The sequence below is a fragment of the Oreochromis aureus genome, linkage group 5 (genome assembly GCF_013358895.1).
Source record: "Oreochromis aureus strain Israel breed Guangdong linkage group 5, ZZ_aureus, whole genome shotgun sequence".
In the NCBI taxonomy this organism is placed as follows: Eukaryota; Metazoa; Chordata; class Actinopteri; order Cichliformes; family Cichlidae; genus Oreochromis; species Oreochromis aureus.
In genome coordinates, this window is record NC_052946.1 from 12,461,518 (window position 1) to 12,605,696 (window position 144,179).

General features: G+C 40.8%; 5 protein-coding genes across 10 annotated transcripts in view; 4 read left to right on the forward strand and 1 right to left on the reverse strand.

Moving 5' to 3' along the window:
* Positions 1-1,123: 1,123 nt before the first annotated feature.
* Positions 1,124-91,249, forward strand: prickle2b (prickle homolog 2b). 4 transcript variants are annotated; one of them, XM_039612505.1, is made up of 9 exons: positions 1,124-1,354; positions 1,830-1,915; positions 78,126-78,309; positions 82,637-82,750; positions 83,496-83,633; positions 85,592-85,795; positions 86,392-86,578; positions 87,608-88,492; positions 88,647-91,249. In XM_039612505.1, exons 1-9 carry the CDS (start codon positions 1,313-1,315, stop codon positions 89,600-89,602), a joined length of 2,796 nt encoding a protein of 931 aa, XP_039468439.1. In that variant the 5' UTR covers positions 1,124-1,312; the 3' UTR covers positions 89,603-91,249. The 4 variants fall into 4 exon arrangements, with proteins under 4 accessions (XP_039468439.1, XP_031608237.1, XP_031608239.1 ...); XM_031752377.2 differs by having other exon boundaries at positions 1,833-1,915; XM_031752379.2 differs by lacking the exons at positions 1,124-1,354; positions 1,830-1,915 and adding an exon at positions 43,632-43,766.
* A 10,849-nt stretch (positions 91,250-102,098) lies between these two features.
* Positions 102,099-110,032, forward strand: slc2a9l1 (solute carrier family 2 member 9, like 1). The gene is made up of 12 exons (XM_031752370.2): positions 102,099-102,267; positions 103,093-103,188; positions 103,277-103,437; positions 103,513-103,637; positions 103,720-103,849; positions 103,971-104,119; positions 104,322-104,509; positions 104,834-104,944; positions 105,082-105,183; positions 108,609-108,684; positions 108,822-108,949; positions 109,049-110,032. The coding sequence occupies exons 1-12, from the start codon at positions 102,214-102,216 to the stop codon at positions 109,232-109,234; spliced, it is 1,506 nt and encodes a 501-aa protein (XP_031608230.2). The 5' UTR covers positions 102,099-102,213; the 3' UTR covers positions 109,235-110,032.
* A 771-nt stretch (positions 110,033-110,803) lies between these two features.
* Positions 110,804-114,827, forward strand: psmd6 (proteasome 26S subunit, non-ATPase 6). The gene is made up of 8 exons (XM_031752420.2): positions 110,804-111,085; positions 111,719-111,924; positions 112,323-112,468; positions 112,562-112,781; positions 112,868-112,976; positions 113,130-113,298; positions 114,447-114,524; positions 114,606-114,827. The coding sequence occupies exons 1-8, from the start codon at positions 110,941-110,943 to the stop codon at positions 114,700-114,702; spliced, it is 1,170 nt and encodes a 389-aa protein (XP_031608280.1). The 5' UTR covers positions 110,804-110,940; the 3' UTR covers positions 114,703-114,827.
* Positions 114,828-116,079: 1,252 nt separating this feature from the next.
* LOC116330174 (ataxin-7) lies at positions 116,080-141,973 on the reverse strand. Of its 3 annotated transcripts, none has more exons than XM_039612156.1 (13): positions 141,831-141,973; positions 139,657-139,758; positions 135,082-135,294; positions 134,800-134,868; positions 127,096-127,200; positions 122,726-123,014; positions 121,974-122,293; positions 121,550-121,632; positions 120,593-120,873; positions 120,253-120,430; positions 120,020-120,141; positions 118,778-119,927; positions 116,080-118,042 (listed from the first exon to the last, which is right to left on the reverse strand). In XM_039612156.1, the coding sequence occupies exons 3-13, from the start codon at positions 135,284-135,286 to the stop codon at positions 118,025-118,027; spliced, it is 2,820 nt and encodes a 939-aa protein (XP_039468090.1). In that variant the 5' UTR covers positions 135,287-135,294; positions 139,657-139,758; positions 141,831-141,973; the 3' UTR covers positions 116,080-118,024. The 3 variants fall into 3 exon arrangements, with proteins under 3 accessions (XP_039468090.1, XP_031608272.1, XP_031608273.1); XM_031752412.2 differs by having other exon boundaries at positions 120,253-120,433; XM_031752413.2 differs by lacking the exon at positions 141,831-141,973 and adding an exon at positions 140,302-140,561 and having other exon boundaries at positions 120,253-120,433.
* A 1,882-nt stretch (positions 141,974-143,855) lies between these two features.
* The window catches only part of thoc7 (THO complex 7), a 2,826-nt gene continuing 2,502 nt past the window's right edge, over positions 143,856-144,179 (forward strand). Inside the window, exon 1 of the mRNA XM_031752372.2 lies at positions 143,856-143,959. Within this exon, the coding sequence (XP_031608232.1) occupies positions 143,941-143,959 (19 nt within the window). The 5' untranslated portion in view covers positions 143,856-143,940. The remainder of the gene's footprint in view (positions 143,960-144,179) is intronic.

The following is a 144,179-nucleotide window of genomic DNA, read 5'->3' on the forward strand; positions in this document are numbered from 1 at the left end:
GTGGATTCATTTTCCTGTTTCTCTGTTATTCTTTCACACTGCCATCATTCGACTATTGATGCTTTTTGCCTTCATCCATTGCTACATCTGATTATCCCAAGGTTGTGATTCTGTCCTTGAGACACGCAGACATCTCCCAGTTTGTCTGTCTGGCCCTTGTTTCATCCTCTTTAAAGGAAACAACACCTGCAGGGTTGTCTGTCTTCGTTCTTATCAGCCATAACCCTATCTGACAACAGACGCTTTCTCAAACAGTCTAAACAGATGTCAAAATTCAGCCTCCTTTTCTTAAGCTGTGCACAGCAGCAGTACGACTGCAAGTCTCTAAACTGACCGTGGAGCTGTATTAGGCAGCAGTGACATTTGTGCAATCTTACCACTTCATTTAAAAAGAAAAAAAAGAAAAAGAAAAAGAAACCTCATTACGTCTAATATAAACGACCAAAACGGTGCACAGCAACCATCACACATTACTGTTTCATCCTTGAACTTTAAGTTGGCTGTCAGAGCAGCATAAAAGCTGCCTGTGAGTCAGATCAGTCTTACACTGATGTTAAAAAGCCTTTTCTCTGGTGATAAATGGAAGGCGACTGTTGAAGAGTCAACGCTGTCAGACCAAAGAGAGGAAAGCACCCAGGAGGGCTCAGTGCAAGTTTGTGGTAAAGTAAAAGAAAGACTGCATTATTTTCTCGCTTTTTTCTTTTTCCTTTTTGGACCAAAGGGCTATCATTAATTAATTCTAATAGAGGAAAAACAAGAAACAGGAACATGTGAAAACAGCCTTAAACACATCAACAATGTATTTCCTCAGTGATAATTCTGTTATTTGCTTCGTGTGCTCGTAATTAGTGGACATCTCTCTCTCTTTTTGAAAAACATGTGACTTTTAAAACTTGCTCAACTTTGAGCCCAAGTTTGCTTTTAGCGTTTAAACAAGTAAAACACAACAAATAAATTAATTAATCACCACTTTCAACCAAATTTTGTAATAACCTATATGTTTTCTTTATTTCTTTTTTTTCTAATAGAACCCCCCCCCCCACACACACACACACACACACTGCCAGATTTCCATTGGCTGTGGATAAACAGGGTGGAGCTGTTACCCGGAACAGTGAGGCTTCATTCATTAATGAAGGAGGTTAATAGGGCAGGACAGCCGCCAGCGCTCTGCGCACTTTTAGACAAATCTTTAGAGGTATTTTTTATTAAAATTATTGTTATTGTTATTTTTTAATCCCGAGTTTCCTCTGTGCTCAGTTTGTCTCTATAGCGCACGACTGTACATCTGCTCTTCTGGGTTCAAGCGGTCATGTTCAGTCGCAGCTCCAAGAGAAGAGATCCCAGCAGATCGGTAAGTTGGCAGGATAAAGTTAGTAGAGGTTTGATGGTTTCCATAGCGCTGCTTCAGCTCCCACTGCACGCGCTATGCTCGTGTTTGTTGTGCGTTTTTCTTCTCTGTATCTGCTCTGTCCTGTTGCTAAGGAGATCCAGTATAATCTGAGCTGCTGAGATATGTAACTCGAGATGTGACACAACAGCACAGTCAGCATGATGATGTTTTCTGTTGCGCACAGCTGTTTTCTGAGCAAATTCTGAAGCGCACACACTTATTTCCATTACAAATACCCCCCCCCCCCCCCCCGATGTGTTTTTAAGTCATATTAAGGACGTCGTTTAAAGTAGTGTTACACTTTGAAAATGCAATGCGTGCAATGCGTTATGTAAATAGTCTAAATTACCAGCTAATTAATGACAGTCATTTAGCCCCATGCAGTGAGGAGTTTAGGGGACCTGCTATTGTGACCTGTGCTTCTTTCTGTTCCAAGCAGAACCCTGTAGATGAGACTCAGAGAGGGCAGCCCTGTGTCACCTGTGGAGAGCAGTGTCCTGGCTTTGCCCTGCACAAATGGAGGTACAGCACTTGTTCACCCAGATGGGTGAGCGATCCATATCACATCAGTGATGGGGGAAGGTCCAATGTTTCTTTTGTTTTTTACATCTTTACAAGTCATTGAATTCATGCATTCATTGAAAAGCGTTAAAGCAGGAGTCATTTGCTGTGCTCCTGCACCCAGATTGGTAAAGCAGCCGTTCTTAACACTGCGATTTCTTCTTCAAGAACTCTTCCAAACTCTTGGGCTGTTGAATAGAGTCAGCCATGCATCATACTGTGAGGAAACAATTGTTGTGCCCCTGTGTGCTCCAGGATAATAGTTTTACAGTAGAGACCATTCATGCAGCAGGAAGGATTCAAGCCTGCTGCTTCTGCAGTCACGCTGTCACAACTGTGAGGGTATAAATGTGCTTATGCGGCGAAACAAACTGCATATTGTTGGAAGACGTAATCCTGCTGTGGAGTACGGGAGGATTGGGTTAGAGTGTGAATGCCGGTGACTATGCTTGTGCAACTGTGGAGATGCTGGGAGCATTGGAAAATGCCTGACCCCACCCCCTAGTAAGGCTTACATGGAGAAGAGTCCCAAACTATAACTTCAGTAACACTGAGAAGTTTGTGTTTTTACACCTGTGCAGCCTATAAAGCATGACCGTGTTCTGCAGCATGTTAGAACTATTTTAGTAGCATTTTTCTCACAGATGTAGAACGCATCAAAAAGACGTTATAACTCACCGCAGTGTTTTGGCAAAACAAAAGTCAGCTGGGTCGGAGACATTTCATTCAGAGAGCATGGATTTATGAAGCGTTTTGTCTGTCTGGTAGGAATCCACAATAGGCTGGGAGTTTCTGAGCCATAAAGACCATCCAGTCTCCTTTGCCGGTAACTATACAGAGGCAACGGCAGCCTCAGGAATGCAGCCTTTAATTGCTCGTCTGTGCAGTCCCACAATGAAAAGTCAACCCCCCCACCCCCCACCCTCTACTCCCACCAAGCTGGAATAAAAAGTCAGTGGACACAGACTGCCTGCAGGAACACGACTGTGTGCTGAGGCAAAAGGCTGTTTTATTGCTTCAGCAAGTCTTTGTGTCTGAGGCAAAACAGAGAAAAAGACAGGGTGACTTCTTCAGGAATGTCCTACTTCCATACCAGGTCAAACTTAATGGGTTTTCATGCTTTAAAAAAATTTTTAAGGCATAGTTGTAATGTTTTGCGATGCAGTGGACTTAAAGTGACCCTTGGGTCAGAGATAGGAATGAGAAGGGGGGAAATGTGTTCATGCATGTGTGTACACTTACTGTGTGTTCTGGTCACGGTAGCTGTTTGACAACAGCAACACACATTTGTAATAGATTATGTGGTAGTACCCACCCTACTGGATGATCTGCCGTGACATTCATATATCCATGTATGCTGAAGGTTCACGCTTTGCTGATGGACTCAACTTAAAACACTGTTGTACTACTCTTAGTCTTTTCTTTAAGCTGAATTTAAATTTGATGACGAGCTTGATTTCCTATCTGGGATAATTTAGGATTAGTCTTGGGAGTTATTGGGATTTCAGGTGGTTGCTCTCTTTGTGTTGCTGCCAAATTTCTTACTATAAATTTAAAACCCTGATAAATGTATGTATTTGAAAAGAGAATTTCAGCATTGACGTTTCCTTTGCCATTTAATCTTCTATCCCTTGATCTTATATTGTGTCATTTGCTATTTGATTAAGTAGCAAAAAATACCATTCTAAATCCGAGGGTAAATGCCCCCTCTGATTATTATCTTTGCCAAATACAGTCTGAAATATTGGGATATGTTTTTTATAAGAATATTAACAGGAGTAGGTCCTGTTAAAAATTTCAATGGAGTAAGGGGTCTAGTTAAATCTCTGAGATTTCCACAAAGCTAAGCCTGGTTTAGTTTTAGATTGGCTTATAAAAGTGAGTGTTTTTAGAAATTACCTATTCGTGCTAAAGTGAGGAGACAATCCCTTTAAAAATATGCTATAGCTGTTGTTTTACTCAAATGCGATCATTATTCTAATTATTATTATTGATAAATCCTTCATTTATCTCACTGAGATTGAGAGCTCTTTTTCTGGAGAGACCTGTGTACAAAAATAAAAACATAGACAGACCAAAGTAAACCGAATGGTTCCGGTCTATGTAATGTTAAAGGTACAGTGGAAGATCCAGGACATCTAAACATCTTTTGGGATCTTTGAGGTTGCTGTCCTGATGTGGATACAAAATGGACACATGAAAGAGTTTCGGTTTGCTGGCTGCTTGTGTGTTAGTGTGCATGTGTAACCGAGTAAGCCAAGTTGGCTGCTCTGGGTAGGTTAGTGATAGGAGCAGATTCTCTTCGCTCAACATGTTCCTGCTAAATTATTCATACTTGCCTTTGGCTTGATTGATTTTCGTTGTACTAATGAGACTCATTACCAGCCTTATTAACATTAACCCTGAGTGTGAACGTGCTGTCTGACCCGCCGGATCACATGACTCTGCGTGACGCCAGTGTGTTTTCACACCTGAAAAATTACACTTAACCTGTTTTTGAAGCCTTGAGTCAGTCCAGGCATGAATCAGACTGCAAATCCAATGAGATCTTGCCATTAGCAGTTTTTCATTTCCTCTGTCCAGCAGCACAACATAAAACTTAATTTAAGGCAGTAGGTTTAGTTCAGGTTTTGCCAGAGCTGACTGGCGCTGGACAAAGCCTGCCCTTGTGTGCAGCGATGCTTTGGCTGAAACTTCAGCTGGCTAAAAGTGGTTCTGAGGAGATAAAGAGAGAAGCAGAAAAGGACAGAGGAAGGAGGAGAGATGATGTTTGCAGGAGAATAAGAGGGATCACGGTTGAGTTTTAACCCGGCCCTGAATGGCTTGCTGACGTCTGTCCCCTCGGTAACCTGCTGTGATCTGCATAACACAGCCTGGGCCCCTCAATTCACTGTGTTAACATGACGATCTGGCAAATAAAACTGTCAGGGTGCCCGGCCATTTGAATGGGTTCTGGCTGTTGTAGCACTGAAGAAGACTCAGTTTTAGGTGAGGGGGAAGGGAGAAGGAAGCCAGTGGTGGCCAGTGCCAGATAATGGAAACTTTAGATTTATCACCAAAGCTGTGTCAGTGTATTGGCATGTAGATGGTAAGCATCTTTGCTTGATAGTTTCCAGGGATGAAAACAGTCCGTGACCTGCTGTGTTTTCTCCTTTTCAGGGCTTGTTTGGATGCAGAATGCGTCAGCAGCGTCTCTTAATAGCATTCATATGGGTCAGGAAGCGAAATACTTTACTAATAAACTTGGCTTTTTAATGTGTGAATGGCATGTTTTGTTTCTGCCCTTTGGAGGTTTATTTTGAAGGGGTTTTATTTTGACAGACCTGCAGGAACTTTGGCTCTATGCCTGACGTTTACAGATAATGCAAGCCTGGGGAGCTTTGACTGCGTGATATCAATCATAGTTTGACCTTTGGTTTTTCGGACCGTGTTGGGCTAAAGTCAACCCTTCCTATATCTCTGCTTTCATTAACTGCTGGCTTTGTCCCTCACTCCTTTCCCCCTGCCATTTCTCCTCATATTCCTCTTACACCCCATAATTGACTGTAACAGGCTAGTCTAGATGGGGATTATGTATGTTGGTCACGGAAATGAGGATGGCCTACGCATGTCGCCGGCTGATTTCCTGCAGGGCTGGTGGTTGCCTGTTGAATTCCAATGATATCCTTGAATCAAAATTGAACAGCCAGGTTGAGATTATAGACTTGAGCAAAATTCCTGTACTATGCCTTCCCTTTTGCATTTGGGGATTTTAATGATAAGCATGGGTAAAGGAATGTTTGTTTGAAACGATTCTAACATAATCCCTGCTTTGTAATACTGATTGTGCACATTGTTGCAGAAAATACACGAACACGTTTATTACTTCTTTTTTCCGACACAATAACATCGACTGATCTCATCTACTGTGATGGACTGGCATTATACTGGATTTTTTTTTTTTTTTTCATTTGGTTTGGGACTCATTTGTAAAATCTGTGAGGCCGGAGCCTCACATCTGGTTTAGATGCAGCTTGTGGTGCATTCACCAACAGATCAATTTTATGCCTAAGAGAAGGATGGATGTAGGTCACAACAGCAGGCGGTGTCATATCATCCACCAGGTGGGTTCTGGAAGTGTAACAGGACCCCCTGAGAGGTGTTGGGTTTCTAAACTCTGTGCTTGCGTAATTGGCTTTTGTAATTCTCTGTCATTAGAGCTGTAGTCGTTTACTGACAGACTACGCACAAGCAAAAGTAGATTCAATGGCTAAAGAACTGTGGGCCTTCAGTTTACATCATTCACATGCCAAGTTTCAAATAGTTTAATATAATATATTATATAATCACTGTAGTTGTGGTTGTGTGTGTGTGTGTGTGTGTGTGTGTGTGTGTGTGTGTGTGTGTGTTTAGATGTAAGAAATGTCATATAACAACTTATTAACAATTTTAAAATGGTTAACAACTCTTTTTTTTTAAAATTTCAACATTCTTAAAAAGCAAAACTGTAAAGACCAGTATATTCATATACTACATATCAATATGATCTAAAAAGCATTTTTTTAAATTGTTTTCTTGTTTATGTGGTGACAATAAACTGACCAGCAGGGGGCAAACATGTCTAATAGACCCTGAACTCTATTAACCACTTTGTTTACTGGTTGATTGGCTCCATTGTCTTTTAATTCATGCCGTCATCTTGTTAATTCTTTTCAAAAGGTTTCCAAATTCTTAACAATTCCCCGTCTATTCCTGAGGTATGACATTAACTCATTATGATAATTGCCATATACAAGTTTGGCTTTTGGCCCAACATCCTGATAAGCCTTCAGCTCTCTCTAGCTTTAACTTTTCCAACATGAACAAACATTGGCAACTCCCCTTGATTTACATTCTAGTCATGCTCATTCATCCTGACGTTTGCCCTGGTGGTGATCCATACCTTAAAGGCCTTGTGTGTTGAGCTGCCTTTGAACTGTCATTGAGAATAAAGCCAGCAGGTCAACAAGTGTAACTATCTGTCATGACTGTACAATATTTGGTACTAATCCAAGTCAGTGTGGATATCTACAGAATAAGTGGAATGGGAATCAATGACAAACTTGCATTTGATCCTGTGGCAACCTTTGATATATGTTCATTTAGTGTAACTTAAACTGAAAAAGGGGGAGACACTAAAGTCATCAGGATTGACTTCACGCATATCTCTATTCAGACTGTCTTAACCTTTCCTGCAGCCTTGTATCCATCCCTATTGCACCCATTCCTACAGCAAACATGACTAAGAACTGAAATAAATAAAAAGCTCCTGGAGACTGCAAAAGGGTTTTGATTCGTCTTTTAAAGGACTGATAAGTCATTGAAGCCGCAAACAAATTCTTTGGCTATCAGTCCATCAGTTAACTGATTTCTCAGTTCAGGAATAGGTGGGTGGTTAGACTGACAGGGAAGATGAGACTGATGGAAAATGAAAGATTGACAGTAGTATTATGTCACCTTGCTCTGTCTCTAAAATGAAATGCAAGGGTAATTAGCTTATACTTACCCTAGTTAATAGTTTCCATTGTTTGTTTCCTGCTCATACACCTGTAGTCATTCTGTCTCATAGTGCCACTTATCACTGCTTCACCTCAGCTCATTAACCCTTCATCTTGTGGCCTCCTCTCTCAGTCCTGGCATCCTTCCATTCATGCATCTCCTCATCTCTGCAGTTTAAAGACTGCCAGACCGCTGCAGAGGTTTACACAGTGCTCCACTTCAAAGCCTTCTTTGATTCTCTCCTCTTGTTTTATCCCCTCCCCCCCATCCTCAGTTCTCACCGTCTAGCCACCTGTTCTCATTCGGGCTGGGTGTGGAGGGGAAAAGCCTTAAGGAGCTGTGCTAACACCACAATTTGAACACACAATCCTACAGCAATTTCTTGTCTTTGGAATACTTCCTCAGCTGTGGTGATTTGAAGGGGATAAACTGTTCCTTGGTTTTGGGGGGGGTTTTTTAGCAGCCAACAGAGGACAGCATTGTACAAGTGCAACATGGATTCATCCAAATTGAAATCCTCATTGACTAATGTGTTAACTGGAATATCAGAAATTAGAGATTTTTCCATAATAGCAAGGCTTCACACCTGCAGCACTAGAAGACACTGGCGTGGTGTGGATCATTACTTTATTAGGGAAAACTCATACGTTAGGAAAGGGTGACAGTTTCCTTTTGACATTCCCATTACTTTAATTACTTGTCCTGTTTTTTACAGACCCCAAAATCCCAGTGGAACACAAAGCCTTATTTGTCTAAATTGCAAAACAGAAGCTTGATGACTCTGCAGTGTTAAATTATTTGATTGGTTTATTGATTCAGCCAGCCCGCTCAATATTGGTTGGCTTAAGTGGCATGTGGACCTAAGAGAATTGAGTGTCATCTATTAGTCAAGAAAGTAACCGGATAACCTCTCTATCAAAAAGGACTGAGGTTGGACCATGTCGATGCGTCACTTTGACCAAGTTTGTTATCTGAAAAAGGAAATTCTAACGTGTTGGATGAATTGCACACATCACCACAGCTTTGACCCTTTATCTTCTATTCCTCCAAACCCCTTTCACTCTTCATCTTTGTCTCTTTTCCCTTCCCACGTCTCTCTCTCTCTGTGTAATTTGTCGTCATCTGAAGAGTGGGCGAGGTGTCGTCTTCGTTCTGCTTGCAGGTTTGCGTGAGTCAATGCTGAATCTAATAGGCATTCTGGATGAGCTGTAATGCTCTGCTACTGTTCTGCTGGTTCATGGACTTTGTCTGTTGTGTATCTGGCGTTTTCTTAAGCCTATGTGTTTGTGTGTGCACATAGAGCTGTGTGTGTGTGTGTGTGTGTGTGTGTGTGTGTGTGTGTGTGTGTGTGTGTGTGTGTGTGTGTGTGTGTGTGTGTGTGTTTGTGTGTTTGTGTGTGCACATAGAGCTGTGTGTGTGTGTGTGTGTGTGTGTGTGTGTGTGTGTGTGTGAGACAGAGAGAGAGAGAGAGAGTATTAATAGCAGAGAGGCTCTTAAGTGAAGCCTATATTTCATGGATGAGAGAGTAGGCTGGCTCTCATTGCCAAACTGTACAGGTATCTATCAACTGATCTGAGTGCAGTCAGAATGGAGAGGGGGCAGAAAAAAGTCGAAGAAAGCTCTGAGGCATGGCCAGCTACCTCTGATAAAGGCCAGAAGTAGCACTGCCTCACCGAAACATTAGAACTCACACACCCCAGCAAATGGATAACATTTTATTTTTATGGCTGTGGTTGTAAATGTTTGGGGCATTTTGGTATTGAGAAAGTGTTTGGAAACATTCTGCTGTAGCTGGCAGGTCCGTATTCATTCCTATGGTGTTTTAGTCAGAAACTGGTGTCAATAACTATAATTTAAGATTCTGATGGCTATTTATTGATTATTCTTATTAGTTTTATTTATTTGTATGTGTGTTTTTTTTTTTTTTTTTTTTATAAGAACCCCAGTTGAGATATTTGGATCTGGATCATCTAGGATACTACCTGGTCCATCAGATAGTACAAGAGTACCTCTGAGCAGTCAAGGCATGGACTCTACAGGACCTCCAAAGGTGCTTTGTTGTGTTTGCAGCAGATGCTTTAAGCTGAGGAATTTCCATGTTAGATTTGTTCCAGCACACTGCTGCCAGGTCACTGTGTGTCCCTGCTGCTGTTATAAGAGAGACAGTATTTGAGTGGCTGTAATTTTTTGGCTTGTCTGTTTTTGCCCAAAATTAGTTGTTAGTTATAGGGTGTATGTGAAAAAACTACATACACCCTATAATTCAGTAGCTTGTAGAAGCACCTTTAGCAGCAATAACACAAAGTGATCTTATTCTGTATGACTTTATCAATCTCACATTGTTGTGGAGAAACTTTGGGCCACTCTTCTTTACAATCTTGTTCATTGAGTTTTGCAGGAATTTGTTTATGCACAGCTCTCTTAAGGCCTCACCACAGCATTTCAGTCAGGTTGAGATCTGGAGTTTAACTGGGCAACTGCAAAACTTTAATTATTTTCGTTTTCAGCCTTGCTATTTAACATATGCTAATGTGATTAGGATCATTGTCCTTTTGCATGACCCAATTTCAGCTCAGTTTAAGCTGTCGGACAGACTTCCTCACATCTGACTCTTTTCTTTATACTTTGGTATACAGAAAAGTTCGTTGTTGATTGCAAAGTGCCCGGATCCTGCAGCTGCGAAACAAGCCTAACCTTGTCCTATACATTTTCAAAGTTTATTTTCTTAAATGCTTTGTGTTACTGTTTAGGTACGGAGTGGAGAGACATGATCTGGAAAAGGTAAACGGATAGGCTGATGATATGTGACAAATTACTCAGGTTGAATTTAAGTGCATTTCACCTGCATGGTACATGTTTTAGCCAGTTCAGACATGTGGATGTGAAGTAGCTTTACGTGCTCTTATAAGGCTGTTGCAAAAAAACGGCGTGGGCACTAACGAAAGACAAAGACATTGAATCACTTGGATTAAGATGGATCGAAATGAGAACTGGTAATGGAGACACCTGACAAAGTTATCTTTGTGATATGATTGAGGCCATCATCACCCTTATTTTGCAAAATAATGGTTCCATTGCTCCAGCTTAACCGCCAAGAGGTCTGCATATTTGAAGGTTAGACTCATTCTTTTTCTCTTCTCCAGCAATCTTTATCACTCATCTGACCGAGTTTATTTGTGCAGGTTGACCAGTTGCCAAGGCAATGATGAATGTGCTCTAAGTTTGCTGCTGCCTTGACAACAAGCCAGATAAGTTGTGTATTATCAGTAAGACAATAGGAGGACCAGTGAATATGGGCAGTAAGCAGACATGGGAGAAAGGAAAAAACCTGGAAATGAAGAGGCTAGTGTTGCTCATTTGACGTCAGACTTTTTGAGTGGGTTTAAAAAATTGTTTCTTCTGATGTATGATCTTGGTCACAGTTGAATGAAATGTTAAGCAGCATGATCTGAATACTGTTTCAAAAACCTCCCAAAGAAGAGCATGAAGAGTTCATTTTTCTGTTCTTTTTTTGAATCAAATGTTGCTACAATGTGTTTGCAAAGATGAAAAGTCGCTATGAAACTGGCCCCTCATTTTAAATGGTTACCTTAACTAAGTTATTTAAGGTTATCAGTACCAAGAACTTTTGCCAGTGACATTTGGTTAACTCCCACCCATGAAATGTGGAACAGATGCATCAAAAGAATAAAAAACAGACTTTTGTTGAGTGGTGTGGCCCCAAGAGTGCTTGAATTGTGGAGGTATTTGTAATATTTGAAAATCTTGTGAAACCAGAGAGCCAAGTAACTCACCAGCAATGTAGCCTTCCCTTGTAAAGTCCCTCTGCGATTTATTTCTCAACCTGATACTCTTGTAGTTGTGACCAGCACACAGACTCCAACAATTTTTGAATGTGATGTTGAAAGAGTTCAAATTAGCTTTGACTGTGATTAGGATATCCAACACTGGAAACATGCATGGCCAAATAGGTTTTATAAAAATAAAAGCCAAATATGCACCTGCAAATGTGATCAGAAGAAGTGCCCGCAGACTCACCTTTGACTCTCTCCGTGTTGCGGTTTTAGTGTCAGTCCAGTGTATGCAAAGTAATGTGCTGTAACACTTAGACAGTCTGCACAGCCCCAACTGCCTCCTGTCACATAATAAACCCATGTTATCCTGTTAAGACTTGACAGTGAATGTGACAGTGTGACTGCAAAGTCCAGAGGCGGAAAACAGAATGAGCTGATGTGCTGAATCAAAAGGCTGTTGTATGCATGTCAGAGGTCAGCTTTTAACCAGCAAATCCCCTTTTCTCTCATCTAATCCACCAAGCTGGGGTTTTCCCACACCACAGGGCACATCTCAGACCAACCAGAGTGCAGACAGACAGGCACGATGGTGCCTGATAGCTTCCACAAGGCTCAGACCACAAGTAGTCTTATTTCCATCAAAGATCCTTGGCCTGCAGGTATGGAGGGACTGTGGGTCCAAATTTATTTGAGCCAGTGTTCAGATAAATTACAGGATAAAAAAACATGTCTCTTTGTTATAAAATGCACAACTACCTATTCATTTTTACTGTTGAACTTCCATTATGGTCTGTCCAAAGGCTTGCATGTCTTACAAGATTGGTTCAGTACAGCATCCATGCTACAGATGGCACTGTAGTAAAAGTAGCTTGCTTGTTTCAGTAATGTACTGTAGACATGTTTTCTTTTTTCTTTCCAAAGTGCATTGAGACACTGCCATATTGCCTGTTGCCCTTTTCTAGCTGTGCAGAGTCTCGTGAAGTAAATTAACCTTCTGTAAAGTTGTGCATTCCTCATTTTCTCCATTATGTATTGTTAAAGATTTTAAGAACATGTCATTAGCTTGAAACTGATAACAGCTGGCCATATCTCAGTTTCAACCATGCGCTAGCTAGTTGCCTTCATTAAACATGTCTTACTATTGCAGCATTTACAGGGTCTAGATCAGACCTTTAATTCCAAAAGCTCAGCATTCTGCTTGTCAATTTCAATTTGAAAGTATTATCAAACATTTTGAATAGAAATATACAACTATCAAGTGATACTTGGAATAATGGCTGCAAAGGCAAAGTTCCAAAAGTGTGCGTGTGCGTGCGTGTGTGTGTGTGTGTGTGTGTGTGTGTGTGTGTGTGTCTGGGTTCAGTTGTTAGCAACTTTGTACCGCAAAGTGTATAATTTTAGCTATGCCATTGCTATGATTAAAGCTGGCACTGGAGGTAACCACGGTGGAGTAATATATGAGCTGTGCTTAATGAGAATAATGGATATCAGGAAGGGAAAGAAAGCAACAGTTTGGGCTGTAATCCATTTAGCTAAAGACTTAGAACTTTCTTTTGAACTTCTATCCAGACACAATTGCCATAGAGACTCATCTGCAGGGGTCCAAGTTGTCTGCACACGAGTCAGTTGCACATTTTATTCAACTGAAAGTTGGTCAGGAATTTATAGCATCAAAAGTTACCAAGTATTACTGCAATATATTAGTGCAGGTAGTCTACTGTATTTTCTTGACTCAATAGGAACCTGGAGGCGAAAGCTAACATGCACTGTGAGCAGCGTCAAAGCTTCTTACATCTCTCTCCAGCATGGCATCATCAGATTACACGTTCACGGAGAGTCAGCAGTTTAGGCCGGTAAAGCTGACTGGCCTTGCTTTGTCAGAAAGGCTGTGATGTGCGCTGTATATCTCTGCATTCTTAAACAATGAGCTTAACTTTGCCTGAATTCAACCCCCCTCTAACATTATGTTGCCTGTGGCACACACACATCACACACACACACTCATCATTTCCCCCACAGACTGAATCGCTCATTTGGTGTGGGGATCAAAGACTCCAATATTTATAAGTGGTCTTGGGGTGTAATTTGTTTCTCGTTTGATTCTGACGAGACCATTCCCCGTCTCCCCTTTATTTATCTATGTGTTTATTTATTTATCTGTTTAAGCCAAACTTCTTCTTCCTCATTACAGCGGCTTTAATGTCCTCGCTGAGCAGAAACTAATGGCGATATAATGAACGGCGTGCAAGCACATTGAGAGTAAAATGTAAATTGTTTGCCTGGAGCGCTGGTGGTGAAACAGGAGGGAGACAGATTGGATAACCCGCAGTGTATGGAAAGTCCTGTCTCCTGTCATGTGGGAACAAAGCTCACACTGCCTTAGCCTGTGTGTATTTTTTTTTTTTTTAAATGGCACATTTTATCTTCCATCTGGTTGGCTTATGAGACTCTCGACTTTATTTGTTTGTTTATCTTTTAATGTATTCTAAGACCATTTCCATAGCCTTTTATGAGCCTGTGTTTGATCTGCATCTGTGACGAGTTTGTGTAGTGACGCCACAGTTGTTTCCAGGTCTGGTTTGTCACCCCTTTTCACCTGTTTTTGGTCCTTTTAAAAATTGCTTAAAATTTTTCTTTTTTAATGTGTGTGTGTGTGAATGCTTGATGTTTATCGGAGGCGGTAATAGGAAGCTTCTTTCTTCCCCCGTATTCCCTTAATTGATATTTGATTCCCCAAACAGGTCGACTGCAAACAGTGTGCGCAGGTGTGTGTATGTTTAGAAAGACACATCTAAGTGGGGTGGTACTGTGTGTGTGAGAGAGCAGGTGCTAAATGCCAGACACTCTGTTTAACTCGAGGGATGTCTTAGATTGTGTAGCCCACGCAGAACTCTGTGCACCTGTGTTTTGTTTTGTTTGGTTTTTTTCTCGTTAGCACCGCCACACGTGCCTGCTCGCGCTCCCAGCCATACGAAGAATGGACTGTACAGACTTTAAGCTTGTAATATTTAATAGCTTGACACCTGAGCCAGGAAGCGTGTCTCCGTCTGTGCCAGATGGTGTTCAGCTGAAATCTCATGTTCCATTCTGACTACAGTTCAAGTTGGAATGGAAAGCAACAGGAGACCAAATTGGTGTCTTTACAAAAAAAACCACCCCAAAAAACCACAAAGTCGGTGTGTCGCGTGAGAATAAAACCAAAGGCCATTTAATTAGGCGTGTGTGTCTGGCTGTGTGTGTGTGGAGGGGGGTTTTATCTCTATTAATTACTATTATGTTGCATGTTCCACCTGTGTCTACATGGGTCTCCTCCGGATGCCCTGTCTTCCTCCAACAGAGCAAAGACAAGCATGTCAGGTTACCTGTGGATGTCAGGTAAAATGCTTAATGTGCATAGACATTGGTCAGGATTGGTCAGGAAGCCCTATATAAAGTAAAAAGTATAAAGTAAGGGCAGCACAGTGGCACAGTGGTTAGCACTGTTGCCTCACAGCAACGTCCTGAGTTCAATTCCACCATCACGCCAGGGTCTTTCGATGTTCTTCCTGTGTTTGCGTGGGTTCTCCTCGGGTACTCTGGCTTCCTTCCACAGTTCAAAGACATGCAGTTAGTGGGGTTAGGTTAATTGGAAACTCTAAATTGGAGTGAATATGAGTGCGACTGGTTGTCTGTGTATATGTGTTAGCCCTGCGACAGACTGGCGACCTGTCCAGGGTGTACCCAGTGCCCCCCGTGACTCTGAAAAGGATAAGCTGAAGTGAATTGATGGATGGAGTATGAAGTAAATTTTAAAAAGTCAGCTTTGTTAGGGTGCCAGAGTGTCAGATTGCTTTTCTATTTGTGCCTCTCTCTTCCTTTAGGTAAGCAGGTACGTCTTGCTATTTGTGGTTGCATGAAGATGGAGTTAAAGGTACGTTAGACAGGCTGGAGAGGACTGTTCGCACAGTTTCAGCTCCACGTCTGGCCTGTTTGAGTTCCAGATGCTCTAACTCAGACAAGCTGTGCTTGAAAAGTCCCTGAATAATGAATCTCAAGCACAAGAAGACTGGTTGATGTGAGTGTGCATTTCTTTGAGTGTTGTTTGTGAACTTTTGGCACATTAGCATTCCACTGTGTTTGCTCGCAAGTTGCTTATATTTCTGTTTAAAATCTGAGTGCGTGACAGTTATTTGTAAAATTATTGGACGCATTAGATTGGATCAATAGAGATGCATCACATACTGCGGGCGCAGTAATAAGCAATCTCACTATTCAATCAGAATAACCGACTAAATATGACTATCATAGGTTATTGGATAGTTCTTTCTTAAAAAAGTAAAAATATATAAATAAATATTTTTGCTTTTTTGACAGAATTTGCATGTTTAAGAAGATCAGTCCAACTCATTTATTTATGTGTTAACAGAATAAGTAGAAAATCAACTAATTGGTTAAGTATCTTCAAATTCAACTTCTTTTTGTGTGTGCAACTGAATGACGGAGCTTTTCCTGCTGTAACTGTTTTGGGAGGGTGTGTGTAAGAAGACTCATTTGGGTTATCTTAGGAGCTAGAGATGCATGTTATTAGCAAAGAGACAATCCCCCCTGTTGAGCCTGATTAATGATGTAGGACAACAGAAGGGTGTGTGGATGGGGCAAACATAACCTACACTGGACACACACGCACAGAGCCATACACATTTCGTTTGCTCTTACCTCACTGCCTGCCTGGTGCAACAATCAGATTTTAGTTAGCTGACACCTGCGAGCTCCAGCAGGTCATAACAGGTTAAGACAATTTTATTTATTTTTTTAGTGTGTCTGAAACACTTTATTTATTGAGGTTTCTCACATGATGTCATGCGCACATTGAGAGTTGTCTGTTGTATTGGACGTGATACGATCACTGGTTGCTAAAGAGAAATGTGTGTTTCCCAACTGGTTGTCAGGTTCCCAGTGGTTTCTGGGCAATAAACGTTCCCGTGACTGCTTTGGTTGCTAGCTGATTGCCACAGCTGCCTGTAGTTTTTCACGGTTGTCTGCAAATACTAACTACTAACTAAGCAGCAGTGCAACTGGAAAAGGTGTGACGCAAACTGGAAATGGAGGTTTCCCTTTAAAGTAAGAGCAGATGGGCAGTTTTTGTAGAAATGGCCGTCACTTCAATGCAAACTAGCGGTGGGGGGAAAAAACTGATACAGCATAGGACCAAGTTGCACTACTCGTGACCACTTTGATCGGAAAGCCGTTGCACATTCGCCTGATAGAAGATAGGCTGCAACTGCTTGCAGGTAGGTTGACTTGGACTGACTGCAGTCACTCTCAGAGAGACTGTGGAACATTTGCAGATAAATGAATGAAATGCAGACCAATTGGCAACATGCTGCCATCAGTCTGAATGACTCTTGGTCCATGAGAACAACTCAAGGGGATAAATCACAATATATGTTACAGCAAAACTCAGCATGTCATAAAATGCATGTCACTAAAAAGAAGCAGGGTTGAAATAATACTGTCTGGTGATTCCAAGCTTTAAATCAAACTGCAGCCATAATTTTGGCTGATACTGAATTTCACAAGCCTCAGTGAAAGTGGAAGTCACTTTAATGATAGCTGCCTGACAGATGCGAAGCATCGACAGAGCACTTGGTGGATTTGGCGGGGCCTCTGGAGCATGAGCATACTTGGCCTTAAGAGTCTACAGTCATTGTTGCACAACAAGAAAGACATCATTGCCTGCACACGTCGTGTCGAGCATCACTTGTGCTGTCAGGGGCTTCTGACTACGCTGTTTCTTGGAAGTGTTAGTTTCATAATCAGTGAAATGGTGTTTTTTCTTTAGCAGCCACATCTGTGCCACATTGGGTTGTTTTAACAGTGCTCAGCTTTTAGTCAGCACCCTTCATAGTTGCATAATACCAGAAATGGATAGATTTATAACAACAAATGTCAAATTCAATTCATTTCCCAGAACGCTTTGTGGTGCTGATTAAATGGAACTCATCTTTCTTCATTTATCACTTTCGCTGTGTGAGACTGTGCTCTTACTGTGGGAAGTTTTCTTCCACATCTGGGTTTTTTCTAAGTTTTTGGAAGGAGAGGCACATCAGGCATCTGCAAAACTAGAAGAAAGTATTTTGAAATTTAAAAAAATAGTATTTTGCTGTATTTTCCCGTTAGTCCACAAAAATTTGGGGACGGCAGTTGGCTGCCCATCCCTGAGCCTGGTTCTGCTAGAGGTCTCTTCCTGTTAAAAAGGAGTTTTTCCTTCCCACTGTATTATTGTAGGGTCTTTACCTTGCCATAGAAAGTGCCTTAAGGCAACTACTGTTGTGATTTGACACTATAAATAAAACTGAATTGAATAGTAACAGTTTAACAGTGTTACGGCCCCTGGCCTCGTGTGACATGGGGAATCATCTTAACTCTACTTTATTTAAATCTACTTAAACATTTAGCAGTTTAGCATTTGGCAACAAAAAATTGAGCAGTTTAGTGTGTGTGTGTGTGTGTGTGTGTGTGTGTGTGTGTGTGTGTGTGTGTGTGTGTGTGTGCGTTTGCTTCTACTGTGTTTAACTAGAAGTTGACTGTGACAGAGTTGGACTAATCCTCAGGCTGCCATCTGTTGTTTGACCTCCTCCTTATCAACACATAACCAGCCTCCACAGGTCCAGTGTGTGTTTGTGTCCCCATGCCCAGTAATGAGGTGTGTTTGTTTGTGTGTGCAGAGCATGACTGTCAGTCAGCCATCATGAGCCAGACAAGTTAGGAGGGAGTGGGGTGGGGATTGTCATTAGCACAACCTAACACAGGCCTTGTTTGAGGTTAATAGGGTCATGCTCCTGCTAAAGGTACACATGTGGGACTTATTTCAGACCAAAGGTTAGATTGGCTGAGAGGGGAGACCAGTTTTGGGTCCGCTTGCCTTGTGGGTATATGTCACGATCATATTTCAGAATAGTTCCACTTATGGATGTCAGCATGCATTGCAGTTCGAGAAGCTGATTGAAATTCATTCTAAGACCAGCCTGAAGAAATGAGAAGTGAATTCATTATTTTTGTCATTTGTTGTTCCAGCCTTGGAACTCCTTTGTGTTGATTTCCATTTGAAATAAAAGTCTAGACAAGTTTTTTTTTTTTTTTTTTTTTTTTTCCTTTTTTCGCTTTGTGTCCCATTTAAAGCTTAATTGTGTTTGTGAAATATTTTTGTACCTTCCATTACAGACATGTTAACATTAGCAAAAGTAAAAGTCACAGTCGGTGAAGGTTTATTTATAAAAACTATGTTATCAGAGGCGATGTCATCGTTGTGGAGTCTAAGGGGTGTGGAATCATTTGCGATGTCACAGATCAAACGTATAACTCTACAACAGATGATATTAGGCAGTGGCCCTCAGTGAGCTATGGAGGTATCTTCTACTGTATGTATAACAAACGTATTGTACGTGTTGTGTTTGGGACGCTAACTCTGCCGTCTTGATGTTGCCCTAGTTACAGCAACTAATGTCTTTTTTTGCTACAGGTTTTTGATTAAGTTCATTTGTCTGGCGCCAACAATCAGCCCCTTGAGAGTCTTGGCCCACTAATCTTGGCTAACAAACCAGTTCTAATCTATCTAGCATTATCATAGCTTCACCACAGTAAGCTAGGCAGCTGCATACTAGCCACTGTGAGACTTGCTATGGTTCACCAAAATCTTTCATGCTGGAAAGAAAGTCCCATCTGTTTATTCTTGTTTTAATTGTCGTTTTATTGGTTCTTGAACTTCTGACAGAGAGTTGATGAGATTAAAACTTCTCTTGTTTACAATGTAAATTCTAGTGCAGAGTCTGATCAAAACATAGCTGTGTGAAATAGGACATTGGGCCTTTTGCTGCCATTTATGGTTCTCTCCTCCCCTCTGCTCTCTTTCACTGTTTGTGAGCAGAGAGTTGTTCAAAGGAACACAATAGGAAAAGGAAACTATAACCAAAATATGAGACCTGCTCATCCAGACAACTTTAAACTTGACACTTGACTTTTTAGCTACCCAACAAAAGAGCAGATGAAGTACTCTAGCTGAAACTCAGAACACACACACACACACACACACACCTACACACACACACAGCTTTTTTCTTCTTCTTTTTTTTGCTATTGCCAGCAGCCCTGTTGCTTAGCACCAGCCTTGTCCAGAAGTAATAAAATCAACCTACAATCCCTCTAAAGATCACAAATTAACACATTTTGTTTAATCTGTACAAAATCATAGTGTAAAACATTTCTTGACTTGGCAAAGTGTCGTGGTCACTGTGGAGTTCTCAGGTGACCAGCAGAGACTACAAGAATTCATTTTCTCCTTTTTTTTGTGTGTAAAATTTGTTATCTTTGGGAGGAGTCGGGTAATACGCGTTTCTGTGATTTTCATACTTTGTGTTTAGCGAATTATGTTTAAAGAGAACGATGTTTCCATCGAGAGGAGATAAGGGAGCTGAAGTTGGCTGAGAGTGACCTCAAAGATTCGAGATGAGATGCTCTCATCACAATGAGCAACATACACACGTCACTTCATATCTTACACACTCGCATGTATGTATATTAAATATAATATTGATCTCAGTGGGTTTGATGAGGCATGTTTGTTCTTTTTCTTCTCGTCATACTGAAAAATGTGATTTCCTCTCTTCACCTCAGTATATTTTTACGCCCACTCTGCTTCTGTTGTTCTCGCTTTTTCCATTTCTACGTCACGTTCTTTGACTATTCTCAGTGATATTTCTGACAGGCTTTTTTGGTGTGAGTCATCCCACTTCACTGCAGTTTTGTCCTGAAATAGGTTTGAATTGCGACAGCGTCAGTCTTTTTTTTTTCTTTAGGAAGATAGTTTTTAGCTCTGTAATGGTAAAAAGGTTGAAGCTGAGTCGTGGTTTGTGGATGAAAGCACAGGATGATGTCCGGAGCTGCTGCGTGGGATGTGCACTATGGGCTGTTTGAACTTTCTCATTCACAAATTCTTGCCTAATGTCCTATTTTGGTATATGTTTCCATGGGAAGACAGAAATTATTTAAGGCAGAAAATTATTAAGACGTTTTTTTTTTCAGGCTTTGCTTGTCGATATATTAAGGATGACAGAGGTTAAAGTAAAAGATGTGTTCCTTTCCATTTGTAAAACGCTGAACAGAACATCCTTCCTTCACACGACAGTCATACACTCCTGGCAAGTGTGGACAGTTCCTCTCAGCATTGTTCAAATCCCACAGCTGGGGAAGCATCCAAGGCCAGACCTGTTCAACACACTAGACTGTCTAATGATTTGTGCCGTGTCTAATTTGTTCTCCATATGGTGCATACACACACGCACAGACACATAGACACAGCGAAACCTGTCTGACCTTTGTTCCATCTCTCTCTTTCCAAGCTGCTAATATTATTTGCTCTGCTGTTTGAGAGCTGTTTCTAAGGAAAGGTGCTGGTTAGCTGTCCTGATCAACTAGCATTAATCCACTTGATTGGATTCAATGAGCCACACAGGATTCATTTACCATTCAGACCTGACTGGAGCTATGTGCAGCGTACAGTAGGAAATTGGAAAGAATTGTGATGTAGTTTGGAATCAAAACAGAGCATCTGTGAATACCTAACCTTGGCCAAATACATAGTTACTTTATTAGAACATCCTCTCTGATTGAACCCACATAGAGGAGTAGTAGGGGATTTGAGATGGAAGTAATAATGCTTTACTCGAAAACATCAGGGAAACAGGTCAAATCATCCCTGGTTGAGCTTGAGAGTGTGCAGCGGCAGGGCGCTTCAGCAGGTTAAACCCTTAAGAGCTTTTTCTTTCTATAAGAAAGAAGAGCGCATGAGGTGGGAATGAGATGGGGAGGAAGAAATTGTATTAGGATATTTGCTTTGTACCCAGGTGGTGTAATTTGACCTATTGCACCACCAGTACATTATTAGTAGAGCAGTTCCTTTTTCTCTTATTCGCTCTTATTTTTTTTTTTCTTTTGAGCTCCCCTTTTCTTTTTTGCATTGATTTACATGTTCATGGTTTCAACCTTTGTAGTGCAAAAAACTCTCTAACTTTCATTTTAGCTAATGAGTGCTGAATTTGAATGGGGGTATTTTTGTGTGATGAGGAAACCTTCTCAGGTGAAATTTGCAATGCAAGTGGCATGGATGGTATCATTAGGAAAAATAGGGCAGCAAGGCACATTTGGATTATTTTTGGTTTGAAGAAGCTCCTTTCTTCTACAATTATAACACAAAGACAAATGTAACACTTTTTTTTTTTTTAACCAATTAGGAAGTTTTTTGCAGTCTGACTTTACCAAACTTCCTTTTTTCAGTTTGAGCGAAGAGCAATTGATTTAAACTGCAAAGATGTTATAAAGATGTACCACTGTAAATGTACAATGAAATTGTGGGTGCTCCACACAGACTGTGCTGGAATAAAATATAAATGGTCGACAGCAGGAATACATAGCATGCAGGAGAAATATATACAGTGAAGAGGGATGTATACAAAACGAGAGAAATGTATACAAAAGTGATGTAAATTTCGTCATCAGGCAGCGAGAGCGGATGTCTGTGTGCCTGTTTTCCAGTCTTAAATGAGAAATCGACGATACCCATGATGCTTCATTTGGGTACAGCTGTTATTTACTTTCAAATGCTCTGAAAAAGCTGATGTTTCTGCTGCTGGGTTTTTTCTGTCCTTCATATTCTAGTTAGATTTTTAAAAGGTTTCTAAGCCTTGATCAATAACTTTATTAATAGATAATGACTATCATTATTTGTGAGACTGATACAATTACTGCTGCTCTTTTCTTTGTTCTGTTATCCAATTTTCCATTGGAGCTAACCAAGCATCCAATTGAAGCCAGATCTTTAAATTAAGCAATTACATCTCACTTTATTGCTTTTCACAGTAGAAAATCTTCTCATTTACCACCTTATTTTCTTGTGGTGCTCTTCTTTTAGGTTTTGGTGTTTCAAAAGAAATACCTCATGGTGTCTATAGCCTGGTAAAGCTGCTCTCTTTTGGTTTTGCTAACTACTTCTGAAGTCTTTTTGCATGTATAGAAACTGAAACAAAACATAAACAAACATTAGATGATTATTTCTCTGAAGTGATTATCTTATATTCCATTGCTGCATGAGTGTTCTCAGTCTTTCTTCCTTAAGAAACTGCTCTGTTCAATATACAGCTGACACAAAGCAGTGTGCAAGATGGCACCACTCCAAATTACTGGTGGGTCTTTCTGGCCATTTGTATTTCTTCTGTGTCCGAGGCTGGCTGGGGCCGGGCTGGTAGCTGACAGCAGATGATCCCTTTTTTAATGAGATTTTTTTTCCCTCCCCTCTCTGTCTCGCTTCATGGCGCCACAAGGGAATCATCTTAGTCAGACAGAAGCCCTGAACCATGCACAGAAAAGCCTGGACACAGAGAGGACACCAGCAGACAGGCAGGGAGAACGGGAAGGATAAAAGGAAGGACGGAGAGAAACCCTGGGAGGGGGAGAGGGAATGGGGAAATTATAGTTATTGTTATATATTGACAGACAGTTCCCCTAACTAGTTGCCAAGTCAGTTAAGATTCTGATGTGCATTTGATATGAATGAGTTCAGACTTGAATTAGCTTTAGGTGACAGATGAGGCCAAGCCACGTTTTGCTTTTTAACTTTAGATTGAATAGATGCTGTTTTCAAGGACACAATCTATTTCTCATAATGACTATGCATAACTGATGTCTTTTATGTCAGTACTTAGTAATTTTCACAGTATGTCATTTATGCTACATTTGAGACATGGGCCTTATCAAGAACGTTATTCAATCTGAAAACATTTTCATCCAAATATTAGATTTACAACTCTCTAGAAAACTCAAGCCAGCCTGGAGTCAGAGAGTGACGGGCTCTTTGACGATAATACTATACTGTGAGGTCTATAAGATTTGATGGGGCCTGAATAATCAAGACTTTGCATGTGAGAAGGATTTAGACTTCTGGTTAGATGCCATATTTCAGAGATTTTTAGGGTGAAATATAATGACTTTTTTATTTTTAAACTTTTTTTTTGCCTGCCTGTATCTAAATGTTTTGTGTCATCTGGCTTAATAGATCATTAACACTGGGTATCATCAGCACATCAATGAAAATGTTTGGATGTTTTCTAATAATATGGAAGGATAAATATGTTGGTACCAGCTCAAAACCCTGTGGAACTCCATGTTTACATCAACACGGGCTACTGACTTCATATTTACATGAAAAATGAAATTTGCTACATCTTAAAGATGGCCTAGTTTTACAGAGGGCTTTGCTATAGAGCAACAGGCCAAATGAAGATCTTCTAAATGAGTGCAATACCATTTCCTTCCATACTCACAAGTTAACTGCTTTAATGCATGCCATTTGTGATTTGTACCAAGGAGTCACCAGACAGTCACCTCTCAATTTTTTATTTTCCCCCCAAGAGGAGCTACAGAGTCCAGCATTGTACGTAATGAGGGTGTAACACTACTAACAAGACAATTGGCCTCCGTGGGAGTGAAGTTTAGGTAGTTGCTTTGCATTGTGTTGGCACATGGCGTTAACAAGATAACTTAAGTAGTTAAGCACTACTTTAAATTTCGTTACAGTACCTTCAGAAAGACATCTAGTGCAATTAAATAGTTGAGTGTTTAGTTGTTCACTATTTTAAAATTAAATGTCAACAAATGGTCAGACAAGAGTTTTTAGGAAACTCTTGTCTGAGTTAGAGTTCGGGGGTTTGAGGACGTCAGATGCTGCTGGACCGGTCACCCAAAGGACTGGCGCTCAAATGGTGATTGTAACAGTCGGTTGGTACATCTGAGTAGCAAGAGGAAGATTGGTCATGTGGTGTAAACCATAAGATCCACTCACCCATCCATTAATCATCTGTTTTGTTAGTTTACAGTTAATGTGTCTGGACCATATTTGCCATGGTGCAACGGATCAAAAATCTCACGGTTCGGATCGGATCACGGTTTTAAGTCACGGATCGGATCAATTTTCGGATCAGCGAAAAAAGAAAAAAAATTAACATTTACTTATTTATTTATTGAAGTATTTTTTGCCTGTTAAAAACATTCAACTCAAGACTCATTCCACGCAATTATATAAAAACAAATTATGGTACAATATAGGGCAGTATAGGGCTTTGTATCTCAATTCAGTTCAATTCAATTTTATTTATAAAGCGTCAAATCACAACAACAGTCGCCTCAAGGTGCTTTATATTGTAAAGTAGACCCTACAATAACACATACTGCTTATTATATCGCACTCCTCTGTGATATAATGAGCTGTCACGGTCACGTAGCTTTCCATGTTCTTGGAGGTCTACCCATTTGTAGTTGGGCAACAGAAGATGCCTGGGACAGTTCAGCCATAACTTTAAACTTTTCCTGCTCATACATGCTTGGAACGATCTTGCCACTAAAGTGGACGCGCAACGGGATATCATAGCGGGGCTCAAGCACGTTCATCATAGTTTAAACCCCTTGTTTTGCACAACGGAATATGGCCTCCCGTCTGCAGCTAAACACCCCAGTAGCTTTTGTAATAGCTTTAGCCCGGTCGGATTGGGGAGCAAAGGGCTGCTTAAATACCGCAAACTCCTCTGCTCCTCCACTTGGACCGCTAGTGCTGGCCATAACTATCGCTTGACAGACCCACCACGCGGACCATACACATACTTTTTTTTTTCCCTTCTTTTTCGAATCGTCGGATCACGTGCATCCCGAAACGTGGAGTGGGATCGGTTCGGATTACGGATCAACCGTGATCCGTTGCACCACTAATATTTGCATACATTCATTACATTTTGTGCTCTGGTTTTCCACTAGACTATCTACTCTTGTACATTATGTTAGATTTTACACATACTGGGAGAAAATTGAGTTTTTTATTTAATGCTGCTGTAATTATATTAATTTGTGTGATGGGTAAGACTTTTGAAATAATCAAAGTGGCATGGCTCTAAGGATATGGAGTGTTATTTGATCTGTTGATCAGGCTTGTCCACTAGTTTGGTTTAGTCTAAAATATTTTTTAAATTCTTGAATAGGTTTGCCACAGAACTATGAAGACATGCCTAGGGTCCACAGACAACGTAGCTTAAAGAATAATCATTAGCTGAACTTTGTAGGTTTTTGAAAATCTAGTTTTATGATTAAAATGTCTGCCTCAGTTGTGCTTTAGTAGTGTCAATTATCAAATGTTAGCATAGCATGCTAATACCCCTAACTGAAACTATGGTTATTCTCTGTTATTGATATGGACAGCTGGACACCCAATAGCCAACTTGGCGTTTTTGTTTTACTTCTTTGATGTCTGGTTGACGTCCAGCACTTGGCATGCAATGCGTAGTTGGTGCGCTGTGAAGTAAAATTTTCCACGATCAGTCTGCGTGGTCCCAGAAAACAGAGAGACACACAGACGTATGCTCTCACTGCCTGATGATGAAGTTTACATCACTTGAACTTGAGCCGACTGTAGCTGACCTGCGGCATGATATGGAAATTTAATCAAGCCTTAAGATAGTGATTGTCCTAAACAGCAGACGTGCAAAACAATTTTTATGTGACTATAATGTTAGCAAATCACGACCTATCTCAAAGCACTGTGATGGACTGTTATTTTTTTTTTTGCTCTACACTGTAAAATATAACTTGTTGTTTCAACTTAAAAATATGAGGTAAAGGGCTGCCTTAAAATTTTAAGTTAAGTCAAGAAATAGAGTTTGTTCTTATAACACAACCAATTGTTATCTTAATGAAAAATCACATGTTGTCTAAACTTTCATCTTAGTTTAGTTGACTGAGATTTGTTAGTCAGTTCAACTCCTTTAATTGTCATTTTTACTTGGGAAAACCCTTTCAGCTAAATTAAAATAATCTATTGTTTAAACTCTTGTCCTAGTTCAGTTGACTTGGGTTTTTAGTTAATTCAAATACTTTAGTAGTTCTTTTAACTTAGGAATCTATTTTAGCTTAACTAACATAATTTGTTAGCTAAGTTGATTTAAGTTTATTAATTAACTGAGCTCCTTAAGGTAGCTGAGTGAACTTGTAAATCAGTTTCATTTTAATTATCAGAGTTGATTGACTGGATGTAAAGAAAATGTGTATTAAACATCTTAAGTTTTGTTTTGTTTTTTAGCTTTCTAACATCCATTTCAGCAAAACTACCTGTTAGGTTTATCTTAGAGCTCAGGTTTAAATATCTACATTCCTTTAAATTAATTTTCTGTTGTTTACAGAAAAAAATAAAACCCCACAGATTCCATTAAAGTCTATCTGATCATTTCATACAGAAAGTTTGTTTTAAGAACATGACAAGACAATTACTCATGAGCACCCAACATTCACCATTTATTGTGCCATCTTAGTCATCTGAGAAACAGAAAAATCAGTGACGTAGCTCATCTTTCTCACAATCCATCAAAACTCAAAGGCTGCTCCCTGTGAAACAATAAATTTGAACTTGGTCTTGAGCCCAGTTTGGGTGAAGATTAAATTCTGACCAATACTCTAGGAGCAGTAGTGATTCTTGTGAAGTAACAACATAAAGTCTGCATTAATGTAATGTATCAACGGGACACTTGCTATTTTAGAAAAGTTATTCTTTACATTTGCAAAATTTTTAAACTTCATTGTGCTCAGTCACACCTGTTAGCATAAAACTTGAAATATTAAAATAGTACAAAACCTTTGATAAGTGACAGTAAAGATCAGTTTATAACAACTAAGACATCAAACTCTTGTATTTGTCTTCGTTTACAATTGCAACAAATTCCACAGAACCAATATCTCTGAAAATGAGTGCATGCTTCTGAAACATTTGATAATATGAATATTTCAGAAACATCAGTTTGAGTCTGCTCAATTGCAAAACAAAGGAAAACTACTGACTTGCATGAGATAAGCATCTGCAAAGTCCAGCATATTGTTGTTCACATAAGTTTCTTAAACCATGAACAAATGAGTAATTGTCTAATATGGAATGTAAAGTGTAGTCATTTAGTGACATACAAAAGTGAGAATGAGAACTTGCAAGAATAAAAAAAACAAACAGTAAAATAAAACTGTCCTTAACACTAAGGAGCATACAATTACAGTTCTGCATGGCTTTCTGCAAGAGTCTGTTTCTTAGACCATGCACTAGTGAGACGCACTGCCTTCCACCAATGTTCATTAGGACGTTCTGAATGACTTCAAAGATGTCCTTAAGTTCCGTTGGATAGTCTATGTTGAGGGCAAAAAGAAGGCCCATCAGCATGGAAATGGCACTTGAGACATCCCTCAGATTAGACAGGATTACTGCCGCCTCAAGGACAACCAACACATCGATGATGTCTTCTTCTTTCACCATCGCAATGCCAACTTTCATCCTCTTAGAAAACGTGTCTTCAATACCTGTCGGCTATAAAAGGGTTCAAAGACAAAAAGAAGAAAAAAAATTACACAATTACAATTACACAATATCCCTTGTGCTTAACAATTCATGTCTTTCCAAAGAAGAGCCATACTGATGCTTTGGATGATGGTGATTGGGCTTTGGGTAACACTTATTAGTTGTTAAAGTTTTTTCAGAATGAGATATGCACCCCATGTTACAAATCCATTTCTTGCTTTAAACAAAGACCATGTTCATAAATAACTGAGCATGTCTTCAATTGCAGAATTCAAACAAAATTTTCAATTTAAATGGTAAATGGCCTGTATTTGTATAGCGCTTTACTAGTCCCTAAGGACTCTAAAGCGCTTTACACATTCAGTCATTCACACACATGGGTGGATGACTGAATCGTGGCTGAAGAGTTGACAGTTCGTCTTATAATTGGAAGGTTGCGGTTCGAGCCCCGGCTCCGACAGTTTCAGTCGTTGTGTCCTTGGGCAAGACACTTCACCTGTTGCCTACTGGTGGTGGTCAGAGGGCCCGGTGGTGCCAGTGTCCGGCAGCCTCGCCTCTGCCAGTGCGCCCAGGGCGGCTGTGGCTACAATGTAGCTTGCCATCACCAGTGTGTGAATTTAAATCTACTTATGCTAAATATTGGCTGTGCTCTAAACCAAATCTGGCTGAGAATACATGAAATGTGCAAACTGCAGCTACACTACAGGATCAGATTGTGGCTCCATAGACAATGCTTCTTTAATCAGTTTATTGATTAAAGTTTATTTTCCCCTATATTAACAGCATGAAAAAGAGCATATAGACATGGCTGAACAGGTTGCATAATTGGCACTGAATATCAACATCCACCTTTACCCAGCTGCCCAATGACTCTCGGCCAGTAACCTTTAATTGCTTACCCAGTCTACACAGTCTATTTTCCAGGGTCCAGGACATTTCACCAAAGTATTGCCCCCCACAGCTGTAGCAGCCACTGCAGCCCCTTAAATATCCTAATATCTCTGCCATTACAATATACAATGTGAGAAATCAAACGTAAAGCTGAAGTGAACAGTACAGCAGCGAAATGTCAAAGACCCTGGTGAAGACATGAATAAACACAAGACACTAATAATATCAATGCTAGCTTGCCAGTTAGTTTCTCTGAAACCCAGACCAAATCCAGTGTCAAAAATCTTGTAATAATACATTTGGTGAGGAAAAAGTACACATGTACTTTTTAATTTAAAATCCACTGTGGTGCTGTCATTATTAAATTTACTAAAAGAAACAATGCTAACCTTCACAGTCTTGAAAGTGTGTGAGGGATCTTCCTTTAGAAAATGAGGTCCTCTGTGCTCTTCCTTTGTGTAGGGCTCTGGTCAAAGAAGTCAAAAGAAAACAAAACACTTTTTAAACAGTGTTTATGAAGCATGTAGACAGCTCCAAATTCACAGCTTTTTGATACATAATTCCATCAATATATGATTATCATTGGAGATTTTGAATCAGGCTTATCAGGATATTCAAGTAGAATATGATATCCAACCTACCACCAATATACATAGATTCTGTAAAAGTTACCACACTAAATGTCCAGTTGTGAAATATGATGACAGACTTTACTTATCAGCTTTCTTTCAATGAGTTCATCAGTTGAACTGGATAACCTAAAACTTAAACAAAGGATTAGATTTCGCAGTTGAACACTTACATCATCTCCGAAGCATCTTATGAGCCTAGTTAGCCCTCCTATGCCGCTCTTGATTTTGTACAGCTCCACGAACCTCTCCATAATGGTCAAGCACAGCAAAAAGGAACCCTTTCAGGTCAACAGATGTAAGACGGGCAAATTCTGCTTCAACCTGAGCAATAGAAGAAGAGGGGTGGAGAGTACAGACAGAATAAAAAAAGATTCTTTGAGACCCAAATTTAAGCAAACAGTCATCTGAGGCCCATTAGAGAAAACACAAACACACAAAAGTAAACAAACAAAAGATGCACTTTACCTGCCGTTCAGCAAACAAGGAAGTTCAGAGAACAATAAGCTCTGTCTTGAAATCTTTTAAAGTAGAATGATTGTGAAAATGACTTATGTGATGTAAAACTTTAGTAAACGTGCGATTAAAAGAACACTGAGTAAAAGGACAAGTAACAGTTTCCTTATTCCTCAGATGTTTACCTTGATGAGCAATACTGTTTTAGTCCAACTGCCTCATTAAAGTTACACAACAGGCTTTTTACATTAAAGCCAGCAAGTCCATTACATACTCCCTTTTTAGATCTGAAATACTGTGCAGATTCTGTGTATATGTAGTGGACAGCAATTTACCCAAAAGAGTGCAAAGTTTGCAAGTCCACCTCATTTAAATGACAAAGTCAGATGTGATCATCTAGACCTGTGAAAATAAATTAATGACAAACCTGGAGTTATGGATGTTATTACAACCACAAGAACCTAAACAGTCTGCTCCATTGCTTTTGTTAATGAATCATTTGTTGGTAACACGTCTGAATATTTAGTTTATGCCACCTGCATGTGATCATCAATAGTGCCATATTACTTCTTAAGAAGTACCCTGACACTACAATCTTTATATCATTTGTTCTACAGAGCTATTAAGTTACAATATAATCTGAGGTGTTTCCAGTATGACAAAATGCACAAATTGTAACTTACCATTTGACTCCACTGACAAAAATAAATCCCCAGCATCAAGTTTGGCTTCACAGACCTAAAATAAGTAAAATAAAAATATATGTTATAATTATATTGTTTTCGCCATTTATTCATGTTTGCTAATTTTCTGACATATAAACAATGTTAGTTTTGTTACAATACAGAGAATGCAGTTTAATTAAAAGGTAAATTATGCAAAAAAAAAAAAAAAAAACTTCTGCAGTATATCATGCCAAAATCAGTGTCTCTGATGCCAATTATTTTATCACTACAGCTCTTTTAGTATGGAAACTCACACAATCTAGTCATACTGATCACAAGAGTTCAAAAATAAGTCAAAATAGTGAGCTGTTGTTAAGCATAAAGCATTTCAGGGTAACAAATAACTGCACAATAGAATTAAAGCAAAAATAAACACACTGGAGGACTATCTGATAAAAACTAATATAATGCTGGTTTGTAGACCATATTTTGTCTCAGTCCTCAGTGCACTCTTGCAGCTTAGCATGCAGCAGTTAATAACAACTTCAGTGATTACATAGGGTAAACAGATGACAACAAGCATCGGAGTCCTGCCAAAAGTTCTTTTGAATCCAGTCAGTTATTGGAAATATTGCCAAAATGAACTTCCACCAAAATACAACAGCCTGTGAACTTGAAAGAAATTTACAAGTACAGAGACAATATGAAATAAGCTTTATTAATTAGCTGAGTTAGCTTGCTAATATCGCAACAGGGTGAGTGCACAACCTTAAAGTTAGCGGCACAATACTTGTGATTTGGTCAGTGCCACATTAAACCCATAAAAAAAGGCCATATGTCAGTTTATTAGGTCAAGTCTGGTCATGACATACAAGCTGGACCTTGTCGGCTAAAGTTATTAGCTAAAGCAAACATTTCGGTAAAAGAGAAAAAACACACATCATGCCATAGATTCAAAACATGTTCCAACTTTTGTAGCTCTCTTTCCTTATAGTTATAACCAATGTTACTCACCTTGAAAGCATATTCCAAAGAAGACGATTAGAAAACGTCCAAGTAAAGTGAGCATGTCGTTAACCGCCAATTCCCCATGATGCACCTCGGTAGCAGTCACGTGAGGCAGTTTTGAATCCTGCTGTGCTCAACTTACCCACATTGTCAAGTTCACATAAGTTGCTGATTTAGCTGGACATGAGTTTTCAAGTTAGCTTTTTTTGGTGTAATTGGGACGTTTTTAACTTGTAATTCTATGTTATAACAACAACTTCAGTCATCTATCGTCAAACTGATATAGAATAATATGTTGAAACAACAAACAGCTAGAATTACATTTTACAGTGTACGTTTATAACTCCACATATGCTTAGCAGGCTGCATTGCAAAATGACTTTAAATATACTGTACTTACAGATGTATCTCAGACTGCACATCAATCTTATTTTGATAATGTTTCATCAGCATTTTTAGAAAAAATTTACAACCAGATTTCATGGGTTTCATCTATTTAGTGAGTTACTATAATTGGCACTAGTTTATGTTAACACCAGATGTATCGGGGTCATTTATCTACCCATTAATCTACCAATTTATCTAATCACCATCTAGCCATACTGCCAGCTACCTCCCCTCTTTTCTTTATGACTGATGACTTCTGCTCAGCACCAACAAATCATAATGAGCCCATCTGACAACCTTTATGGTGCGTTTTAGCCTGAAAGCAAAGGCACAATGGGAAGTCTCAATGGAAAAGCGAGTTCACCACCAATTACTTCCTTTATTGTTTAGGAGAGAAAATCTTGATGGTAGAAGAAATGAAGGAGAGGAAAAGTAGAGTCAAAGATCTTTTGAATGTTTAATGCATAATGCTGTGGTAACCACATCCTCACCATTGTTCAGTGCGATTGTCTGTGTGCATGCATTGTAGCATGTGGGGTCTGACATTATGCCGCCTGCTGCTTTTAAAAGGCTTTCCTGATCATTCCTTTGTTCCTTGTTTTTTTTTGTTTTTGTTTCCCTCTGGTCCCTCCCTTGCTTGCTGTTTTAGTGTGGCGTCCTCAGAGAGAGGTTGATATATGACATCTGTTTGATGAAAATTGGACTGCGAACATCCCATGTGGCAGATGGAAACGCATCTCCAGTATTTCTCGATGGGTTGTGCATATGGGTTGAAAAATGAGACTTTAGAGAGGGAAAGAAGAGGATTTCTGAAATGACTCCCTCAACCATCGACAATCCCAGACAGAGTAAGAAAGAGAGGATGGAGAAGGTCGGGGAAATATGAAAACGGCAAATGAAGCAGAATTCATTGAGGAAAAGCAGGAAAAGTAAGGCTATAAAACAGAGGAAAACCAACACCAGGCCTCGTTAAACAGGCTGTTACCATGAAGCTTATTGTCCTGTTTCCATCTGCGTTTAAGACCGTCTTTACTTTGAATGCATTTCCTGTCTAAATGTACATCCACTCATAAAGTACAGGAATTAGGCACTTCAACAGCTTTGTGTTAAATCCATTAATGAGGAGGGATTTCCTTTGTCACAGTGAAGTTGTTGACCCTTCTTACTCAGTCTTCTTACTAAGTGTCAGAATAGAGGATGTTCACTGATGGGACGAGTAGCTTAGCTTCCTCACACAGACGCTGATATGACACATGGTTGACTGGAACTGCATCAGCCGCATAATTCAAGGAAAACGTGCTTCAGTTACTGCTTGGGGAATTTGACATTGTGCTTCTCACCTCCCCCCCTCAAAGGATTTCATTTTATTACAACACATTACATCCTGTTAGTTACAAAAACAGTGTCAGCTCTAAAACAATTTTTCTTGCACTAGAGCGAAATGATGAATTCAACAAGCAAGAAACACAAGAAGTCACATGATCATGCAAGCTGAAGTGATTAGCATCTTATTTTATTATTCATGATCTATAACTCAATACAGTAGAGATATTAAAATAGCCTGAGCAATAGCATGACTGTCTTGACGGGCTTTATTATAATCCAACCAAGAGGTTTTTTGAGATAATTCAGCATTGAAGTGTTGTTCACCTGAAAAGTATTCATTCCTAAAAGGAAAAAAATTGGAAATGTGACACACACTTGCATTTAGAAAAGCTTCAAATTAATCTTTGTTCTGACAAATGACTTGGAGGCAGACTTTAAGTGGGAATGTTGAGGTTTTTGTCTGCTTTGCTACAATTAGGGAGTGATCGGCCATTTGCTCTGCTGTCTCATTTTCCATTTCATTTCCCTGTCTTAAACCCCCACCTTGCAGCACTCATCCTTAAACTGTGACTACATTATGCATGGACCAGAAAGTGTATCCTAGTAGATATGAAATATGCATGAGCTTTTGTGCAATGATGCCCCTCCCCATCCCTTGATTTATCCCCCAAAAGGAAGGAATCATTTTGTGTTGTCTGATTCATTTAGGGGCTAGGATCACTGAATTCTTGTGGGGAGGGGGCGAGAGGTGTCTGGTTATTTGTGGTATTTTCTTCAAATGGCGATAGAAATGAAAAGAATGATGGTGGTGATAGGGAGAGAGACAGGAGTACAGGATGAAAGCGCAGAAAGAAAATGGATATGGACTTAAAGGTCAGACTTGAGGCTGAAAGAAGGAACAAGGAAACGGACGAGTGAAGTAGGAAAGAGAGACAAAAGCAAGTGTGACACATCAACAGAAGATCAACAGAAGGAGTCTTCTGGGGACTGTCAATAGAAGCAATATCAACTGATTGATTGTGTCACTGTGTCACACAGAGCTGGTCCCTAGAGACTGTGTGTGTGTGTACGTCCTTGTGCGTATGTGCGTGGGGGGGCTCAGGGCCTCAGCTGTTGTCAGAGCAGAGGGCCACGCGCCTCTTTTGGAAGCACTCCAGAAGTCCCATATTGTGAAGCCACAGTCACCACAAAGGGAGCGCCTCCATCTTGTGGAAATGTTTTTGCTCCTCCACCCTGTTCTCAATTTATGATTGCATTTGTTTGGGTGCAGGAGAGAGAGAGCACGGCGATGGCTTTTTAATGATACTGGAGAGCAAGGCACATGTTGTGTGTATGGTGAGAGGTTTAACTTTGCAGTGTTATGCTTGGAACTGGTTATTGAGAGGTTTCCACCCAATATTTTCCCCCTCTGAGGTCTAAAGTGAGAGAGGGCTCATTTTTAGGATTTGCATGGCATGCGGCTTTCGGCCACAGTTGTGGCTGTGGTGATAAACAAAGGCATCATCTCTCCCACACAGAACCACAGCTGTGCAGATGAACACGCTGTACACAGATGACACAAGCACAACTGTCTTGTAGAGAATTTTGGAAAGATCTGTTTTAAAATTTGTGGTTCGGTTGAAAGTTTGGTGCCTACATCACTCTGACATTATCCAGTAAGTGGTGACTACTTGTGTGCGCATCACCATGACAAATGGAAACACAAACACACAATGATTATACAGCATACATCCTTAATGACTTTAAAAAAAAGAATTGGGTGCACAAGCTTAAATTTATTTTGGCCTTTCTCTGATCCGCACATGGTAAAAAGTATACATGCAGTCTTAAGTATATACAGAGATTCACTCTTTTAATACGTTGTTCCATAAGGTTCTATAATATGAACAATGAGGCCAAGGCCTATTAACTTACTGTTAGTGATCATGATTGACTACAGCTGGTAGTTTCTTTTTGCAGCGTTAAAATGAGAGCACTCATTGTTTTGGTCAGTCTGATTGTCACTGTGTTCCTCTGACTTTCCTTTTGCTCTAAAAAGACGAATTTTAGGTTCATATGCTGTAAAGTTCTCTTCGATCCATTTCTAAACAATTACATATTCCAAGATCATAACTTAAAACAATGATACACGAGTACAAGTTATTTCGATGTTTCTCCCAATTTCTGGAAGAAGACTCAAACTGTCGCCCTCAGATGAGAGAAAACTGTTTTAAGATATTCAGAAAAAAACAGGAGCCACCAGGACTCATGTCTGCCATGAAGTGCTGGAACACCAGCATGGTTGTCCACAATGAAGTGAGTTTTACATCGCTATGGATTAGGGTATTGTATAGGGTGTTGGCCAAGGCAGAAGCCCCTGCTTAAAAATGGACATCTTAAACCTCGACTAAAATTTGCAGCTTCCCACATAGCCGAGCAAATTGCCTTTGGAGAAAAGCTTTATGGTCGGACAACAGTGACAAGAGGTATGATTGGAGGAGTGAAGGTAAGGCTTTTTAACCTAAGAATAGTGTATGGACTGTCAAGCATGGTGGTGGTAGCATCATGCTGCGGCTGTTCTGCCCCAGAGCTGTGGCTGGGGTTGTTTTGCTGGAATAATGAAGGAGGACTACCTACAAATTCTCCAACTGGATGTTCCTACAGGAGAGTGGTCCCAAATACACAAAACTGGTTTTGGAATTGATAAAGCAGGCTTAAGCTTTTGGAATGCTTTTCTAAATTTCCAGTCTCAACCGTATTAAAAATTTATGGGCTCAGTTCAAAGGAAACTAACCAGTTTAGATTAACTCTACTAAATCTGCCAAAAAGAGTCAAATAGCCAGAATAATGCCAAAAAACTTGTTGATGACTACCAAAAGCATCCAGTCACCTCTAGTGCATCTTGCTAAAGGACATTTAACAAAATTGTTCCTGAACATCCCAATATACATATATATACCCTTCCATATGTATATATATGATCCTTAAGTATATTTTTGTGGATTAGAACTATGTATTAATACATTAAATATGTATTCTGCTTAATCATTCCACCCAGAAAAAAGAACCAAAGACATTCTTAAAAGTCTAAAATTACTTTGACATTTATGTTCATGATGAATGAACTTTTGTATGTAAAATTTGTAGTTAGGGTAAGTTTGAAGGAAATTTTTCACAGTTAGTTTAATTTCCTCAGGACCTCCCTTGAGTTCCCCTGCTGTGCATGGCGGATGCTATCATAACCCTGACTGGAAACTGATTCACCAAACAAATCATTAAACATTTAACAGATGATACTTTCTGCAACTGGCTTCACCTCCTCAGTCCACTTCAGTATATTTAATCTGTTTGGAAATATTCTCTCAGACTCATCTGCTTGGTCACGCAACTTGAAAAGATCCAAAGTTGAAAGTCCTGTTACACTTCTAAAAAACTTAATACAAAACAAGCTATTAACAATGAAATCAACCCTTTATTGAACTGTCTTATATGTCCTTTCTTGTACATTCATGGGAAATATTTGCATAATGAGATGTATTAAATAAACATTTTTGGAAAAGGGTTGTTTTGTTTTGTTTTTTTTAAGTTTGGAGGCTGCATTTGATAGTTAGTATGAGACAAAATGTGTTGTTTCAAGCAAACATAGGAAAAATGGCGTTTGAAACATCTGCAAGATCATTTAAATAAATCTGAAATGATGGTCAATGTATGAACCTCTGCTGCACACTGCAGTTCACTAATTATATATATATATATATATATATATATATATATATATATATATATATATATATATATATATATATATGTATATATATATATGTTTATTAATTAGATCGGTTGCAATAGAAGCTGAAACAGGATCAAATTCTGCTAGAAGCATAGCATGCATCCTGAGAGTTACACATCTTTAAATAAAAGTCATTTCTCTGCTCATCACTGCAGTGATGCTTTTGCTTTGGACTGTCCAAAATTTTCAGTTACAGAGCAGTTTCCTTGTGTGCTGGAAAATGTGCTATACCAGAGGAATGACCCGCAGAAGTGGCAAAGAACTCAAATTGGTCGTATTTTAAGAGTGTAGCGCAACTGGCATTTAGCTACATCACTTCCGTCATTTTCCTTTAAATGAGGGAAATAACTGGGAAGCGTTCTTTTGCATCCCCATACATTTCTTAAATTGCTACATAAAACCAATTAAAACTTGAATGTGTGTTAATAAATCTCTTTGTTTAACTTCTGAAAATTATTTCATCCAGTTCAATGTAGCTAGCCTTTGGCACTGCACTGACAGCTGATTTTTGCGTTTTTTGTGGTAATGTGCTGTTTCCTGTTGGTTTGACTGACAGCTCCATCAAATACTATGAACATGCTATTACCTTGTGTGTACCCGGCTTCAAACTGACTGATTGAGTGAATAGTTAATATTCAGTCAACTAACTGAGGAGACTACAGAAGTCCATTTTAGTGAATTTGCTGTGAATAAATATCTGTGTGTCTGCTATTCCCAAGAGATTTCTGATATCCATTGATGGAATAAGATGAACAAATTAAAAGATGAAAAGAAAGAGAAGACGACACGGAGGAAACGAGGCCCCCTGTGAACTTAATGTCTTGATCTCCTTGAGCTCCCATAAGAATGTGTTTCAGAGTGCATGTGCGTCGTAAGCAGGAATTTTCATGGGCTTTACTTGTGCAAGTAAAACAGCTGGATGTTGTGAAATCCAAGCATCAGTCTAAGTAGCAGGATTGGCTCTCAAGAGCTCAGCGAGGACATTGTTAATTCCTAGAAGACTCTGGTTGCACGAGGTGATGGCTGCTGACTTATTACCGCAGAATAAGACGGAATCTCTCGCCGGTGCTTCTCTCTTTCCTTTCTTACTCCCTTCCTTCCCTTTTATTTCCTCGCTTTTCCATTCCTCTCTCCTCCTCATGTTCCCGGTCCACGTGAAGCACAAACAGATCGGAAACAGCTGTGAAAATTATTCTGTCTAATAAGGGCCAATCTTGGCTTCTCGGTTAGCCTCAGAGTTTAAGAATGGGGGGGGGGCAAAAGCACCCTGCCTCGAAAATCCCCTCAAAGTTTGCGGTGATGCTTTGACTTTGCTCCCTGTATTTGTGTGTGTGTGTGCGTGTGTGTCTTTCTTTCTCTGCAGGGTTACCCATATGCAATGGATACCAAACATTCTGCCAAAAGGCTGACTGCCAGGCCAGAAAGAAGAAAAGAAAGGGTGCTAACTCCTCTTTCTCATCCCCCTCTCTCCCTCTCTCTCTCCATTTCTCTCTCCATTTCACTCTCTTGACTGCTCTCCCAGCAGCACAGTCCATTTATTTTCTTCTCTCCTCATCACTCAAGTTTGTATTCTCCTTAAAACAAAGGCACAGCTATTTCGGTCATTATCATCTTCTCTCTCTGTACGGGCCCACTCCATCTTTTCCATCCATATTGTTTTTGCCTAATTGTCAGTTAGTGGTCTTTGGTCTCACCACTCCCCTCATCACCAGGCACACTGTGTGAGAGGGAGAAACAGCCAAGCTAAATAGCGGAATGAGCTGACAACTAGACATCATGAGATGAGTTCATTGCTGAGCTGTGTGGACATACCAGGTCACAAGGCAAATTCCAGGGCTTTTTGTGGCTGCACGCGATAAGCGTGGCCTTGAAAAGTGTCTGGATCACAGCTCACACTCTCTAAGGCTTCACTCATTTCATTGTGCAAACTTTCTAAGTTGAAACGTGACACTTTGTATCAGGAAATCTTCTTGCACCTGAGCGTTTCGCGAGATGGCTGAGATTCTGTTCTTATCGTTCACGGTCATTTTAATGCTGATCAATCTGATTTTAGCATGAAAACTACTTGACTGTTGAAATTGGTACACTGCATTAAACTAGTGGAGTTGTTGTGAACCTTTTTGGAGTTTCCAAGGATTTTGCATTATTAACTAAAAATATGTGTATGTCTGTAAACGTCTGTGCTAACAGCAGCCCCAAGAGCTACTTGGAGTCAAATGATCAAATTAAGGAGATGAGGTCAAAGAGAAACTTGCATTGGTGGTCCTCCCTATAAATAAAGTTTTACTGTCTTCTCAGATTTAAATGATTTGGGAAGGAAATGAAAGCCCTGTTCCATGAAATTCCTAAATAAGGCATGTTATTAAAATATTGATATAATAAAATGGTTCTATTCTATAGAATGATTCAAATTTATTCTAAAGGAATAATCTAAAGTGTCCACTTACTTTTCCAGTCTGATTACTCTGTTTTTGCAAACACTGTTTGATCAGTCACATTGTATGTTTTTCTATCATTGCAAGCTAGATGAAGGGGTCTTGATCAAACTGATTCAGAAAGCTGAGCGCGCCAACTGATTGTATTATACTTTCTTTTAGTTTTACTTTTTTTCTTCCTCTGCATTTTTTCTGAGCAGCGTTCAAGTTTTCAGAGAAATTTGTTTCTAGAGTCTACAATTAGGGCTCAAGAAAACAGTTAGCATGTTGCGTCTACATAGGTTCTCTGTGGGTACTCCAGCTTCCTCCCATACTCCAGAGATATGGTTAGGATTTAGGTTAGTTAATGACTCTAAATTCTCTCTTTTAACCCGGCAACATATTGGTAACATGTCCAGGGTGTACCTGGCCTGCCAACCCATGGCAGCTGGGATAGGCGATGGATGGATGGAGTCTGGAATTACTTTGTTCTATTAGCAGATGTGCCTTGCACATTTATCTTGTGTGCAAGGCATCTGTCTGTATCTCAGACATCAAAAATAAAAGAAGAAAAGTCTCATTTACAGCACCGTAGAATTACTGTATATACTATACATCCTTACATAAGATTAAGAATCAGTTGTTTTTGGATTTTTGTTTTGTTTTATTTCCTTGTAAAACTAATATTTCTACATTTTTTTTACTTTCTGATATCCTCCTTTTTTAAAAAAATATGTTGTATAGATGAGTACTGTTTCAGATATAAATCTTTTTAAATTGATAAAACAAAAAATCTGTTATAGCAATAACTTACTGTGTATTGAGAGAACGCTGGAATATGAATAACTGCAAATCACACATGTAATTGATTTGTACATAATGGGCATTTAGTACAGCTCTCTGCTACAATGCTGCAGGCTTTCTTCTTAAAACAATCAACTTTTATTTTGCAGTGTTTTTGGCCACCTCAGCTTTGCTCTCTTCATGTCTCTGGCCCTCATTTCCCTGTCTCTGTGGGACTGTGGGGTTGATTGATAACTTCATTTGTTCCTCAAGGGAAGAGGGGGATGAGTACATGACTTATCCTCACTGTGTGTAGATGGAGGGAAGAGGAGATTTTTTTTCCCTTTCCCTCTCTACATTTTCCTGGACTCACCTCAGGCTCTCTTCACCCACAGCTTCTTTTTTCAACCATGACAAATGGTCTAATTTTTTAAAAGCATTAGGTCGGTCGTTAGGAAAGTGAGGTGTGAGGGCTTTCTTTTGTCTCAGCAGAGCTCTTGCAGTGTAGTCAGGGGATGCCCTTTTCCTGCTTGTTGCTGCTATTTTCTTCTGCACAAATGGGACCAATTGTGCCTGGCACAGCAGGCTGATTCTCAGAATATTTTGAGCATGATGGGAGGCTTTTGTACCAGATTTGAGTGATGTGGACTGCGGCAGATCAGTTTCCATAGTAGCCAGAAAGAAAACATAAGATGTGGTGATTTGTTGCCTATTACTGCTTTAATCTATGCGGATGTTGTCAGAAATTGTGTGTTTTTAAAGCTGGTGACCGCAATCATGTTATCATAATTGTTCCTATATGACCGTCTTTTTTGGGGGGTTGTCATGTTTAATCCGTGTTTCTGTCTGCGTTTGATGTGTAAATGTAAGGAGAAAACCTGTGCATGTACTCAGGACATAGAACAAGTCTTTGTTGTCAGGTGCGGACAGGAGCCTCCTCTCTTGGCTGCGGTCCTGCTTGTTCTCCTGAAATCCCTCAAGATTTACAGCTGTGAATCTAGCTGTTCCACACTCCTGAGAACAGTAGGTGCACAGTGTGAGCGCCACTGAAGAAGTGATGACATCCTGCCCACATCACAGTTGCTGAGTGTGCCAGAAACCTCAAGCTCACACCGGTGCAGAGAGATCCTGCTTTCCTGTGCTCACTCTCACTGCACCGTTTCTCTTCCTGTATTTATTTGACATATGACTGGCAGGGAGGAATGGGGGTTACCTCCCTTCAGAGTCAGCCATTTTGGGCTTTGGTTGGTTTAGGAATCGGCATCCAGAGACCCATTACAAGGACGCAGTCAGCTTGGGCTGATTTAAGTTATCCGTTGCTCACTGAATGAACATTAGTGCAACTTTGACAGAAGAGGGCTTTTTTTGAAAGTGCTCTAGCAGATGTTTCCATAGACTGCTGCCCCTGTGGATATAGAGGAGGCAGAGCAGACTGATTAACTGCTGAACAGGGACTACTACATTAATACTCTACTTACTATAAACTTAAAGATCAGTCCTTGTACAGCTGCGGCCAGCTAATTGGCATTAAAATTTAATACAGTTGAACACTGCTGCTCATTCATGCTGCATCCTTAAAGTGTAATATCCACATCTTCAGGGTCGAAATATTAAGCTGCTGTGTGGAAAAGACAGAACACACAGGCTTCATACATTCATGTGCTGCCACATAAATTAGGAACATTTTCCAGTTAGCTGGAGTCAAATTTGTCGCCTGTTAGTTCAAGAAGACCAATCTTTCATCGAATTCATACAATAATCCCATAAATAATCCCATAAACCCAATGCTGGCATAAAAAAGCGCTCTTAACTAAAGGAATGCTTTCACATTTGTCACTGCTATTGCCCAAAAAATACTCCAACATAAAAATGAGGTAAAGGGGAAATCTGACAGTTGTATACTTTAGTTTAAACTGTGTATAATTTGTTAACGCCGGTCCTTTAGAGGTACTGGGAGGTGTGGTACGATGCATTGAAACAGAGCTCAGCTAGACATTTCTACGTGTTCTAGTCTAAGCCAACTTTCTCCTGTCGTTACTAAATATTTACCTTATGGTGCAGTCATACCTTCCAGGGCCGGGCGGCGGGAGCCCGGTGATTGCAGAGAATTTTCTGTCTTTTGTCTGAGACAGATTGCAAGTAGTTGCGGTGACCCCTTTTGATCACAAGTCGATGTGTACAGGTTGTCTGGTGGGACACAATCTATCTCAGAGCAGTTGGGGTCATACTCAGACTGTCTGCAATCACGCTCAGACAGATTGGCGAAGATTTGCAAATAACTGTCGCTACTTTGCAAATGCAGACAGATTACCAGCAGGTTGCAATCAGTCTGAGTCGGTCTGCACCGATGAGTGCAACTTGTCTATGACACATCTCTTTGCAGCAGGGCACTCAAGTGTGAAAGTGACACTGTTGAGTTACTGGTCAGCCTAAGTTCCTGCCCTCACCTGTGACCACAAGCTCCGGGTGGTGACAGAGTGAGATTGCAAGCAGTGGAAATGAGTTTCCTCTGAAGGGTGAGGAGCTTGGTCATTTGGGAGAGGCTCGGAGTAGAGCAGCTACTCTTCCACATGCTAGTTTAGCCAATTGATGTTGTTGAGGCATCTGACTAGGATGCCACCTGGGAGCTTCTTAGGTGAGGTCTTCCAGTGTTCCAGGCATGAGCAGGCCCTGGGGTAAATTCAGGACATACTGGAGAGATTACACCTCTCAGCTGACTTGGGAGCACATTGGTGTGCCACTGGAGGAGATAGAGAGAGGGAGGTCTGAGCTGCTTAGACTGCTGGCCCTCATGACCCAGACCAAGATAAGCAGCAGATGATGGATGGATGGATGGCTTTTTTTTTTTTCAAACCATATGTGGTGAAAAGTCATAGACATTAAGGGATGAAATCAAAACAGCTGCAGAACTCCATGTCAAGCATTAAATAAAAATGGTTGATTACTTATTATTTGTATTTTTCTTCTGGAATGTGACGTGTTCTTCTATGAAAATAAGAACTACCGATAACATGTTAACTCTTACCCACACGTTATGTCACTTTGCTCATCCACCAACTCTCAACTCACTTTAATCTTCTCTTGTAGTTTCTAACTCTCTGAAAAATAACAGAATGTGCATACTCCAACCAGGAATGTTGCTGTTGTTTTCACCAAAGTTTTGGTCTAAAGTTTGTTGAAATCCTGCTTGGTCTTCTAAATCCTCATGCATCAGCTCTACGTCCCATTATCGCGTGATGTCTGCAAAAGAAAACTGCCAGAGCATTTATGGGTTAAGTGCAAGTGGGAAATGAGCTTAGGAAAAACGCTGACTGCTGCTGTCAGGCCGTGGGTGGGGTTAATGTTGTGGACTGTTTGCCCTCTCAGCAACCAGCTTGGTGGTCAGCCCTGATTGCATCCGTCTGTTGAAAAACTCTGTCGTTCTGTCACTTCCTCTTTTGCTTTACTCACACATACTGCCCTCACCCTGCTGACCATCTGCAAGCTCATCTCCTCATCACCCCAGCTCAAGGCAATCGTTTCTCTCTCTCTCTCTCTCTCTCTCTCTCTCTCTCTCTCTCTCTCTCTCTCTCTCTCCCACACACTCACTGATCACAGAGCAATGAAAACAGATTTTTTCAATTAAGAAGTGCCGCTGAAAGTGTTTGCTTCAGGCTGCTGCACTGCTGCGGCTCTCTTTGCCCCCTCCTGAGATTGTCTGTCGGTTAGTGTGTTTCTTCCCCCCTTCCACCTCATTCCCAGCACAGCCAGGGGGGAGGGCAGGAAGCGGTGAGTAACTTTTAAACATTGTCATCCTTTTTCCTTGAGCTGATTTGCGGAGACGAGTTGTCTTTGGCATGGTGTCAAGATTTTTCCCCTGGGTGGTGTAAATTGGGCATTTTTGACACCCCCCTTTTTTCTGAATAGCTAACCCCCTTGGTGATTGATTAGTTTTCTTAAGGCTTGTCTTAACAATATAGATTTGAAGGAATGTTTTAATTTTGGGAGTGTGTGCGCATACCATAACTATCTGGCCAGTCTGTGATGTGCTTGTTTAGTTTTACATCTGCACGTGTCTGTGCTTCCAAAAGCATGCGTAACGTTAAGTGACTCTGCCAGCAAGTTGGTGTGCATTTGCATCTCTGTGATGTACGTTCTCTTTTTTTTAGCAGTAAATTATCACAGAGTAATGACGACTGAGTTAAAAACGTCACTTCGGTCTTGTCTTTTCCGTTCCCTCGAGTGCTGCTTTGTTGGGCTGCCAGTGAAGCTGTCAGAAGTGGGTTGCTTCATCTTTAAACAAGGGGGAAAAAACATGTGTGTCAGGGGAGAAAGAATAAAAATGGTTAAAGGTGGTGGGATGGATTGAATTAGAGGAGTAGAGGAATCAAAAGTGAACAACAGAATGGAGAAGAAGGAAAGGCAGTTGAGAATCAGCACCTTGTCATCTCAGCTGTTGTGATTTAGATTGGCTGACAGCACACAAAGCTCCCAGCATCTCACAGCTGTGCGACATGCCTCCCCTGTTTTATTTTTAACCTGGACACCTAAATTAGGCTCCTAGGTCCAAGCAGCATCCACACCATTGTCTCCAAAGCCTGTATGTATGTGTGTGTGTGGCTCCTTGTCTTTAGATATGCATGTGCCAGGGTGGGTGTGCAGGCTCTGTGTTTGACTGCGTCAGTAGATGCCTATATATGTCAGTGCTATGATATTCTACCACACAATGCTGAGCACTCCTCTGGGCTGTGCTCTGACTCAAATCGAGTCAGATGTGACAAGTTTAAGAACAGTTTACATGTGCAAGATCCGGGGTTGGCTCACCAGCCTTTATTGACCGTGTGAGTGTGTCCGTAAATTGCCAAAGTGCATTCCACACAGACGTGCTGCCAGCTCTGTTGATGACACCCTCGTGTGAGAGGCTGGTAAAAGACTAACATGGAGGGGGGAGTGAAGGGGGAGAGAAGAGGGGCTTGGATAAAAAGCAACTTCCTGTGCTCCAGGGAGCCGACAGTATCTTCACCTGGCCTGTGAGCAACGGTCCACAGAGACTACACCTATTTAAATAAAAGTAAATATCTCGCTGGGGGAACATTTGTATGTTTGTATGTTTTGAGCAAAATCATATCATCAGGAGAATTAAAATGGATTTATTGACAGTTCCTCTCGTGTCATCCTATTACCACTTGTTTCCGGACCTCAAGACAAAAACATCCCTCACTACAAGGTTTCTCTGCAGTGGAAGACTAGAATCTGCTTAACTCACTAAACTGGAAGGAAGAATAATGTAAGGGGTCAGGGAGGATCGGAGGAGCATGCAAAACAGGGGGATAAAGGGATTAAATTCTGAAAGCAGATCTTTAGATGCTCCTCAGGCGGTGAGTGTGGCAATTGATTTGATGAGTGAGCGGTCCCCACACCCACAACCCCCATCCTTCCTCCTGCTGCTGGTCCTGCTGCCTGCATTTGTGCACCATGAACCAATCAATATCAGGGAGTTGGCTCGCAGTGGTGTATCAACTTAGAGTTGCATTGATCTTACTTGCATTGATCTTACTCCTAATTATGTTTTATAGTCTGAATGCATAAACACATCTATACACTCATCAAAAACATCATTTTTACTAATCACAACATCAAATTTATAAATGATGGAATTTTGGTTGCATTATTTTGAAGGCCCACCTTTTTAACACTTCGGATTTTAGCTGTGAAATTTCACCTCCCACATCATTCCTCACATGTCTGTCTTCTCCTGGCAATGTAGCACCGTCACAGCCGTGAAACGAGATGCATGTTAATAAATAAGATTAAGAATCCGCAGCCATGTTCGCGTTGTCAAAATAACAATGATACTGTGTAGCAGGTATGTTTGCCATGTTCAGTGCATGGAAAGTGTAGCTGTCATAGTTCATCCTCACAGGAAGATGACTGTGAGTTCCAACACATCACAAAATCCTGTAGGATTCATCCTCCAGGCGCTGTGAATATCTGTGCTGATCTAACTAGTAGCTGTGTGACTTTGTGGCAAGTGAAAGATTAAAATTCTGAAATGCAGATGTCAATACAGGAAGAGTGAGGCTGCCAGAACTCATATTTTTCATCTTTTTCGTCTTCTGCATGATTCTTTTTGTACAAACATTCACTATAATTCGTGCAAAAATGAAATGATAAACATTCCCATCCTGGGAACCCTGCTGCCAGCGCAGCACAAATGTGATTGTACTTGTCAGGCTCTATGCGCCTCAAACAGCTGGACGAGGAATATAATGTAATAGCAGATGAAAAGGCACGAGATACAAGTCGACTTTGTACGGACAAGAAACAGAGTTTCCTCATGTGCAGTACTTTGTCTCCACCCCCACCCACCATCATCTTCCACATCTTCTTGTCTGTTCTGTCTGAATCGTGTGACAGCACTGACGCTGTACTTTATCTCCATCCAGTACTGGACGACATCAGACACATAGGAGACATAGCCAGATGCTCGCTCTCAGTTTGGCTCAATTAGAGCTGGTATGATGTTAGTTGAATGAAACGACAGAGAAATCGGGTAACTGGGTCATGTCACATTTACCACTCCTTGCGGGGGGATGAAGGGAAGAGAGCAAATGGGGTCATTTTAATTTAAAAATATATCTGCAGCAGCCTAATTAAACAACTGATTAGAATTCTCTGTGTACTTAGACTTTTTATCACACTGGCCTGGTCTTGGATGTGTTTGAATATGCACACGCATATGTGTACACAAAGCTCTGGAGACAAAGAGCGCGTCCAGAACAGGCTTGCTGCCACTATGCTCTGCCAAGCTCAGCCACTGATAAGGTTGACCACAGGGAGATGTCTGCACTCAGGGCCCGTCAATCAAAACACAAGAGTCTGCTTCCACCCCTACTTCACAAGAGTGCGATAGGAGAGATTAGGGGGAGGAGTGTTGTGAGTGAGAGAGATGGAGAGGCAAGGAGACAGATATAGAGTCTCATGGGCATAAATGGATTGAGGTAGTCAACTAAGGTAGAAGGGGGGAAAACACGACACAATCCATGAAAAGTGAGCAGACAGTGATAGGGTGTGTGTGCCTGTATTCTCTGTGCAGTGGAATCTGACCCGCTTGTCATGTGGCAGCCAAACCACCTATCTTTAATAATGCTCCATACTTTCACCCACTGCTTTTTTGTAAAAATATTTACTGCCTAAAGCCTTGATTAGGTTACAGAGGATAAGTCAGTTACCATAAAAATCTCATGGAAATCAAGTCATTGTCATGCTGAGACCTGGATGGAACAATAGAGCTTTGTTGAAGGCTCGCGGCAAAGACATTTTTGGTAAACACAGCCCAGACTAAAAAATGTGTTAAAAAAAATAGAGGCCTTATAGCAGCAGTGTTTTGCAGCATAAGGGGTTGCTATGAGGCGCAAGATAACTTGGGTGAGGACTGGAGGCACACAGCATACTCTAGTTGAACTTTATCTCTCAGAAAATTTCTGCTGACAAGGGAGGAAATTTGTTTTTGCTTATTTTTGGAGTTCTTTGCGTCACACTTTATTAATTTCTGTCCTCGATAAGATACAGAAAGGGAGAAATATGTTCACACTTGACTCTCTTTACCCTTTTTTGGCTCCTTCCTTTGCTCTCCTATGTAGACTCGTCAGTGATCAAAGATGCTCCAGATGTTTGTTTTTTACGCATCATCGTTCACCATCTCTTGGCATGGTTTGAAAGTGGCTGAGGACCTCTTCCAGTTCTGTTGAGTGTTCATTAAAAGGGAAGTGATGGATTGGGCTTTTGTGGGATGTGCGTTAGCTTTAGATCTCCTGCAAGATTTAATAGGGGAAAGTGACACATACACAGCTCAGTTGCAGTAGTAAGGGCAAGATCGTTTGATTTTTTTTTTTATTCTTGTTGACTCTCTGTATTCTTATCATATAAGGAATACAGTGCCCTGTAACAACACAACACAACACACCACCTCTGTCTGTGGAAGAAGTTTCATGGTGGAAAATTTGGCAGTGGAAATTCTTTGTTTTTGATCCATCTGCTCCATGTGCCACACTAAACAGAGCTATTTCTGGTTTCACAGCAGGCTGAGGAAGTGCTGGCTCTCTCATAGTTCATTAAAGTTTTGATGGAAAATAATAATGAACTGAATTACAGCTCCTTATTACAGCTGTGTTCATAGCAGTTTTTCTGTTTTTCCCAATGAATTCAGTTTCACTATTTACTGTAAGCAATTCCCACCTGGGAAGTTTGAGGACGGCTTCTCCGTATTGACCTCAACCAGCAGGCTCATGGTGATGTATTACTTTTCTACTGTCATATGTCTTCTGTTTGGGTCACCCTTAACTAGTCCCAAACATGGGGTGTACTCTGAAACTCATGGCCACTGGTAGGCAAAAACAAATATGCCTATATGAAATTGAGAGTTGAATAAAAGGTATTTCTGCCCAATTCCAAATCTAATAAAGGCATTGGGTCGGCTAAAGAGCTTAGATTTTTGTCATGTCAAAGATTTTTTTTACACCATATGTCTAAGTTGTCCGAAAATCATTAGCTATGTTAGCAAGCTAACAAATAGGCCTATATGTTAGCAAGCTAACATAGCTACACTAGCTTGCTAACATAGTTCATCAGCTCATTAGCTGTAAAAATGCTTTAGCTTAACATATATGTTAGGGGTGTAACAATTCACCATTTCATTTCACATGTGATATTGTAAATGTTTCTACTGGGTTCAGTCCTAATGAAAATGTAATTTAATCTTATACAGCAGCAACTTGTCAATCACAACTTAGCCCCATGCTAAAGAATACCCTGTTTTGTCCTTATCTTTGATGCTAAAGCTGGACTACAATTTAAAAAATGAACATCATGTTGTATTCAGAGACTTCAAACCAATGACTGAGACCATAAACTCCTCAGGAAAGTGTTTATTGAGGTCACCAATCAAGAGAGCCAAGAGTCTTGTCATAGATTTTTGTACAACCAGACTTCTCTTATGCATTCTTTGGAGTTGCTCCATTTGAGCGAATGCAGGTTTAAGCCATTTACACACTGCGTTTACTTTTCAGACCCAGAAGCTATGTACATCTTTTTATAGACAGGATGTTATATGGTCAGGATCCCACAGTTTTCCATTCCTCCTGCTGATACTTCATACTTCATGTCTTATTGCACTGTTATCCACTTGCCCTATAAAAGGCTCAGTTTTACACTTTATAAAATCTTACTCCTGGATTCTTTACCCTGTTGGTAATTCATCTTGCTGAACTGCCGCTTTTGGACAGTTATCAGGTTTTTTTTAATGTTTTTTATTTATTTATTTTTTGTTGGCAGACAGAACTGACAAGGAAGCACTTTCACGCTATGCAAAGTCAGTGGAGAGTCATGAATTGTTTTCCCCTCTGGTGTGGGCAGCACTTATATGTGCTCTGTCTCTTTAGAGAGTGGAAAACACTGTTGAGGAGTCTACTGTAGGCTATATAAGTGTCAGTATGATCAGTGTGGCAAGAGTGAGTTGGGTAAGGGTACATCTGTTAATCTTTCAACTAAGCGTCATTATTTTGGCTATTTGGTTCAAAATGATTTTTTTGGTGTGATATGCCTCATTAAAATACATCTTCATGACTCAAAGTCAACTAAAAGATGATTAACAGTGAAATCAAATGTTAAAACGCAGTGGAACGATTTACAGTCATAATGTGAGCATGTAAGTTGGCATTGCTGGTTAGCTGCTGTGTTGCCTGGGAACTTTTCTCCCATCTCTATGGCAACATGCACAGAAATCAGAGTTTTCTCCACTCTCCTTTTATCCTTGTCTATTTTAATGCCAAGTTGCCATAAATACAGGACTTAGAGGAGCACTTCTGGTAATACACCCAGTTTGTGGGCCAACAAATGCTTTAATTAGGCTGAATGCCAACCATATGGGATAGCAGGTAGGCGCCCCACTCTTATAGTCTAAACACACCCACACACAAAAAATGCAATGCATACTGACATTATTGGGGTTAGGAAAAGTTGTGTGAGAGCCAATCAGTAGATTCTGTGCTGTATGTGTATTTTTATCTTTTTTTTGGCGGGGGGGCATGGAAAAAATTAAAAGCCTAACTACTGCCTACACTAACCAGTAGCTTAACTCTTTGGATACTATGGCTGTTTGCTTTGTTTCTACAAGCTGAAAAAGGAGATTGATACCTATGGCATTCTTGTTGGCACTGAGCTCCATAGTCTATTGGCACTCAGCACTCACTAGAAAAAATGGAACCTCTCTCTCTCTCTTCCAAATTTAACAATATAAAATAAAATCTGCCAACAACCACCTCTGAGCCTTCCTAGTTTGTGCATACCTTGTTTATTAAATCAGTGTATAAAGATAAATGTATGAATACTAGTGCAGGGTAGGAAAATATCTAGTAGCTGGTTGACAAATTGTAGCTAATCCATTCAGCAGTTCAGCAGTTCTGTGCAGAATCCCTGTGACTGTAATGACATGATTGGGAGGTTTCTTTACTCAATTATTTGTCCCCAGTACAATTTTAAAGCACTTAAATTTGGCGTTAGCCAAAAAAGGGTAGGAACCTAAGGCTGAATAGTTAGCAAAATGATAGACTTGCTGTCGTGCATGTGTTTTGCATGCATAAAATGGACTGGCCTGTAATCAGACACGTGTGAGGCTAACCAGCCAGTCACTGGGCTTGGCCAAAAATGCTGGAAATCGTCTGATTTCAGTCCCTGGCTGATTGATCGGTGCATCTCTAGTTTTAGGGCTGCTCATTAATCATAATTTTGCCAGTTGTCAGAACTAGATTCAGATGTTATCTACAACAATTAATATACTCGCGAACTTTTGAAACTTTTTCAGGACTGCAAGCACAGTACACATGTAGATAACTGAAGCACGTCTAAATACTTTATTTTTGATTGTAGTAACTTGCTGTATTGTAACCCTGTTGGGTTTCATTATACAGTGGCTGTCAGTATAAGAGTCCCTCAATTCCCACAACACTGTGATCTACGTCACATACAGGTTACTTACAAGTCCACATTCTTTAGCAGGAAAGGCTCAGCCGGTAACACTCACTCAACCTCAGATTTCAGCTTCTCTCAGCAGTTAACCACAAGCAGAGTACATGTTGCTCCATGGATAACTGAAGGCTTGATTTGAATAATCAGAGCCAAATTAAAAATCTGACTGTTGCTTCAGAGTGCTGACTTTTAGAGAGAAGTCTTATTGTGTTTGTTTGCGTAGGTTTCCTAATAATTGATTGATGGGTTTGTTCAGTATCGGTGAAAAAATCGTTTTGCATTTTCCGCGGTAACATAACAACAACCCGTCAACCTTATACCTTATATAGCAGTGGCACAGAAACGTCCTGCTGCCTGGATTGTAGACCACATTCATATGTGCTGCTTTTTGTTTATTTCTTATTTAATTTATTTTTTGAGAGCCACAGTTGTTTGATTCCCTGTGCTTTCAGTCCATATGGTAAGCAAGGCTAATAGGCTCCCAATGCTCTGTGCTTGAGGCACATATCATCGCATCAGTCTTCCTCCTTCTTCTTGGAAAAAAAGAAGCAAATTGTGTTTTTTGCAAGGCACCAGACTGTTTACTTATACACCCAGCATTATACATCAGTGGTTCTCCAGATATTTCTACTGTCAAACTGTGATCACTGAGAGAAGGTGAACATGTAGTAGCTTCTACACTTGGCTAATTCAGCAGACGACGACGCAGAGTCGTTATAGGAGGAGGAGTAAGAAGAATGAAAAATGACCTGAGCTGAGGGGGAAAAAGGAGAAAAATCCAGAAAGGCAGTTAATGAATGCGTGGGAGGATGGTTTAAGACAGAGGGACACAGAGGATTAGAGAGAGTTAATTAAAAACTTGTAAGAGGCTATTGAGTGAAGGCTAAACAAAGGTAAGTAAAGCGAGAGAGGGGAAACACTGGAGCGAAGCAACAATAAGAGAAAGTAGTGCCAGGCCAGGGGAAAGAAGACGGAGAAGCACAGAGGGAGTGTGTGCTAAGAGAGGGAGGTGAAGTGAGAGACATATAGGAGATTCTGAACGAGGGACCTGTACAGCTGTAAGTAGAGAGGTGAGGTTAGAGGGAGGCAGGAGGAGAAGGAGGGGAACTGAGAGCATTGCCAAGCTGTCCCAGGGGTGATGAATGAGGCCATAATGAAGTATCTGTGCTCCTCTGCCTCTGCTGCTGGCTGGAGAATACCGCAGCCTTGGCACGGCCAAGGGGCCCGCTCAATCATGCCAGGAGAACACACACACACACACACACACACACACACACACACACACACACACACACACACACACACACACACACACAGCTAAGTGCAAAGTACATGCACATATACACACTGAAATGTATGACAGATGATCTCTCCACCCGTAATGTCTCCATCACAGACATTTTTACCTCCACTCCGTTTCTGTCTCTCCACCCAGATCCAGGGAGCCAGGAGTGTGGGTTTTGTAAAACAGCCCATTGTTCGGTATGACAGGAAGGTAATGCACAAGGCACTGCGGTTCTCCACAGAAACACATGCACACAGCGAGCAATTGAAGTCAAAAAGATTGGTAAATTCCTCCTCTGCAGTAAACAAGTCCTGCTGTCCTGCGGTTACCAGTGCTGTCACCAGTACACAATGATATGTCAGTCTGCTATTTAGTCATTGTCTTCTCTGCATACTGAAGATGCATTGTTTGTGCAGCATTGACAAACGGTCTATGCCACTTGTACACGTGTCTACATGCAAAAAGGTTGAGCAGACTTCTACAATGGGCATCAGTGAGGGGAAGCTGCCTCGTGACAAAGACTGATTGAAGCCACTGCACAGTTTTATTGTATGTGTGTTAAAACTGACCAGAACAGTCAAGACAGCACAATCCAAAAAACAGCAGAGCTTGACTTATTCTCTGAAGTGCAGGCGTCACCTCATGTCCCTTTCTATTTATTGTTGTGTTGCCTGGCAGTGATGTGACAAATGAAAGCATAACCAGAAATTATACAGATTTGTTGATTTAAAAAAAAAAAAAAAAATGATATTCAGGGTGCTTTGACTTGCAGTGTGTTTCACCTGCAAAGATCTAGATGTAGGCTAATGTCAACAAAGCTCTCGTGTCCCTTTCTACCAGCATCTGCATGTGGTTACCTGTCTTCTTGATTGTGCAACGCCCCTATTAGAGGTAGGCAGTTGAAACCACTCATTCACCCGTCAAATGGCAGAAGTCATCTGGCATTCTTTGTCATGTAAAGGAATTTTTCCCTCCCAAAAATAACATTTTTTTTTTTTTTTTTAGTGGATGTGTGCACTATTTGCATTCTTACTTGTTTATGGATCCATGCACTATGAATTTTTCCCTGCAGTGTAAAATGGATTTCTGCTCCTCCTCCACTGTCAGCGTTCCAGAGGGGAAGCTTTGAATTAGGAGGAAACAGCACTGGATGTACAGTATAGCCTGAACTTTGCTGACAAACTGCTTTTTTTTTTTCTTTTTTCTTTTTTTCACTGATCCTTCCCAGAAGACCAGAAATGGGAGAGAGAGAAGGAGAGCTGTAAGGGAAAGTAGGACAGGGACGATAGGATGGATCTCTCATACTCTCTCTTTCCTTTGTCCATGGCTGTCCACAGCATCTCTTCTCTGTGCCCATGCTCACATTTTAAAATAAACTTTCCAGTGCCTGTTTCTACAGTAACAGAAGTCATTTATTATGTCTGACAGATGTCCTACCAAATGAGAATCCCACCCCAGAGTCTTGATGTTGCACGTGTATAGTTATAGTCTTCTATCTGGTGCTGTGCAGGTAGGATAGACTTTTTTCTGCCAAGCTGCTTTTGGCTATTGCCTTATTCACAAGGGGTCACCACAGTGGGTAGCTCTGCATGCCTTCCTGATACAGCCCCCCAAAGTGATTTGTGTCTCCTCCTGAGGTTGAACCGGGGATATTTTTTTTTCTTATTATGCAAATGTGTAAATCATTATGCTTTGGCATGCTAGCTCTAGCTAAAAACAATTTATAGTACAAGGGACATCGGGGTGAACCAAAAGAGGGAAGTTGTGGTTTGTAAAACGCTGAGGGGATTTAAGAGTCAGGTGATAATTCTAGATGCATCACTGTAAGTGACTGGATTCAGATTGCACATAGGTCTGGTATCACACTGGTATTGCAGTAAAAAAAAAAAATATTTGTTATAATTTCTTTAGGGTGATCCCCTTGGTTGTGACTTTAAGTAGGGCAGTAGAGTTTACAGTAGCTCTGTCCACACACTGCAGCTCAGCTGGTTTGTACTCCACTGTGGCCCGTTTATCTACAGGAGCTTTCCTCCTGCTTATTATAACAAAAACTGTAAGTAAACCATGTGCTCTCTCTCTCTCTCACACACTCACACACTCACACACACACACACACACACACACACACACACACACACACACACACACACACACACACACACACACACACACACACGAATCCTAAAACTCCATGGCTCGTTTGTGTGTGTTCCCTCACGCTTTCATTTTTTCAGTTATATAGATAATAGATAAACACACACAGTTAGAACTGGAGCGTGTCCTGGCTTATCATGTTCAGGGTGGTGGAGGTCACTGGAGTGCTGTGTGTGTGTACTTTGGCTCAGTTTCATACAGACATGTAGTCTGTAGATTGGTCTTGTTCCAAACAAGTCATCCTTCCAGTGAAGCAGCCCACATACAGTGCTCCGTAACATGTTCCTCAGTCACTGAGTTGCTCTTTTCTCTGCTTCATATCTTATCTTTGGGGCATTGTGCTTTACTTCTGTTAGCCTTACCTTCTTTGTTAATATCTTTTATGAAATTTAGCCACTAATGGTTTAGACATGAATTCCTAACAATCTGTGATCCATGTCTCCACTGCTGTGTTTTGCCTAATCTTTACAGAGAGGAATGCCGCATTGAAAACAGGCTTTCACCTAGCCATAGCATGGACTGCTGAGTTGTCGCAATGAACTGCTAAGGTTTTTGCCACGTCTCTTATTCAGTCAGAGTTTGTATGTAGACTTGTGTTTGATTTGTGAAGGAGAAGAATGGAGTGAGAGATAAACATCAGCTGTGATCAAATACAAAGGAATGCGGAGCGGAGGAATGGGCCGAAAAGCAGGGAATGATCTAGTTTAGCTCATGGAAGATGAGGAAACCAAAAGATGCATGCGTGGGTGCAACTATTGAAAGATGTGCATTTTTCTTCTGAAAAAACTTTTTAATTGATTTATTGCCTCTGCAACCGCATGTGTGACTCAAAATTGTTTTAACGCCATTGTAGCCCAACCCTTACTTATCGAATGCTCCATTTATGGTTATGGAGAGACGCGGGAAGAACAGCTGTGTGTTTTGGCCTGCTATAGGATTTAGGCAGCAGGTCAGTGTTGTTTAACAGTTTAGCCTAACAGGTTAATGCAACATTATCATAGACTTTCTTTCCTTTTTGGTTGCTATAACCTGACAGGAATTCCCCATCTGGCTCCCAAATGGCAAAATCTGAGTAATCAGTTGAAACCTGCGTGATAATCAGTGAATCAGTGAAACCTGCTTGATAATCTAGAACCACTGAAACGGTGGTTCTAGAGGAAAGACTGTTCCCATAAGTGTATGCATGTATGTAACCAGGCCAGAGACAGGCCTTATCACCAGCCCTCCACTCCTGGCCAGACCTTAATTAGCACATAACTGCTTAGCGCAGAGCCGGCTGGGCCCAGGGAAGTTACACGCACCCCCAATCACAATCAAGCAATAAACATGTGAATGCATATTCTGTACGAAAACCCAATGAGTGCGTGTGTGTGTCGGTTGTGGTTTATATATTGTGTAAATGAATCTGTGTGTGAAATCTTTGTTAGTTTTGCAAAAACTGTCTCAGTGTTCAGCTATCACAGTATAAACTGAACTAGCTCACACTTTCCAAAGTGTGAGCTAAACCCAACATCCAAACCCAACATTCTGAAGTTCATAGTCCCAAAAGTGAATTCATTTCTGGGTTTTCTAAAGGTTTCTTTGTTGGTTTAACAGAGCTGTTTTGAGCTATTCTTTCCCAGTAGAATCTCCTCCCACTTCCCCTTGCAGACTATTGATGTTTCATGCAATCATAAAGGGATTACTTTTAAAAGATAATAAGGAGTATTATGTGTTTTTAACTGCCCCATAAAGCCGAACAACGCAGTAAAATTCAGTTCTCTAGGAATTTTTCACTCAATAGATTGACCAAAAGCTTGAGCTCAATATGACACCTCAGATTCTCGTAATGTGTTTGTGTGGGGTTTTTTGTTTTTGTTTTTTTTCTCAGATCCAACAGGTACAATTTGCACTAAAAATGTTCCTGAATTAATCAGAATTAGCTCTCTATTCATTCATAAAAACCCCGCTAATGGTCACGTAGGCTGGCTTCAGCAGTATCGCTTGTCTAAACCGCTTCTAGCACCAACCATGCCAACAAAGCATGCCATGACATCAGTCGACTCTCGTGAGAGCAAAGTCGGCTCACGTTACATTCTTTAGTTGCGTAAACCATTCATCCATTTCACCGTTCATTGAAAACATGGTTAAGCTAAATGAACGCTCTCTTTTCAGCAAGTTCATGCACAGCACTGTTTATAATGGCACTTCCACAGTATACGTGAATCACCTCCCTCTGGACTGGCAGCCTGGCCTATCACTGACCTATAACTCACACAGTTAGGTTGTGAGACAATTATTACGTCTCGGATGGCAGATTTCACTCTCTGGAAAACCCAGACCACCCCTGAATGTTCCCACAGTCTCCTACAAGGCCCTGACCGCAGATAAGACACCCCCAGCCCCCCAGTACTTTGAAAGACTGTTATCTTAATGCACCCACTACTGTGTAACAAAACCAGCTGATTTTTAAAATAAAGTTCAAAGTGTTACTTCTCTTTCTGTTTCCTCTTCCTGTTTCTGTATGCAGTTTCACACACTGGCAAAGTTTTATAGCTGTTCCTCTCTTACTTAAACACAAACACCCACACGTGCAGGCGACAGTCATGGTCTTTAACCCCCATCCTCCTGCCAGAAGTCAAAAATGGCCCCACCCTTTACTTCGAATCTGTGCTAGTCGCTGGAAAGCTTTTAGTTTCGTCTCCTCTAGTGACCAGCCCTCTGCCCATCTATCCAGCCAACCAGGAGTTGCTGCTGGAAGTTTTATAGTGTCTGTCTGCCTCTCGTAAATCGGCACATGAAGTCAGGAGATTTGGGGGCTGGGTGGGTCCTTTTGATCTTGGACAATGACCTCTAACTTGGTGGTTTCTGACATCCCCCTTCCTCTACATGTCTACACACCAGACTTCAACAACATCCTACTACAGCAGAAAGAGACATTTCCTGGATGATGCGCTCTGAGCTGGCCTTTTTTCCTTTTCTTGTTTTTTAAAGACCGTCGATTTGTTGGGGGATGAGAACATTATGGAGGAAAAAAAAAAATACTTCATGGCCCAAACTGTTGTAATGAGAACAGACCACAGCTCCCCTGCGCAGCGCTGCATGTGGCTGTCGACCCCCATCAACAAGCATGTGAAGATAATTAGGAACAGATTCACACTATTAATTAATCTGGATAGTACAGTTAGATGGATTTTGGTCCACAAAGTTCCTCCACACGTTAATGAAGACATGCACGAGGACATCCTCCTATTAGTGTTGAATTTGTCATTTATCTGTCCTAAGTTAATGAGGGAACATCGCAGATGTCCACGCAACACGAGGAAAACGTGACACACTGTAAGACTCCCCCAGAACACGCGTTTTCATGTTTGGCCTCAAGTCGTTATATTGGAAGTTCATGTGTCTGATCAGAGCTGCTGGAGTTTGCTCCATTGATCCAGCTTCACTTCCTCCTCCGAAGCATGGCGTGTCTGTGTGTAAGTGAGAGCGTGTGTGCGAGTGCACGCATGTGCTCTGGTTCTTGCATGATGGAAAACGCTGAGATGGAACCACGTTGATGTGAATCTGCGCTTCCCAGTTGTATCTTATAATTTATTCGACTGCACTCGCTATCTTTGTCTCCTCCCTTCTGAATTCTTACGAATTCACTCGCAATCACATTGAGGCCATTACTCTCATTTGTACCTGCAGGCACAAACATGCCCTTTGGCTGGCGTATATCTTCCCCCTCTAAGACTCTTATTTAACCCAAATCTGTCACATTCCACACTAAACAAAGGTGCAATTACCTGGAGCTCCTTTTGATCAGGCACCTTTGCACTTCAGAATAAAAATAAATAAATACAGAACTGATACCCAACCATGACAAAAACTCTTTCACTGCTACCAGTTGAGGATTAGCCCTTCGGTTTTTGCAAACATTTTTCATCCTTCTTTGTTGACTTCACCAAGGGACACGCAATAGCTCCTCCCATCCTCTGCTTATATCCTCTGATGCCACATTTAACATCTGCCTGTATGTGACACATTAGCCGCCACCTGCTTCCCAGCTTAATTGTTCACAGTATCTGCAGTCCAGTTCTGGTAGCTGGTAGCTATCTTGTCATTCTAAAAATACCCTCCCCTTCTTTTTAAAGCCGTAATCCTGGCCTTTAGTCTGCTGCTTTGTACAGTTTGTTTCCACAATGTCTTTTTCAGATCATCTCTGCTTAGGCGAGCCGTGGTGCGTTAGTACAGTTCAGCACAGAGATGGTATGTGCTGATTAGTGGCCAAATGAGCTGCAGCAAAGCACCATTATACTGTAAAGTGCTGACTGCTCAAACAAACGTTATACTCGCATTTGCACTTTAATCATATTCTTTCTTTGTGGTCCTGCGCTGCTTCGCAGCTGCAGTTCCCCTGACACCAGCATCCACAACTAAAGCTGTGGCCCAGCATCATAATGTAAGCTCATTCTGAGTGAATTATGCCCACATTTTCTCGTGACTGTATGACAAGCATGTGCAAGCATGCATCTGTATGTGGAAATCCAATTCAGTAAAAACCAAAACATGCATACTGTGTCAGTTGTTTTTGTTGAGTATATCCAGTAATTTATGGATGGATGGATAGATGGCTGCTTTATTTATCACACAAAATTGGGGAAAATGTTTGCAAATTTCTGGTGACAGTTCTAAACTGCAGTCGTCAGCTGATAAAGAATATATATTGAATAGCTTATTGTCTACTTCTAAAGAAGCAAGAAACTTGTATTGGATAAGTAGGTTTACTGGTCGTATTATGTGTGCACTGGAAAAGAGACATAAGTAAAATACTAAAAAAGGGCACCAAAAGATTGAAGGTTGGCAAAGTGAAGCTATTGCTCGCTGGTGTCTTTCATTGCGAGAAATGTGTGATATCAGTTTGTGGTTGGGGTTGGGAAAGGCTCAAGGACGGGATCGGTAAAATCTTACCTAGATGAAACGCAAAAGGGTTTCTGTTATTTAGCGTTTGTTCTGCATCAGTGCCTGCCTGTTCCTTTTTACTCTCCTCTACTTCAGCCAAGCCCACATGAATGCCAGTCCTTCCAAAAAGAAGAGCGAGATAAGTGGGTACCTTTAATCTGACATGTGAAGGAGAACCTTATATTTATTCATGGCGGAGCACAACTGCTTCAAATTTACATTTAGTTCCAATCTCTGTGTGATGCGTGGAAGGGTAAGGAACACACACACACACACACACACACACACACACACACACACACACACACACACACACACACACACACACACACACACACACACACACACACACACACACACACACACACACACACACACACACACACACACATACATGTTGTGATATGTACACACCCAATCCCTGGTTGTGTCCCTGACCTCTGAGGTTTGGCTGAATAGCAGACCATGGTAGAGCTCTAAGTGAGTGCCGGCAGACCAGATGTGGCTGTCTAACCTCACAGACCTAACAAGCGGCTGCTTGGCCAGTAGCCGTACAACCGCTCAGCTGCTTAGCATTCTGCCTAGAAAGCCACCGGTCACGGTAGCAAGCCACCAGTAGGGTGCTGGCTTTAAAGAGATGAGGTTTTCCCTAATGTCAGGGAGCTGTGCACACCATCTTAAAGCTTCACGTTAACTAGGTTTATTAAAGCCATATCCTTATGTCTTTGTTGGTTTGTGTGCTGCCTGTTAGGATTTAATGTGGCTTTGGGTCAGTGGTAGAATCAGGCAGTTTTGGATTCATGCTGTTGTTGCTCATTGCTAACAGCACTGAATTCAAATGTACTCAGTAATGTTTTGTGAAGAAATTGTGGCTTTTTCCTGCAGAGATGCATAATGAATCACCAGTGCCGATTCACTGCAAACTAGCATAACGAATTTGATCCCTCTGCAGAGTTTTTCATTTTCATTGTTTTTCTTTTTTATCTAGCGTATAACTGTAACAGTAAGCTCATGGCATTCTAGACCCCCACCCCACCCCCCGATTACTCATGCACCACCACAAATGGAAAGTTTTAAATATAAATGAATGCATAAATGCAATGCTTTTGGTTTTTCTGGGGGGTTTTGGGCTGCTGGTTGTGTCCTCCACTTCCAGCCTAACCATCGCGTGATGGCAGCTTTCAGTTTTAACAGGCTAAAAGCACAGTCCAACCATCTCTGCAAAAAATTCAATTCATTGTCCTTCTCCTGTGTCGTAGGCTTCAGTCAGCTCACTGTCAAGTTGTCCAGAAATCCTCAAGTTGATGATCAGAGCTTTCAGGGTGACACAGGAACACTAAAGTTTGCCCAGCATGCCCACAGTGAGGGTGATAAATTTCACCCCTCTGCTCTAAAATACTCATTTACAGCAGTGAAGAAAGCCCAGTGGTAAAACAGCTACGCTGACTTTGTAGCATTGTTTCTCTTTAGCAGACCGATTTAAATTATTTCAGCTTAAAGTCTGTACTTTTCTCCACACCCCTCAATCACTTTTTGTCAGCTCCCTTCAGAAAAAAAACAAACTTTTCTTACAATGCTGAAGTCGCAAAAGACAAAACCATGAACAACGGGAATAAAATCCCATCAACAGATTACAGACTTGAGCGTGGCTTGATTTCCAGAAATATGTAATACATTGCACATGGGCACCAAATGTGTCCCAGATGTGATGGGGTTCATGTGTTGTTCACGCTGTTCTGTCTGCACCCCGAGATCTGTGCTGTGTCATCAGAAAACTCTGCTCTCACTCATATCGGCTTCCCACCACGGGAGACATTTTCACGAGCTATTGTTTATGACTACACATGTGTCTATTCATTTTCCAATTAAGATCCGGGGAGGCTTGTGATTATTCTCAGTAAATCCAGCTGACTCATCCCATGTATTGATCGAATATTGTTTGAGAAAGCGACTGTCTGGCTCCCCGCTGTGTCCGTTCAAACGCTCACCTTCTTAAATTTTTATTCGTAATCAATAAAGTTCACAATAGTTAAGCGGCATGCTGATCTCTCAGTAAGATCAGGGGATCAGATGGACAAGCAGCTAAATGCAAAACAGCTCATGAGCTTTTCTCAATGTTTCTGTGTCAAGAGGTTGACCCTCGAGGCTGGAAACCTACCTTCTGCCATCTCAAGCCCACACAAAGCCAAGTAAATTTATATTTACATCTGTATCTCCACATTTTGATCTCCAAGACTAGAAAGGCGTTATTAGTACCTGCAAACAGAGCTAAAATTGAATGTTTAGCTTTAGTAATGTGACTTTTTGTCATGAAATCAGGATAACTAAAATAACAACACTTTGATTTCATAAAAAAAAGAATTTAAAAAAAGAGAAACTCTTACATTTTTAAAAAAGCATCTTAATATGAAGAAGCGGCAGCTGGACAAGCTGCTAAACACTAAATCAGCTTAGAAAGACTGACAATAAATGAGTATAAACACAGCAGACAGCTTATAGTAAGCTGTTTCAGTTATAGACACTAATATTCAGTAAAGCAGACACGATATAGACGACATTCATACCACACCAAATGTATTGGAGCTTCCTGATATGTTTCTTTTTCCACTCTGTGAAGATGATATATTTTATCCAGTGGGTATTAAGAGTAGATGCTGAGCAAATAAAAGGGGTGGCAATGTGAAGATTTCGTCAATGAAACCACATCTTGCAAAAGGTGAATGTTTGTTACTTTTATTGTAATGATCTCCACCCAGACTTTGTCTGGTTTATCTCCCCTTGATTCTCCTCCCAAAGGTTCTTTAAAGCTTCACATCTCTCTACACATAACATTCATTTTAAATTAGTTAAGTGAAATTAAGTATTTCAAAAATCCAAATGTAAAAAAACCCCAAAACGTTATGATCCTTTTGCGTTTGTGTGGCTGACTTGCTTTTCTGGCAAGTCTTATGCATTTTGTGCCTTACCTGCTTTTGATGGTTTAATATGGACACAGGTATTTTCTGAAGCAAGCAGAAACACCTGATATACAGACATGTTTTTTGTTTTAAAACCACGTTTAAAAAAAAAAATGTAGCCAACTTACGGTAAATGCAGACTGAAGCCAGCAGATTTTTGATAGAGCAAAAGATGCCTGCATGTTGTGGTGCTCAGATTTAATTGGGGTCTGTGAGGTAATCTTCTGTAAACACAGCAAACAGAATACATTAGTCATGCCACAAAATGATGGTAATTTAAATGTAGGTGGGAACAGATAGACATGTGCAACTAAATGGGACTGCAGGAGGTTCTGCCCAATTATTGGTGTTGCTGCAATAGCTTGTATCATGACCAGTGGTCAACAGTTCTCCCTGACACTCTGTTCTAATGCTTGCATACAATCAGGGTTAACAAGCCAAATCTATAGGTTAATTCCAGAGTATTCGTAAATGTATTGGCATGAGGTTTGGCTGCAGATGGATGGGCTTGGTGTTACCATGTGCTCCCCCTCCCCGCTGTGTGCCTTCTCCTCCTCATTGTGTTTCCCTCTCAAGCTTTGTCTCACAAGCCTCCTGCCTTTCCCTTTTATGTTTCCCCCTCTCGCTCGGTCTATCACCCATTGATGTTGGTTTTATGATCTCTTTTTATGATCTCTCTCTCTCCCTCTGTGTCTCTCACTCTGAGAGCCTCTCGGTGTGTTGCTGGGATGGAAGAGCAGACTGAATGTGATTCATTCTGACGCCAGAATCAGTCTTGTGGCTGGCACAGTCTTGGCATGCAGATACACACACATCGTGACACATGCGCTTGCACACACACACACATATATATACACAGCAGCCTTTCTTGTCCGGAGTTTATTCTACTGGCTGGTATGCTGCCCCAGATACCAGACAGAAGCCAGAACAGGCACCGAACACACTTGAGCTGCAGCGCTGTGATGTGATTAGACATGGCGGATATCGACTGTGCCTTTTTACAGATTAGTATGTCACTCTCTGTTACACTACCAGTGACTGAAGGCTTCGCTTGATTTTTGTGGAAAGCGGTAGCTTGTAAAGACTGATACAATTGTTTGCATGGTTGTGAGTATGGGAGTGTACAGAAATGTCGCACATGTGTTTTTTGGCACACACACACACACAGTGTGTGACTGTGTCTTTGTGTGTTTCTCTCCAGTCAAAGGTATTTATGTGCAACCATTGCCAGCAACACATGTTGAGCCCATCAACAGCCTCAAAAAACCCCACAAAGGATAATATACAGTGATAACCTGTTCATTGTGTCATGAAGATGATTTGATATTTTTAACTTTGAGGAAGTGATTTAAGAGCCACTCTACTGGTCATTCCTAAGCCTGTATGAAAACCAGCAGATGTAATGCTGATGAGCACTGATTTGTCATTCCTTTAACTCAAACCAGGCTTTGGCTGTTTTTCTTCCTGTCCTCTCGTGCTCTCTCACACACACACACACACACACACACACACACACACACACACACACACACACACACAGAGGGAGCTTTATTGTCATTTCGGTATGTTCATGGTTGTAGCTTAGAGCCAAACACACGAATGATACTGAAAGGCAACAGATTGCCTCATTAAGGACCCATTACACATGGCCAGCTCTCTTTGCTCTTTGTTTGTGTTCTTATTTCACACATATATAAGTTGCCTATCTTTAGTGTGTCCTTGTCTTCATGTCTGAATACTTGAAGCCTTATATAGTCCTCTTCCTCCTCTCAGTCAGTCAGCACTTTTTAAACACTGACTTCATTGACTGCTCTTCTTATCCTTTGCTGCTGCCTGGGACAGTTCTAACTAATCACACACTAACATTACTGTGTGTGTGTGTGTGTGTGTGTGTGTGTGTGTGTGTGTGTGTGTGTGTGTGTGTGTGTGTGTGTGTGTGTGTGTGTGTGTGTGTGTGTGTGTGTGTGTGTGTGTGTGTGTGTGTGTGTGTGTGTGTGTGTGTGTGTGTGTGTGTGTGTGTGTGTGTGTGTGTGTGTGTGTGTGTGTGTGTGTGTGTGTCTAAAATCACCTTAGTCTGAATGGAAATCGCTATACATGCATACAATTGTTCATGTGTGAATGTCTGTGTTAGTGTGCGAGCATCTGAACATGCCCGAACCAAGCTGTGATGTCAGATGCAGGTCAGCAGAAAGACATTATTATTAATATTATTGTGTCTGGAGCTCCACAGTGGGTGTAAGAGGTCTGTTTTCGGTTTCCCTGTGGCTGACCACAGCAGCCCCAGTCGGGCTACACAGAGGCCCGTCTGTGGCCTGCAGGACCAGGAGCCCGTGGGGTGAATAAATACGCTGTGAAACGCGTGTTAAGAAAGGTGTGAAAGAAATCCGAAGGCGAGACGCTGCGTTTTGTGTGAAACCGCTCCCTCCTCTTTGCCACTGCCGTGCACATGCTCCCTCTCTCACACACTTAAACACACACAGACATACGCTTGCACTTTTCCTTTCACACACACCTCGCATGGAGGTTCACAGTTTAAATAAACAGCGGCTCAAGCAGCGGGGCTGCGTCTGGCGTAAATGGCAGCAGACCGGGATGATTTTTCTCTTGGGGTAATGCTCTCTTTCACATATTCTTAATGGTGCTTTAAATGGGTAACGAAGGGGAGCAGCTGTAAGAGGGGAGTGAACTAGGTGACGAGAAAGCTACAAGTGGGCAGAGACTCCAACCTTTTATGAGTAAAAATAATTACTCAGACTCGGCATTCAGAAGACGCCTGCAGTACATTTTAAAATGTAGTAGAAGGTCTGCATTTACTCAGAGATGCGCTCAATTGGAAGGTTTGACCTCCGCTTGATAAAAGTTCTTTAATGGGATTTGTCTGTCTGTGTGCGTGTGTGCTGTTTGCTGTGACTCATCCCTCCTGAGCCTTCTCCTGCAGCCTTGTCTGTCCTTTCGTGTATGTGTTTGTTGCCTACAATCTCAGCGCTCAGCAGCAATCTGTCAATAACACTTCAAATTCACCGTTTTCATCGACCCCTGTGATGAAACACACAGCGAGTCTGTCACGTCCTGGAAATGGCAATTTCTCCTCCAATCCATAACGTCCACAGGCCTTTGGGACCATGTGGGGATAGGGCTGCGGCGGCTGTATTGACTGAGTGGTGTGTTGTGTATGTGATTGAAATCTACTATTCATCCATTCCCGTAAGGTAAACATGGTAACGGGATGAACTGAGGGAGATTAAATGACCCAAATATGACTTTGGTCACTCACTACAGGCTTTCAGTGTCTGATCTTCTTTTTGATTCAGATGTTTATTATTTAATACACCAAACAAGCTCATACAGACATAATCTAATCTCCTAGTCTTGTCATTTTGTCATTTTCTCCAATAGATTTTGAATAAATTTCTATGTTTCTTTGAGCTGGGCCATTATTCCACCTTCCCAGCTTAAGTATGTTTGGCAAAGACTTTGTGCCTTCACATTTCATCTCAAACAGAAGACCTCACACAGACGGAAATATAAAAGTATTTCATTTCAAATGCCCCCCCAAAAAACTTTTTTCAATAAGTTACTTATAGTTGACAAGGTCCTCTATCACTGTTCTCAGTCTGATGGCGAAGCTGGAAATAACAGACAAATTATAAATGGATTTGAAAAGTTTTCAGTGACTTTTTAACAACATGCACTGCTTGTAGTTCCATATTTACCCCCTACCTTTTAAAGCCCCATAAATATAGTCTTCCCATCCGTTTTACTGATTCATCTAACAGCCTCTAAATGTATTGTTTGGGTATGTCTGCGTTTCATAGATCCGTGTGTGTGTGTATGTGAGACAAAGTCGTCCTTCAAGCTTCAGTTGCCAATTAAATGCTTTGCGTGGAAAGACTAAAGAGCCTTGAACAATGCCGAACAGTGCTACTCCTCCCACCACAATTATGTTGCATCTTAAAGTCGGAGACAGTATAAATGCAGCAAACCCAACCTTAAGGTGTATTCCCACATGACTATCATGACCCATGCTGAAGCATTTTTGTTGCCGTTAATTATTTTTACCCCAAACTTTACACAGAAACAGAGTCTGGTTTCCTGATGGGAACACGCAGACACAGTTTGTAATAGAGTTAAAAGAATACTCCTCTTTCCAGCCAGATGAGTTGTGAGGAAAACAAATTGCAAACTAAACTCGTGGCACAGTTTTGCATAAGCTCAGCGTCCGGTTTTGTGTACATTTTCCAAGTGTACTTCAGAATGGATTGAATACCCTCGGGCTGAGCTCCGTTTGATAGACTTATCCTGTCTGTCACTATTCTACCCACAAGTCCTCCAAAGCCAAATATTTGAGCTCTTCATAACTGAGTGTTGGATTTATTTAACAAAAAGTCTGAGCTTAAACCATGACAGAAGGGTTCTGGAGAAAGTGCAGTGGAAACTCCCTTTTTGGCATAGAATATGTCTGAATCACAAAGGCATTTTACAGTCTCCTCATTCTCCACCTCCTTGTTCATGATTGTGACCTCATACTTAACATATTTCTATTAATTTTATTTATTTTTATTTATTTTAATCACATGTCTCTAGAGATTTGCAGCTTTGTTGTGTGGAGTGTGTGGGCTGATCAGTACTGACACCTACGCTTCTCATGAACATGATGACAAGGTGGCGAGCTGGAACATCAGTGGAGACTGAATGAGAGTGCTGAGTCAGAGAAACTGCTGCGGGGTTGTGGATGTGGGCCTACTGGAGGTGGGTGGTTCATTCATGGAGTCGCAGGTTCATCATCTGTCAGAGTTGTGGCTTTATATGCTGCTGAGAGAGAAATGAGACCTTTATGCATTATTTTGCAACACTGTGGTATTCAACGCAGACGGGAAGACTGAGCAGACATGTCCTCTCACAAATCCTTCTATATTTCGCCTCATATCAAAATGTATTTATATTGCCTCTCCTCAGCCATTTGTCATTTCCCACTGCATCCACTACAGTATTTTTTGTTTTTACTGCCTACTACTCTTTTCCCCCACTGCGTTTTTTCATACCACAGCGTGACCTAATTATGTTTTGAATCAAACTCCACATGTGGATTATGAGTGAGAAATGCTCAATGACAAACTGTCGTCACTGGGCACAGCTAACTGGAAACTGAGCCACATCGTCCTGGAGAAGGTTGCCTAGAGTGGAGATTGATGGATAGATGAGGTGGAGGGTTTGGTAGTTGTTTTCTTTTTTTTTTCTTCTGTGCTGAAGTGCTTTTGAGTAAGTGGGGCAGGAATAGCAAAAATAGTTTCCAGTCCCCTTGAAAAGTAACTCTCTAAGGTCATCTCCTTGCCCTGGGCCTTTACGCATGAAGCTGAGTGTCCATATTCAGTCTTTTCCCTCCCTCCTGTCTTTTTTCTTTCTTTCAGTCTCTCTCCGTTTTCCTTCTGTGGCTTAATGGCTTACACAGGCCTCTGTATCAGTAAGGCTTCTGCAGCAGGAGTAGAGTTTGTGTGCTAACGAACCCTCGAGCTAATTAGAATTTCAGCCAAGCTGGCTGCTCTCCTCATTTCCTAGCCATTTCCCTCCCTTCGGACAAATACAATTTCACCCCTCAACTCATGCAGAATTAATCCAGTTAATGTTCAACACGGGATGAATAATGGCCACTTATCTGCTGGGAACAAGGGTACAGAGGAGCTGCTGGGCCCAGTGCTGTGTGTCACTAAATCTGCTTTCTAGGCAGAGCAGTTGGGCCAAAGTACTGATAGCCCCTGGAAAAAGGGAGGTCGATGTGCTCTAACTGAATATCAGCCCACCGAACCTTTTATACTCACTGGCCTCTCTTTCCTCTTCTTTTCTAACAGAGTCCAAGTGTTCCCATGAATCATTACACCCCTAATGTAGCGTAGGGGGATGTAAGCAAACAAAAATAAAGATTGAAAGCGGTCCTCAGCTTACCAGGATTATCTGGATTGCTTGACAACAATTTCCACATCGTCTCCAAAGTGCCATGCACTCGCCAGGGATACTTCATTTGTTAATATGTATCCAAGTGCAAGAATTAAAAATTAACTCCAGTCTGCTCCTGGTTTTCTTTTAGAATGGGTTACACTTGAAAGTCACTGGTTCAAGGAGAGTGTCACCAGTCACACCACATCTAAACTGTTTATAGCTGATTCGAACAGTTACACAGGGAGGCGGAGTTAAAATCCTGCTGTTGCAAAATGTGATATTTGACAGTCTGCAGTAAAAAAGAGACTTTACAGTTGCGTAATATGAATCTTGGTATAAATGTCCACTGAAGCGTCCACTCCTGTGGAGGAGGGGAGCTACTCTGGTTTGATAAAGAAGTCTATGGCGACACAAGCTTTGGCTTCCTGGATCTGTGGCCTCAGTATATGCTTTTCTAGTCACTTCATTGTCTCAGTCACTCATTTCAGTTCCTGTTGAATAGAACATAATGTTTAGGGTGGGCCTACCTTATGATTGGTAAGTCCAGACCATGTGACCACGTTGTGTCTCTCAGTTTTTCAGTTAGATCTACGCCTCGTTCATCAGAGGGTTCGCAGCAGAGCATGGCTAACCAGTGGGTGACAGCTCAGTGTCTTTGTCCATCTTTTATATACAGTGTATAGATAACAGCAGTGTTCCTTAAATTAACCAGTTTGTCGTGTGACTGCCGGTCTTTTCATCATCTCATTGAAACTGTTTTTTTCAAACTACCTGACTGGAGATCTAGCAGCCCAAGCCTTTTGGTGTTATAAAGCTGCTTCTAATATTGAGCTAACTGTAGCAGATAAGATTGTTATTGATCCCCCTCTTGGGAAATTTACTTGTCAACTCAATAGAATAAATATAGCGACAGAACAAGTAAGAAAGATAATTTAAAATATATAAATTTTTTTTAAACTGTAGCAATACAGATTATTATAAACAGATTATTTTCAGAAAGAAATGTAATATATACACTTTATAAACTTTAAAATAACTTTAGCTTTATTCAGGTTATGACCTGGTCTTAATGAGAGGGGAAACACATTTAGTAATTCAGACTGGGTCTGCAAGCTGCATGCTTGTGTTTATGCATTTGTTATAAAGATACAGACAGTAAAGAAGTAAAGATAAAAAAACAATACAGAGTACATGTGATTGACAGTATAATAGTGCAGTTCACTTTTGTGTTACACGTGCACTTGACATATTCTGTAGTCTAGACAGTATGGAATTGCACAATGGCGTCCACACAGGGAACCAAAGGGACCCCTGCGAATTAAGGCCGTTAACGAGAATTACTTCACGTGGACCCTTGTGACCACTCACAGACCGTGAATGGGCTTTTACATTAGTTGGTGACTTACTTAAGAAACCTTCTGCAGCGGTGGGAAGTGAGGCTATATGGGAAGTTGGTTCTCTACCTCCCTCCCAGCATGTCAGAGCTATCAGCTGTTGGGTTGAGTCCCAGCTGCCTCGTGTGTTGACTCTACGGTGATAGCCATCAGCATTTGCCACATGAAAGGAGAGGAGACTAGTGTTCCTAAAAAAGCAGATGAGAAGTAAAGATGCAGAGGCCATGTTGGGATCTTGGCTATGTTTCAAATCTAGATAAAGACACTGATTTATCAGGAGTGCCTTATGACCATATCAGACATTATATAAATCAGTTCCTTCCTTCTGGTAAGAGCTGACTAATGTTCTTGTAGGATAAGATCCTTTGAGCCAGTAAAACTTTCTTACATATTTCAGATATGCACCCAGCCCAGGGGTTAATGTATTTACAATTTTGCTCATCCTGTGCTTTGATAAAGACAAAAAAACACAATATGCATACTTAGGAAGGAAGGGAGTAAACCCGTTTGGCTCACTGTCTAAAATTACCAAGCAAAGGCTCTCTGTGCATGCCAACAGCCTATGCAGGCAATGCTATCTGTGGTATGTCCCTTGAGCTGGCCCCTACACTTTTATTCAGTCCTCTTGTGGCATTTGAAACAGCTCACTGCAGGTCTGGGAGCAGTTTATTAGGAAAAAGGGAATGACTGATCGAGGAAAGCGTCTGGGCCCGAGCCAGCTGACCCGTAACCTGATTGTTACGAGTACAGGACACAGTCGTTTAGGGCTTATAAAATCTTGTGGAGTGCTTGTGAGTACAGCCTGAGCTGTTACTAGTATTCTTAGATTTCTAAAGGAGTTATACATGCGATGTTGCAAGACTCACCCTCCACATGTGAAAGGATCAGCAACAATGTCTGCGCAGGCTTTTATAAACCTTTTTTTTCCCTCATCTCTCATTTACCAGGTTTGTGTGTGTGAGAGAGGGCGAGTGCCATCGTGGCAAATGTTCTTGTCCAGATGCCTACTGTAACAGAAAGTATAACACAGGATGTTTTGAGAACTTTTGCAAAAGTTTGTCATAGACTGTATATAAAAGATGAATGTAGGCATCATGACATCACCCACTCATTTTGACAAGACTGGTTGAGTGCTAACTGTAGATAACTTGGTTAGCAAGCTCCATTTTTTTGTGTGTGGGTTCAAAACACAGAACGATACCTGCTTGGATTACTCATGCCTAATTAGAGCGCTATTGGCTACAGCAGGAGACATATTAGCAGAGAACTTAAGCATATGTGTGCGTACTGACTGAGGTCACTGTCTCAGTCCACAGCACTATGAACACACAGACACAAAGAATTGTCCACTGTATTTTGGTGAGTTAGATCTTCTTTTTTTAAGTAAAAGGAACAAAATGGTTCACATGTGACATGAAACTGTTTAAGATCTCCAGATTCATTTTTCATACAGTGAATTTTCATTGCTCTCTAAGTCTTTTGTCCTTTTGTTTCAGCTAACGTCTGTTTCTCATGTTAAAGAGAGCTTATCTGCCTCTCTCTCTCTGGAGGGCTCATGTCCTTGCATGACCAAGTCAGCGTCCTGCTGCTGTTTCTCTCTCCTGCCTCCCTTTCTGTCTCTCTTTTTGCCCCCAGCAACTGAGTCAGGCAAGTGGTTTGATTCACATGCAAATCCTGCCAGACCACCAGTCATTCATGCTGCTAATTACACTAGTGTAGGGATGCTGACTTACTGACATCACACTGGGATATTAGCATGCAGGACAGAGGAGAAAAGTGTGTGTGTGTGTGTGTGTGTGCACTTGTTTGACCGACAAGAGAGGACCCAGAATAATACAGGAAGTTAACAAATCTGCCTTCAAATAAAGAAAAATTGACATTGTGCTGTAATTTGAAACAAAATTTGAAAATAAAATGCTAAAAGTAATGGCGTTTACAGGAAGAACAAATATATTTGCTACTCAGTATCTGAACAAAATAGTAATTTTGTATACTCATTACTCATTCATCACGGTATGAATTGACAGAGGGGAAAAAACTAAAGTAGATGCCCCCATTCTCTATCGGTGGGTTTTATAATTACATGCAAACTTTTTTTTTAATTTATGTTATTATAAATAAGAACTTAAAGTCCATTGAAAAGGTTTGGTGGCCTTCTTTTCACAGAATCATTTGCACTGCAACGGACTTTAATTTGGTTTCAAAAAGAGAAGAAACAGTGTTTCAGTAAATAAAACTGAATATGCGTAAATAAATGCTATAAACACAAACGAGGAAGAAAATAATAGATCAACCAGTGAACCAAACTTTTGACGCCATGCTTCTATTTTGAAAGGGTAAACCGGAATCGAGCTATTAATCTAAGCGCACTTGACAAACGGGGGAGGATTAAAGCGCTGCTGCTGTGTGGCTCTGTCAGCAGAAAGCAGAGCCCTTGGAGCGCTCTGGGCTTTTACGCACTGAAAGTCCGCGCCGATCTTCTCTGAGACTCGGCAGCAGTGTTTAACGTTACTGCCAAAGGAGAGCTCTGTTATTCTCGTTGAGCGAGAAAATTTTTTTTTTTTTCCCTCTGGTGGAATTTGCGCACTTACTTGGACATACTGCAAAGAGGAATCCGCTTTTACGCACTTCAGGCTGGCTCTTCGTTGGGGCTTTTCCTCGTTTGCAGAGCCCCCCCAGAGTGTATTTGCGAAGAGGAGAGGGTTGACAAAAGGCTTTTAAACGGCCGGGATAAATGTAGCAGGGGGGTGCGGATCACGCAGCGGGCGAGAGTGGCGTGTTTTCGTGGCGAAGCTGTTGGAGTTGGAGTTGTGTGACAAATTCTGCAATGAGGAACGCGTATTTTAAAACCCGCAACACCAAAGCCTCCGAGGTCACGGTAATGGCTTCTCTCGGTTGCAGTTTGTAAGAAGGTAAGGGGCACATTATTGATAGTGTTTGTGTTATTTTTTTGGTAGCTCTTGTGTAAAAGCGCAAACGGAGACGGGGACTTTAAAGGCTCAATTGATTGGGGAATGCGCCACCAGTCTGTTCATGAACTTTTAGTCCTGTCTGGCTTAATTCTCTGTAAGATTTGAATTTATGCGTAAAATAATCGCAGGACTGTTAGAGCACACTGCCCTTTTTTTTTTTTTCTATAAACAAGTTGAACCCTCTACAAGATTTTTCTAGGGTGTTGCACTCTTCTGTTTCACAAGTGGGTGTTTTTTCGATTGCAAATAACACTTGAATGCAGATTGCTGAACTTTCTCTCTGTGGACGTGTTCTCCCTGGTTTATATCCCCCACCCCACCTCCTGTAGCGCACTGGTCAGACCAGTAATGTGTGCTGTGGACCGTGTAGCTGTGTGACATATGGATTGTATTTTGAACTGACAAAACAGACAATAGTCTGCCCGAGCAAAGGTCTGCAAATTAGTATTTTCTTCTCGACAGTTTGCATTAGAGAAGGATCTGTATTTTTCTTTGTCTGATTATATATTTGTCGTTTTTTTCTCCTGAAGTTTGCTGCTGACTATACGTCTTTGTGGCTTTGCATTACACAACTCGATGCAGATTAATTGATCTGTTAGATAGTTTACCTATTACTTACTTTTAGCAGTGAAAAGCGCCGCTGGATTAGCACATGAATGGGCGATAATGAATAATGTGGAATAATGTGTGGCAGCTGGCTGCAGGATCGCTGTGCTCCTCGGGTCCGAGAGCAGACTGACAGGAACCTAAACGCCTGTCCAACATCATTTCTGACATACGCAACTGTCTTTTGGGGGTGTGGGGATTCGGATGCTCATTGGTTCCTGCCTTTTTCTCACTGACGCTTTGAAAGAAAAGTCAGCGTGATATAAAAGCAATATTGTACTTTCTCTGAAAGTGTATCAAGGCTATTTAATGTGTGTTGGGAACTGAAAGAGAATGACTAACGACCTGTCACCAGAGTGCTTCCAAAACAACATCTGTATTGATGCAAGTTTGACCCTTCCATGACCTCCCATCCCATCGAAAGTATTGTCAATTTATGGAATAAGTCAACTCACAGTGACTGAGTAATGTGAGCCTATCTCATGTATAGTAAAAAAGTGTCCCAGTGTGATGTTATGCAAACACAGTCTCCTTTTATCCCTCCGTTTCATATTGGACCGATTTAGGTCCAATATCATGGCCTACATTTCCCATAATACAACTGTAAAAATATCCAAGATCCCTTGAGTTATGTTTTCAAACTTTGGGCCATTATAGACTTTGACAGCTGGTTTTGCAGGCGCTCTTGCTGCTTGTGATGATTAAAAGTGACCTTGCTGTGTTAACTTGTCAACTTTCTTCTAAAAAACCAGCTCACACTGTCAAAATTCAGTGCCAACATAATAGTTTTTGGGGTTTTTTGTTGAACATGCTGTAAAATAATGCTGCCCATTAGTGCAGACCAGGGCCTAGTTCAAGAGAGCAGGCTAATCTATAAGTGGCCATGACAGGTGGGTGCGGGCCTAATCTTGGCCATCAGCAGCACGTTGCAGCAGGTTCTTGCTAATTGGCCACACATGGAAAATGCCTTTATCAAGCCTGGGTTATGTCAGAGACACCTCGGTCGTGTTTGCCTGTGATTAACTTCTAATAGCTCTGAAGTCGAAAATGTAGCCCATAGGTACGACTTTGTATGCTTGTGTAGCTTGTATAGCTATAATTTGTGAAAGCAGGGCTGTTTCTCAAAGCGCCTTTAAAATTTATCTTCAAATATTACTGCCGGAAAGCTTGTATTTGCTAAACAAAAGGCAGTTAAAGAGAAAAGACTCTTATCTTCTTCCTCTTCTTCTTCCAAAGAAAACAAAGGCAGAAGCAGAGGGGGGGGGCACTTGGCGTGTCCTTGCGCCCAGCTGTCCCCTCCTCTCCGCTCTCCCTTCTTGTCATGCAACCTCTGCTTTTTGTGTAGAGCTTGCATTTAAAGATGAGATTTTAATCTGACCTTCTGATACCATGGAAAAGCTGCAGTGGTTTCGGGAGATGCTTGGCAAGAATGAAAATGATGACTTCTGCTCAAAAGTCGCACTTCTGTGAATTGCTCTTTATCAGATGGGGTTTTTTTTTAGTACCTACCTTACCTTCCTAAAACTTAATCATCCTTAAATCAGCACTAGAGCCTAACCCCACATTTCAGGCTTTCTAAAATCAATAAAATAAATAAATTCATTGAGCCCACTTTTGTTTTGTCTTCAGATATTCAACTTAATCTTACAGCCTGTTTCATTAAACTGGGAGACTGTGCTTGCTAAAGAGCTTGCTGCACTGATTGACAACAGTTAAAACAACTGTATGCAATTGTAGAGCAGCCCAGTAGACCCTAGTTACATATTAAAATTACCCGTTACCTGGGATACGGTGCTCATCTTGCAGCGGTGGATGATGATTATAATTAACTTGAAATATGAACCATTGTCCACTGACATCATTGCGAACCACAAACATACCCCACCCACCCCATGGGCTTGATAAAACCCTCACTCCGACTGACCAGTGATATATCAGCTCTCCCAGGGGACAAAACAAAAGAAGCCCAGTCACATTTGAAAAAATAACAAGCCTCTTTACTTCCTTCCCTATATCTCAGTCATTTATGAGGCGTCAGTGATGCACTTGACTTGTTTTACAAGAGTTTCTAAATCTGATCTAATTGAAATCATGTAGCTTACACGGGGCAGCTCGGGGATTACGTTTCAGTTGAGGGGAAATCCCAGGCATGTCCATGGAGAATGTAAATCATGGGGAAAGAAGGGGAAACGGGCCCTCGAGGTCTACAGTCTCTCTGCTTTTTCTGATTTGAGAAAATCAGGATGTGTTTGGGGTGAATCACTGGAGGAAGGTCTCTCTGACCCACATCTGTACAGATGTGGGTCACCTCCTTCTGAGTGGACACATGAAAGGTGTGGTGTGATGAGGCTTTCTTTCAGATTTCATCCTTCTTAGCCCAAGGACAAAATACCTGCCTTTAAGTGTTCGTATGTGCTTTATCTCCACGTGTGGTGTGTCCACCTTGCGCTTTGAATCACCATTTTCATTGTGATTGTGTATGTTCTCATAGATTCATGAGATTCTGTTCCCATCCAGCAAATCATCTTTAAATCAGTAATAACTGTGAAAGTGCTGGGCTGTAATGAGGCAAGCTGCTTTGCCGCCGGCTATGGCATCATCCTCTTGGGACTGGGATTTGCTAAGCACCCTTCTCCCAGTCTGCCTGCTTGACAGCTCATTGATGACTTCATCTACATCTGTTCTGTTTATCATGGTCATCAATATTCATGACAGGGATATTTGCCCACTTCAGGCATTTTTTTTAATATTTATGTAGCGAGTGTGTGAAGTCTGTGGCTGCCCTTGCACAATGACAACAGAAGTTTAGAGGTCCTTCTTTAGCTGGAGCTCAAAGCATTAGCTTTTTAGGCTTCTGCCTGTCGCTAAATAATCTCTCATCCATCTTCAGTTATGTATATATACATATATTACAGGCATGTGGCTAGTTGTGGCATGCCAGTAAGACGTTTTGCTCAAACTAAATAAAGTGAGCTCCATGTGTTTCATTGTCTATCTCATCACTCAAATCAGTCACTGCTAAGTCAAATAGGATTTTGAGCTTTGTTAACTAAGGCTAAACCCTTGGACAAGAAGTGCTTTTTTCAGGGAGAGACAAGATGAAGCATTATAGCCGTTTGGCTCAGAGCACTTTACGTTAACAGGCAGTTGACACAAAAGCTGGGACAGCGCCAACTGTTACTGTGACTGAGTCTTAGCTTCGCAGCCCTGCACCCATCGATGAGCTCAACAGACTCGAGAGTCCACAGCTACACTACAGAGGGAAGTTAAGAAAGGCTTACGGACATATCCAATGGCAGTGTTTGAAAATAGGATTGACTCGGCACATGTACCTAGGCTGAAATTCCAATCAGACCTAATTGCTTAGTAGTCATTATAGTGGGAAGAGGTTCAACAAGTACCATAAGGGTTAAAAATAAAGTCTGCAACAAATATCGAGCAGTTACACGCTGAATACATCGCACTGCAAGAACTAATTCACAACAAGCCAGATATTGCAGACTACTTTGCATTCATTTGTTCGGACAGACTGACACCTTGGATGGCTGAGGATGTGTTACAGTGTCATGACTGTGCCTAAGCTCCTCCACAGGGCTGTCTCTCAGACAGGCCAGCATCCCTCTGAGAAGGTAATGGGATTGTCTCACCGGTTTGGCCGCCTGAGCGGCAGCAAGGGTTAGTGGGATGTGACCTCGTTGCCCACCCAGTTTCTATTTGCAGGGTTTAGAGCTGTCAAGGACACGGCGATCTGTATGGTTGCACTGTCTCTATGCTTTGCATCAGAATGCAGACCTGGCAGTGTTGGGCTGCATTTTCATTTTGGCCCATGCACTCAAGTATTGAATCCATATATTGCGATCTTTTTCTGAGTAGTACAGTTACAAGCTGAAGTGTCTGCAAAAATACAGCTTTACTGTGATGAACAGCAATGATGTTATGTGCTTTTAAATCAAGAAGACAGGTGAGCAGTCAGACCCAGAATCATACTTTATAAGCTTAATTTCAATCCTATAATCATAAATGAGCTGTATTTGGTGTTGAACCTAAAATCAGGCAGTGGTACTGTGATTGGTGATGCATTATTGTATGGAAATAAGTATGGATGAGGGAGTGATATTCTAACTTGGGTTAGGGAAAAGATGGGGAAGAGCAGCTCAAATGATTGTAGACCCCCAGTGCCTCAATGTGGCCTTACTCTCACTGATTGCTTTCCTTGTTATAGATGGGTGGATCCCTTTGGCTAATGGGAGTGGGGCACTGTCCTCGCATAGCATCTGCAAGTGGTTCTCGCTAACCTTGTACATAGCAAAGTGCCTGTGTATTGTGTTTGCGTAGTGCTGTTTTCCATCACTGTCAATGGCTGTATTCGGCCTATTTCCAAGGCATGCTTGACATTAGATCTTCACACCGCAGACGAGTGATGAGCATTGCATTTGTGGCACCCTCTTTTACTGCGAAACCCACAGCGGGAATCTTTGACATTTCAACTGAGATGAATAAGAGTGCCTGTGGGGGGAAAAAAAGTTGTTTCACAGACTTCGAGTTTGTGTTTCTTGGGCTAATTTTGAAAGAAAAGAATTTTTTTTTTTATGGTTTATTTTGGATTATTAATGATGGATGCTAGAGGCTCACACCATGTGACCTCTTGTTCTTCTTTATATATATCACTCTATCAAACGCTGAACTTGTTTAATAATGATCAGGGATATCACGAGGTTTAGACGCACAGCACAGCCCAAACTATGAACCAGACTTTAAAGCCACCATTTAGAAGATTGTTTTATTTCTAGACCATTAAATCTGTCCTTAATTTGCACATGTAAAGCACACATGCGACATTGAACTGACAGATGGGGTGTTTTTTTTTTTGTTTTTTTTTTGTTTGTCACTGGCAGGAAGATCTGTGTACACTGTAAGTGTCGTCGTGAGGAGCATGCAGTGACAGCCATGCCCGTAGAGATGGAGAAGACGGTCACCAAACTGATGTACGACTTCCAGAGGAACTCGACCTCGGATGATGACTCAGGCTGTGCCTTGGAGGAGTACGCCTGGGTTCCACCGGGTCTCAAACCTGAACAGGTATGTTTAGTCTTATTCTGCTTTGGAGCACACGGTCTTCTAGCATTTCAGTCTTGTTAGTGATGCCATCTTATCACTTCTCTTGTCACTTTTTTTTGTAAAATATGTGTAATTGTGTGTACCGGTCCAATCCTTTCATCTATTTTCTATCATGTGAAGCTGAAGTTTTTGTAGAAAATTAATTGTTGAGCATTTGAATCCACAGCTTTTTCGTTTCAATGAACTGCCTTTCCTCCAGTGTAGGGAATAGAACACAGAGGCTAATTAAAGCTTGAACGTGAATGAAATGACGAAAGACGTGGGATCACATTACGGCGCCCTTTCAAAAGCTCCGATTTCACCATACGTACACTGTAGTGCCAGTTGAGCAGTGTAAGTTTATACAGTGAATTAGGATAAGGCTTGGTGTTGTAAAACGTGATCATGGGTTAAAGCTTAGTGTTTCAGAGATATGCACAGGCAGGTGTTAGTTCAAATATATAACACTTTTAGTACAATAATCAGAAATCTAATACAAATTCCAACTATTCATTTAGACCTGCATGTCGCCATGTGTCGGCGTACATGTTATGCTGGCTGAACCTTCTCCCAGCTAATGGATAACAAGGATTATGTGCTTCCAGCAGTTAAATTAATCTCCAATTCCTTCTCCCTGCAAACATGTTTACAGTAGGTTTCATTGCCCTCACAACCACAAAGCTAAGCCTGCGTTAATACATAAGCACATAAAGTGGACCCGTGCAGAAAATCCTCTATTACAATACTTCACTTAACTGCAGGTGCGCACAAGTGGGAGGGTTTCCAGTTTTATGGGACAATAGCAACGTTTATTGAAGCCGGTTTCATTTTGTTGATGAGCTGAGCTGGTCAGTACATTGTTGGCACACCCCCCACTGTTTCGACCTCAAAGGGCTGAGATCAGCTATTATTCATCCCTCTCCAGGGTCATGCTTACAACTCCGTAGTCACTTAGGTTCTCATTTGGTGAAAATATAACCTCGGGAACATTCAGGATGTTAAGAGGACTGAGCTGATTAATATGACAAGACCAGAATGCTAAACAGCCTAGAGAAAAGATTCAGGATTATTGTTTTTTGTTTTTTTATTACTTAATATTACTTGATTGACTTGATAATCAGAATTGAAAGAATATTAGACTGTTAAACTGAATCACTTCTAACTTTAACCTAACAGCAGGCAGCACATGAAATGTGCCAGAAGCTGTAGCAGTTTCTATCTTCCAACCCTGACATGACAAATCATTCAAGCTGTGGAGACCTGGTGTGTGACTTTTTTTCAGGAGGGTGGACATAAAGCTAAAACTTCAGGTTAAAAACTGCAGATCAAGAGTCTTCCTGCTTTGAACCGCTGAACTGTATCCGTCTCCTGTTCAGTCACAAGTGATGTACTGCTATTCTGTAATGAGACATTTCTAAGCAGGACTGTGGTCCGTCAGGTGTGTCTGAGGGATAACTCAGCACTTAGGTTTGGATTGTTTCTGTCAACAAAACAGTGCTGTCAGCTCTACTTTCCACTATCAGGGTGCTGAAATGCAGAGACGGCAAAAGAATCTTTAGCAACAAATGGAGCCATTATTCAGTGCGTTTGACATGTTATTGGGCCATTTTCCTCCCTCGCTAGTCGCTTCGCTCTCTCCTCTTCATCGTTTAAAATAGGATTATTGGATGTTGCCAAGTTACCGTTTGTCAAGGGCAAGAATGATAACTAGCAGCGGTCTGTAAGAGATAAGTGTTTTCTTCATGTGTAAGAGCTGCAGTCTAATATGGAAACTCTAAGAATCAATTCCATGTGTCTGTATAGAAATTCAATTTGAGGTTTTTCAAGCAAACTTGTATCTCTGTCAGGTTCTAACATGGGCCGAGAGCCTTGAAGTAGATGAATTAAACAGAAAAGCGCCAGGTAGAAAAAGAAGCGAGGGCAGTTTGACCTTTTCCAAAATAGACCAGAGGGCAATTGGACTCATTCCGATCTGAGATCAAGAACAATAAAACCATCAGCCTCTGACTTGATTGCAGCCAGCAGCCGTGAAGGACGGGTAAATGATGGGTCAGTGGATGTAAAAGCTAGTTGGGTATTTGACAGAAAATGTGTAAAAATCCATAGTCCCTGGAGGATGAAGAGGCCTAATGACTTGAATTGCCTTCCTTGCTGTACCTTTTGTTGCGCCACAGCGAGATTGATATTTGCTGAATCTGACATCGATAGATGGCTGCGATTCTAAAAATTTAATTTAGTGCCACCCTGCTGTCCAAATTCTATTACTTCACGGATCATGATCAGATATCTTTAAAGCTAGTAATGTTCCTATAAAAATCACTTCTGCTTTGTGTTTAGGTGTCATATGTTAGCAGTGTTTGGCACAGTTTTGCGCCATGGGCATTCACACATCTCAGCAAAGACGTGAGAACAGGAGGGAAATGAATGAAAACGGCTGTTAAATCCTCTCTCTTCACAGTAAAAACACCCTTTTTTTCCCCCCACAATGTTTGACTATAGCTACCAGTATTTTCTCAGCTATATAATATCTGTGTCTACTAACCGCTGCAAAGTGGCTTGTTGTGAGAATGTCAGAACTGGTGCCTGGTGGTGTCTTTTTCCCCTGCCTGCCCGGCCATTAACAGCAATAGAAACCAGCTGTGTGAAGCAATCTCTCTTGTCACTCATCTGCAAAGTCCTACCATTTACTTCAGCCTTAAAAAACACTCCCTTCAGTACAGTTTGAAATTCTGCCCTGTCTTTACTTCCGTCTGTTTTCGATTACAGTTATTATCGCAAGCTGCTTCTTCTGGCTCGCTCTGGAATATTTGTGTGTGTCGTGCGTATGCATGCGTGTACGTGTGTGTGTATCTTTCTTTAGATCTTTTCCTCGGGGCAGTGTGCCTTTCACCTCCAGATTGTAACCCTGCTGTTCTTGGAAGCATGTTTTGTAATTTATCATTAACAGTGGGTGTGTGCGTGCATCACGAGTTTGTCTTTTTTGTTTGTCAGTGCTGTGTGATATATCGGCACTTGACCACAGTCGGTCGTTTCGGGACTATCCAGAGATTCCACCCCACCCTCAATGCCCGTCCTAAATTGTGCTCCTGAGCACAGATCTCATGTCCATTGCCAACGCCAGTGGAGAGCCAACAAAAGCAGAGCAGAAGGAATTGGGTTACGTTTACAGCAAAGAGTCTCCTGCTATAAATTCATCCCAGTAACAAATACGCTTGTACAAGTGGCTACTTAAAGGAAATGAAGATCGTCTTTGATGCTGGATGTGATGCCGCACCTTTAAAGAGAGTTTTCGAAAGCCGCACAGTTTTGATTCGGGTGTTTACACACTGATGCACGTCTGCATTATTCAGGTTAATCTGTTTTTGTGTGGCAGACTGTGTTATTGCCAAGGACAAGGCTAGTCGGTAAATCCATTCAGCTGACCTGTAGGCCATCAAGAGAGGCGTGATCTTGTCAGCAAGCATCGATCACACATGCTGTCTCTCTCAAAGTCCTTGGTGCGCATTTTGCCCGTTTTTGCGTCTTTCCGTTCACAAAGATATCTTCCTCTACACTCACATCTTTTTAACTTTTTCCCTCTCATGTCTCCTCCTCCACCTCTCACCCTTTCTCTCTTTGTCATATATCCTCAAACCTCTCTTTAAAAACCCTGTGGCTTTCTTCATTTGCCCCCCTCTCCAGTCACATTCATATATAACTGCCTGACCTCAGTTATACCCCAGCCCCCCCTCATTACAGTGTAATAAAAAGAGTGTAATAAATAACACAGAAATGACACTCATTGTCTGCTGTGGTGATGTAAAGAATGTCCAAGTAATTTGAAATGTCCAGATTAGCATTAATCTGCTGCCACACGCTTGCATTGCTGGGGGCATACGTGTTGAACACTATTTCGTTTTCGTGTGTGTGTGTGTGTGTGTGTGTGTGTGTGTGTGTGTGTGTGTGTGTGCGTAAATGTGACAGGTCAGTAATGCATTGCCTTGTCAGTGTGCAGAGATGGAGAGGTGGGGTTCCATTAAGTCTCTACTGGTGGGCCATAAATCAAAGTGTGTGTGTAAGAGACAAAGAGAGAGAGAGTGAGTGTGTGAGACTCCCAGTGGCAGATCTTGATACTTTGGTCCTTGCACCGTTGTACCTTTTTAGCCCTGAGATGATAAAATCAAAAACAATATCAAATAAAGGCTGACATTTCTCAGTTTTTGTAGATGGTGCAACAACAAAAGAAAGAAGTCACTTACTGCGGAATATTTGAGCACTTACCTTGTAATGAAAACAGCCCCTCAGTCCAAATGTTCTGTCTCTCGCTCAGGTTCATCAGTACTACAGCTCCCTGCCTGAGGACAAGGTGCCCTACGTGAACAGCCCAGGGGAGAAATACAGGATCAAACAGCTACTCAATCAGCTCCCGCCCCACGACAATGAGGTGAGCCCAAACAGATGACCTCCCCCATCCATCCATCCATCCATCCATCCATCCATCCATCCATCCATCCATCCCTCCCTCCCCTCCTTCAGGGCAATACAGAGATAAGAGGGGGAGCGGGGAGAAGACAGATGCTTTAAAAATGGAGTCTGTCTCCCTAATGGGCAAGATAGGGAAGTGTTTATCGCTGCCTATTAAAGTTGGTTACATTAATAAATTATTACCACAGTTCGTTTGAAGAGATTAAAAGACGGGATCCCCGAGAAGGTCGGCTCTGTTTGCCACTTTAGTTTAGGCTAACAGTCAGCCTGAGCTGTTATTTCTTTTCACTTTATTAGGTGGGACTTCACAGAACCATTTTGTGGTCAGCTAGTGGGTGGGTTCTTAATTCCACCTACTAATCTGATTGGTCAGTTGTTTCGTCAGCTGCAATCTGAGAGCCAGTTATTCATTTGGTGACGTGGTTCCTGGTTAATCCTGGTTCACGGTTTGCACCACAGCAAATGCAGAGCACAATACTTCTTAGCAATGACACAAACATGATGACAATTTATTCAACTCTGGGATCAGTTATTTACCACATGAAGTCACTGATCTGGCAAACATTATACAGTTATTGAAACCTTAAAAAAAAACTATTTCTATTCACTTTAATTAGTATTCATTCATCCATCCATCCATCCATTTTCTGTCACCGCTCCAGTTCATGTTCTCGTGGTTTCATGGTCATGTGATCTTCATCTAGGTGCGCTACTGTAACAGTCTGGATGATGAGGAGAAGCGAGAGCTGAAGCTCTTCAGTAACCAGCGGAAGCGCGAAAACCTGGGTCGGGGCAACGTCCGCCCACTCCCCGTGACGATGATGGGGGCGATCTGCGAACAGGTAGCTGAAAGAAATGCCAAAAGCATAATATATACATTGCCCTCCGTGTTATTTATTGATTGATTTTTTTTTTTTATAAATGTCATTTCTATGTGGAGAGAGAAGTGACAGAAGTGAGTCATGTGGCAGACGTATGGAACGACCTGCTGGCATGTCAGCGGGGTTTAATGTTGACGTATATAAACGAGGGAGATGCGGTTAAATTACTATTGTGACGTTGTCGCACTTCAAACTCTTAAAGTGATGTATGTGGGTATGGTGCCCCCGCTTTATTTTATTTTTTTTATGCCTCACCAACAATAAAAATTCAGAAATACAGCTGAGTTCATTATACTTGAGTTAGACTGCTCTAAATTCTCTAGATGCTTAGTGTTTGACTCTTGTGGTATGGAAGTATGGAGCTGAATGGAATGCAATAAACGTACACACTTCATGCATCCACTGGCCGTTTGTCATTTTATTTACAACAAGCTCAAACAAGGTGGAGATACTCAGTGCTGTGCTGGTGCCCCGGGTGTACAGCTGCTTTATAGCTCGTGTTTCTTATCCAGTTAGCACACACACACACACACACACACACACACACACACACACACACACACACACACACACACACACACACACACGGGAGTGGATTGTTGGGAGAGTTTGTATTGATTGAATTCTCCCCCCTCTCTTTGGTTTCTTGCAGCTCTAGGCTTTGTGCCAGTTAGATAACCTGATTGCAACTCTACCTCCGTCTCCACCTTCCCACCCCTCTAAATCTGCTTTGCCTGCCTGACCTTTCCTCCCGTCTTACTGGTGCTGCTGCTCGTTTATCTTCCCGCCTTCTCTGATTGTACACCTCCATGCCTCTCACACTTTTTTTAATCTTCCCTACATATCTCTCCGTTAATAAATCTATCGTTTGTCCCACCAGTGTCCTCCACCAGCCCCTCAACTTCCTCTTTATCGCTCTGGTTCCCCCCTCCTGAACACACCTTTGTGCTCGCAGCCTTTTTGACTTGCATATTTGTGTTACAGACAGAGATTTACTGATCCGGTATGTTCGATTGGTATCAGCACTAACCTGACCTTATTAGAGATCCCATGGAAGGTGGACTTTAAGTTCATGGAAATCTCTTTATTTGTTGCATCTTCTGTAGCGCTGATGTGACTGTTTAATCCGTGAAACATTTTCAGTTAACAGAATGTTTTCTGGTGTCTTTTGTGAGGCTCAACTAAATCTCCTCGTCTTTTCCAGCCATTGATTAGACAGAACAACCAATTTACAGCTATTAACTTCGGCTTTAGGATATGTATTACTTGAGTGTAACTTTTTGTAGACCAATCTATCAATTGTATTATCAATTAAGTAGCGGGTGATATTAAGTGATGATGACAGTGGTTGGAATTGCGGCCATTATCCTCTGATGCTCCAGTAAGTTTGAGTAAAGGTCCAATAACTGGAGTTCATCCCATATTTAAAACAATTTTACAGTTTCTCACTTCCTGTTGGATTAGATTGTAATTCCATCCCTCTAAATGAAGCAAATTGGATTAGACGGTCTTATGTCCTGTTTCCAATGAACTGTTTTAACAGGAATTACTTTCCATTAAGCAATCAGTGATGCCATACCACAAATCAGGATGCTGGCCTGTCTGTTCATTAAAAAAAAGCTCTGCAGGCACAGACTTTCAGCATTCCTTATGCTTTGAAAAACTCATTTGAGCCGTGTGACTTCTTGCTGGCTCTTGACACATGAGTCTCACGGGATGTTTTTTTTTTTCACATGCAAAGATTTTACATTATTACATCAAAGAAGGGTTCCACTCAATTCTGTACTTTGAGGTTTAGACACTTTTTAAATAAGAAACCAAACGGTGCTCACATTGGATTCATATAAGAGAAAGCTGGTAAATTGTGACAAATAAACCCAGCGATCATTTAAAGTTGTTTCATTTCTTTTTGCGTTTAGTGTGGCGGCCAGATAAACGGTGGAGACATCGCTGTGTTCGCATCCCGGGCAGGTCACGGTGTGTGTTGGCATCCTGCGTGCTTCGTGTGCAGCATGTGCAACGAGCTGTTGGTGGACCTCATTTATTTCTACCAGGATGGAAAGATCTACTGCGGCCGGCACCACGCCGAGAGGCTGAAGCCACGCTGCACTGCCTGCGATGAGGTAAACGCACATCACACGCATACACACAAGGCTACACGTGGATGGTCATGTCTTAATAGGTACACGTCACCCACTTGGACAAGTTGTGCCTGTAACTGTGCCAGTAGGGCTATTTATAGTGTTTACACACATGCACTCTTCACTTACACATGCCTATATACACACCAAATTGCTGTCATACGATGCTTACGAGCTCACAGCGCACTCCGTCACAGTTTAATGTCTGCTGAGGTTTATCCAGTTTAAAGGGGTTGACTTTCAATATCCTGATCTCCCAGCCCATTAACGCTGACTCTTACTCTGCAAATGGGGACAAGGACTCTTTTGGTACTTAAATGTACCCCAGCGGTTTAACAGCAGCGTAATTAAAAGCAAATGCACCATGTAGATTTCAGTTCCTCACACACATTAGCCTCCTACACGAGCTGGCGACAAAGAATGATCTAAGAGCGCCAAGCTGCAGAGGAAAAAATGGTATGGAGTGGGAGGGCAAGCAGTCTTTGTCCTGTCACTCAGCACGCAGTAATAACCCAACCGATGTTTTAACCCTATGGACTTCCAATAAACGGTACTCTTTCTTATGTCTTTGTTCTTAGATCATCTTTGCAGATGAGTGCACCGAGGCAGAGGGCCGTCACTGGCATATGAAGCACTTTTGCTGTTTTGAGTGCGAGACTGTGCTGGGGGGTCAGCGTTACATCATGAAGGAGGGACGGCCCTACTGCTGTTCCTGCTTCGAGTCCCTGTATGCAGAGTACTGCGATTCCTGCGGGGAACATATTGGTATGCTGCCTCACTCCCCATCATCCATCACTTCCATCCATTGTTTCCATCACTGTTCATATGGACTGCATTAATAACTAGTAGCTCATGCAAAGAATTGGTTGTTGAAAGGTTATTAAAGTTCCAAATACATAATTTATATATAAGAGGATTCAGATGCAAGTTTGCACAGAGAAGAAAAGAGTTACAGTAGCATGGATATGGACTTTTCAGCATTTTCTCATGGAATAAAGTTCAGAATATTTGTGGCAAGGGTGCAAAACTGAGGGCCACAGACTTACCTTTACAAAGCACAGAAATGTATACAATATACATCATGCAGTGTGGAACTCAACATAGGGCAAAGGGATGACTATCAAGTGACTTTTCAAATTATGGGCCAGTTTTTGGTGGGTTTTTTTTTTTTTTTTTTTAACAAAGTTTATAAAGGCACAAAGTGTCAGACAAGTGTAGAGACAACCCCAGCGAGAGAAGAAAATGGGGGATTTTTCAGCTGGAAACATTCCTATAAGCAATTTTTCTTTCTCCGAGTTCGTGCTCATGTGCATGCATGCGTAACTGCATACGTACGTGTGTGTTTCCCAGGACAGGATGCCCAGGTGTGATTTTTGGCACATATTTCTCTACAGATTTGCGCTGTAATTATTAGTCAGACAGGATACAGAAAAGTATTTGGCCTCAAAAATAAAACTGATTATAAATGAAAACCACCAGAAAGCACTCTCAATCCAGATGGCAGTCATTAGCAAATAGCTGGTTTTCTTTTCCCCTGCAACAACTGGAAACATTCTCAAAATGCTATGTGTTTATACAATGCTGGGCGAGCGTCATAATGAGTTTACCCTGAAACACAGCAAAGTTGCCGCCTCTAGCTCCATTTTCCATTTTCTTACTGAATAAGCTACTTGCAGTATGCTGCAATTTTACACAACACAGCTTGTTTAAATTACATTTTTAAATGTTATGCCCTTTGATGACATGAATACGGAGTATGAGTATCTGTCATTTATGTGTTTATCTTTCCTGCAGGTATTGATCAAGGCCAGATGACGTATGACGGGCAGCACTGGCATGCTACAGAAGGCTGCTTCTGCTGTGCACGCTGTAAACGCTCTCTGTTGGGTCGGCCTTTCCTGCCCAAGCAAGGCCAGATCTTCTGCTCCCGCTCCTGCAGTCTAGGGGAAGAGCCTAATGGCTCCGACTCTTCTGATTCAGCCTTTCAAAGTGCTCGCTCCACTAGAGAGTCCAGACGCAGCTCTAAAACTACAAAGAATGGAGGGGGAGGTGGGGTGCAGACTGAAAGATGTTCAGGGGAAGTGGACCCATTGTCTTTACAAATGGATCTTCTGAGTCTGTCCAGCCAAACACCCAGTTTGACTCGTGAGCCGCCTTCCTGGCAGAACCAGGAGCAAGCAGGCGATGGTTACACTTATGAATCCCAATCTGATCCAACTGCTAATCCCACACCTCTCCAGCTTCTTAGCCAGTGCAATGTCAGAAGTGTCTATAACCCCATCTGCTCTGGACAGAATAATCAACAGCAGGATTACAGGATCAAGGAGAATGGAGGTTTAAAGCGACCGCCTGTTTCAGCCATGAAAGGCCACTCTTTGAATGAGACATGGTTCCAACAGCAAGCTCCAGAAGAGTACTATCCACCCAAACTGAGGACCCAAAAGAGCTTCACTGAGGTGTCCCACTGCACTCAAAAACACAATGGCTTCTCCTCAGACAAGCGTTCGATTAGTTTGCATGGTTTTCAGAGGGACAGAGATGCGGGGCCTTCAGCAACTACCCAACAAACAGCAAGGAGCAGGAACCCAATAAATGCACTTAGCTTGACAGAGCAACTGACCCCGTTAGAGCAGACCCCAAGAGGATCCATGGAGTCTCTGGCTCTCTCCAATGCTACAGGTTGGTGTGGTAGTAGTACTCACTAGATCTTGGTTTGACTTAGTTTCTGTTTGGTGTGTTTGCATGTTGTTGCATATTAAGATGTTTCCTCAAGCTAAAGTGACAGTGAGTAAAAGGCAGTTATCACTCCAAATTCTACTCTGTTTCCGTACAGGCAACTCAGATGCCGGGGGAAAGCGACAGGAGCACCTTTCACGTTTCTCTATGCCAGACCTGAGCAAAGACTCTGGAATGAATGTGTCTGAGAAAAGTCATGTGGACACCCTCAACAACTCAGGGCAGTTTCGCAGCTCTGAGTCCATCCACAGTCTCACCGCTGGTCAGTCCTATATGGAAATGAACCCTCACAGGCCCACTCAATACCAGATGCAGTACTGTGACCCTTCTGGCATGGGTATGGGCATGGGTATGGGCATTACTCGTTTACCACCTGGCTTCACCTTTCAGGAGGAAGATGGGATTAGTTTGGTGAGCAACGCCAACGCTTCACGCTTGCCTCCCATTAGTGAGCGCAGGGTGGGTGGAGGTGGTGGTGGTGGAGGAAGGGGAGCCAGTATCCGGATAGATGCTCCAGAAGAGACTCCACAGAGGCGTAGGCACCACCATCACCGCTCTCGGAGATCCCGTCGTTCTCGTTCAGAAAACGCTCTCCACTTGGTGGCAGAGCAAAGACAAAGACCTCAAGAAAGACCACAGCTACATGTCCGAGAGGATTATGACTGTTTCCCGCCACCAAGGAATGCAAGGGACCAGTTTGGTGGAAGAGGAGGAGGGGGAAGATACCAGCCCCAACTCTTCAGGCAGTGCCCCAGGACCACTTCAGACCTGAGTCTACAAAACCCTGGGGCCAACAGACGCACTGGCTTGAATCAGTACTCCTGGGATGATTATGATGACGATGACTGGTGCTCCACTTGCTCATCATCCTCAGAATCAGAGGATGAAGGTTACTTCTTGGGTGAACCGATACCCAGGCCCATCCAGCTGCGCTACCTCAGCAACCAGGAGCTGGTCCACAAGTATAACAACGCAGGAATGGGAGGACCCAACCGCAGTGGGCAGTTACACACCCGCAAACGCAGAAAAAGCAAGAACTGCATTATCTCTTAATATCTTGACATTTGCTCATTATATAACTTTTTAGCCCTTTTCAGACATGCATTCCTTACCTTTAATCTAGCAACATCTGAACATGTTACTTCAGCAGTGCCAGTCTTACAAGGCACTGGATAAGTTTGAAAGTATGCCGTAACATTAATGGATTGGCTTGGACAATAGTAGGATTATGCGTGTCTGCTCTGACTTGTTAAGCTCACTAACGGACATGATTATTTTGGAAGTTAAAAAGCCAGTAACTGGCAAATGAGACAGCAGTTCTCAGTAGGTGTCTCATGGTCTCACTCTGCTCAAGGAAGCCACAAACCCATTCCTTTTTGAAAAAACGTAAACACAATAAACTGACCTTTTTCCCCCCACACACCGGACGAAGTTTTAATGTCCTGCATTTTCCACATTTAAACACCAGTGCTGGTCAGTGCAGACCTCATGGACCAGTGACTTCATGTATATATAATCTTAACATACCGTACTGAAGATAGACTGTGAATGATGACTTTAACCTGTTCAGAAAACATTAATAAAAAGCAATGTAAAATGTAAAAGTTAGTTTGCTTCCAGCTGTTTATAGAAGTCTTTCTTCTGAGCATATTACATACCTGCAGTAAGTTAGCAGCAAGATTTTTGTGGCACTTAGTTTATTGTAATTTAAAAACCATCTTTAACGTGGAGACAGGGATGATGACACTGTAGACTTTAGACAAATGACCTGTCGTAGTTTTTAGGCTACAGTTTATAAAGTGTCTAATCTGTTTACAAAAATGTGTGGATGTGGATGTATTCCCATGACTACAAATAGACCTGGCAGAAATATATATATTTATGAAATGAGAGCTGAATACAGCCAGAAAGTTTTAAAGATTTTAGTACGTATATATGACATGAGGACAGTCTCCTTCCTTCGGTGCTTTCTGAGTGAAGCCATGAGAACATTTATGTAAAATGGACCTACATCTGAATGACAGAACCCTCTGACTTAAACAAATTCATGAAGCTAGCAATGCTACATATATCCCATGTCTGAAAAGGGCTGTTGTTCACCTTGTGTACACTAAAATTCTCCATCTGGAACAAAAACAAAATCACCTACTCCAACTATTCAGTGTTATTTATCATTGATTACGATGTAATTGAAAGTCAGTGATGAATTACAGTCAGTTAACTGTAAAAAAACAAGTGTTTGCATGTTTTTTTCCCCCCCTTTTTTAATGTTTCACAATAACTCCTGAGTATAAAGGCGAACAGTTACATGTGCAGTTTTGTCAAGTCCCAATGTTTATCAAAAGCTGAGGTGCAATTTTTTTTAACTTAATTTCCACGCAGCCAACGAGTGTACATTATCAGATTGGTTTAGTTTTGCTTTTTCATGCAATGTGATTTAGATATAGGATATAATGTACTATTGAATTCAGTTTAATAGTATGTAAATAAGTGAAATTATTAATTCTTTTAAGTTAATGAAGTCAGTGTACATATGGTTGTAAATGAAGCCTCACATATTTTTATATTTGTATAGATGGAGTCATTTATGTATTAAATATCTATAATGTAGAGCTAGAAAAATGACCAAAACAACGTTATGCATGTGTTATTTGGCTGACCTGGTCCTGCATTTGGAATTAAAGAGTACTTCACTGAGTTTCACTGAGTGACCTGTATTTCTCTCCAGAGATCGGGCAAGGGTGCAAAAGAGTTACTTTGTCCATCTGTTTAATAAATAAATGAATGACAGTGGGCTGTAGAAGCCGGTTAGAGTCATCCTTAAATGAATTGTTCGACAGTGTATGCACTCATATTCAAACACACAGAGGTCCATTGTCCTGGAAACAGATGCCACTGCATTTCTGGCTTATTGCATCAGCTTGCACAAGTTGGAAACTGCTGACAAAGGTCTAGGGATTTAGTTATTGAAACCTGGTGATGCTACAAATATTCTTTGTTACCCATGCTAATGGGGTGGCTGAGATTTTGTTGTTCCTGAAATTGGCCAAATTAAAAGCTGGTTTTCATGATGCCTAAGATTTTGGCCAATTACGTGACACTGATATTTAATTACATTTCTGTGAGGGTGAGCTACATATTCAGTCTAAACCAGACACACTTGTGTCTTATTTGGAATACTTACGACATCTGCGTCTCATTCAGGGGCAAATATGGCCCAAATGTCACAATGCACCTGACATCTGGCCCATATTATGTGAACCTGTGGCCATGTTGAGGCAGCCAGACTCGCCCCGAGTCGGAGCCCAAAAGAAAGCTGGACATGTGGGCCATCTCTAGGACCAATCATTCCCTGGTGTCTTGTTAACATCAGAACATACTGAAATAGTTTAACATGGTAAACTTTGAATAATGTTATTTTAGCTACAATGTTAAAAGGACATGAAGGACAGCAGTGCATGTGCACAAGTTGAAAGCAAACACAACTTTAGAAGCCAAGGTACGGCACTACAAGATAGCCAACAGGAGCTGGTGTACCAATGTAGCAAGTCTGCTAGCACCATCAAAGGCACTTGTTGAAATGGGCTAATTTAGCTCAAGATCAAAAACTTGGCTAGTGAGCGATCACTAACGCAGCCGAATATCAAACAACTGTAACAACGCGAGACATGGTTCACTGGCTAATATTTTACTAATCCAAAGGCAAGGCCAACTCGACATCCATCGTACATCCTGTGTAAAGCTCTCTTACCAACTGAAAGCCAGTCCACAATATACTCTTTACACCTCCATGCTTTGTATCATTCCCTTTGCCTTCTTCTTTCTGTGTCTCCTCATTTTTGCCATGATGTCTATAGTAAGAATACTAAGTTAAATTCTTCTTATAGCTAGCTGAAGACCCAGAGATTGTGGGCTTAGTTAGGTGGTGATTCTGACTTTGCTGTAGGTGTGAATGGTTTTCTGTCTCCATGTGTCTCTAACCAATCGGCCTAGGATCACCCTGCCTCTTGGCCTATGGCAACTGGAATAAGCCCCCTTCGACTCTGAATTGGATAAATGGAAGAAGATGGATGGACTTTACTTTACTTTGCTTTTGTTTTTGTACTTTGTTAAGGTAACTAGTGCCATACCTCATGAATTACCAAGCAGCGGAACACAATGTGCTACATGAAATAAGCAATTTGGAGTACATATCAGATGATGTATATTTGCCTGCTATTGACCACTGCGGGGGGGCGCTTCCAATTACCCCCCCCCCCCCCCAACTGTGGCCACCTCCAGAGAAATGGTACTAAGGAGGGAAACTTGCTGACTCAAGCCAAGTAAGATTCTTCAGCCATGCTTGAAAACCCTGTTCGTTAGATTTCCTGGCAACATCTTTATGGATGCTCTGACAGTTTTTATGTCATCTCAAGCCCACTTCAATGCAAAACAAATCTGCAATGTCAAAAGTATTTTATTTTTTGAATACTCTGACTAAAGTTTTTAAATAGTGATAGAAACAGAGACATGCACAGGAGGGTTAGTTATTTGTAAAGTAGAACAGGTGGTATTGGAAAGTGTTAAGCAAAGTCATACTGTAAATTGGATTGATAATGTCCATGTGGTCTGGGGATTACTGTCGCTAGCCCCATAATCCCACCCCACCCCACCCCACACACACACACACACTTGGAACAAGGTGTGCAAATGCCAGTCTCCTGACTTGGAGCCATTGAAGCTCTAATGTTGTTGGCATAATGGTCACATTAGTATGTTTGCCTCACCTGAACTCAGCCACTAAGGTGTGTAGCCCAGCTTTAATGTTTACTTGGGGATGTGCAGATAACTCATAGACGGGAAGGAATGGACCTGATTTACTCTGTCATTATACCGCAAAGCCAGCTGCAAAAACATGAGTCACATTATGTCTGACTGCTGCTGATGGCCTGGCCAGTAAATGTGGACTTTGCTGCTTTAAGCTTTCATGTTGCAGACTGTATATCACTGGGGTGTCTGTCACTCAAATCCTTTTACTTAAAAGGTACTGAGACATACAGTGAGACTCACAGTCTTTGGTCTGCCTTCAATAACGTGAATATTATTGCTCTTGAAACACGAGCTTCCCTTACATCATCGCTGCTTGCCCATATTAGTTTGTTTCTTTATTAGTCCCTCACCCATGTGTGTGTGTGTGTGTGTGTGTGTGTGTGTGTGTGTGTGTGTGTGTGTGTGTGTGTGTGTGTGTGTGTGTGTGTGTGTGGGGAGTCTCCAAGTGTTTAATTAAAAGCAAATGGAAGCCGTACACTGAAGGGTGCCACAGATTGCAGCCATATGCTTCCCGCGCTGTGCCGTATTCAAGATAGCGGATGGTGGGGAGATAATCCTCGAGTGGTTTGGATGCTTCCAGTTGTGACACTCATATTGTCAGCCAAGCGTGTAATTTAGAGCCATGAGCGGTTAGGTGTCTTCGCTGCACAAAGAAGTTACAGTCTGGTGATAGTCGAACTAGATGTCAGGAAGAAGGGGTTTAATCGTTTCGTGATCATGACTGACATTATCAGTCTTGGACAATAATGTTCTCCAGGTCATGTGGATGAAAAGCGTTTTTATTTACCCTCTTATTTTGTTTGAGCAGGCATATATTTCAGTTATCACATACAAACTTAGATTAATAACATCTGGGGCTACAAATGCCCTGTTTGAAAAGGAGTACAAATCTCTGTCTAATCCCAGCTCTACTCTTCTTTTTTGTCTGCTACACAATAAATTTACAAAATGCTCGATAAAGGTTTGACAAGAAAAAAAAAGTGCTCTTGTAATACATACATTCTAGTAGTCCTCATGTTGTATTTGTGCCTTAAAAGCCACTTCATTTAGAAAATGCAACAGTTTCATTAACAGCCAGACATGTGCATAAGTGTGTGTGTGTGAAGGCTCAGATGCATGGCTGTCATGGGTTGAAACAGTTGGAGTTGTTTTAGGAGACTCTAAAAGCTGTAATTACCGGTCCTTAAGAGCAGAATGGCTGCAAATTACAGCTGCACTCTGAGCAAACTAAAATAGCCTGATTCAGTTATTTACAAATGAAGAATGCCAACCGTGTGCTATCGCACATGCACACGCAACCAGCTCTCTATCACTGGCACGCAAGAAGATACAAACTCCAACGCACATACAAATACGCGCACATGTTCACTGGCCTTGCTGAATAGGAGACGCGTGACAAGTCTGACTGAGGCCTTACCAGCCAGCTACTCTCCTACAGCTCTATCATGTGTGTTCAATTAGTGTGGAAAGAATGCATAAATACAGTTATCACTGTGCCAAAAATCACTTTCTCAAGTGACTGAAAATCACCCGTGGCAAATCTTCAAGTTTAGAAGATTTGTTATGTTGTTTTTTTTCTTGTCCAGTGGATTGTGAAGCCCCGTATTCTGAGACAGTAGTAGCTTTTACACAGATCAGCCACATCAAAACCACCTGCCTGTCCCCTTCATGCCACAGCTCTGGGTTAGTTAGGACTTTTTGGGTTGGCCTGTGGTGTGTTGTAATACTCAGAATTAGGATTTGGTGAGTCTGGATGCCACATCAGTGCTCTGTGGACTCCTGTTCCCCTGGGCATTTATGAGTGGTTTTAGCCATATAGTGAGAGAGACCGTCGTGATGGTGGGGGAGGCCACTGCTGATGCATACTGTCTTTTTTATGCTTATTCCACAGCACATTTCTACCCTGATCTATGACTCTTGCAGTCGTTTCTGTTTAGCCTCACTCTCCTGTGTGACAAGGTCACTTCTCTCACAAAGTGGATGTGCTAATATCATGTGACAGTAACCCTGCTGTCCATCTGTCTTTTCTCTGCTCTACTCACCAAGAAAACATGGCTACCACACCCAAATTGAATTATCTCCAACAAGTTCCTTGCTCTTCTAATTTAAGGCGCTCCAAAGTGTCACAGGCCAGCATTAGACTTGTAGACCTTGACTAAACCCGCTAATCTCAGAATTCATTCTCACCCACTTAAGTCTGCATGACCTTTGTCCTTTCCACTGGCTTCAAGTGTGGCTGGTCAAGACTTTATATCCGGATTGCCTTCACTTCTCAAACTAATTCCTTGTGCTAATAGACTTGGCGGCAAGTTTTTAAAGAGCGCTGTAAATAGGACTCGTGACACGCACTGTACTATTAATTAGAGCCCATAAAAGGCCTCTGTGGGGGCCGTCATTAGGCCTTATTGTTGTCATTCAGCCACAGTGAGACAAAATAATCTTTCATTTTCAGTGTTTGCTTAGTATGACACGTGGCGCAGTGAAATGCTGCCAGGTTTGGATTAATCTGCAGATCCAACAGCTCCAAGGGGAACCCCGCCATAATGGAGAACAGCATGCTGGGTATTTTAGTGCCGCACTGCCAGTGAGTTCATGGTATCGGCTCACTCTACCCCTTCTCACCACTGTGACTCATTAAGAAGCATAATTCCCAGGAGGGATCCCATCTGCATGCCACCTGTAGGAAATTCCCTCTGAAAGCAACCCTTAATGCATCCTGCATCAACACAATTTAAGCTCAGTGCTTGTGTTCATCTCTTCACTGCCCTTTCTCTCTTCGTTTTCCTATTACCCACATCTTTTTCTGTCTCTGTTTAGCCCAGATGATGGATAGACTGATCAGGCCTTCAGCTGTATCTGAAGCATAGGTGGTCTTGGAGCTAGAGTAGGAAAGCCCCTTTTCAGACAAACACTGCTGCTTTCTACGCACTGCATGTAAATGGCAGTTGGCGAAATAAATACTAGCTGATGAGCTCGCTCCACCAGTGGGACGAGACCATGAAGGGGAAGGCAGTCCAGAGTGGTTCACCACAAAATGTGCTTTTTAAACTATCCTCTAAATGTGTAGTCTGGTGGCAAGTCTCTGCCGACATTTCAGATTTTATGGCAGAAATGGCCGATCTGGACAACCTCAGGTGTAAACTGGATACAAGATTCAGGGTTCTTTATCGTCACTGTAAAAGAAAAATACAATGACATTAGATTAGCAAATATAAAAATAAGCTGAATAAAAGTTAAATATTTCATTTAATTAATGCAGACACAACATCCATCAAAATCTTTTCCACTATGCAATACATTCACTGCCACTGTATGCATTAAAAAAAAGTCGATTACTGCACATTAAAAGACCATCAAAGTGCTTGACTATGAACAACACACTATGTGGGTTTTTTTATTGTTAATGACCTTATTGCAAGGACAGAGCAAGCAAGTGTTACGACTGCAGTCTGACACTATCTGTAAAGTGAAAAGCTTCTTGTACACAGTTGTTGAGCAGCTTTTGTTAACACGAACTGAAGCTGTCCTTCGGTAAAGCCAGAGACTGGTATCAGTATGACCTGCTAATTCCCCTGACATCCGCTCCTCATTCTCTTCCACTTAGAAAAAGTAGATAATCTTCACACACAATGGTCAGTTTAATCAGGTGGAATGTTTTTTGTTCAGGCCGTGCACTAAAAAGCATTGTGTCATTTAATAAATCTACCCACATGGCTCAGACAGAACAAACCTCGAGAAACCAGCATGTCCCAAAATCTTGAGACTTATAAAACAATGATTCATTTAATCTGTAACACATGCAGCTGTGTTCACTCTACTCTGATTTCCAAAAGTTGAATCTGTTCATCTGGACGTAGCGTTTTGTGGGAGAAACGTTTCGCTACTCATCCAAGTGACTTCTTCAGTCTCAGTCTCAGCTGACTGCAGGTTTCCCAAACCTTATAAACCCCAAAATACGCTGCGCCAAAAACTGGTCCACCCCAAGGATCGGGTCCCCCGACACAAACAGAGTAACATAGTGTACGCTGTTAAGTGCCAGGAGGATTGCCAGGATTTATACATCGGGGAAACCAAACAACCTCTGGCGAAGCGGATGGCACAACACAGAAGAGCAACCTCATCAGGCCAGGACTCTGCAGTCTATTTACACCTACAGGCCAGTGGACACTCTTTCAATGATGAGGATGTACACATCCTGGACAGGGAGGAACGCTGGTTTGAGCGCGGAGTCAAGGAGGCCATTTACGTGAAAAGGGAAAGACCATCTCTGAATCGAGGAGGGGGCCTAAGGGTACATCTTTCGCCATCTTACAATGCTGTGATTGCAGCCATTCCCCAACTCTCTGTGAATGGTACTCATGGCCATTGATCAGTGTTCTTTGATCAGTGGGTTTTGGTCAGTGATTGTTGATCAATGGTCGTGGGAATTTGCATAATTATGATTAAGGAACTGACCTCACAGCCCATTGTTCCTTCAGTGGGCTGGTTTCAGTCATTATGCAAATGTACTGTTTATAAGGTTTGGGAAACCTGCAGTCAGCTGAGACTGAAGAAGTCACTTGGATGAGTGACGAAACGTTTCTCCCACAAAACGCTACGTCCAGATGAACAGATTCAACTTTTGGAGATTTACTTTCCTGGATGATTGAGAATGCATCAAGACGTCTACTCTGATTTGCAGCACTGTCTGTGAGCTCAGTGTTGCCAGGCGGAGTGATGGCTGAACGATGGCCTTCATTTCACCCCTTCTTCAATTTGCATCGTTGCTCCGTTGGAGGAGGATTTACTTAATACTTAAGGGTAAACCATGAAAAGCTTTGTTCTCTTCTTTTTTTCCCATTAAATACATAATATGAATAAGACAGAAGTATGTCAATTTACCACTTTGAATTTTAATGAAATTATAGGCAAAAACACCAGGCTCAAAACATCAAAAGAGGCACACTGCATCACTAAGCGGCCAAGGTACATTTTGAACTCCACACATCTCAGAAACAATCAGACACAGAGGAAACAGCTGGAAGTGGAGACTTGGACATGTGCTGATGAACAGTGAATTCTCTGTGATCAATGGGTCAAAAATGTCTGAAATATTTATTTACTAATTAACTATAATGACAATAAATGATAATAGATATTTAGACTTAGTAAAGCCTTTATTTACCTCAATTTAAGCATCTATGAAAACAAGATTTAGTTCATTTGTCCTGTTTGCTCTGGGCTACAGTAACTGCACTGGGTTGGTGTGCATGCTCTGTCGAGTTACTGCCTCCAGCAGAAAGCTAATATCGCCACCTGCTGACGTAAATATGTCAAAATAGGTCTGCAAGTAAGAAATGTTCACAAAGATTGCTCCAATTACTTGTTTAATTACTCCTCCCTCGTTGTTATCAAAGCACAGCATGATATCGTTTCAGAATGATCAGCCCAGACAGAATACTGCCAATCACAACGTGGACCCCCAGAGTGCTGAACTGTGGGCAGAGAGTTATTAACAGCTAATGAAGACCCCGTGGCTGCTAGCAGCTGTTGGTTTGTGATAAGGCAGAAGAGACTTGTTATGTACATCATCATAACCAGCCACTCAAAGAGCCCAACGGAGGTGAGGAGAACTCACAGACCAGGAATTCAATTTGATTTGCTCTGCCTGCAATAATAAGAACAAGGACAGTGATGAAAATATATGAATAAAAAAAGAAGTCAAATCTTGCCCAAAAAATGTGTAGAAGGTTATTCTGATTTTTTATGTTCATAACGGGTTAGAAATACTACTGATAATAAAATCAACATATCATGTTAAAAGAGTGGTTGATCGCTCCGATAGGCAAATATGGTTTTGGTTGTTGCTGTGTTAGCTAGTTCATATGTAATTTTTTTTAATGACAATGTCAAGGGATCAGTGCCCGCCAAATTCAATATCAGCCACATAAAATATTTACTGAAATTAGCTCCTGTTGGGCAGATTCACCACTGATTTTAAACGGCTTCAGTTCTGATGAAGAGTCACAAAATATTGTGACATGTTAGACTTTTATTAGGACTTTTAACTATTATGGAGGTCACATCATATAAACTGACATCACAACCTGTGATGGCCTTAAAATTTCTCACTAAAGCTAAAAGGAACCGAAGAAAGAAGGATGCATCCAAATCCATAAAAGTCCTTATGACTGTAAACTAATAGCTGTGGAGAGCCACGAGTGCCAAAATGAATTAAATAAATATGTAATTAAACAATCCATCTAATGTGTTATTAATTAATAAAAATTGGAAATAATTATTTTATTAAATATATAATTAATTAATTAAATGGCAATTCATTTCATTTATAGCACTGAATAAATTAAATTTTTTCATTTCCAGTTTTAATTAATTATTTTTAATGAATTAGTGTAATAAATGTGCCTGTGATGTGGTAGATCAGTAATATAGAAAGAGCTATTTGTTTAACCTGGGCTGATTCAGGGACTAAAAGAATGTCTAATTTGAAAAGAAAGAAAGAAAGAAATTAATTAATTAATATAAATCCTCAATCATGAAGCCTCATTTCTTGAAACGGGATCTCAGGAGAAATCACAGACATACAGTATGAGTAGCAACATGTCGATCACAACCCCTGGAGCATACCCTGCTTTATCATGTATTTTACTCAACATGGAGCCATAATTGACATTTTAACGATTTACACATTTGACCAACAGACAAAAGATCCTCAATCCAACCCCAGAAAGAGACACAAATCCACCTGAGAAGGGCATCCAGCATTCAAATCTGCCAAGTTAAATATGGGGAGCTACCAACTGTGGTGAACGCTTGTGAATAAGGGAGCAGCCAAAAATGAGGTTGGTGGTTTTATAATAGACTTCTATACAGTTGCGACCAGAGGGTTTTTTTCAGACCAGGAGGTCATGTCCATCTTGGTTATACAGCATGTGGTCAAAAGTATCATGCATAAAAATGCCTCAATTCTTGATCTGTTGGTGGCAGCAGAGCCAGAGACACAGACGTGAAAACAATCAGATGACTGTCCTCAATCAGAAACAGAAAAAAAGGATAAAACGTACAAGAAAAGGACAAAATAGCTACTGATGATCGTAGATTACCTCGACTTAGTCTGTAACCTAACTGCCTCCTTCTTTTTAGCAAAATAGTCCCTTTGAGGTTATATTATATATACTCTGGGGTGTACAAACCCAGCCAAGCCTGATAGCAAATTTGACACAAATTGACGTCTCTAAAGAACCCCGTGGAAACAAAATCACAGCATGTGACCAACAGAGCAAAAAATGTTTGAACATTGTGTAAGACTTTGTGGTGCATCTTTCAATCATTAATGCCTCAGTGGACTGAGAAGAGTATTGGATGACATATTGCTGGAGCTATTGATACTATATTGCGTAATAGCTGGATTGCACTGATGGCTTTTGTTTTTGGGTTGTTGTTTTTTTTCAAGTTTAAGTAAGAATTAATTACTAATATGATATGTAAATGTTGTTAAAAACTGTACTTCTACATTACAGGATATAACATAAAATCTTTTGCTAAATAACTAAAGAATCTATACCTCTAATGAGCTGCAGCGTCTTGTTTCAATAGTCCATGATGGAGTATTTCATTAAAATCCAAATGGTAGTGGTAAATGGACTTGCCTCATTCACAAAAGCACTTTTTTCTATGCTCTTGCTATTTAACATCTGATAGAAGCATCGGAGACCAGCTTGGGGTTGATATCATCCCCAAGGATATTTGGCATGCAGACTGGAGGGATCGCACCACCAAGATTCCGATTAGCAGGTGACCGCTCTACCACCTGAGCTACAGCCCCCCATGCAACTATTGTGACAGGTAAGGTCATTGGGAAGCTTCAGATTCCGTGGAAGTTAACTGTGAAGTATTCTTTTGCCAGCTGTAGACTGTATATAAAGGATGGACATCATGAAGTTGCCATATTGGTGCTTTGAAACCAGGCACAATAGATTGAGTGGCTGAATCTGACTATGAAACTGTGAGACGCTGCAAACTCATAGAAAACCAATATGTCAGTCACAATGTCAGCGTGCCTTAAAGAATATTTTGCACATTTTGCCCACCTGGATTTTTTTTTTATGTAAATGCAGATGACAAATCTGCTTGTTAGGTGACACAGAACTGTAGATTTAAAATGAAAAATACAGACTGTTTAAGTATAAGCTGGCGAGTCAACATTTGCTCCATAGTGTAGTGATGTACACATGTAACTAACAAGTGGAAGCTCCCAGCATTGATGGAGGAGGATATACGATCTCTTTGGGATTGTGTCAACGCTACCTGCCTGTTATTATTACACGAAGAACCAAAAGTAGTTTCTTCTTCTATAAGTTGGAGATTCAACAGTATTTCCAGTGCTAATCATAGCTAGCAGTGTTTGCTTTTGTTTATTGAGTGTATTCCTTGTTCAAATGTTCATAGACAGCCACAGTTCTCGGTCTAAGTCTAAACTCTGCTGGTCTGATAATAATAGAGTTTATCCTTCCACGTGATTTAAATAAGAAGAACAAGAAGAAACAGGAACAGAGAGAAAAACATAAATCAAGCTACTGGCAATAGGAAGAATCACTTATCAAAACATATGCAGCTGTGTTGTGCACGAAATGTACTGATAATGTCCTTATTTGACATTATGGTTAAATCTATACATTAGCTCGCATGTGACTGTGAATTCATTCAGTTTAGATTGTTTTCAGTGTGAAATAGCTGCGAGTTAGAAATGATCCAGTGATTGTCAGGGTGGTGTGATGACACCAAGTTACTTTATTTCTGAAAAGTTAATAATAAGCAGGGTGAAACACTGAACCGAGTCCCCACTGTTAGGACATATGTGCTGTAAAGGTCCGTGTATCAAGAGAATGGAAACTTTGCTTCAGCAGCTGGTAAGCTTTTTCCTTTATTTACAGCATAAAAGTTAATACATGTATCGTAAATATGTACATGTGGATTTTAAATATATTATATATATATAAATATATATATATATATATATATTTTACGTTTCTGTTGAAATGTTTCGTGACAAATCTGTCACATGGCACATGTCTAATTTCATGTGTAATGCTGATAATTTTCTTTTTACATTTTATTTATTTATTTTTTACAAAATCAGAGTGGTTTATTTTTAGTTCCTGAACTCAGAGGGGTTAACTAAACCACAGTTTCAGCTGAGTCACACCACTCTCTCAGTTATTAAACTATTTCACTGGTGCAACTAACATGACACTGAGCACAGTCACTGCTGAGCTGAAACGTTACAAAAAATTTGAGATTTGAGAGTGTGAAGATTCTTTCTTACAATCAAAGCCGATCTCAGACTGTAGAACAGGAACAACTTTAATTGGAGTAGTTCAAGAACTTTTGACTCCGAATTTACACGATTACAATCCATGACTGAGGTATGATCACGAAAAGATTCAAAATAAGTTGATTATTATTGTTTTTCAGTGAATTTGCAGACACAGCTACATCTAGAAATCAAACAGTTACAATTTAGGAATCAGACACGGTAAACTTAAGTCTAAAAAATCAGTAAATCCGTTTTTAAAGTCTAGATTTTCTCACTCATTTAAGCATGTTTGAAATCTATCTTAATACTCGTTCTCCAAAAGTTTGACACCGACTTTAAAAATATAAACAGCGCCTTTATAGGTGACAGTAAACACCTTTATAAAACTGATTCGTCTGATTTCTGTCCTTTACTTCAGACCCATGGCAACGCTCTATTCCTCATCCTTGTTTTGGGATTAGGAGGAAGCTTTCAGGCCGGCTTCCATATCACTGGACTGAGTTCTCCTTCGCCGGTGAGACACGTCGCCTTCATCATTTCTTATCCATTCTGTCTCGATTATCTGGATCACGTTTATTAACAGTTCAAATCTGTCTCCACAGTACATACAGCGCTTCATCAACAGCAGCTGGCATGACAGATACGAAGAGCCTCCACAGCCGCAGACGGTCACAATGATCTGGTCTCTTATTGTCTCCATGTTTGCTGTCGGTGGACTCTTAGGTGCCGTCAGTGTCAAATTTATCTCAGGCTTGCTGGGAAGGTGAGTATGAAGACAGATGTTGTACCAAGCCGTATAGCCTAATGAGACCTGAAGTGATGAGTTTTCCTTCTTTAGAAAAAAGGCAGTGATCTGCAACAGCTTTATCACTGTTCTTGCAGCAGGATTCATGCTGGCAAGTAAAAATGTCAACTCTTTCGAAATGATCATTGTGGCGAGATTTCTGTTTGGTTACTCAGCAGGTAAGTTGCCATATTCTACAGACTCCTCATTAATCTGTTTTCACCACCTCTACTCATCATGCTTGCCTTTTGTGACCTGCAGGCTTGGGAATGAACACTCACCTAATATATCTTGGGGAGATTTCACCCAGAAAGACAAGAGGGATAGTGACTCTGACCTCAGCCACTTTTACATCACTCGGGAAAGTGTCTGGACAGATGTTTGGGTTAACGTAAGCACCTGAAGTTGATATGAAAAAGTAAAATGGGCTTTAACCCATTGTCAAAAGGTACAGCAGCATATTATGACAATAGATTACAAATTAAACACAACATTTCATTTTGATTTTTCAGCGAGATCCTTGGCCGCGAGGACACGTGGAACATTCTCCTTTGTGTCCCTGCACTTTTCTCCTTTGTTCAGATTGTGGTGTTGCCTTTTTTTCCTGAGACGCCAAGATATTTACTCATAGAGAAAGGTGATGATAAGGCATGCAAAAAAGGTTAGTAGCTTTGCTCAGTTTATGTATCAAACATGACTCCAGATGTTTATGAAAATGTGTTCTACATACACATACTAGTTAAAGATGAATGATAGTCTTGCGAAATTAGAAGTGAATCAGTCCCTCTGTGTTTTGTATTGGAGCAAAGTTGCACATTTTTCAGTTCTTATCCACGCCGTGATTTGGGATTTTCTGGTTTCAGCTCTCCAGAGTCTGTGGGGCCAAGGTGACTACCAACAAGAAATGGATGAGATGTTGACTGAGCAGGCAGCCATTGAAGCAGCCCCACCAGTGAGCCTTCTGCAGCTGCTGAGAGACAGGACTGTCCGATGGCAGCTTATCACCATCTCCACCATCTACTGTTGCAACCAGCTGTCGGGCATGTCTACAGTATGGACAATACCATATAGTATTAGTATAATACTATATGATACAATATGACATAACATATATATAATATATGATTGAGGACTGCTAAATTGCAATATGATACAACATTACAACAATTTAGTGACTTTTGGAGGTTCACACACATAAAACATACATACATGATATATCTGTATATCTACAGATCAATATATCTATTGATATCTTTATATATGAGACTTCATTGTTCCTTCCATATCAAGTTTCTATCGACAGAATAGACTAATATATAAATCAGATTTCATGCTGATTAAGTTTATAGCCTTATAGTGCCTCTCTTCTTCCCAGGTTAGTACCTTTTCTTATGACATCTTCCTGGAGGCAGGTATACCAAAGAAGAAGATCCGCTATATCACTCTCGGTCTTGGAGTGGCTGAAATTCTCACCTCTCTCACCTGTGTAAGCAAACCCTCAGTCTGTGCCTGAGCTCATCTGTGTAAATGAGCATTTTAAGTGTATACACCTTTCATTTCTACTATTAGAGACAATCTCCTTATGACAAGTCTGTCATTATTTTCTCCCTTCCTCAATTTCAGGGTCTTCTCATTGAGCTCACAGGGAGAAGACCATTGCTTTTCGGCGGTTATGGTGTCATGTCTGCTTGCTGGATTTTTGTCACTGTCACACTCAACCTGAAGGTAAACCATTACCAGTGGTGGGCAACATAATATTAATAAAAGTAATAGCAATGTAAATGAAACAAAACAAAACAAAAACAGTTGATTTGTTAAAGACAACAAATGTCAGGTATGTGAAGGCAGACGGCATGGTGTGAGGAGTTTGAGGACCCAAGTGCAGGCAAACGAGCAGTTATTGACAGCTGAACAAAAACTACAAACAGGTGGAACAGAGAAAACTGACCAAAACCTAAACTGGGGAAAACTATACATAAACATATAACCTGAGGGCGGAGACCAGAAGCCAGAAAAGAGAGACCAGAAAACACGGGGAAAGCTGACGGAAGAAACGCAGTGGCAACATGGAAGAAAACAAGCAGACGGACCAACAAGGGACAGAGGGAAGCACACACAATAAATACACACAAGGTAACGACGGAAATGCAAACAGGATGCTCCTTGAGTTGACTGTTGTTGTAATTTGGCGCAATATAAATAAAATTGAATTGAATTAAATTGAATAGGAGGGAGACACAGCTGAACCTAATTAGAAGTGATGAGACAGGGAGGAAGCAAAACAGAATACACTGACATAGGACACGGACTTTCAAAGTAAAACAGGAAATACATGAACACAGAAGCAAGGATAACAAAGAAGACAGAGAACACAGTGACCTGAAACGTTGGCACAGGAAGGCACAGAGTGGACATAACAGGGAACACAGGGGAGGCACATAAACAAAACCTAAAGACTGGAAATCAAAGAGGTGCTAAATAATAACTAAGGAACAAGAAATACAAAAGACAAAATCATGAAAACCCCACAAAATCCCAGAATATTGAATAAACAAAACCTAAACATGGAGTGACCCGACTCCGGACCATGACAACAAGAGTCTTAAAAGGATGGATGGATGCATTATGGGTGGCCTTTACAAGAAGTAAAACTCCACTAACCAGTGTTTTCTATTTTAGTGGTATATCATGGAAATGTTAAAGTAAAATAACCCAGAATAACACCGTTTCTACTTGTCAAGATCAAGGATCAAGGAAGCTTTTATTTTCATTTGCAACACATGTTTACATGAGGTGGAATGAAATGACGTACACACGGTCCTGGTTATCCATAGAAGCGAAAAGAAACAGAATAACGAAGAAGCTAAAAAAACACAAATAACAAATAGCAAGTAATAAATACATTATAAGTAGAGTGCAACAACCTGAGTACCCGTATGGAGTATAAATATAGGTATAAATATTTTAGCTGCAAGAGGGCATGATGACCAGCATAAATAAAGTGACGGTGTCAGTATCAGTAGTATTACAGTTCTTGTCCATTTATGCATTGAGAAGTCTCACAGCTTCTGGAATGAAGCTGTTTCTCTGTCTAGTAGTTTTGCATTTAACCTCCTAAGACCCGAACTCTTTCATGGCATGCATTTTTAATTTTTCTTTGCTATTTGGGTTGATTGGTATGGGGCGCCATTTGTAAAGTGAAACATGCTGAAATTAATGGCAACATTTTTTCACATTTAGCTCAAAACCTTACAAAAAATGTTTTTTCAGTGATTTTTTTTACAACATTTAGTAAAATATTTGTAACTTTTCATTTTTAAAACAAAATTTAAATCTAAATGTTAAATATTAAATCTAAATATTAAATTTAAATCTAAATCTAAATGTTAAATGTTAAATCTATATATTATATTTAAATCTAAATATTAAATTTAAATCTAAATGTTAAATGTTAAATCTATATATTATATTTAAATTTAAATGTTAAATGTTAAATCTAAATGTTAAATCTAAATCTAAATGTTAAATGTTAAATCAATATGTTATATTTAAATTTAAATGTTAAATGTTAAATCTAAATGTTACAGGAAACTAAGTATTTAGCTAACATGCAAATTTATTGTACGGATCAACGGAAACACCAAAATAAAAGCTTTACGAAAACCTCCGGTGCAAAAGTGTGCCAGTAGTGGTAGGATTGTGTCTGCTGATGCCTGATGGTCACTTCTCAATGCCACAAGTGGCTTGACTTCTTGCCTACCAGCACGTCCAGCGATTTAGCTGAAAACATCGGAAGATCCATTTTGTCAGCCATCCAAAGGTTCAGCAGTAGTGGACTCTCAGCAGCTGCAGTCTCCACTTCACAATCGCTGCCGCTCATGTCCATAGCTGGACATGCTTGTAAGCAAAGAGTGAAGCATCTCCGGAGGTTTTCATAAAGTTTCGTAAAGTTTGTAAAGGTATTTCCGTTGATCCGTACAATAAATTTGCATGTTAGCTAAATATTTAGTTTCCTGTAACATTTAGATTTAACATTTAACATTTAGATTTAACATTTAACATTTAGATTTAAATATAATATTTAGATTTAACATTTAGATTTAGATTTAAATATAATATTTAGATTTAACATTTAACATTTAGATTTAAATATAATATTTAGATTTAACATTTAACATTTAGATTTAAATATAATATTTAGATTTAACATTTAGATTTAGATTTAAATATAATATTTAGATTTAACATTTAACATTTAGATTTAGATTTAAATATAATATTTAGATTTAACATTTAACATTTAGATTTAGATTTAAATATAATATTTAGATTTAACATTTAACATTTAGATTTAAATATAATATTTAGATTTAACATTTAACATTTAGATTTAAATATAATATTTAGATTTAACATTTAACATTTAGATTTAACATTTAAAATTGTGTTTTAAAAATGAAAAGTTACAAATATTTTAATAAATGTTGTAAAAAATGACTCGAAAAAACATGTTTTTGTAAGGTTTTGAGCTAAATGTGGAAAAATGTTGCCGTTAATTTCAGCATTTTTCACTTTACAAATGGCGCCCCATAGATTGGGACCTGATGAATGTAAAAACAAAGAATTACCAGATTTTTTTTTACCTAATTTTTGTTTCTGAGAAAAATGAGATCAACATATGAGGACATTCGTTTTAAATTTTGATAGAACAGTGGCAGTATAATGTCCTTGTAAGTGGATATCAGACCCTTGTAGAGAAAAATTAGGTATTTTGGTCTAGACATCCCAAAATGTGATGTCCACATATGTGGACGCCAGGTCCTAGGAGGTTAATGCTCCTCAGCCTCCTGCCTGAGGGGAGCGGGACTAAGAGTGTGTGTGCTTGATGAGTGGGGTCCTTCATGATACAGGTAGCCCTCTTCCTGCATCTGGAGGTGTATATGTCTGTGACGTTTGGGACAACAACTGTCTGTGCAGCCTTCACTGGAAAGTACACTGGAAACAATATTGCCAATATGACTGAAGATGACCTGTTTCATAAAGGGCAAAATTTGTATAAGCTATCAAGGCTGTGATGATAAAAGACAGAAATATAGAAATAAATCTGATACAAAATCAAATATATGCATTTAAAACTGTCTTTCACACAGGATTCCAGCTACTGGGTTCCATACATTACTGTGAGTTTGATGGTCGTCTTCATCATGTTCTTTTGTGGAGGACCTGGTAAGGGTAAAGCACTTATATATATGTAGCTTAACATTTTTAGTATCCAGTACATCACACCTGTAGCGGTTATGGAAAACGTGTATATATGCAAAGATAACAAGGTCAATTCCCTGTTCTTTCTCTGATTCTCACAGGAGGAGCCACACCAACGCTCAACAGTGAGCTCTTCATTCAGTCTAATCGAATGGCATCGCTCGTCCTCACAGGGCTGCAGCGGTGGTTTATGTTTGCAATGATGGGCCTGGTCTTTCCATTCCTCATTGTACGTACGACCAAACTGAAAATAAGCAGCACATTACACTATAACACCCACAGGGATCTGCATGTTATGTTGAAATCATGAATGTCGTTTCTTTCCCAGGATGCTCTCAGCTCGTACTTATTTTTGCTGTTTGCCTGTGTCTGCATGCTGGGTAGTCTTTATACCTTCTTCCTTTTGCCTGAGACTAAAGGCAAGACCCTGCTGGAGATCTCAGAGGAGTTTAAAGCCATCACTGTCTGTGGGAAATCCTTTGCAGAGGAAACGAGAACAGAGACCAGGTTGTGATGAGGACCACGTATAGCTACAGCAAAAATGAGGAAAGAGGAAAAAAGCAATTTTTCTTTCAGGACAAGATTGAATGACTGTGAAAAAACATGCTTTGCAAATAAATGACTCACAATGACATTAAACAATGTTACAATTCCCACAATTTGGAATCTTTATCACTTCAGTTTTTGCTTTTTAGTTGCTTCTGCTATTTTCTGTTTGTCCATAAATGGTGACTGTTGTGCAATCAGATCCTGTACGAAGTTTTTTCTTGGCCCATGTTTCTTTACAACTAACAACAACTAACCTGCATAATGGGCTTCCATTACAATTCTAAGATGCAGTATTAAGTAATCATTGAGTAATGGCATAATATCATTATGCAATTTTCCATATGCCCAAACACCAACATCAATACATATCCTAGTAATAAGAACATGCATTTTATGCTCTTAAATGCCACTAGTTTAGCCAGCAGCAAAGTTGGAGAAAAGGAGCGCTTCAGAGAAAATGTCGTAGTGAAAGGAAGGCTCACTTTATGATGTTTCATTAAACCCCAAAGGTGCTCTGTTGGCCTGATCTGGTTACTGTGTCACGTTCAGTTTGAGATGATTCTGGAAACAGCCATCAGAAGATGGGTACACTGTGGTCATAAAGGGATGGACATGGTCAGTACCATTTTGTAGGTAGGTTGTGGCATTTAAACAATGCTCTTTTGTTACTAAGGGGTCCTGCCCATGTCCAAATGCACATTTTTATGTTTTTTACACCAGATTTTGACCCTACTATCTGATTGTTGAAGCAGAAATCAAGACCAGGTGATTTCCTGTTCTAAGTTGACGGGAGTGGCACCCTCGTCTTTAAACTTCAGTATGTGTAGTGTGCATGCTGTTACGCTCTTCCACATACCTAGGTTGAAATGAGTAGTTATTTGAGATGCAGTTGCTTGTTTATCAGCTTGAACAAGTCTGGCCATTCTCCTCTGATATCTGGCATGAACAAGACCAAAGTCACTTAAATCACCTTTCTTCCATCTTGAGCTGTTGCTGATTAGATATTTGCATTAACAAGTAATATAACTTGACAACACACCCCTTCATGTTTACACTGCATCCCTTCCTGTTAGTGGAAACTACACATGCTGATAAAAAGAGTAGTGAGAGCAGCGGAGAGGATCGTGGGTGTTTCTTTTCCCTCCCTCCAGGACATCTATTGCACCCGCTTTAGACTTTTATTTTATTTTTAGCTTTTTATCTTTATGTTGTTTTAGTGTACACTGAGGGCCGTGGGAGCATTGCAATTTAAAATTCCTGTGTATGATCTGTACACATGTTTTTTTTAAATAAAGCTGACTTTGACTTTAACTTGATTTGGATTTTATTTACAGTAAGAGCAAAACAGTGAATACGGTGATGAAAATTGTCAGTACTTTCAAGAATGGTGTATATAGCTTTAATATTTAGATATATTATTACCGAATGGCACAATAACAGTGGCGTTGTTCACACTAATCTCCACCAGAGGGCAGCACTTCTCTAAGTCTCTTGTTAGCTTTCAGTCTTTCACCGCTCTTTTCTCCCCTTCCTGACAGCCGCTGCGGCGGAAACAGCAGAGTCCAGTGTTTTCCGTAGTCATCGTTCACTAGCGTAAAGGCGAGTAGTAGGCTTTGTCTACTCAAAGAAAGGCTTGAGTTTGTTCATTTGTTTATATAATTTAGCCTGAAAATGCCGTTAGAGAATCTAGAGGAAGAGGGTCTTCCCAAGAACCCCGACCTGAGGATAGCACAGCTGAAGTTCCTGCTCACAATGGACGGTCACCGACAGGATGCTAAAGTGAAGACGGAGCTCATGGACGCTATCAAAGCTAACAGTGAGTTAGCATTTCATCCAGTAAAAGCTGTTTCATTGGAAACACAAGTCACACAGTGCACGATTTTGTTTCTTCATCAACACACTGGGCGCATAAATGCTCCATAGATGCGACTAATGTATAAAATAATAACTTATAAATGACGGGCAGCGCAGGAAAGTTAGCATGCTAGCTAACGATAACAGAAGACGTCAACTGGGGAACTCTCACTGTGTAGTGTATTTTGCATAGCATCACCAAGTTAGAGAGTTTACATTCACTCTGCAGTATTTTGAGACTTTACATCTCCCTTAAGCTAAGGTGACAACCTTTGCGATATCATGTTAAAATCATGTGCTGGTTCGTTAATATGAGACGTAAAAGGTGTACGCTACGTGTTAAGACTCAAGAAGTTCATTGTCATTTCGTATGGTGTTACCCAGCCTGAAACGAAATACTGTTTCTGACCTTCCGCTACAGTGCAATAATCAATACAGTTTAAAAAGAATAAATACAGTTTTAAAAGAATAAGTTTAAAAAAGTGCAGCAAAAAAAGCCATAAATACCTTAAAATCTAAGTTCTAAAACAAAGTCCAGTCACATAAGTTAGCGATGTTTAACGTTTTACACCACCGTGCTTTCTCTGTGTTTCAGATATGGCGCCGTATTACGAGAGTCTGTGCAAGGAGCTGAAGTGGCAACTGGATAGTGACCTGCTGAGTAAAATGAAAAAGGCCAACGAGGAGGAGCTGAAGCGCCTGGATGATGTGCTGGAGGATGCAGAGAAGAACCTGGGAGAGAGTGAGATCCGAGACGTGATGATGGCCAAGGCAGAGTATCTCATCAGAATTGGTGACAAGGTATGTTTTCAGAGCAGTCAGTTTCCAGGTAGGAAAATGAACACTGTTAATGCCTGTGCATGTTGGAATATCTTTAGTTTTGACATTCTACAACACATATCTGCTTCTAAGTGTTTTGTGTGAAACATATTGAATAAAGGTTAGTTTTCAGAATTTCTCCAACAATAGCTGCTCCTTGGAGTTCCCAAATATCACGGCAAAGGGGTTGACATTTCCCTTTGATGTCAACACTAAGTTTACAGCAGTTAAATTGCTGGAAATGACAGTTTTTAATTTTGTTTTCCCTTTATTCTCTTAGAACTGTTTGCATGAATGTTATCACAGTTGCCCACTTCAAAGTTATATGCACAAAAAGTAACAGATTGGCTATTGCCTGATCTTGTCTGATGTCACCACAGGAGGGCGCCCTAACTGCATTCAGGAAGACCTATGACAAAACTGTGGCTCTGGGTCACAGACTAGACATTGTCTTCTACCTCCTGAGGATTGGGCTCTTTTATATGGATAGTGATCTCATCACACGCAACTCGGAGAAAGCCAAGAGGTAAAGGCTCTTAAAGCTTTGTTCTGAAACAAATCTGTCGGCGCTTTTTTTCTATTTAATTCTCATTTGTCTGCGCGTCTCTGCTCACCACAGCCTTATCGAGGAGGGGGGAGACTGGGACAGGAGAAATCGTCTGAAGGTTTATCAGGGCCTGTACTGTGTGGCCATCAGGGATTTCAAGCAAGCTGCTGAGCTCTTCCTCGACACAGTCTCCACCTTCACTTCCTACGAACTCATGGACTACAAGACCTTTGTTACCTACACCGTTTATGTTTGCATGATTGCTCTCAAGAGGCCTGACCTCCGTGAAAAGGTAGGAGAGAGACTCGTGCCTGCTCACAAGATGTGTAACTTGGCAACATGTCTGCTGGTAAATGTACTAAATATGTTTCTCTGTAGGTTATAAAGGGAGCAGAGATCTTGGAGGTGCTCCACAGTCTGCCCTCTGTTCGCCAGTACCTTTTCTCACTCTACGAGTGCCGTTACTCAGTCTTCTTCCAGTCCCTGGGTGAGGTTATTTTTGTTGTTGTTGTTGTGTGTGTGTTCTCAAGAAAAACTTCTGAATGCAAAGGGACTGTACTTACAGCCATTATCTATGCTTGTGTTGGTGCTTTGCCATATTCTGAAACGTAAATATTAAATGTGAAACTTTGTGCCACAGCCACGGTGGAGCAGGAGATGAAGAAGGACTGGCTCTTTGCCCCACACTACCGCTACTACGTGAGGGAGATGAGGATTCAGGCCTATAGCCAGCTGCTAGAGTCCTACCGATCTCTTACCTTGGGATACATGGCTGAGGCATTTGGTGTCAGCACAGAGTTCATTGACCAGTGAGTTTGTTTGTTTTTAAACACCTGTGCATACACTATGTAACTCTGCAAGATTTGGAAAATATTGAGTGCCAGTGCAGCCAAGAAGGCAACACTGAAAAACCTAGCTGTGGGTCTTTGAGTGTGCAAGTTTATTTTTCTTGGTATGTCTTGATTGTTTTATTTTGAACACGTAAATATAAATTAAGCACAAATTACACTGTAAACAGAAAACAAAGTACATATCACATAATATACATGCTTGAAAAGATGTATGAGGTTTAGCGTCTTGGAATAACTTGTGCTATAAATTGTTACTTTCAAACTGGACCATCTGTCTAGAACAGTTATCAGGATGGTACACTGAGTGACAACCTATACAGACAAAGCTGGAAACTTACTAAATCAGAATGACTTCTGCTCAGAAATATAATTAGGAGTCTATAGGCCCATGGTCATCATGTAAAACTGGGTGTTACCAGCACAACTGTGGGAGTTAATGCTATGTTTCCTGATGAGATTTCGTAGGGATAGTATTTGAAGATTTTAAAAAAGAAGGGATCTAAAATTAAACCTTGAGGGACACCCCAGTTAATTCTATAGCTGTTGCATGATTGATCCTCCATATGAAGAATTCTTAATTAACAACATGAATGAAACCATTTTAAATCTAAACTGAAACGGCCAATAAAACTGAAGTCTGTTTAAAAGGGTGGGAGTAGTTCACCGAATCAAAAGTTGCCCTTAAATCAGGCAGCACTAAAATTGAAGACCTATAACTGAGAACAATTGTTTGAAATTTTACTGGTGGCTTGTTCTAAATCGTTCAAAGTTATCTTTTCAGAAGGGGTTTTACCAAAGCAGTCTGAGAATTGCATCACAGTGAACCAGTAAAATTAGCCAAGCATTCATTTCAGTTTTGGAGAAATATTTAGTTGGGGGGCGATTCTTGCTCCTAATGCCTGTTACATATGATGAAGCTACAGGACAGCAGTTGGTTCTTGTAGTATTTCTTGGACATTTGTATCATCATTAAGTTCCTAAATAATTCACAGAAAAAATTTGGCAAAATAAAATAGTCCAAATTCCCTGTTCAGATTTTAGGGACTGCTGGTGTTGGGTTTTTTTGGTCCTGGCTAACGCTACATATGCCTCTCTCCTTCCCACAGGGAACTGTCCCGATTCATAGCTGCTGGCCGCCTCCACTGTAAAATTGACAAAGTTAATGAAATTGTGGAAACTAACAGGTAATGAAACTATCCTTGAAACCACAATACTTCCCAAGTAATTCCCAGAGCACTAAAATTTTGTCCTGTTCTTGCGTGCAGACCGGATAGCAAAAACTGGCAGTACCAGGAGACCATCAAGAAGGGCGACTTGCTTCTCAACCGAGTCCAGAAGCTGTCAAGAGTTATTAACATGTAACCATGGAGGCCGCCATCTTCATTAAAGCAAGGGGCTTGTATTATTCTTTTTTGGCATACTGAGACCTTTTGTTTGTCAAAGTGACTCTTCTGTTGTGTACATAATAAAACTTGTTTAACTGTTGACATTGCATCACCTGTTTGTTTTTTTAAAAAAAGAGGCAGACACATCGTTTCTTATAAATAGCAGTATAAATTATTTTATTTACAGAAACTTGTTACAAAACAAATATACTATACAATCTTTACTTTAAATATTAATTCTAACCTATGTTTTGTTCATGAATTACATAGCAGCCAATACATAAGTCCAGCTGAAAATGATTCTGATAATGTATACCCCAAAAACAAAACCAAAAAAAAAAAAAATCTATACACGCTTTTACATAGTATGAATGGTGGTTTTATTTTTTTCTTCCCAGACAAGCTGTATTTTCTCTCGCTTTCACATTCCAAGTCTACGATGCTAAGAAAGAAAACATCCTCGTAATGTTTCCGTGTACTGGAAACAAAGTCAAGATGTCAGTAGAGATTGAGGGTAAACAAAACACTTGAGTGAAGTTTTTAAATACTAACCCTAATAACCCGGAGGGGGCTCAGGCCACACACCGATGCTAAGAAAATCTCAATGTCTTGTCTGGAAAACAAAAACAGAACAAGTGTTTCGCAATGGGCAGCTGACAAGCTCAAGTTCCACTACATTTAGGGTTCAGAGGCAGACTTAAAGCCAAATCCCCTAAATACTTTGAACATTCAAGTAAGGGAAAAACAACCCAACGAATACTGTCCTCAAACAGTTGGGATGAAACAAATTCAGGCACTTTCTTAATTTGATATTTCTTTTAAGAGCTGCTCAACGCGTTCTTTAAAAGCTGTGATTCAAATTACTCGTTTGGCAACAACGATGCAAGCAGTTGGACCGTAAAAATGTTCCTATTCCTTGCAATAATTTCTCAAGTCCCTTCAGCCTATTTTCTTTTTTTTGGAACAAAAGAACAAGTGTTTCAATCATGAAATGTGTTTAAGGTTTACAAAGTGTTACGACTGAAGAGTCCACGAAAGATGGTTAGACAGCGGGGGCACAGCTTCGAGCCTGCACGACATCGCAGAATCACAGGCTGATTGGGTCGCAGAGTAACTTATTTTGTTAATTCGTAGGCAACATAAAATGTCTTGTAAAAGCACATGTGATTGAGACCTTGAAAAGTGAATAAAGGTTTCCTGTCATACAGACACATGCTACAGTGGCAACACTTCTTTCCTTAAAGGATCCCAGTACACGATTCATGAGATGCTTCAGCTTCCACATATAGGCATATTGCATTATATAGACTTGGCAGTGAACCACTTCAAATAGTCATGTTCTCTGACTTTATCATTTTTTTAATGTTTTTTTTTTACTAAATAAATAATGATTTTTCAAAATTGTACCAAAAATTCTGCGTGTACAAAAAAATGCCTGTGCAAAAATACATATTTTAACTATGTACAATTTGTTAACAAAATATGTTTTCTCAAATAGGGATACTTCAGTACTTGTTTGATACATAGGCTACAAGAAAAAAAAAAAAAAGCTAACTGAAGATTAAAAAAAAAAGTCTACTAGGTTTTCCACACTAATTGACATCAGTGGAGGTTCCATAAAACAGGTGTTGCCAAAAGATCTAAGATCTAGTGAAGCCATCTCCATGAATCTCACACTGTAACGCTCGTCCCCGAGACCTCTCGACCTAAGCTATTTCCCAACGAGTTGGGCAAGTATTGCCTGATTTAAGACTATTTTGACAGCGGAACAAGAGTACAATGCCTCGTCTACTGTGACAAATCTCTTCTGAACATAGTGTTACTGCGAGGCATTCAAACTGTAACGTCCAGAGCTTGGGTAGTGGTTACACACACGAGGGACAATCATACCCACAGAAGACAGGTGACGTGCAAGTTTGCTCCAGTTAAGACGTACCATACCTGATTCCCTATGTTTAGAAAAAAAAAAAAAAAAAATTACAATTCACATCTGCCCACATACAGCTGTGGAATTCACTCAGCGGTATAGGTAAAAAGTAGGTAACTTGTGGCTATAGTTATACAGCTTGCACAGATTTTCTTCAATCCACAAATGCGCCATCACCGCTTCATAAGCAAGACTGCCCACCTTTTACTTAAAAAAAATTAAAAAAACAAAAGTAGTTGGCAAAGCTGATAGCAGCTTTTTGGCTTGCTTTGTGGACAACTAAAGCAGTGCCTGTGGAGAAAGTAGTTATTTAGTGCTGTTCACAGTTGGGGGTAGGTCTACTGTGGCTATCATTTTGCACGCTGAAAAGATTCCGAAAATTAACAGGCTTCCTCGAGACCGATCTCTCCCTCTCTGACAAAAGATCCAATCGAATGGGCACATCAGGTGTCCTTTTCACATTTAAAAGCACAACCGTCTTCACCAAGTCTACAAAGCCCCTTTGTAGTTCAGTGTAAAAAGATCATAAGAAATCATAGAAAGGTAACACTTGCATAATTATTCCGGGTAATAAAAGAAGTGACCAGATCATCCCTACGGGCTCGTCTCAGGCTACTGCATGTTACCCGAGGTAACTTAACATGTCGCCAGGGAGAATCACAATAACAAGAAGTGAAACAAGGTGATTGTGTGTATTTTTTTTAAGGTTTTTGCAAGTAACAGTTTTCTTCTCCTACTGCTTTGCTTGCAAGGCTTCTGAGATCAGGCGCTGGGGGTGTAATTAAGTTGGAAATTCCAGTAGTCCAGCAGAATTTGACATGAGAAAAATTACTCGTACACACACATAAGCACACACACACTCTCACACAGTCTTTTTTTTTTTTTTTTTTTTTAAACAAACACGGAAGAGATCTGCTCGTTGTCTCCCCAGTTGCTCAGTGTCATGACGGCTTGTTGCAGCAGCCCTTAACCTGAACCCAATGACCTTTGAACTACAGGACAAGAGACCGATGGCTGTTGCAATTGTTCCTCCTTCCTCCGACCAAACAGGAAGACCTCTCAGAATACTGGGACAACAGTGGCGTGGGGGGATCCTTTGCTTGCGCATTAGATCCCTGGCGCTCCACGCTATCCCCCATTCAGTTCCCCCTGCCCGCACCTCACACACACACATGGCTTTGGGAGAAACGGTAAGGACCACATATACATCATTGGGCAGTCCAAATTATCTCCACCCTGAGGATTGTGGGAAGCTGAGAGTAATGTGGATTTGATTTCAGAAGGCCTCATGCATTCCAGAGCAGTATGCGGACCACTCTGGATTATTTCCCGCCCGCCTGCCAGTTTCATACACTGAAGCCGGACACCGCTGTCAGGGACGAGCCTTTGGCTGGAAAAGGAGAGGAAAAAAAAAACAATCTTAAAATGGTTGTAAAGTCATCAGTCTATAAACTAGCTTTGTAGTTCAAGATTTTAGTTGAAGCTTCAATTTCTAACAAGAATTACTTCTTTCTTTGATTTCATTCTTTATTTTTTTTTTAAATCGGGAGATTCAAATGTCGGGCAAGACCATTTAATGTAATCAGAAATGTCTTATCACCTGATACTTTTGGCATCATATATAAAATACTATAAATACCTAATTTCCTCATCTTTACTCAGTTTATATCAACCATTAGGTTCTTTAATATTTTAATATTTCATTTCACTGATTTTGATAATTCACATGAAAAACAAATGACCAAAAGAAAAAAGTTCTTTAAAAAGGAATATGGCTGAATACCACTTGGGCACTTTGCTTGGAGGATGCAGTTTATGTGCATGATAGCTCAGAACTGCGAGGTGTTCATAGCCATTTATTTTGCAGTAATACACTACACTTTTATTAGTCTGTGTTCAGAATAAGAAAATTGCCGTGACCTAATATATATCTGAAAAATGTGGAACTATAATCATGGTTTAATGTAGTATCCTTCAAATCTTAACAATATCCATCCTTAGCCTAAGATGACATTTGACCCACATCCCCAAATTTGAAGTGCAGTGAACTGAGAAAGGAACAAAATCTTTCACAAGATGCAATCAGTGAAAATAAAAACATCCTGAATGTGTCTCAAAAACCAACCTGATGTAAATGAGAGTTGTTGGGTAGACCCGGTGTCCCTGGTATACTCCGCCCATGCTTCCCATGGATGTTGTTAATGGCAGGTGACTTGGCCACTTTGGGTCTACCTGGTCCTGGCCCCCCACCTCCTACTCCGAGCCCACCTTCCCCACCTCCGCTATTTACGCCACTGGAGGCAGAAGAGCTTTTGCGCTTCTTGGCCTCCAGGCGCCCGTCTGAGGAGTGGTGACTAAAGCTGGTGTGGTGGTCAGATGAGGATTGGTGGTGGACAAAAGGTCCCAAGGAAAGGGTTGAGTCACTGCTGTTCATTACCACGCTCATACGCTTGATGGACTCTGCAGGGCTCCCCGAGGGAGGACCTCGTGCTGGTGGCCCAGAGGAGCCACCGGCGGAACTGCCAGAAAGCTCGGCCTTGAGGCTAAGGGAGTTTGTTCGCACAGTAGGCCCACAGTTAAGCCCCACACTGTGGACTCCACTGTGGGAGGAGGATAATGACGATGAGGACGAAGGACCTAATGAGCTGTGGTGGTAGGTGCTCCCTGAGCTGCCGACATTTGCACAGTTCTTCTTAAAAGAGGAGGAAGAGAAGTTGGCATTGGAAGAGGAAGATTCAGTGGAGCCATGGGATGAAGAGAGGATAGAACTGTTCTTCCTCTTCTTCCCCGAGCTGAAGCTAGCGCCGCTACTGGTATTGTTGGCTCCAGTGCTTCCTCCACTGGTGGTGTTGGGGATGATGGTTACGGAGGAGCCAGACGAGCTCTCCTTGGGCCTAAAAGATGACGAAGATTTGGTAGTGCTGCTGCCGGAGGAACGGGACTTAGGCACCCGGCCTGAGGTTAGGGAAGGAGCTGAAGAAGAAGAGGATGAGGACAAGTGGGCTGAAGGCATCTGCGGCGACGAAGACACTTGTCGGGCTTGTGTGGTGCCATAGGCCGGGTGCTCAGCCCCACCCTGCGGCGAGCTGCGGGCATTTAAGGTGGTCCCATAGGAGAGCACTGACTTGCCCTCATAGGATTGGCTGTAAGGAGTCTGGGGCAAGGTGGCAGGAGGGCCCAGGAAGCCTGAAGAGGGAGTGCTACAGTGGGAATTTGTGCTTGTCCTATGGGTGGGTGCAACAGAGGAGGAGTTCTCCAAGGCTAAGGGGATTTTCCTTAAGCAAAGATTATCAGAAATTAAGCAATTATTAATTTGACTCATAAATTTAAAAAAAAAGAAAAAAGGATGAGTCCAAGACTGACTTACTTCCACATTTGGGAGTTGACATGCTTTTCCATCATTGTGGTGAGGGCACATCGCACTTTGTCCCATCGCCGGTCAAAGGAATAATAGCCTCTCCCAAACAGTCGACTCCCAAAAGTACAGTACTGGGAATAGAAGGGAAGAACAGATGAGAACTGTAATCTTTAATGGCTTGACCAGTGTAATAAAAAAAAAGGAAAGTTCCTTGGGGGTAACTGCAGATGAAGTGCACTTACAGCTGCCGGTCGTGGATGATAACCTGAATAGTGACAGTCCAGTTTCTCAGCATTGTCCTCACGCTCCTCGTTCTCTCCCTCATCACTGGATGGTCTAGAAAAGCCATCGGGGGTCGTTTGGGGATGGTGCAGCGACTCGTGGACTGCTGCAGAGTCTCCAGAAATACCACCTCCGTGACTGCTGTTTAGTGTAATGGAGAGAAATTGTGGCTGGTCATTTTCACCTTATTCGTCAAAGCTGAATCAAACTGAAACTGTTTGTTTCATGCCTGTGTGAGCAAAGCTACACACAGACACAATACAAGCACAGCAAAAAATCAAAGTGTGGCACAGCAATTACCGTGGAAGACCAGGGCTGTGAAATTTGGGCTTTCCAATTGGCAAAGGCTTAGTGGCATCAAGGGCTGGGCCGTTTCCATGAGCCACCTGGTGGGCATCATGGCCAGGGGTGAGGTGGGAAGAGGGGTGTGGGTCCCTGAGAGGGGGGTTTTGCTGGGAATGATTTTGGTGGAGTTCTCGCTCCCTCTCCCGCTCCCTTGTTCTGTTCTTGTGCTCTGCCAGCAATGTGTCAAAGCGCTTCCTCCGCCCTGGCACCGCCCTCCGCTGGCTTAAGGAATGTGTCTGTTGAGACATTATAAAGTTAATAGAATTTTCATTATGGTAAGAGCCAGAGAGTTCTCCTTAGAACGGCTCTTAATTTCCTTTTTTTATTGCCGTTTATACTTGGCAGCTCTGGCTCTAACAAATTTTTACAACATGCATGACACGTGCACGGCTCGACTGCAGTCAATCACAACCATCCTCGGAAATGCAAAGAATAACTTTGGTAATATTCTACACATTATATAGAATAATACAACATAATTGAACTCTATGCCAAAGCGCTCCACTTCTATTAAAACACAATGAGTGACAGCGTTGTGCTTTTTCATTAAACACAGACATTGTAGTTTCCTATATTTCAAAGTAGAGTTCATCATTACAGGCTCCTCAGAGTTACGCTGTGCTCCTCTTTGTGGCAAACCATCTGAGCTGACAGCATGTGTCCTAGAAACACCGGCCCTCAATTGTCAGCCTGTGGCTGCCGTGGGAAACGCTCACCCAGAGGTTTGAAGCTTGCTGCCTCCACAAGTATGTCAAGAACACGTTAGATCATCTTGTGAATCTAGCAAGTGTGCTTTGATCCTCATTGCTGACAACAAGAAAAACTGCTGAGCATTACCAGCCCAATTCTCTTTTAAAAAAAAAATGCTTTTATACAGCCCAGGTGCAGCGTGCAAAGCAGGGACTTTGTTACCTTGCATGTTAGGGATCTTGTGCAGGGTTTTCGAGATGTCACATCTATAACGCCACAGTGGATATCTGGATTAAACTCACGTTCTGATGGCAGAGCAAAGGGGGAGGAAAAAAACATTTGTTACCTTCATAATTTGGGACAAGTTGTGTTATGCAAAACATTAATATTACGTAATCCTTTCCCCTTTAAGCTAATGTATGGGACATTTTGTTTAAGCTGCCGACAACATTCTGAAATGATGTTTGCTAGTTACACTCTTTCATAGGCAATAAAACAGGAAACTAGTGGGAGGTTGGTCTAATAGATTAAAAAGCAAGGTTATAAAAAAATACTTTTAGGCTAAAGCATGTAATGCTGTATGAGACTTTTAAATACTCTGAAAAAATGACAAACTAGTCCCCCCTCATTCCACATTCCAGCTGACCTGTGACTTTCTTGTTAACGTGACGTCTGCTACTCGCACTGCTGCTGTCCTGCTTCTTCTCCGAGAGGACAGTGAGGTGGCCCTTGCCATTGGGAATCTGACCTGGGGCCAGTAATGGAGGCTTTGGTATGGAGGGACAGTTAAGGCCTGCTTTTAGGGCTGATGAGGAGGTCGTGATGGTGGTAGTGTTGGAGCTCACAGTGGTGCTAGAGGAGGATGTAGAGGAGGATGAGGTGGTGGCGGGGGCAGATGGAGCTTGCGCCGGCTTAGCTGGCGTGTCCGGCTTCGGATGCATCTTGTCCATCTTGACAGCTGGAAGGCTGGAAGAGAAGATGACAGCGATGAAAAGGGTGGCGAGGAGGAAGCTGAGGGTTAGAAACAGTGAGCCAGTGACAAGTGTATGGCAAGAGACAGATGTGGACATATGGATGGTCCTGCGAAGACAATCACTACTAATATGTTCCGCTATATATCAAACACCTTCAAAAGAAGAAAAAGGTCAAAATCAATACTAGTGTATAAATGTCTGAATCAGATTTCTACAGAGAAACAAGCAGTAAAGGCAAATAGCTCTGACTGCCACATAAACCAGCAATAAGCAGTAGTACCTTATTTTTAACCACTAGTATTGCTACAAAAACTATTACAAGTAGTCTCCATTTCAAAGTTGTTGTTTTTTTTAAATCAGACTTTAGTATGTCTGCCAGAAATGTGGTTGTAACAACCCTGCACTTGTGCAGAGTGAAACTTACATCTTTTCTGGCTGGTTCATCCTGAAGGGGGCAAAGGGGGGTCTTCGCTGAACGCCTGGCAGCTTCTCTTTGGCTGGTTTGACAAGTTTGGGATTGGAGGACGATGATGAAGAGGAGGATAAGCTTGAGCTAGCAGCTGAAGGTCGACCAAGGACGCCTCCGGTAGCCACTGCAGCTACGGACACCGAGCCCATCCCGGGCCCAATTCCACTGCCGCTGCTCCGGTTCCTGACAGACGCAGGAAACGGCGAGGTGGACGCTGGCTTGCTGGCCGAACTGTGTCTTCTCTCTAAAATGATAACACAAACCAAACAGGCATTAAAACATAATAGTTAACACACTAATTATAATCCAACAGTACTATAGAACTAAACATAGTTGTGACTCATAAAAAAAAGAAAAAAAAAAGAGAAATGGAAACATTAAAAATCTCCCTCTAACAGCTGTGAGCATGTTAGCTGAACAGCTAATAAGCAGTATTGGTGATTCATGCGCTGCATCTTGAAATAGAACTGGCCAACAGGTCAAGAGCTTTCTTTCTTGCTTGAGCTTCTTATAACAGCTGCTGTGCAAACTGATGAAAGGCAGTAAGACAGCAGAAAAGGTTAGAGTGATGCTTAGTTGTGGATGGAAAGACAAAAATAGAACTGGGGGGGGAATGCTCATGTGCTTAAATCCAAATCTAGCTGTCTTTAAGCACACTGCTTTCCAAAATGAACAAACCCTGTGTGAACACGAATCCCACCAATTACACATTTACACAAGACAATTACAGATCTACTTTCAAAGAAGGCTCTCATCACATCCTATTTTTAGTAACAGCGTACAACAAAAGCTGCTGTCCCAATGTCACCACTACACAAGCACTTCATAGTTTAAGGTTGATTAGCTGTCACTGCATAAACAATTAAAAAGAAAAAGCTAGACAAAAACATCATGAAGGATTTTTGTTTTAATTCAGAAATGACTGGAAGCATGAAGCAGAGAGATTTGAATCTCGGCAAAAGCAGCAGCTCTCTAACAGAAATAGTGGGCGTTCTGGGTGACACAGACCGACATACACTCCTGCTGCTCTGATTACACGTAGAGAAAGAGAGACTGACAGACGTGAGCGTGGGTGTCATACGCCCTGCCTCGATCACGCTCAATCCAGGGAGCTCCCTCACCTAAACCAAACTGAGAATTTTCAGCAGTGAGGAAACATCTGACATGGAGAGAATCTCCTGCTGGAAGCTGCATGTGAGCAAAAGCAACTGCAGGCAGCTGAAGGACATACAGAGAAACAAGACAGACAAAGGTGACTAACAAGAATTTCAGAAGAGAGACGGCAAATAAACATTTGACTCAACACTCACAGTTAACTCTGAGCAGCAGCAATGAAAGACAGGACAGAAAATAACTGCATGCTTAAAAAAAATGAGAGAAAAAGGTGCACAACATCAGCACCAGAAGCATTAGTAATTTTCTACCAAGGACCTGTGTCAGCTGGCTACTGTCACCAGTGTTTTTCCTGCATGATTAATAAATAAATAAATAAAAACAGGCACCTCCACGAAAGAGGTTTTGGCCAAATGAAAACCACCAGGATTATAGAAAAAAATATTTAAATGGTAAAAAAAAAAAAAAAAAAAAAAAAAAAAAAAAAAATTAACAGTAACATGAAAGGTCTTCTGCTAAGTAAGGTCACCTAGACCCTCTGCCCCAAACTAATCATGCTTATGTGTGCAGTCACCTCTCAATTGTCTTTTGATTTAGTCCCATTTTGTGTGATTCTAACTAACTACATGATAAAGCTGGGGAGTGGGTTGTGGGACAAAACTCACTGTCATCAGGTAACAACAAACAGGCTTAGTGCTCCAAAAAAGTGGAGTGGCTACAAAGGATACGAATGCTCAAGAAAGGTACCACTCCCATTTGCCTTCAGCTATATTCCTCAAGAACACACACACAAGCTTCTAACTCTTAATCTTCTAACTTCTGCTTTCTGAGAGAAAAAAGGAAAAAAATTGCTTTTAAGAGTGCCCTCTCCACACCTAGGGGGCTCTCCTCCATACCCATTCAACCTACACTCAAGATATTTTCCCCTCCCACTTCTAAGAAGCCAAACAACCCAACAGCTTTTCTTTCACTGCCTCCCTCCCACTTCCTCTCACTGTCTTGTCCTGTCCCAGTCAACAGTGAACCTCTGCACACAAACTCACACCAAGAAATCCAAGTGAGACAGTTGTGCTCTGTCTACAAAACAACAAGCCAACAGCAGCACCAATGGTAGTCAAAACTGATGTAGGGAGGAAAAAAGGTAAGGGAAAAACAAGGACAGACAGACAGAAGACATAGGAGGAGCCTTAATATCATGTTTCATATTATCAAACAGCTGGCTCAGTGGCATGGGGGAATCCCAGCCTGCAGAAGTGAAAGAAAGAAAGAAAATCAAGAAGTGTGATGGCCTTACTACAAACTCCACAGGCATCATGTTTAAGTAAAGACAAAGTGTAACCTATTAAAAAAAACAAAGGTAAAACTAAAACCTTGAGTTAACAAGAAACTCAAATCCACCGTGGTTCCCTTCTTTTACCATTTGAGCTCAAGACACTGAGTGCAAAATTCTGTATGTCTCGATCTCTGAGAAGTCTTTCTTAGACAAGTTCATAAACGAATGCATAAAATGCCAGGCAAAGCAGCAGCTTCCCGTTCTGTGGTGAGTGTCACCCCTGCTGGGCTCAGCCTCAGCCGAGAAGCACAGACACCTAAAGGGAGACAGATGGGCTCAAAGAAGCACGCTAATATCATATTGAGACCATCTCAATGGTGCCGAGATCAGTGCCTTTTCCCCGCGTTAACGCCGCACGGGGTCCTCCCATAATGACATCACAGAGAGGACATGGGGTAAAACACAGCAAGAGCACTGCTGCTCTGTATGGCCACACATACTACCATGGCTACAGAGTTTCACTTAGATTTAGACTCTGTGGTTATAGCTGATGCAATAAGTTCATTAAGTGAAACTTTTTAAAAAAAAAATAATTTTGATATTGCATGGTTTAAAAGCTTCTTAAAAAAAAAAAAAAGTAATTCTTTGCATGCAGCAGCTCAAATCGGAAGATTTACTGTGACGGGGAATCTTTGGGTTTAGCTTCACCTCCTGATTTTAAGAACAGAACTTAAAGATGTTGCAAAAGATGAAAAAGAGACTGGTGCATTCATTATGATAAACACACTACAGACAATCTGTTCACAGGAAGAATCAGCAGCAGCAAACAGCTGAAGAAACAAATATCAAGAAACATGATGAAATCACTGTAAACCTCTGGGTGCTTCTACACCATGGATCAAGCCGAGCACAGTCTGCATTAACAATGCGACCCTGTATATGGAGTAAAGCCACACGTTCTGATAATGATTGTTTTACTTTACACTTGGCACTGCCATCCAGTGTTTATCTACAGTTCCTTCAAAACCCCCTGACACCTCAAAATAGAGACTGTATTTCAGACACACCCGTATATCTATACTGTTTAACAATGATGGAGAAGTCTCTGAGTGACGTTCACACAGTTCCAAGGACAGTTTTACCCTAGAAGCCACATGCTGCTATACCTCCCTCTTGTGGTTGACCTTGATAAGTGTAATTGCTGCTGCACTTCAGAGAACACCAGACACTTCCAGGTATTTAGTGGCCATTAAAAATAATAAAATTCTCGTACATTAAAGGAGCATTCCTACACAACAAGACAAAAGAGGTGCTATTCTACTTCTTATTGTTTCAGGAAGTGAGTTAAAGTGAAAACAGACAGCCTACTTCTTTCTGTAGCTGTGGGAATTTGCGAACACTCAAGTTCAGCAAGATCCAAGTTTTGTACTTTTCTTTACTTTCATTCAGCACAGTACTCAAAGACACAGCTTAAATACTAAGCAGGTGAAATCTGTGCACTGAAACATCCCCAGCTTATTGTCTTAACAGTACTAGAAATCTTATCTGAGCTGTTATCTGTTAAAACAGCCCACTACTGGAAAGACTTGAGAGAGACCTGTCAAATATTAACACAGGAATTTTGAACACACAAACACTAAATAAATAGGCTACTGAGTGGAGTCGAAAACTGGGTGGGGGGTACACAGAGAGAAGAAGTACTACTAGGAGTGTGTTAATCAAAGAAACATCACATTACTCTGGGTATGGATATAGAGTTCCCCCCAATTCTTTATTCCCCAACCTTGCTGATCATCTGCAGCAACAGCCACCTCCTTGTTGTAGTGGATTACTGCTACTACTTGAATCTAGGAAATCTAGCTCTGCACCCCAGCTGCATGAAAAATAACTGAATATATAGATATATCAAGGCGTGTGTGTGTGCGTGTGTATCACTTACCAAAGTGTGCTTGAAAGGCTTGTGGCTTGACTACCTGACCACAGTGGCTGCACATCACCAGGTAGAAGTCGTCCTGTGCGGGACACTGGCCAAATATGGACATGTCTGTAAATGGGAAGATACAAGCAGATGGAGCTCAACTCAAGGAGAATAAATAAAAGCGTGACCGATGCCACAGTTGGCAGCAGATTCTGCAAAATACACACTGTTCAATGTGCAACCAAACATCAACCGCTTAGTTTGTTTTATATTTAATGTGCATTTGTTGGGGAGTGCGCCGAGGAGTAAATAGACAAACGCAGCAGACCACAAGAAAATACGTTCTTGGCTGAGCCTTAACAGCAATTCTGAATTATTGCCTAGCACATACAGTAAGATCCATAAATGTGTGAACAAGGCCATCATTTTCAGAGTTGTCCTTTTCTACTCCATCGCAGCGGAAAAGGAAATTTAGTAATCACAGTGTCATAAATGTAGACTCAAGTTAAATTCAAGTGGTACAAAATACTGCCCCACCCATTTAGCAATGGTAGATATTCTTTTACATAGCTCCTACATTTCACTGTCTCAAAGTTAAGTGGACAAACTAACATAATTATAACATTTTCAGATTATAAATAATACATTAAAGTCAATATCTGCTTTTCAGCCAGTCAGTGAGAGAACCTATAAAGTAGCCAGAGTTGAGGTGCTTCTGGAGCTACATACTTTCCATGCTGAGGGTGTGTGCAGTGGCTTGTGTTCTACTAATCTGCATTGAGGGCAGTGACCTGAAGAAACTGCTCTGTTTGGCCTTTAAGAGTCAGGAGGTCCTTTGTTGCCTCAATGTCCTCCAGTACAGACAGTAGGAGGCAGTATTGTTTTAGTGACTGAGATAATAAAAACCTGTGTAAACCTGCTTTTTCTGCACACAGAAAACTGAAACCGATAAAGACTGAAGCAGGTGTGAACAAAATCTTATCAACATTCATTCCTAAATGACGCCTCGCTGGTCAGAATACTCGTGAACAACTACTAAATGCTAATTTAACACTTGAAAACAACTCCTAGCCTTTTATATTGTTAATTTAAAATGAAACAACAGGGCAACAGACCACACCTGGCCATGAAACTGCATATCAGTTAACTGTCCAATTTCTTTTGAACCTTTGAAATAGATAAACTATGTAAAGCACTGCTGTAGCAAGAGCCTACACATATATCACACAGTGCTGCTTTATTAGAAATCCACTGTGGTGGTTTACAGAGGCAAAGTTCGGAAACTGCGCTCTTGTTCAACAGCTTAGACAAAATCAATTTTTAACACAATCCACAATAGGAATTTTTAAAAATTAACAAGCTCAGGAAAGCAGTTTGGCCAAGTAAAGTCTACACATGCAACCCAGGAGTGATTTGTAAATATAGATCACTTATGAGCCCTTATTCACCATGAGAACAAGTACTGGTGATAAGCACCAATCCAAAGGTTGCCTTTCCAAGATATAAACAAACTCAGTACTGGCTTAGAGCATGCAACATTTTCTGACTCAATAATTAGGAGATATCACAAAGGAATCAGGTTTAATAAGGTGGGTGCTATCCCCTTAGTGCTTTCTATGTTGTTATTAAGAAACAAAGAAAGCCTGCCTTTTGGAATGCCACACTCTGAGCTACCAAGGGAAACTACCAGATATTCTGAGAATGGGCAGTTTTGCAAAAGGTCCAAATGTCATTCTCAAACTTGCCCAGGTCGCAACGCTTGTTTGAGGTTTCCTCTGTCAAACATGGCTTGATTATTTAATTACCTTTTCCACCAGTCCAACAAAATACTTAACACAAAATGAAAAAAAAGAAAATGGAAAAATCTTTTTTGCCATATTCGTTTCATAGAAGACTAAACAAGTTTTGGACCCCTGGTTGAAATGTCAAAAAAACATTTTAAGGCTATGAATTTTTCTTTTAATGACTATGTTTTTTAAAGCTCAATTGACCAATTAATTGGTAAAAGTAATTACGAAATTAACCTATAAAGAATGAATTATTTTTGCAGTCAGGCAGACTAAATGGAGTTATTTATGGTGTTTTTCAAGATGTAAAAGTTGGCTGTCCCAGGTGTACAGAAATGCTTAAAACCCAGCTTAACTAAACTAGTCATGTAGGTTACCACCTTGTGAAATCTGATCCCTAAGGTCAGGTCATATTTCCATGAAGATGACAGTATAGGGTTAAAATTAAAATGCTGATGCACATAACATCATAGATCATGATGCATTTCTTCCTGGATAAAACCTGGATAAAACTCTAAAAACGGGAAATACAAATACAAAGAAAACCATAAAAAGGAAAAATGCAAAGGTGTCTTCAGCTCGAGAACCTCTGCCCAATGACAAACCTCACGCTTTAAAGCCACTCCAAGGCGAATCAGAGGGAAGTGCTGCTTCTCAGCAGAATGTGATCAAAATTTACCCTGGCGGAGAGAACCAGAAACCACCTAATTAAGGAGGCTAATTAAGAGATTGCCTGGGGCGTTATGATGAGATGAGCAGAGGAGAGGATACAAGAGCAGAGAAGTGGAGCCCCTCTCCAATATGCTCCGCCAGGACTGTCAAGGGTTCTCCAAACATCACTGGCCAAGTCTTGAAGGGATGAGGGCCATTAAGCAAAGACCGTATAAAAGATGTACCTGGCAGATTCTCTCTCAAGGAGGTCAGAGGCAATCGTGTGTGGATGAATTGACAAGTCCAATGCTACTTAATGTGTGTCAATTGTCTGAAGCTATTTTGCCAAGTGTCTCCTTCAACAGCAATGGACCAAAAAGACTTGCTTTCAAAGTATCTGCTTGCTACAAAGAGGAAGGAAAATATCCTCACTTAATGGACAAAGGCATGTGAATTACAAGTGGTAAAATGTGACATGGAGTATTCACTCGTTGCCAATTGCAAAAGGACAAACCATCAAAGCAATAGCTAAATGCTAGCGTAGGCAAATTCTATGTTCAACACATCTATTTTAATTCTATTCTGTATATACCCAATTTGCTTATCCAAGTAGCAAATTGCAGATATAATGAGAGAGCAAACATATTTGCCAAATCAATAACTTCCTGTGTATTTTTCATTAAAACTGCCTTTCTCTCAAATCTACTGAAACAGGACAGGAACTGCAGCATCCAACCACATTTCCTCACTGGATCAATAGCAAGGTCAAGCAAGACTCGTTTCCAAACTGCTGCTGCAGTTCACGTGCAGTATTTTTCATTAGTATTTTTCTAATGGGATGCTCAACTATGAAAGCAGACATGCTATACAGCTTTGCTACTCCACGTTCAGTGCCGTAGCACTAAATGGCCTTTACTGCTAAAACTGTCCGACTTCAAAAGTGCTCCAACGCTACTGTGTCTGCCCTCCTCTCAACCTCCATTTTCTTCTTTTTCAAACATGAGGTGTTAAGGACAGAGAGAAAGAAAGTCACTCTAGACAAGAAATAAGACAGAACAGTGAATTTAAGCCAAAAGGAAAAAAAGAGCGCAAAACGGGAACAAAGTTGCAGTAAACGAACAGAGAAGCCGTCTGAGGCCTCTGCGAGACAAAGAGGCAGTGAGCAAAGGACCTACGCTTGAAGGAGGAGGAAGAGAGAGCCTGAGAGCACAAGGCAGGGGAAGAGAATGAGAGTCCAGTTAATTTCAGCATCCTCATCCGTGGCAGTGATGAACGATCTAGGTGCAATCGTAGCAGCTCTGGCTGCCGCTGAGTAGCGCACATGCTGGCTGCATCTGACCTGTGGCTGACAGTGGCACTACATTTCCCAGCTTCCCTGACTGTGACAGCGGCACTGTAAAATTTATCAACAGCGTGACAGAATGATGAATTCATCAGTCATCCGGTACCATACATTCTTACAATCTGTGTGTGTGCGTGTTATTCATCTGCGTGCAGTAGAATGGCAGTAACGCCACAGGAGGAATCTGGTGGTGAGTCATGGCAGAGCGATGTAGTCATCCACTTGTAATACCCCTACCAGACGCACGCGCACACACACAGGCTTTCTATGAAGACAAACTTCTGCCACGAGCAGCATGTGTTGATGAGCCCTATGACACAAACAACAGTCACTGACAGACGCCGCAACATGATAAAGACATGTTTCATGACAGCCAAATGTCAACTGACCCCGCAACCTTGAATTTCAGATGAGCATTCTGTCTCTGTCCTTTATGCGGAAAAATGTTCTAAATGGTTGACAAATGAAAAGATACAGTGACTTAGTGGTGTCCTACGTCTCGTACCATCAAAACCACTCCATTGCACTTTGGCGCTGATTCTCCAAGTTTCATGAACTCTACACAGGACAGAAATTTTCCGAGACATAATCTATCACTTTGTGTTTTGTTGACAGCGATAGAGAGCAGCATCTAACTATCTCCCGTAAGCATTCAACTCGGTTTAAGCTGGTGGCTAACCCAGCATACGACTTACTTCATTTTCCTACTCAAACTATTCCCTTATCTGCCCAACGCATGTGAGCATCATAGCATCAAGCACATAGGACACTCTGCTGACCACACACACACACACAAAAAAGGCAATATTAGAGAAGTCCTCTGTGAAGCAGTCTGCAATAAACCCCCTCCTTTATTCAACACATAAGGAGGAAAACCAAATAAAGTTGGATATGCAATGATGACACAAGTGTGGGACAAACTAATGTGCCAAAAAAGAAGAGAGGCTGAACCGCCGATCTCCACACTCATTCAAAGTGTGACTTCAAAGTGCATTACTACTAAGACAGTGAGGCCTTAGGGCTGTCCCACTGTTAAACTCTCAAACACACAAGGGCTCTCTCAGGTTTTTTGAGCCCTTTATGCTCACAGTGCATTTCTACAAACGCTCCCTGAGGGAAATACCCACAGTTCATTGTGTTGTGACGTTAAACTCTGGGTTAAGGGGGAAAGCCTGAAAACATTTAAAAAAAGTAAATAAACAAAGGAAGGAAAGAGAAAAAAAAAACACTAATGTGAACCAAATGCTATATAATGTGTTCATCTATTCATCACCTGTTCATACTGTGTTCGTTTTTGTTGCTGCTTGTCAAAAGCAAGTGAATTAGTACTTCTTAAAGCCACTGCCGAGAAGATGTTCAATTCACATGAATGGCTCAGCCTTGACCATGCAGAAAGTAAACAGTGCAACATAAAATGCCCCAAACAACAAATATGTTTTTGAGCCATCAAGGTAATATCACATGGTATGCCCAAACCTGCCGTCCTATTCCTGTATATACCATTTTGAGTGGCCAACCTCTGGCACACAATCACTAAACAGGTAACATCATCAGTCTGTGAGGGCTCAAACCCTGGGCCTTAAGATGAATTTATACTTCTGTCTTAAATCTTCAATGTTATGATGTAACCTACACAGTTTCCTGACGATCACTTCCTGAGAAATGTAACTACATGTCAAACTGATGCAGCCAACAACTATAGTGATTGGCCTGTTTACTACTGTCAAATCTTCCAATGTGTTTCTGCGCACTTTTTCACTCCAGTTTTTGAATTTATAAGTGACAGAATAATCATCATCGCCTCAATATAAGAAATTGCAGATTTTAGCAAATTCCTGGATGGAGACTTCCGAAACTATTAGTATAGATGTGAGGAAATGTTCAAATAAGTGGAAAAACTTGACAGACAAATATGTTTGACCCAGGGAGGGAAAAACGTCCGAGCTGTCTTATCGGTCACCATCATGGCTGGCACCACATATAAAACAAGAGGGCACGACCGCAAGGCAAATAACAACCCATCACATGCAAGCTCGAATGCTGGCTACAGCAATTGCCACTTATATAGGTTACATTGTAGGTGTATGTGACATGACTTAAAAATACTGTCCATCCAATATGTAGATCAACGCTTTAACAACGATGAGAATGAGAACTACTAAAATTTAACATTTGTGCCTTCACAATGTGAATCACCTAGGTCAGAAACCTGTTAAATTCTTTGATGATTAAGCACACCACAGCGAATGATTCAAAGCTGGCCAGAGAATTATTGATGGTGTCGACGTCTAAAGGAGCTTCTTGCGGTTTTTGCTTGATTAGCACCGTTTTCTCTTGACCAAAATGATACATGTAAAAACAATTTCAAAACAGAGATTATTATTTTTAGCCCACATTTAGTTCTGAAAAGAAGCTTAAACAAAAGAATGCATTTTAATCTTGGTGGCCTACCTACTGCAGTAACTGCCCCTTAACAGCAAGGTCATACATGACATGCCCTGCTTGTTTCTCCGTCAGCAGGAGATAAAATTCCTTTTTAGAAAGTAACTACATCGTGTTGAAATGTTTAGAACACAAGAACAAACATGTCATCTCCATAGGTATACACTTTTAAGTAGACTGCCTAACTAATAACTCAAGACAGTGCACATCATTAGCTCGGCATAACGCCTTTCATAGAACAAGCTAAGCTTACAATCACCGTATCACCACAGTGACAAAGTTGATTCATCACTTGATTTACTTGTGCCTCAAATGAACAGGTTAGTCCTCAGCTCTTTTCGCCAGCAGACTCATCCTTATTTCAATCTTGAGGTCTGGCGTGTTATATGTCAGCTTGGAAACTTAAGCATCACAGTAGTCTTAAGTAAACAAAATGCAATTTTACTTTTAAAACGATTTACCTTTGTGATGAAATTCATTCTAAATCAAGGCCTGCCAGCAGGCCCAATCAGCTAAAGCTAATCGAGGTGTTTCCAAAAATAAAACAGCAGTACAAACTGCTTTGAAACACCTCTCTCTAGCTCAGAAGCCAGGCAATGTGTGTGTTGTACATTTTGAGCTTTAGCTCCTGTTTAAGATGATGCCCTCTGCCATGATTTTACAATTGTCCTTCAAGAGTTTATTAGCTAAACCTACTATGTTTTAACCCTGGAATAACCACACATACTAGCAGAACAACAGTCATATCAAGATTTTAATCAGTGTAGCCTGGTTGATTGTTTTTATCCTATTCAGGGTTTTATATTTTTCCTACATGAATAGCTCATGCATATTGGTTGGTGGTTTAAAAGGCCAATAAATTATATCTTTAAATTCCACATTTTGTAAAATATTTTTTAAGTATTTTTCTTAATAAACAGTTAAATTATTAACATCATATGTTGGTTGTTAAACTGAAGTAAGCAAAAACGTAACTTAACATTTTAACTTAAATATATTGTACAAAAAGTCCAACTTGCTGTTTTAACAGCAGTAGTTGAACAGTATTATGCTGGCTTTTGCTTCGAAAAATCAGAGCTATGCTTACGAAGTAACTTTTTAACTTCTTTATACTTTGCATTTCTCTTAGCAACAAACATCAATGTTGTCTTAAGGTAAGGGGAGAGATGTGAAACATGGTGGAAGTTTTGCAAAATGGGAGAAATATGGATGCGAAAAAAAGTCCTTTTAACACACCACCCAATGAAATACACATTATCACTTTAGTCAGCAAGTCCAAGTTGCTAATCGTTAAGTTATTTTAGGTTCATGTGCAAATGTCACCACATGAATTACCGACACGTCTGACTGATTATATCCGGGTGCGCTTGTTTTACTATATGTTTTGCAGAACGACGCGAGTAAAGTGTTTGAATCCATGTTAGCGTGAGTGAATGTATGTATGCGTATTAACCCCCATAACCAAAATACACCTTTGGCCCTAGAGGGAAAAAAAACACTCACCTTCTCTGCACAAACGCATGGCTTCTCGATTTTTCCCGAAGTCTTTAAAACTTTCCTCCGATTCAGCACCTAAAAAATGAGGCGATCCGAAACACACAAATGAATAGTTGCACTTGCTTCCCTGCCCGTGCTGTTGCTACCAGTAGCGTTTCTTCATATTCAACCGAAAACTGCATGCACTCGGCAAAAAAAAAAAAAAAAAAAAAAAAAAAAAGACAGGACTGGCAACTGTCGCGCTCTACCTCGCTTCCTCGCAAACATACGGCACGCTGGGGAACTCACCGTCGTTGCCGTGGAGTTTGGCGGCGTCGACCCAGCTGCTCCAAGGCTGTCCCAGCATTATTTCTGGACTAGGCAACGATCTCCGCTCCGCAACAGTCGCCATTGCTGTGGAGCCTTCTCCCCGCTGGATCTGCTGCTGCTTCAGCTGCTGCCTGGCCGCTCGGCGCTGTTCCCCCCTGACGTCATCCTCGGCCCTTTCCGACATTCTTTCCGCTACAATGTAACAACACGAGAGTCAGCGCTGGTAGAGCTCGGGATAGGAGGACTTTTACACTGATTGACACGGGCATACGCGTGTTGTTTTCAGCAAACCCGCCTCTCAGGAAAAAAAAAATCGCCCTGTGAGGTAACTTGACGTTACAAGTACAAAGCTTACACAACATACTGTTTAACGTCGAATAAATAGGCCGGCTGGCGATTCAGCTGAAGGCTGCTGGTTCCCTTGGCTGTGGCTCACTCACTAGCTAACGTTTAGAAATTTAAATTACATTTAATAATTGTACACTCTACTTGCGAATAACGATGCTATCAAATACAGTGCTTTGAGGCAAATTTGTGATTGGTTATAAATGAACAACAACAGTAATAATACCAATTTAATGCACAAGTTATTAGTTAATAAGGATCGGTTTTGAGATTTGACTCAATATAAACAGTTGTAAGATATACTAAATACTTTTTTTGTAATTGTGGGTGTGACAATAGAAGATGCCTGCACCATGACATATTTATAATTAATGATCGATTCTTTGTTTTCTTCCCGTACTAAGAAAATGTGAGCTTTAACATCTTAAATATATCAGCCATAAAGCTGTGCTGATCAATATATCGAATTTCTACTGGTGACTTACGAGTGAAATACTATATTATAATGACTTTATGTTTAGAATGTATGCATTAGCTTCCCAATATACTGAAGAATATGAGAAAAATACATTTAGAGATATTGACTTTGTGTAAAAGGATTATGGTCAGTTACATTATATTCCATTTAAACACATGTCTAAGATGTATTAATGCAAGACTTCAGAGATTTCTGAATGACATGCACAAACCCTTTAATTTCTAAGCATTTCAGATTTGCAAAGTCTGTTATAATCTACCAAGTTTACTTTCACTTTCAAAATGAAACATTTCTCATTCACCCAGACAGCATGTGCTCGCCTAAGTAAAGCCGAACAAGGAGAGAGAAAAAAAAAGAAACAAAACAAGAACTGGGATCCTTTTACATTCTTGCCAGAAACAAAACCTAGAAAAGTACAGACGTCTTGTAAAGACGGTGTAACACACTGACTGAAATTACTTACAAATGGCACATCTCATCTGTTGTGGCATTTCCTCTTTAATATTAATCATGCAGTGTTGGACTGTGTACCCATTTTACCCCTCTACCTAAAATTCTTACTCCAATTTAGCAAGAATTCAAAAAAGCCTTAGACAAAAATGGCCTTCGCCTTCTCAAGTACAGAGTTTAGTGTAGGAATGCACTGATATTATCAGATGAACATCAGTATCAACTGGTGTCAGTCTTCCTGACTGCTATCGCCTAGCAAATGCTGATCGGTTTCTGCGTCGTCAAATCAATCAGGTGCTCACACGTTGTGATGAGGAGCTCAAATAGTTCAAGAAAATTTAAAACTTCTCTGTGCTTTTAGCACAAAATGGTAATAAATAAAAGCAAAGACAAAATGAGCAAACAAAGGAAGGAAAAAAACAGTATTAGTACATTGTGACCTCAAAAGTCTGTTTGAAAGTAGAATTTTACCATCATTCATTTAAAGGCAAATTAAAAACCTCATCCTGAGTATGCTGGCTGTGTGTGTGTGCTCAAACATTATGATGAAGAGCATTTTTAAAGACTGAAACTACAATAATGTCAATTTAACAACCTTGATGCCAGTTGGTTTAATGTTTTAACTGGATATAGTTATTTGACGTGCCCCCAGATTTCTCATTTCTTCAAAACATCTGTTGCCTTTGTTGCCATAGCATCACATCTGTAAGGTCAAAGCAAAATGATCGCAATAGTGTAGGTTCAGGAACTCTGCCCAGCATAACTGTGACATTCTTGTGGGAAGAACCAGTTAACAATCAGTGCACTGATCATAACAAGAGCATTTCAAGAGGAAGAGGTCTGTGTGATTACCGTCATCCTTTCACGTACCCTCACTCATTAATTTTAGAGAACTACTGCTTCACTGGAGAGGAAATAATTTGCATATGTAACTTATTAGCACCATATATTAGTAGCCGAGTGTGCTGACATTTTCTGAAACTACCCTGAAACAATTGTGAGTAAAAGCAATAACATCACAAAGGTAGTGACAACATGCCTCTGATACACAACAAGAACGTCAAGTTTACTGTACCTGAAAGAGGTCACAACTGCTGCATCTTGTCTGTGGCTTAGAGGAAGAGATCCCCCTTTCTATACACTCCAGTATAAGGTGATTGATATTTTGGTATAGAGCCAACTCTTCAACTGGAGCAAAGTCCAGCCCAGCTGGTCTTCCCTAGTTTTATGTTCTTTAGGATTTTTTGGGGGGGACTCAGATCCTGTCCCTTTCAGTTTTACATCGTGATTCACAGCAGACATTTCTACTCTACTTGGCTACATTACCTTATGGTTTATTTTGCTCTGTAAGCGCATTAAAAAACAAACAAAAAAACAATTTCAGTTTACGTGACCTCCTCCTCATGTTCTTGCTGTTTTTATGAAATCACCTTTAAGTAAATACTCTTAGTTAATTCCAGATTGCCCTCTCACAGAAGAGAGGGCTAGTAAGGTGAAAAATTGAACACTCCCACTGGTCCTCAAGTCATATCAAGCTTTTGTTGAGTTTATCTTTGTTTCCAGAATCAATACCTATGTCCAGACTGTAAGACTGTATATAAAGATGGAACAAGCAATCATGATGTCATTATTGTTTTTAGAGACAGAAACTCCCATATGTGAATGAAAGGGTAAAGTAATAAGTTATCAGCTAATGCTAGCTGGCCTCATTATTATTTCAGAATACTTCCAGGATATCTGAGATAATATTTATGACATTATTAAAAAATACTGAATACTTTTTTCTTTTTAATTACTGCAGTTTGCAGGCAGTACCATTAATTATTTTTTTTTTTTTTAAACGAAACAAAGCGCACTTTCCACCCTTTTCTAACGAGTTACTGTCACTGATGACAGACTGCCTAATTGAAGTGCTAATATGTTGAAACAAGGTGCCAGCAACAGTAGCACTCCAGTGCAAATGTAAACCAAAACTAGCCAAAAGAAAATTTAAATCATAAAATAACTGCTTAATACCTTAATTTAACAATAACTCAATTAACTTAACCTTGTAAAGCATCAAGAGCCTGCACAATATTGTCACCAAGAGACCTTGTACCAGCTATAACATAGCTACATCAGTAATCTTCATCCACTGTTTGCTTTTCCTGACATATAGATTGTAATTACCTTGACTAAAATCACCATCAGAGACTGATATACAGTTCTCACTCTCAGATAGGCCTGGCCTTTCTTTGTTATTGTGCACACTGAAGGATGCAAATGCATGGTGTTGCTATATTGCTGATGTTTTGACACATTTTTTTTTTTTGACATGTAAAGATTTTTACTGGTATTACGAGGAACAGCCCTGCTGTACAGATGGAACGCACAGACAGAGATATCTGCTTATTACTACTAAGTAACAGACTAATAAAACACTAGAATTTCACTCACCAAAACTGAAGCACAAACATCTAGATTAAGCTGTACCACACACACCTGCCAATCAAAGTGACCATGCATTATGAAAGAGGCTTACCTGTCTATGAGGCATAAACTGTTTATTTGTACCAGGCTATAAAGATGTCTTACCGTCATTTACTTGGACATTTTAACATAACAGCCTGTAAAGATTGACTTGCTTTTGGGGCCAGTCTCAAATGGCCATTTATTTATCTAGTACTTCCATGTTGGATTCATTTTCTAGCGCAAAATTTGCCACTTGGTCAAACACAGCAGGAGCGTGTAATCATCTCAGATGATTTAATCCAGTGATTCTAATCAAAATCTATTGTGAGTTCAAAGAACAGAACAAAGCAGATTAGCGGACGCTGGATCAGCCTGCTGATGTTGAATCTTTTAAGCAACATACAGAGAACAGATGCTGTAAAAATGAAGACCTCTGTAACACTAAGCAGTCCAACATAGAAGTCTTGAAATTACACAATTTGTGTAATTTCCTTGATACTTACCGAGGGGCAGCTGCACTGCTGGTCTTTTTTAAAATTCAAACAATTCATACACATATAGTAAAAAAAAAAAAAAAAAAAAAAAAACGAATCTTAAAACCCAATACAAGTAGTATAAAGCATATCCTCAGATGCAACCTAGTGATGCTGTAGTCTCATTAAGCAACACTTCCTTGATACTGAATACTTTACAATAGAAACTGTATTCAGTGTTGGGCCGTTGTGATGGAAGTACTACATGGCTAGGTATGATTATTCTGCAGCTGAGGAAACGTAAAAAAACCACCACATGTCAATAGAGTTTTGAAATGAACAGCAGCAAGATCTTACCTTGGCAAAACAAGAAACAAGGAATTTATCTTTAAACTCAATCAGATGATCCACATCAGTTTGGGTGATTCCTGGCTGGCACACACACACTGGATAGGAAATCTGGAGACATACACAGACATGCATTGAGGGAAGATGTAACTATACCACACCTTTTCCTTTCTAAAGGTAGTAGGTGGAATTTTTGAATTATGTGTAAAAAACACTTTCATTCCTGCCCCCTTAGTGATCAACTTAGTAAAGCAACACATACATCTACAGGAATCCATTTTAAAGACATGTAGACATTTTTATTGTTTTTGTTGTCTTCATACATTTAAGGCATATTGCTGTTTATTCAGTAGTGTACTGTACCATATGGATTCCACCAACTTTACATTTGTTAATCGAATGTTGTTTTGCTTGTTTTGATGCAGCCCTTTAAAACTTACAACCTAAATACTGTCAGAACTAAACCACACTTCTTAAGTTTAAGTTATCTAATGTCACAAATTTGTTATAATGAGGACAGAATCAAAATAAATTCACTGCAGGGAGACCTGAATTCCAGGATTTACTGGTGCTACAGGTTTTAAAAAAAAAATGTGTACTGCTAATATACACAACAACTTTTAGCAAAAGCAGAAAGAAAAATAAGAATCTTACTGCTGCAAAAGTGGCAGTCCAAAACTATTTTCACACATCAAGTCTGGAAAATGTTCAGAGAGTCAGGTCGGGAGACTGTCCAGTGTTTTCTCTTCTCACATCTAGCTCACAGCAGAAGATTATTAATTGTTAATAGTTAGTGTGGTTTAGGTGAACAAGCTGCCTGGCTGGAAGGTTGAGGACACAGGACACAGTCACTCAGTGTAAATTCACCACAGTACTATCTGCGCTATTCTCACATTCGACAACACGTAATACATATAGACTATCTATCAACATGTATAGACATCTAAAAGTCAATACTTTCCTGTTAACTTTCAATAAGTTAGAGTGGGAAACAATTACAGAGTATTATGTAAACGCTGGCATATGGGTGACTGTGGAACATGCTATTTAACCTTTCGACAGCAACAAAAATTCTGACTTGTGACAATGCAGAAGGGAAAAGTTTCAGCAGAACTAAAATATTAGTATTACATTTGATTCTGTATGCATGTGCTGTCAAACAATACTAACAGACAATTCTCACATCTCTTTTTCATAAATGCCAACACTGATAAAGTGGCAAAGAGCTAGTGCCACCATTATATCCGCTGGCCTCTACAGTGTCACAGTATTAATACGGGCTTATAACACGTTTATCATTATATCCGAAAAATTGCCTAGAATACACTAATATATCATCTGAACATCAGTAATACTGACTTCTGACCAGCATGTAAGATTATGTTTACGATGGCAGCAGCCGATGTCATCTGTTGTGTTATCTGCTTAATTAATTTATTTTTTTTGTTGTTTTTATCTTTCTCAACTGGGTGGCTAAATAACAAAAGCTACATAAAAACATGAAAAATAAAATGACATTCAGACAGAAAAGATATGATCCAATTATCACAATGATTGGAATGGGGAACTGGTTATGCTGGATTTCCACCTTTATATAGATTCACTGAAAAGGCCTATACCGGTTAGGAACAATGTTAATAACATTCTTACGGAATATAAACATACCAGTACCCGTAGCTTAGCCTTAGTTCGGTTGTGGTTTTGACTTTACGAAATGAGTACGTTAAAGGCCATGAGTGGAAGAACATACCATTATGTCATTTCTTTAGAAAAACAGTTGTTGTCATTGGCAGACAGGTGCAACTCTGACACATAGATAAGAGAGAACGCAGGAACCAGAATTTGTATTGGCTAGAATTGCTGCCACTTCTACTCGACACTAATTACACTATCGTAGTTATTTTTTTGAATAAAAAAAGACAACATTAACCTTCACCGGAAATACGGTATTTGAAAACAGACCAAATGTCTATTAGCCGTTGTGTCATGACAGTAAGCTTAATCCAGTGTGGGTCTGTGACTGGTACAAACGTTACTAAACAGCACTGATGGCTAACGTTAGCCTGCTAGCTGGCTAACGTTAGCCAGCCATGACTAGCGCCAGCGAGGAAGCTGACAGCAGCCTGACAGCCCAGCAGAAGTCATTAGCCGCGGTCACATATCGACAACAGCTTCACACTTACCAAGGCTCTGGATCCTGTAGACGTAAGTCTGACACCTGGCTGATATATATCAACTGGATGCACAGGGTGAAGGAGACAGAAGACGGTGGAAAAGAGCGAGTTTAGTGCTCAGCCTCTGTGGAGGTCTTCACCTGGTGCTTCCATGTCTGTTTACCAGACTGCATTCTGGGACAGAGAAAAACGTCACCGCGCCACGACGCAAGCGCGAACTGACCAATGACTGCATGGCACCGCCGAACTTCTCCACCGGGAGATTTTATTTATTTATTTATTTAAATTTATTTATTTATTATTTTATTTTATTCCCCTGTTAAATACAGTATTTACAATTGTATGAAGCCTGGGAGATATGTGATAGGGGAAAACATGATAATTAACATCTGCAATTTTAAAAAATTAATAAATAAAAAAATACTACAACATGTTCACCAAACATGTGTTTAATTCGATTTAGACGATTTAAATCGATTACCTAATAATTACGGGCAAAAACAGAGATAACTATTATATGGGAATGAAAGAATCCTGAACTAAAATCTATGAGAGAAGCAATGGTGGTGGAAGTGTAACTGCTTGTGGGGGGGAAAAAAAGTTTTAAAACCTAGTTTTGATGCAAAGTCAGCACACTCTTAAAGGAGTTTTTTATTACAAGGTTTGATTGATGATTCTATTTGCAGTTTTCATATCAGCGAATGCTTCAAACTGCCTGCCCAAATAAGAGTCCCTAAGAATTTGAACATGGTTGCAGGGTGTCAAAACGTGCAGTGTCCTTAAAAAAAGTAGAGAGAACTGGACAAGAGACATGTTCTGCAGAAACAGGAAAAAATGCAAAGACCTGACACAAGACGAGATATGCCAAATTACACAAGAACTGAATTGAAAAAGCAGTGGCATGGATATCCTGGAGTCATGAACCCAAAGTTGACATTTTTTGGTTCAAATCATCACTATGTAAGGAGGAGGCCAGGAGAGAGTTAAAACAGCGAGTGCCTACAGCCATCAGTAAAACACATTGGAGAATGTTATGGTTTGGGGCTGCATTTCAGCCTGTGGTGTTAAGAATCTTGTTAAAACTGAGGGAAATGTGAATACATAAAAGTACCGTCAAATTTTGATTCACCATGCACCACCATATGGAAAGGGTCTGATTGGCAAACAACTTTTTTTTTCGGTATGACATTGACCCCAAACACACTTTCAGTGCAGTAAAAGTATACCTGGATAGAAAAACACAAAATGGAACACCATCATGTCATAGACTGGCCTCCCCAGAGTCCATACCTCAACATTATTGACGCAGTGTGATATCATTTGGACAGAGAACAGAAAGAAAGGAAGCCAACATCCAAAGAAGAGCTCTGAAGAAGCCTGGAGAACTATTCCTGAGGACTGCTTAAAGAAATTCAGAGGAAACCTTACCTTAGAGAGTTCAGGCTATCTTGAAGAATAAAGGCAATCATACACTGACAGACAAGTCAACTGCAATTGTAAAATTGGAATTGAAGTTATATAAATTCAGTGTTTGCCTTATATACTATATTTCCATGGATGTTTGCACACATTTCAATAAACCACTGAAGCTATTTCCCATTTCTCTAGCACAATATAAAGAAATGAGGGGTGGTTTAGTAGTTTCGCACAGTATTGTATGCAAGCCAGTTAAGAAAAATAGCTCACACTTATATCACTTTGCAGAATTTATTACAAAACGGATAAGAAAGCTATACGTCTGTGTGAAAAAAAAAAATCAGTTTAGTGCGATGGTTCATGACACAAATTCAGACACTCTATAAATGTCATCAGTCATCATGTCATCACCAAAACATGGTTTTAACAATATACTTCCGTGTTGTTCTGCTCTTCCCAAAGTAAAAACACTCATCATATAAAGTTTTATCAAAAAGAAACGCTCTGCATTTTTTTTTCCAACTAAAGGTTTCACTTGTCTCATAAAATATCCAATGGCAATCTATTTTTGTCCACTCCAGTCCGATTGGTGGCGGTAATTCTTCAAACTAGCTTGCCAACCCAGGACTAAACCACAGAAGAAGAGCAGGAGACTGTCCACTTCCTGCTGTTCAATAAAGTTTTGCAAAGCCGAACCACAAACATGGGGGCTGTTACAGATGGTAAGTAACCGTTCTCTTCATTTATATTAGCTATTCATACCACCTATGAGTAGTAACAATTATCAGAACCTTTAGAAATACCACTATACCCAGTCACATACCCATACCCGTAAAAAACGAACCAGTTTTACATGGAGACGTGGGTTATTTTGGATACAGCTAACATCAAGTAGCCTTGTTAGCCGATGTATTCTCTTTACCTGCTGTACCTGAATGGCTG

Bases quoted from the DNA above. Each gene is read 5' to 3' on its own strand.
- prickle2b (XM_039612505.1), top strand. From the start codon at position 1,313: ATGTTCAGTCGCAGCTCCAAGAGAAGAGATCCCAGCAGATCG. The intron at 83,634-85,591 runs GTAGCTGAAAGA...TTTTGCGTTTAG, and splicing joins TGGGGGCGATCTGCGAACAG to TGTGGCGGCCAGATAAACGG. The intron at 85,796-86,391 runs GTAAACGCACAT...CTTTGTTCTTAG, and splicing joins GCTGCACTGCCTGCGATGAG to ATCATCTTTGCAGATGAGTG.
- slc2a9l1 (XM_031752370.2), top strand. From the start codon at position 102,214: ATGTGCTGTAAAGGTCCGTGTATCAAGAGAATGGAAACTTTGCTTCAG. The intron at 103,189-103,276 runs GTGAGACACGTC...CTGTCTCCACAG, and splicing joins GACTGAGTTCTCCTTCGCCG to TACATACAGCGCTTCATCAA. The intron at 103,850-103,970 runs GTAAGCACCTGA...TTGATTTTTCAG, and splicing joins GGACAGATGTTTGGGTTAAC to CGAGATCCTTGGCCGCGAGG.
- psmd6 (XM_031752420.2), top strand. From the start codon at position 110,941: ATGCCGTTAGAGAATCTAGAGGAAGAGGGTCTTCCCAAGAACCCCGAC. The intron at 112,782-112,867 runs GTAGGAGAGAGA...GTTTCTCTGTAG, and splicing joins GGCCTGACCTCCGTGAAAAG to GTTATAAAGGGAGCAGAGAT. The intron at 112,977-113,129 runs GTGAGGTTATTT...TTTGTGCCACAG, and splicing joins AGTCTTCTTCCAGTCCCTGG to CCACGGTGGAGCAGGAGATG.
- LOC116330174 (XM_031752412.2), bottom strand. From the start codon at position 135,286: ATGTCGGAAAGGGCCGAGGATGACGTCAGGGGGGAACAGCGCCGAGCG. The intron at 120,434-120,592 runs GTAATTGCTGTG...TACACTAAACAG, and splicing joins CACAGCCCTGGTCTTCCACG to CAGTCACGGAGGTGGTATTT. The intron at 119,928-120,019 runs GTAAGTCAGTCT...TCTTTGCTTAAG, and splicing joins GTCAACTCCCAAATGTGGAA to GAAAATCCCCTTAGCCTTGG.